The sequence below is a fragment of the Pithys albifrons genome, chromosome 5 (assembly GCF_047495875.1).
Source record: "Pithys albifrons albifrons isolate INPA30051 chromosome 5, PitAlb_v1, whole genome shotgun sequence".
NCBI lineage: Eukaryota > Metazoa > Chordata > Aves > Passeriformes > Thamnophilidae > Pithys > Pithys albifrons.
The window spans coordinates 4,409,820-4,531,715 of record NC_092462.1 but is presented as its reverse complement, the minus strand read 5'-3'; the positions used below and the strand labels follow the sequence as shown (position 1 = coordinate 4,531,715).

General features: G+C 43.2%; 5 protein-coding genes across 6 annotated transcripts in view; 4 read left to right on the top strand and 1 right to left on the bottom strand.

Annotated features, from left to right (window-relative positions):
* The first annotated feature begins 4,128 nt into the window (after positions 1-4,128).
* TRPC3 (transient receptor potential cation channel subfamily C member 3) lies at positions 4,129-42,282 on the top strand. Of its 2 annotated transcripts, XM_071555509.1 has the most exons (13): positions 4,129-4,756; positions 13,774-14,545; positions 23,848-24,033; positions 28,808-28,972; positions 31,039-31,255; positions 31,923-32,156; positions 33,589-33,853; positions 34,555-34,750; positions 36,499-36,708; positions 38,226-38,309; positions 38,780-38,855; positions 41,274-41,309; positions 41,729-41,819. In XM_071555509.1, the coding sequence occupies exons 1-12, from the start codon at positions 4,533-4,535 to the stop codon at positions 41,282-41,284; spliced, it is 2,640 nt and encodes an 879-aa protein (XP_071411610.1). In that variant the 5' UTR covers positions 4,129-4,532; the 3' UTR covers positions 41,285-41,309; positions 41,729-41,819. The 2 variants fall into 2 exon arrangements, with proteins under 2 accessions (XP_071411610.1, XP_071411608.1); XM_071555507.1 differs by lacking the exon at positions 41,274-41,309 and having other exon boundaries at positions 41,729-42,282.
* Positions 42,283-42,950: 668 nt separating this feature from the next.
* BBS7 (Bardet-Biedl syndrome 7) lies at positions 42,951-62,398 on the top strand. Its single transcript, XM_071555510.1, has 19 exons — positions 42,951-43,042; positions 43,191-43,256; positions 45,189-45,251; positions 46,030-46,205; positions 46,778-46,964; positions 47,627-47,699; positions 48,525-48,641; positions 49,928-50,058; positions 51,057-51,141; positions 52,542-52,644; positions 53,202-53,394; positions 54,253-54,327; positions 55,338-55,403; positions 57,198-57,337; positions 58,147-58,311; positions 58,735-58,844; positions 58,949-59,052; positions 60,450-60,573; positions 61,704-62,398. The coding sequence occupies exons 1-19, from the start codon at positions 43,007-43,009 to the stop codon at positions 61,838-61,840; spliced, it is 2,151 nt and encodes a 716-aa protein (XP_071411611.1). The 5' UTR covers positions 42,951-43,006; the 3' UTR covers positions 61,841-62,398.
* Positions 62,399-63,340: 942 nt separating this feature from the next.
* On the top strand, positions 63,341-71,638 carry CCNA2 (cyclin A2). The gene is made up of 8 exons (XM_071555506.1): positions 63,341-63,576; positions 64,080-64,302; positions 65,466-65,581; positions 65,905-66,128; positions 66,668-66,872; positions 67,590-67,703; positions 67,941-68,074; positions 68,646-71,638. Exons 1-8 carry the CDS (start codon positions 63,454-63,456, stop codon positions 68,695-68,697), a joined length of 1,191 nt encoding a protein of 396 aa, XP_071411607.1. The 5' UTR covers positions 63,341-63,453; the 3' UTR covers positions 68,698-71,638.
* Positions 71,639-72,020: 382 nt separating this feature from the next.
* EXOSC9 (exosome component 9) lies at positions 72,021-78,483 on the bottom strand. Its single transcript, XM_071555505.1, has 12 exons — positions 78,372-78,483; positions 78,115-78,209; positions 75,979-76,098; positions 75,790-75,892; positions 75,222-75,359; positions 75,038-75,120; positions 74,591-74,723; positions 74,032-74,120; positions 73,678-73,824; positions 73,129-73,319; positions 72,758-72,836; positions 72,021-72,268 (listed from the first exon to the last, which is right to left on the bottom strand). Exons 1-12 carry the CDS (start codon positions 78,435-78,437, stop codon positions 72,190-72,192), a joined length of 1,323 nt encoding a protein of 440 aa, XP_071411606.1. The 5' UTR covers positions 78,438-78,483; the 3' UTR covers positions 72,021-72,189.
* Positions 78,484-103,427: 24,944 nt separating this feature from the next.
* Positions 103,428-121,896, top strand: part of ANXA5 (annexin A5) — a 19,364-nt gene continuing 895 nt past the window's right edge. The window contains exons 1-12 of the mRNA XM_071555504.1: positions 103,428-103,502; positions 103,586-103,628; positions 109,956-110,040; positions 111,291-111,385; positions 111,751-111,864; positions 114,270-114,360; positions 114,893-114,972; positions 115,396-115,452; positions 118,016-118,109; positions 118,413-118,508; positions 118,993-119,051; positions 121,095-121,217. Coding sequence (XP_071411605.1) covers positions 103,620-103,628; positions 109,956-110,040; positions 111,291-111,385; positions 111,751-111,864; positions 114,270-114,360; positions 114,893-114,972; positions 115,396-115,452; positions 118,016-118,109; positions 118,413-118,508; positions 118,993-119,051; positions 121,095-121,217 — 903 coding nt within the window. The 5' untranslated portion in view covers positions 103,428-103,502; positions 103,586-103,619. The remainder of the gene's footprint in view (positions 103,503-103,585; positions 103,629-109,955; positions 110,041-111,290; positions 111,386-111,750; positions 111,865-114,269; positions 114,361-114,892; positions 114,973-115,395; positions 115,453-118,015; positions 118,110-118,412; positions 118,509-118,992; positions 119,052-121,094; positions 121,218-121,896) is intronic.

Below are 121,896 nucleotides of genomic sequence, written 5' to 3'. Positions count from 1 at the left end.
GGCCAAGCTTCATGTTTACACTTCCAAGGAGCATTGACTGACACATGGACACAGAAACCAATGCAAGGAAGAAAATGCAGCCTAATACATAAACAAAAAGCAAATCTTACAAAAATATACCTTTTAAAGGTTAAGAGCTACCTACAGCCCCCAGGGCAATGCAGAGATGAGGGAATGGAGCCTTTCCTAGTAGTAGTTTTGTTATCCTCTAATTTCTACTAGCATGAGTGAAAAGAGAGGAATAAAAGTTAATTGGAATAGGCTCAGAATCCTGTGGATTTGTTCAAACATGTGCAGAGACATTGGATTTGTCTAAAGACATACCTGGCTTGCCTTAAGAGAAAAAGGAACTAAGAGATGCAAACATGTGTGTACAAACAGTTGCCACTTAATGCCATAGGGAAGGAGTGTTTGTCCATTTCCTGGGAGCCATTTTGCAGACCTTGGAAAGTAAAGCTGAGTGTCCACCTAATGGTTTCACTGGCAGACTTCAGCAGCCTCTTAATATCATAAAGTAGACCACATTATTCAACTGCAGCACACAGCTCTGAGGGCCTGGTTTGCAGCAGGTGATTTGACAGCATTTTGTACCCACTCACTTCACATGGGCCTGAATGGCTGCACATTGTGCTTGGAATTACAGGCTCCAGTCTCAGGAATGTGTCTTTTCATCCCTTTTGAAAGCCTTAAACCATAATATTAGTTCTGAGGCTGAGATCTGCTTACAGATCAGTGACATCACATCACTCCTCCTTTTTTCTTCATGCTGATTAACCTGTTTAGACTTTCATAGAAGTCCTTGATGTAGGAGCTAAATGTCCTTGAAAACACTGGGTTCTTGGCAAGTAGGCAAATTCCCAGTATGAGGCAAAGAAGGCCAATTTTCCTTTTATTACACTGTTGCTATTCCCACCAACTTCCCAATTTTTATGAAAGTAGTGCACACACACTTAGAGATGGGTTCAATGTACTGCACGACCTGGATTCTATTTCTAGCATTACCAGGAGTGTCTTTTTACTTCTCTTCACCCATCACTTCAAGCAAATAAAAACTAGTTTTGTCTCTTGAGGGAAGATACTCTTACTTTTTTTTTAATAAGGCAGGAAAATAATAATAATATGGTATACATAACATACAAAGTTGTTTTGCAAGGGAAATTGTTACTAGAAGTTTCTTGGATCTCGCTGGTTCTTAAGTCTAAATCACTTCGTTTCAACAAGGAGGTTTTTAGTGTCAGCAATCCAATTTTCAGCAAACAGATTAGATTTATTTCCAAATTAACACTGTTAATGTACCTCTCAGAGAAGGAAATCCTCAGGGCATCATTCCCTAAATGATCTTTTTCCCCATCACTTTCCCCAGTCTTACTGGAGTTCATATGCACTCCTTTGGGTGCCCCATGGATCTGGAAGGCCTTACTGCTACACTAGTTCAGTCTAAGAATCTGAACGTATTTCCTGATATTTTATTATACTGATGCCAGCTGTGCTATCCGTTTGCATATTTCAGATCTTTACTTCATTCAGTCTGAATGCTGCAAAAAAATGGGAGAGAGAAATGTTTTTGACAATCTTTCAGGGAAATTTGTTGCTGTGGTTTCATGAGAGGTGCTTTAGTTCAGTTTAGAACAGCTATTTTTTGATCACTCCCTTCCAGTTGAAGAATAGTGCCAATAGAAATTTTTAAATCTGAATTGTATAATTCTCATAGATTTGAGGAAGACAGAAAAATTCTGCCAGAGCAGTCAATCCATATAAACAGAATCCTACCCCACTCTAATTCTACCATGTCTTGATCAAGTCAGTCAGGAGAAAAGAATGAGGGACTGATTCTTACACATTTCAGTTAGAAATATGAAATACTTCTAAAAGTGTAACGACACAAAACACATTTGAGATTTGTATTGGATTCCTTTGTTGCCATCCTGGCTGTTTTTCAGGATGGACCTCATGGAAATAAACAAATGGGAAAATTTCTCCACTATTATTTTGCTGTAGGGTCCAAATTCAAACAAGTGCTGGCCAAAATTGTCCAAACAAGTAAAGCAGGAAGAGCAGGATGAAGGAAAACACACCATGACTTTAATAAGGTTTTTTGCTATTGTCTCACAGGGCGTTCTCAGACTCAAAAGACAGAAACAGCTTAGGTGAAAGTTCTATGGCAGGAAATATATACTGTAATTTATAGCATTGTAATTACTTGGGCAGTTACCATTTTACCCCTTGAAATGGAGGGATGTATCATGGAGGCTCCTGCAAGGATGACTCCAAGTCAAGTAGTACCAGTGACACCTGGATAACAGAAAAGATAATGGGCATTACCTTTCACTGCAGAAACAGCAAAGCAATCTCTACTTACACAACACCCAAATTATGAAAAACACAGATCACAGAACACATAATTCAAATTAGTGATGGGAAGCATAACGGAAAACACAAGAATGTGACTTTCTTAAAACAAAGAACCAATGTTAAACCCCTTTCCTGTCTACTTCTGAAGAGAAAATAAACCTTGATATGTGGAAGCCTTGCTCTGACCATGCATTTGAGAAGCAAGAGCATTTGTCTTCAACTTTGAGCTGAATTTTTATGGTTTTTTCCTCAAGGGAAATTCTCAAATCAACTGGAAGCCCATTTCTGTAGCCCAGTGTAATAACAGTGGGATTTTTTTAAAAAAGGGCATTGGCAGTGTAATTTTTTAAGTCAAAAGACCCTGCAAGAATAAAAAGTCTGATGCTACATGGCTATGCTCTAAAATGTATCACACTTACAGTATGTTTATTAGCTTAGACACCTAGACTGTCCTAAATGAACAACCCTCAGTGCTTCAAAGCTGCAGCAGCTACACAATGTAGTTTCTTAGAGAGCAAAACTTCCCCCATCACACACATAATTCCACTCAAAGGGCTTTTGCACATGATGAAAGGCATAAAACCCCACTTCCCTAAGCAATTCAAGATGCAAGTTAATTAAACTGACAAAAACAAAACCCAATTCTTTCCTCAAAGCTGTAGCTGAGTAAATTATCTCAGTGAAATTCTTGTTTGGCTTTTCCTGCGTTTCAAGAGGAAAACTTTTGTACATAAGGAAACACCAAAGATAAAACCATGGATGACACTGATAACAGTGTGAGCTAATGAGTTACTGCCTAATTATACTAAGAGATTACTTGATAAAGCTCACAGGTGAGAACTCCATCTAAGCAGTCATATGTGGATGCCAAATCCAGCTTCTCTGAAGCAATTGGAGCACTTACATAGATTTCAACTTCATCAGGACCTGAATATAGATTTTGAATGTAAGTTAATACAAATTTACACTCATAGCCACATAATGCTTTAAAAATGTTTAAAGCAATAGAAAAATGGCATCTCAGCACAGACAGAAGTAGCTTTATGATGTATAAATTGACATATACAGTTTGTGTGTACCTGCTCTTCTGCATGCTCTGCCTTGATTTTAATGGGGCTGCAGTTTTGCCACAGAATAATTTTCCCCATGGCATAACACACCAAAAAACCCCACATAATAAGAGGTAATACATCTCTATAAAGCAGGAATCTTTGTGACTGGTATCTACAGAGCATAATTAGCTCTGATTACATGCTATGGGCGCCTCAGCATCCTCCCACTGTTTTTCAGCTTGGCACCACACAAATCACTCAAGTCAAAGGCAGAAACACCTGGATCGCTTTGGGTACCTTGGCTCGCTTTTGCCATCGGTAAGTCAGTCAAAAATGCCTCTTTTTACCTGAATATTTCAACTTCAACTGTTTCAGGAGTGGGGCTGAATATTTCTCTAAGTAATGACCGAACTTTGCGAGGGCTTGGCGGGGCTGGGCACAGCTTTTGAGCCATTTCAGTCAAAACTACCTTGCTGGTGGCAGCCCCCCACCTCACCTTAGTACGGGAAGTGGGATTCGATGTAAGGACATCCTGAGGGTTCCCGGCAGTGCCAACACCTGGAGCTGGGGCGTGGCGGGAAAAACCTGTCCCTCAGGTCTACGGGGGCGGGAAAAGGCTGTCCCTCAGGTCTGCGGGGGCGGCTGAGGGGCATTTGTAGCGGCGCGGGGATAACGCGCCTCCCCCGCGTGGTGATGGAGGTGGGACGGGCGCGTCTCCTCCTCTCCTCTCCGAAGCGCCTGCTGCGGGAGGCGGCTGTGCTGTCCTCGGCCCCGCTGCCTCCGTGACGATGCTGTCCTAGCGAGGGATGATGATAGGGAGAGGAGGAGCGGGGCAGAGCCGGGAGCCGCGTCTCTTGCTCGCCTCCCCGGCACTTCCCGGCTCCTGCTGCCGGGCTGCGCATCGCGCCGCCTTCCCCGCGGGCGGCAGGAGAGCGCGGAGGGGCGGCTGCGGCTTTGTGGCGAGGGGCTTGTCCTCTCCAGGTGCTCTGTGCCCCGCCGCGCAGGGCTTGCCTCCTTCTCCTCCTCCTCCTCTTTCTTCTGTCTTCCTCCCCGCCGCACACGCTGCAGGACGAGGCCGGCCGGGAGCGGGAGCAGTCGCCGCCACAGCCGCCTGAGGGGACCCTGACCATGTCGAGCAAAAGCAGGAAGAGCAAGGAGCAGGGGAGAGTGACCTTCCCCCCGCAGCAGGAGGAGGAGGAGGAGGGGGCAGAGGAAGAGGAGCAGCAGCGCCGGCGCCGCGGCTGGAGAGCCGTCAATGGGGGGCCGGAGCCCCCTCCGCCACCCCAAAGGGCTGTCAAAACCCTCCGGGAGCCCTACGGCTACTACCCGGCCCCCCCTTTTGCCAGCACCATGTAAGTGGGGCCCGCGGTGGGGTATTTGCAGGGTGCCGGCCGCCAACTTCCCCGGGGCAGGCGCGGGGATGCGGCTCCCGGCAAGTTGCGGTTCCAGAAATGAGCCGGGAAGCGCCGCCAGCCCCGGCCCGTCCGCGCCGTCCGCCCGCGGGGCTCGGGGGCACTGCCCGAGGGCACCGCCCGGTCCCTGCCTGGTCCCTGCCTGCCCTCCCCAGCCCCTCGGCTCTGCGTCTTTAAAGTGCGCCGGGACACGAGACATTCCATCTCTTTCTTCCCCCCCCTTCCCTTTTTTTTTCTTTTTTCCCCGCCTGGATACAAGTGTAGCCGCCGAGAAATCGCCTGTTTATTGGCTCAGCTGAGGTCCAGAGGACCCATTGCACCCGTTTGTACTCGTGATGCTACTGCATCCCTTTTGTATCTGTGTGATTTTTTAAGTCTATGCTGTGATAAAACAGCCGGATTTCCTACAGATATCTAGGACACGTGTGCAGAAATTCCTGAGTTCTTGAGATGCACCTTATCCTGTTTGATGTGCTCTTCCAAAATTTATTTCCAAAGATGCAATAGTGTATATATATATGGGATACTTTATAGGCATATATATGGGATACTATATATATATATGGGATACTTTACATATATATATACAGATAGTAACCATGACTAAACTTACTGCAAGACAAGTGTATTCAATTTTACTAGTAGGGATGTTAACTTTGTTTTCCCTGACTTGCAAAATGTAGGTTGTCCATGAATTATTCACTTATTTTTATAACATGCTGCGATTTAGAAAGACTTACCTCTGAGGATTACTTGAATATTTTATGCTTTCAGGATAATATTTAGTTTTTAATTAAATACTTTAATTACCAGATAGCAAACATGCTGAGTTTTAAGATAAGATATTCAGCATTTATAGAAGAAGCTTTAATTAAAATCACCCTAGAGACAATTGTAAAGTACAGAAATAATTAGGGTGGTGCGTACAATGGGATGATCATAAATAAAAGTGGATTTCACCATAGCAGTGCAGAAATTCTTCACAAATACCCTGTGCCCAGCAATCTGGACTTCAAGTGAATTGGTCCTTCACATGTCTTTACCTGTCAGAAAGTTAGTTGTGGTTGAGTTGCTTGTCTAGACTCTCTTGTAGTTGATGGAATGGGAGAGGAAATAGCAGTGGGAAAAGCAGCATAGTCATTTATCTTCTTTCTTGAGGTGCCTGTCTTTATCCACCATAAAAAGAGCCTGGAGGATTAGTTTAGATTCGGACATGTTATTTTTAGGCAGTTGAAGCTATGTCAGATGAATTATAAGTCTAAACTTCTGGATCCCTGGTGTCCTTCTAGAATGGTTGGCATGTTCCCTTCTTTAAGAAATGGGTATTTTGTCACCAGGGGATCAAACTGGAATTCAGTTTACACGGCTATAGGAGTATATTTGAGCCTGGAGTGAGTTTTGTCTCTGGGAATTGCTTCCTGGTACATAATTCCTGTGGTCCTGTCCTGGGAAGTCTGTGCTCACCAGGCACTGCCTGATCGATTGGCAAAAGGGCTGACATTGATTAATGTTGCAGGAGTGTGTTGAACTATTGGGGCATTGAGGAAGAGATCCAGAACTGCCATTTTCCCAGCTATGTGCCCATGGTCATCCTTGGCACAGCAGTGGGATTTTTTTCTGGAGTAACATTTTATGTTTGGTGCTAATGCCTGAAATCATAGGGTATGCTGAGGAAATAAAGATGAGTTTATTTCTGAGTATCACTTTGCTCATAACGCACTCAGATTGACCTGAGTAAGGCTTTAGGGTGCACAAAGCAATTCTGAGAATCCTTTGCAGCCTAAATATTCAGTACAAGGTGCAAGGGAACGAGGCAGGAAGATTTAAAGTAGTTTGCACAAGAAAACACTTACTTGGTATTTCAAATGTCTTCTCTAAAAGCTGTAACCTGTGTGAGGTACCAGTCGGTGCACAGCTGGCTGGCTCCCTCCTGTGCCAAAAATTGCTGGCAAAAAGTAATCAACCTCAGATTCCCACCAAGATTGCAGATTGAATGTAATACTTGTTTCACAAGGTACTGGATGTCCCAGTGGGGAAAAGGTGGACAAAACCCATAAATGAAATGTAGTAAGCATTGAATGCCTGATTATCTCTGAAAATCGCAGCAGAGTTTTGTGACTGGTACAACAGAACACACTGAGCTTTAAAATTCTTTGTTGCTGCAGCGTTGTTAACTTGGTTTGTTCCTGGTGAGATGTTTTCCTTGGTCTCTGTGTATATAGATGCCCTCCTGTCACCAAGATATGATCTTTTTCCCACAGGAATTCAGGGGGTTGGTTTTTCCCTTTGAGGACTTAGTGAAGAATAATGGTAGGAAAAAGCTCTGCATAGTTTGTGGGGCAGGAGAGGATGGAATAAACTTAAGTGTACACCTCCTCCTGATACTTCCTTGTATTTTGTTCCAATTTTTTTTTAACTAATTCTTTCCATTTTGGAGCCAGAACTTCTGTGAGCTGACATGAGGGCATTTTGGATGATGGATTGTGTCGTTTCAGACCAGTGGGAGAGTACAGACCCAAGTCAGACCTTGCAGCTGGCCTGATTTATGTTCTGCTGTTCAGCTTAATTCACTTCCCTCTCCTGGAAAGCCCAGGCAGCAGTTCTCAGAAGGGAGAAGGACCCTCTCCTTTAACGCATTTTGGATTGGCTGCAGGGACTCCCAAATGGTGTGGAACATGTGCAAGGTTCCATGCAAACAGATAGGAAGCTGACACTTTACTGGTGAAGGAACACATTTAACCAGCGGCCTCCTCTGGCACGTGGCTGTAGCAGAGCCTGGAGGGATGGGCAAACCTTCCTTTGGGAGCAGGAATGGGGGCTGGGGGATTGCCCCCACAACACCTCTGTGGCCCTGCACTGAGCAAGGAGCTGCTTCCTCACATGGAACAGCACAGTCTTTTCCTGGGACAGCAACAAGACATTTGAGGTCTCTTGGTTTAAGAGATCTCGTGAGTCATGGGCTACAATGCTACTCTTATGTATGTGCATGTCTGAGCATTTCGTTTTTCAGGCAATTATCTTTAATTTTAAAACTGGAGCCTTGGAGGTTACTTTTAGCAGACCAAGAGGCACAGTCCTCATCTCCTGTGTGGCTGACTCTGGTGGTGTTGCATTTAAGTGCTGTTGGCATGATGAACTCCTCTGCTCTGTCTGTAATCACTGGACTGCATTTCCTTTCCAGGGCTAGAATGGAGTCAGGATCACTAATGTATTGTAGTTCAGTGGTGGGGTAAACTGCTTGTAAATTGTTGATGCCAGCTTTTATTGCATTTAGTAGTTCAGGGAGAATAACAGCCTGTTCTTCAGCACAACTATTAGAAAATTGCTCTATGGATCTGGGAAGGCCCAGAGTGGAACCTCTGTTTCTCCAGATACTCTCCTTTTAACATTGCTTATGTGGCTAAAAAACATACTTAGAAACAAGATTACAAATCTCTTGGATTGGTGTAGATGAGCTAATGAGCAGGACAAGGAATTCTTGTGTCAACTGTTTGCCCCACTTTTCTGTTCTGCTGCAATTCTGGAAGTTTGAACATGAAAAGGGACAGGTAAGTAACAGAGAAGGAATCCATAATTGAAACAGTCCATGATAGAAGCAGAGGGATTATCAGGCTTACTCCAGCCCTTTGCAGCTGCTGTGTTGCTCAAATATCTTGTCTTGTATGTAGGAGTAACTCTGTCCAGACCATGATATGATGCAGGGTAAGGCCACATTAAATCTGATGTGTGCAAAATACAAGAGGCAAGTGGGCATTGCTTGTTCAGTGGAAAAATTTTTAAATAATTTTTTATTTCCCTTATGAAGGTCACACATTTTAGATGAAAATAGTTAAGGTAAACAGAAATAAGTTATAATGTATGATAGTTTTTGTGTCTTATCTACCTGGTGTGTAATGAGCCAGCTGGTTGTCCAGTGTGCATAACATTGCTCTGTGTGAAAGCCTGTGATGCTTATCATTAGGTAAAGGTTTTGGGAGGTGCTCTGCTCCTCTCTGTGGCCTCTCACTGATGTGAGGATTCTTCTGGAGAGCAGGATGGATGAAGGGATGATCCTGCAGGCTGGGGTTCAGTTCCTGGTGTTCTTCCTCCTTGCCAGTGAAGCTTTTCAGTTCCTCGAACAGCTGTGCTTGGGGCCAAGTAAAACAAGTCCAGCTGTGGTGAAACAGGTGTGCTTCAGTTCCCATGACTGATCTCCAATTCCTCCTCTTTTATCTCTACTGAATAATTAAAATAGAGTAATTGGGCATTTTTCTTACTTGGTGCTTTTGTGGGTTTTTTGGCTGTGCATTTTTTTGGTGTTTGTTCTTTCAGATATTTGGAACAGCTGGGAAGAGAAGCACCAGGATTTCTATTTCTCCTTCCCTCTTTTAATGTCAGCTGTCAGCTCCTTATAGAGACAAGGTTGAGAATCTGAACTTTAAAGGCTTTGGAAATAGAACACAAGTAATTAATGCACACCCAGTTCTATTTTAACCATATTTTTAAGCCAGTCTAATGATCCTTACAGGCATAACTTGAGATTTTGTTGTTTTCATTATTTCAGTTGGCAAGTATTACATCTACAATTTCCTGAAAATGGTTAAATGCTTAAAACTGGAATTTTAACTATTTCCTTAATGCTTTGGGATAGCTTAAAATATTAGATGTAAGAAGAGGCAAGCAGAAAATGGAATAGGAGACCTCAGACCTGGTGCTTCTTGCATACAGTACTCTTCCCAGGGCTGTGCTGCCTTCAAGGTATTGGAATTTGCTGAGGGAAAAGGGGAAGAGAGGGAAGAGGTGTGGATGAACCTAAAAGCCTTCTCTGTGTGGTGCTGTACAAGATTTTTTGCCTTTTTTCTTTTTTTTTTTTTGATGTCTTGGCAATATTTTAGTCACTAAAATAGTGAACAACATTCATCTTTATTTTAAAAAGGTACTGCAGTCACTTCAAATACATCTTCTGTCACAAGATTTATGGTTAAGGATATCTTCCTTATTGGAAAGGTACTCTAATACAACATTTTTGGAAGGATATATCTCTCTTTATGGAAGTCAGATGAGTCACCTCAGTCTGACAGTGGGTTCTGAAAGAAAGGTAGATGGAATGAAAATAAATGTCATATTTCAAAATATTCTGAAAAATTAAACTGAATAATAGGGGAAAATCTATTGTTATGTATTTCATGAAAGATAAATGAGATTCAGAGTGGCAGTTTAGAGTCTTCAGAAGTCAACATGGGTCAATTTGTTCTGTCTTTTTTACGTTTTAATTTTGTTTTCCCTTCATAACTTTACAGTGAACAACTGCATTTCTGTACCTGTGTGGTTTTGGATGTGGAGGAAGAGCAGAAATGTAACAGCATAGCAGGCAATAAGATCTTGTTTAAAAGGAAACTGTGAGGGAAAAAATGTGGTTTTACTTGTGATTATGCATAGTATGGCTGCTCACCCTGAGCACTCAAATCTTTGTCTGAGTACTCCTAAACTGGAAATATGCCTGAGCTTTAAGACATCAAATCAACTCTATGTTTGAGTCACAAATCCTTTCTGTTATCCTGTCTTTTTTGTAGACTTAGGGAAAGTGGTACAGAAGGGAAAGAATAGAAAAAAGGGATCCTGTCGTGTTTGCCAAAGCGGTTTTGCCACATATTTCAAAAAGCAAATAGCAGTTAGCATTGCTTATCCTGCAGTGCCACTCAGGCCATTGCAGGTAGTCCAGAAATACCAACCACAGATGAAAATGTAAAAAGATCAAATGCTTCATCCCAGGAGATACCTGCCCTTGATAAATGAGCATTACAGTTCTCTTTGTGCACGCTGGAGCTGCCTGTTTGTGTCAGTGGGAATGCTCAGAGCTTGGACTTGCTTTTGGGATCTTTGGAGCTGTGATCGAGTGATTAAGATTTCAGGTTTTGCTGAATTTATCACAACTGATGCAGATAGCTGGAAGGCCACATATATGCTCCCAATCTGAATGGAATTCCTTATGCCCAATGTAAGGTGCAACCAGTGATGACAATGGGTGCATGTTGTACTGTCTTAATAAAGCAAAACTCACTGTTGGAAGGTCACACCCACAAAAAAAATCCCCACCAGCAGTGAGGAGGCTGTTCCTCTGCCTGTGGGTATGAACTTGAAGTCATAGAGTCCATTGAGTTGGAAAAGACCTTCAAGATCATCAAGTCCAACCCTTGGTCCAACTCCAGTCCCTTTACCAGATCATGGCACTCAGTGCCACGGCCAATCTCAGTTTAAAAACCTCCAGGGATGGGGAATCCACCCCCTCTCTGGGCAGCCCATTCCAATGCCTGATTACTCTCTCTGGAAAGATTTTTTTCTGCTCTCCAACTTCAATTTCCCCTGGCAGAGCTTGAGCCCATCGTGCCCCCTTGTCCTATTGCTGAGTGCCTGGGAGAAGAGACCAACCCCCACCTAACAGGATATTCAGCTTTTGGAGCTGCTCATGCAGGTTCCACTTTACTGCATAGTCCTTGTGTGCCCAAAGGTGCATGTGGCATTTTTCACTTCGTTCTGTCCTTTCTCAGCCTGACAGGATTTGCTTAAAAAGGGCACTTTAATATTTTGGTTTGCCTTTAGCATTCATTACACAGACCCACATCTTTTCTAATGCACTGAGGGTAGAAGGATTAATTTCCTCTTCAGTTTCTCTGTCTGGCCTTTTACTCCTCTATCTGAGCTTCTCACCAAAGTGAATAAATTAATTTTCATGATGCTCCTGTAAAATTGGAGCCAACTCTTCCTTTTTTAAATATGAGGAACAGAGGCACATAGGACTTGAAGACCAAATTTGCAAGGTATAAGGCCTGTTTGTGTAGCATATATATAGTGTTATATATATTCAAAGCACGCTCTCCATTAACTCTTACATTGTTTATCAGCTGCACTTGCTGTCTCTGTGCCCATCAAATCATCTCAAGTGATCTCTATCCCTTGATAGGGATCTCTCACAGTGGATTAACTGATAGCAGCTGGAGGCTGCCTGTCTTCATATTGAGCTGGACTAGAAGGGAAAGGGATGTTGCTGATGGGTTTCACATTTATTTGCAGATGGTGGTGAAGGAAGGTGAGGGTATCCTGAGTGCCTTTCCAGGCCTTTGGCCCTTGCTCTGGCAGGTGTAAGTGATTGTTATTCCTCCAGCTGTGACCACTTTAGCCTGATTCCATCTATTCTGTTGTTTCAGACCTTGCCAGCAGTTGTTTCCCTGTTGTTTTCTCCATATAGGCAGCATCTGCTTCTCAGCCTCTCATCCCTAGGTCCATTTCCTTTGTAATTCCCATTGTAATTCCTATCTTGTCTCAGTTCTCTGAACCTCCAATCCCATCTCTAATCTTTTCTTACCTAGCTGGATGCAGCTCAACATCCAATCTGCCTGTTCTCTCCGCCCTGTTTGCTTCCCACTGCTCTCAGTGGTACCTTCATTGGTTTATAGTTCCAGTTCTTGTGTTTTCTGAATTAGCTTCCTCACCTTTTCTCTTCTGTTCTCTGTCTCTTTTCTCCCTCTTTTTGCTCTTGCAACAAGTTTTTGTGGAGAGTTCACAGGCTCCCTGGTTCTCACTTGTGTTTCCAAGACAATCTCACTTCCCTACACTCAGGTTCCCTCTTTCCTGTGCAGCCTGTCATCCCCATTTTCATTGTCCTGTATTAGCTCTTTGACTTCTCCATTTTTCTTGATTTTTATTCCAAGAATTCATGGGGACTTCTATAACTAACTAACTATATATACATATATATATGTATGTATGTATCTACATATGCTCACAGACTCAGGTAATGATTTTAACCAGCTTCTTCCTCTCAGCTCCTGGAATGGTAATGTAGAAATAGGATGAATATAAACCACAACATTGCAGGAGTCCAGTTAGAGTGAGAGCTGCTCCCAGGCTATGCTGGATGACCCCTGGTGTCTTGAATCTGTGAGCAGTTTAGTTAGAAAGTGTCTGAACGTGCTGTTGTTTTTCCAAGGCTTATAATTTGACCAAATTGGCTTGTGAGTAGAAGCTTCGAGGTTTAATGTTTGCGGTAGTAACACAAGGTGTGAGGTCAGGTTTCACTATGCATTGCTTGGCAAGACATCATGAAGAAAATGTGTTTTCACCTTCCTTTTGTGTGATTTACAATATGGTAAGCACAAATACTGCCTTCCCAGGCAGTCAGCAACAGGACAAGGGGGCATAGGCTCAAGCTCTGCCAGGGGAAATCTAAGTTGGAGATCAGAAAAAAATTCTCTCCAGAGAGACTAATCAGGCACTGGAATGGCCTGCCCAAAGAGGTGGTGGATTCACCAACCCTGGAGGTTTTTAAACTGAGATTGGACGTGGCACTGAGTGCCATGATCTGGTAAAGGGACTGGAGCTGGACCAAGGGTTGAACTTGATGATCTTGGAGGTCTTTTCCAACCCAATCGATTCTGTGATTCCTTATCCCATCAGCTGGAACACCCGTGGTGTATGGTATTAATTACCCCAAGATTAGCTGTAGACCTTGAGATTCTCTCAGTTGGTTAAAACTTGGTTGTAATAATGTCAAGGTCATGGGTTCAATCCCCTTTGTGGGCCATTGACTTAAGAGTTGGACTTGATGATCCTTGTTGGTCCCTTCCAACTCAGAATAGTCTGTGGTTCTGTGATAGCAGCATAGTGGATGTCTTTTCATTTCATACATGTACTAAGTGAGTTGGGAGGGATTTCTGAAGAGATGCTTTACATAAAATAAAAAGTGTTAAAAAGTCTTGGGCATGCTGAGAAAACACAAATGCCACATGGCACTGAACCTGTGGGTTGCAGGCATGAAGGCAGGATGATCCCAGTACAGAACCCTGGGTGTCAATAGAGGGAGAAACAGTCAAAATAAGTTGTCACTGTTTTGGCCACAGAAGTGGGAGCTATGAATAACCAACACAGGGAAATAACCAACACAGTGAAATTGTTACTTTTTGGGTTTTTTTTCTCACCAGGTACCTTGAGGAGAGCCCGTCCCTGAGGCGCATGACCATGATGAGGGAGAAGGGCCGGCGCCAGGCCATCCGGGGCCCGGCGTTCATGTTCAACAACAGGGGCACGAGTCTGACCGCCGAGGAGGAGCGTTTCCTGGATGCCGCCGAGTACGGCAACATCCCCGTGGTGCGCAAGATGCTGGAGGAGTCAAAGACACTCAATGTCAACTGCGTGGACTACATGGGCCAGAACGCCCTGCAGCTTGCTGTGGGCAACGAGCATTTGGAGGTGACAGAACTGCTGTTAAAAAAAGAGAACTTGGCACGGATCGGGGACGCCCTGCTGCTCGCCATCAGCAAGGGCTACATCAGGATAGTGGAAGCCATCCTGAATCATCCTGGGTTTTCGGTAAACAAGCGGCTGACTCTGAGCCCTTGCGAGCAGGAGCTCCAGGATGATGATTTTTATTCCTATGATGAAGACGGTACCCGCTTCTCTCCAGACATCACTCCCATCATTTTAGCTGCCCACTGCCAAAAATACGAAGTTGTGCACATGCTGTTGATGAAAGGAGCAAGGATAGAAAGACCTCATGATTATTTCTGCAAATGCAATGACTGTACAGAGAAGCAAAAACATGATTCTTTCAGTCACTCCAGGTCAAGAATAAATGCATACAAAGGACTGGCTAGTCCGGCTTACCTGTCCCTCTCCAGTGAAGATCCAGTACTCACTGCTCTAGAACTCAGCAATGAACTTGCCAAGTTGGCCAACATTGAAAAAGAATTCAAGGTAATGGTGGCTTTGTGTTTCTATGTCTTTGTTATTGTTTTAAAGTTGCTGCTGCTTCATGCTGCCCTTGGATGCTGCAATTATTTCCTGTGTTTTTCCTTTTTTGATTAGAAATAGTTTAAAGTTATTTATTCTCTTACTCTTGATTTTGAGTTTTCAATACCTAAGACTTTAATAAGAGTTTTTAATTAAATGAAATTGCTTTTGCACCTACTGGGTATAGAGAAAATTGGGAATTGGAAAATGTGTGTTCTGAAAACCTGGCAGCAGATGGAAAACTCTTTTGGTTGCTGTAGCAGACAAGGATTGTTTTTAATTGCAGATTCTGAGTAAAGTAAGTGCAAAAGCAGAAATATTATGCTTTTCTTGAGCAACAGAAGCACTGACCTTACTCACTCTTTTTAATTAGTACTAATTTTGATGTCTCCAAATCATTAAAAATACTAAAAGTGGATTTTTTTTACACACCTTTTAGAAATGTCACTTGTTCAAAACCAGCTGTCGGACTGATTACAGATGTGGGTCCTGTTTCCTGATTTTGAGTTGTAGCTGGGTTTGTATGTCAGTGCTCTTACTGTTTTTACTTATTTCAGCTTCTCCATCAGACAATTAATGACTTAGTTAACTGATTCCCAGTGTTTTTCTTAATGATTTTTGCAGTTCTGTGGGATACCCTGAAAAGTGCAGTAACACCCACCTGCCCTCTTGCCTGCCCTCCTCTTCCCCCAACAAAACCACATCAAAAAATCCAACCCTGGAAAACTGTGTTAGAAGAAAAGCTCAGCTTAAGGAATGTCAGATTGTTCTCAGCCAGTAGTGATATTAACAGCATTGTGTCCAGTTTTAACAACACATTTGTTGGAGTTCTGCAGGGTCAGTGTTGGGTACCACTTCTTTGTTTGGTACCTTCCAAAATGGTCTGAGAGAGACAAAAGACACAAAAACCTTTCCAAACAACAGCAAACATTATCACCTGGAGTGCTCCTAAGGAATATACAACAACCTGGAGGAAAACAGGCAATTAATCAAATGAACTCTATCAGAAGGAGAAGACACAGCTTTAGACTCCTGAGAGAGAATGGCTCCCCAGATATAGCTGAGTGAGTTAATACAATTTAAATATAATTTAAATACAATTTAAAAATAAAGTTTTCAGTGGTGAGAAGGATTTGTGTACTATACCATGCACAGATAAATTGTTAAGTACAGCTTAAACCTTTCCTTCCTTTGCTGGAGGAACCTGCTCATACCATGCTGTGTATTGTGTAATCTGGCACATTGAGTACTTCCCCTGTGTTATTCAGGGGTATAGGAAAAGTGTTGGATTTTTTCCCCCTGCTGAAAAGATAGTGAACTCTATGCAAGCTCTTTGAACATAAAATTGAAGAATTAGAGGATTTTAGCCTGTGCACAGAGCCTGTCAGCTTGTGTGCTGCACACAAAGAATTAATTATGTGCCTCGTTTGGAGACCATTCTAGAGGGTTAAATCTCTGATGTGTATAATTTAGTCTGTTTATATATTGATTCCTCTTCAACTAGGCCAACAACCTGAGAGCCACAGGGGCTCCAGAATTGTGTGCCCAAGATGGGGATTTATGAGATTTCTTTGGTGCATGTAGATGTGAACTTTTTTTTAACTTTTTCTTTTACAGTTTCTTAGAGAGAACTTTTCTTCTGGCCTGGGACATCAGAAACTCTACCATCCATCTTTATCTTTGTGATTCTGCATATAAATTTTGTTATACCTGTGCTCACTGGTGGGCTTAGGGACTCAGTGTAAGAGTTATACAACATTTTAGGAGCCCAAAATACAATCTCTGTCACCAAAAGCCAAATTAAGCCAAGCTGCATCATCCTTTTGTTAGGTGAGGATGCAGATGATTAGAACTGCATGGAAAAATTTCAGTAAAAATAAAAATTCATGGGAGGCTCCCATATCATAGGTATTAATACTATAAATACAGGTTTGATCAGGGAAAAAGAAAAAAAGAAAAGCTTGACATTTTGGAGGAGAAAGTGATTTTTTTTTTTACTTCTCGTTTCAAACCAGAACTTGAAAGAATTACTTCAATTTTCAAAATGCTAATTCCCTGATACTTTGAGATGTCTAAATCCCCAAGAAATTCACTGTTTTCCCAGTTTTCAATATTTTTGGATAGCATTTACATGTCTGCTAACCTTGCCAGGTGTATGAGATAATTCAGTTTAGGCACCTGCAGTAAAAATTGTTCCTGGCACCTTGCTAGCATGGAAATTCCAGCTTCTCATCAACATCAAAACATTCCAGGGAGATAATTCCTCTCCTCTTTGACATCACTTCTCTCTTTTTTCCCCTCTGATTCTTATGTGTCTCAGGGTGGGGTTTTTTATGTTCCTATCAAACCTGGGAGGAGAGTTCACTGTTTTCCTGGAGTCCTGTTTGTAACTGTCTGTCCAGTGCTTTTCTTTCCAATAGATAAACCATCTGAATGTGTTCACATCCCAGAGGAGAAGGCTCCCAGCCCAACCTTCACCCTCCCTGTGAAGCAGAATGACTGGCAGACTTCTGCTGCACTCTCCTCTAGGATCATCACTGGAAATGTTTAAGTATTCCCATTGAATTCAGTCTGTAGCACAACACTGAGCACAGCTGGGTCAGGGTGAGGAAAAAGGGAAAAAAAAAAGAAAAAAAAGGCAGATGTGTTTAAAGGGACTTTTGCTGGTATTCCTGATTTATTCTTAATATCTGTGGTACATGAAGCCCCACAGCATTTCCTGGGCATGCTCCACTCCCAGGATGCAGAGCACTCATACAGAAAATACTGTTCCTAGAAGGTGTTCCCACAGAGAAAGAAAATAGGTTGAGCCAGTTTAAAAACACCTGAGGGCAAAGTTTCCTAGTAAATGCTTGTTAAATTGCACTTTACATCTTTTGCATATGCAAAGTCCAGTCTGCTTTTATCACTTATCACTTACACTGACAGATTCTAATGCACAAACCAGGGGTTGCATAAGTGTGTTAGAAATGTGGGAAGCTGGGTTAGAACATTGATTCATTCCTTCAGCTCCCCATGAATATTAAAGAAAACATTGATTAATTAGACTGATTTCTAGGGTTATTTTATTTTCTCTTCAGAAGTAAGGAGAATGGATTCAAAGAAACCAATGAACTCTCATTTTCCTTGGGAGGTACAAGACACGTAGCCAAAAATAAGTACTGAAAATGAGTAAAAATAGATGAGGAGGCTGGAGCCCTAAAGACCATTTCACTCCACTTTCATCTTCAAGCTTCCTTACTTCCTATCCTTTGTGAAATCCTTATTCCGAGCTGCTTTTGGTCCTTCTCTTCATCTGTTTTATTTCTTCAGTTTCTTCTTGACACTTTTACTCCTTTGTGTTCTTTGTGTCCACTTGCTGCCTTCTCTTATTTTCATCTATTCAGTTCCCTCTCTGGATTTGCTTTTTTCTTGCCTCCCTTCTAAGTGCTCACCTAATTTTCTGTGAGGTAATTAGAAGGAGAGCAACATTGTTGATGAAATTGTGTGCCTGAGATGCACAACCAGAATTCTGCTTTGCCCTGGGCTTGTTCACCAGCTTTGATATTTATAAAGGCTTTTACTACCAATGTGCCTGATCAGAAAGTATTTTTCAGGTGTATCAAATTCACCGGTTCAATTCCTTTCTTTTGTTGGAAAGAACAATTCCTGTTTAAGTTAGAGGAAATTTTGGAAGGCTGTTCTAACACCATTTGTCTTTATGAGTGGTTAGAGAGCTCCAAGGTGCATTGCTTTGTTCCTGACAGACTGTCTAGGGAAGCTCAGTCTGGAACTGGATCTTGTCTTAATGTAAATAAGTGTTCATTACCATAGTTGGAAACTTGTGTTTTCCGGTCCCAGCAGCACCACAAGATACTTTGCAATGCAAATATTTCCAATTTTTAGGGTTTTTTTGTTGTTGTTCTTCTATTTTTAGCAGCCCCTGGTCGCTGTGGCTGCTGGGGGTTACTAAAGTTAATTAATATTTACCCTCCTCCCTGAGAACTCTAAAACTGTAAATGCATGGGGTGGGAGAATTCCTGGTGGTCAGGATAACTGATGGAACTTTCCTTGGGAGTTACCACAGGGAAAAGGAGGACAAGGTAGCTAAAAAGCCACGTGATAATCTCTTTATACCAGTTTTCAACTACACACTGTCCTGTGTAGGCAAGCTCAGTTCTCCCAGCTGGAATTGCATAGCAAGGATCAAAGAGGTCGTAGTCCTGCTTTATACAGGATAAATCCCTGTTCCCACTTTTGCTAAAAGCTCCTGTTGGAACCAAGGGAAGATGTGGACGTGCATCCAAAAGCAGAATCTGTCACTGATCCAAGTGAATTTACATAGTGTTATCTCAGCTGAGCTAACAAAGGATGTTCAAGCTTGATCTACATTTAGGTCCAGCTTTTGGAAGGACAGGGCCCGGATCCACAGTCAGGAGTGCAATTCTCTGCTTGAGTTGCACATACAGTTGTGTGCACTCTGATCTCCCAGTGGCCATTGAATGCTGAATGCTCAACACAAGTTCTTGGTTGCACAGTGTGTGTGGGAACTGGTTCTGTGGCTGTGAACACTCCTGAGCTGTGGTGCCTAAAGGAATGTGGCAGAAAACACATCTGTGCTTCTCGTGTGGCTGCCTGTGATTGCTCAGAACACAATTCCTTTGGAATACTTAAAAATCCTGAGGGGGGGAAAACAGCTCCAGGCTTCCTGTTGATGTGCTTCATTCTTTGCACACAGATTGGTGTAAGAATTCTGGATGAATTCAGGAGGTGGGTTTTGATGTTGTGAGTGAGAACAGAACACACAGATTTGGGCAGGCTGAGATCCAAACAATGATGTGGGCCACAGTCCTCCAGAATTGCTCGAGACACAGCTCTGCAATCCCAGCTGTCATCAGTTGTCCCTTACATGTACCAAAATCACCTACAGTATCTGTAAAATGCAGAATGTAGGCTGATATTTTTGATGTTACAAGATCTTTGTGTAACCGTTAATTTTTATTTTTTGAGAGATAACATTGAAAATGCTGTAAGTAGTAAAACCACCTGAGAGAGGCTGTGAATTAAATGAAGAAGCACTTTGTTATTAGGAAGTCAAAGTCCCTGTATTATGATAGAAAATAGGCCAAGAGCCCCTGTACAATATTGGTGCCCACTCTGCTTGGTGTTCTCCTGAACATCAGCTTCATGTGACCAAGGGTGGAACAGGGCCTTTCACCTCCACACAGGGAGTTCTGGGAATAGAACATGGAAGAGGTGAGTGATCTGGTGGCTTCATTTGTATGTTCTCAAGAGCAAACAGCTGTCTAGGGGTGGCTGGGCCCGCAGGTTCAGGTCTCTGATATTCACACAACACCCTCAAGGTAGAAAATGGTTTAAGAATCGGATCCCATGGTCACAATGTGGGTGTGTTTGTCTGTTTAATTCTGAAAAGCAATCACATAGACTGGGATAAATTTGATTTGCTAATACATAAGTAAGTAAAGACCTGCAGAGGGAAACCTGACAAGCTTTCCCAGCATAAGATTCAAAGCCACAGTTGGATATTAAGAATGCACATTCAGGTTTTCAGTTCTCATAACAGCATTTGTAAGTAACATAGGCTGTATTTATTTAATCTTTAGATTTGACACAATAAAACTTAATCCATCCTATCTCTAATCTTATCTGGCAATGAGCAGACCTTTTATAAGCAAGTGGTGTATCCACCAGTCAAGAAACTGTTACTCAGCCGAAATGTGGGTACGTTTGTGTTGTAGGCAAATAGTCCATGCAAAGCAGCCTGTCCTTCTGGAACCAGCAGGGCTATTCCAGCCTGGATGGTGGGTGTATTTTTTGGAATGCCAGTGAATCCAGTGTGAGCTGTGAGAGCAGCAGCTTTGCACCCTCTGCCAGGATCGCTCAGGAGCTCTGACACGCTTGAGGGGATGAGTCTCCACTCATGAGAGAACAGCAAAATGAAACCATCTGTAGTCCATTGAATTAATAGTCTTCATGAGGTACTACTGCAACTGCCTGAGTGAGGTGATTTTACACCCTTTGCCATGTGTAGGCCATGTTTCACAATTGTAACTGCAAGTGAAAAGGTATTCTTGCTTAGTTTGTGCTGAGAAAGCATCTTCTTGGTAATGTACTTTTGGGTACTACTTTTGTGTTGTTATAAGGAAAAAGAGAACAGTTAAATGGTAAAAAAAAAGGAGTGAACCTTTAGCAAGAGTAACTACTGTTATTTCCTAACTGGTAGAAGCCCTAATTCTCCTATTGTAAAGCACTATTTCTCCTTCTGTTTCTTCATATTTAGCAAAGAAATGAGAAAAGGCTTTGTATATGAAGCCTCTCCCTCAAACTGGACAGCCTGTGTTCATTCATAAAAGGACAAAATTTATGTTGTCTTGTGTCATAAAGCACTTGAATAATGCAAACCCATCTAAACTAAACTTTATTAAACCTTACCAAGATGTTAGATTTGACTGTAGGATAGAGAAAAATTATACTAAAGCAAACACTTCTGGGGGTTTTTTTCCTTGTGAAGTTACAAGTGCCTGTAAATTCAGGTCAGAAAGAATGTAGTTTCTCTTTTAGTTATGTTGTATTACTACTAGAGTTAGTATATCCTCCCATGCACTGCAAATAAAGCATTTACAGATACTTTACAGTGTTAAAGAAAATTCGATTACAGCTTCATTCCTGTTGAATTAATGTGAAGCTGTATCTGATGATCAGTGTGGGTTTTGCTGAGCCATCTCTGTAGTGAACTGTAGAAGCAACTCTTGCTTGAAATTAGATGTCTAAGGAAGAGTGTTCAGGTTCTCACAGGTACATAATAATTCTGTTGTGAAAACAGCAGAAAGGGTGTTAAGAACACAGGACTTCAATAAACTGAAGGCTTGGTGGTGTTTTTTACTTTACTAGATTGTCTTTAGTCTCCACTTTGTCTCTACTGAAGAAAATTCCCATCTTTTTACATTGTCTTACCTCTTTGTGTTTTGCATAATATCCCCTCTAACCTAAATTCTAGCACTTAATACTTAGAATTTTTGGCCTCTGTGATGACACTCTTCCTTGACTAGACTGTCAAGAAAGACTGTCCATCTTTTATCTTATTTTTAATGACTGTTACTGTTGTAGCCACCATTCTGGAGTCTTCCTTTGCACGTGTTTTATCTTTGTAGGTTCCCTTCCCTGAGTTCAACCACACATCTCAGTATTATTTTTATAATTGACTCTGCTGTACCGTTCTCCTTGGTTACCAAAACAGTTCTAAAATAACCTGCATCCTGTTGGTTCACTGACAACTGAATTAATTTGTCCTCTACGACCAAAGGAAATAACTGGCTCCCGTTTAGGTCTGTGATTAGGACTGGTTGTTTCCAAGTCTATCTGGGATGTTAGTCCTGTGTAGTAACACAATTCCAAGTAGTATTTGTGTGTCTCCAATGGTGTTTCAGTTGGATTCCTCTGTGAATCTGACCTCTGGGATCTGTGGCTGATGCCTGCAGTTATCCCATGCAGCCTCTTCTCCCATATTTCCCAAAATAATTTGAAACTATTGACAGCACAGTAGTTTTTCTGTCCTGTTATATAGATCCTAAGTTAAGAACTTGGCAAAATTGGCAGTATAAGGAAGTAAAATTACTTGGCAAAGATGGGAAAAAGTGAGGGTTTCAGGAAAAAAATTGAGATGAAATAAGAAAATTGAGGGCTGAAGCACTCAGGAAGCATTTCTTAGAAGGCAGGAACCTCAAAGGGGTAATCTATACCCCCAAATAGTGATTTGAAACAGGCAGTGTCTGGAAATGAACAGTAAACACACAAAAAGGGAGAGACAGAAGGCTCAGACTAGTGTTTTGATGGCCTAGTGGGAAAAAGAAATCAAGGAAAGCTGTGGAGTGATTGTAAAAGAGGGCTGTGCTGTTTGCAGTTGGGCTCTGATGCACTTGATAGAACAGGGTAAAACTGGCAGGTTCAGTCAAGTTTCTTTCTCCAGCTGTGAGGAAATTGGAGGCTGCACCTCAGATATGGAAGCTCTGGAAATCTGCCTGAGAGGACACAGACACAAAAAATGAATATCAGGGTTTCTGCTGAAGTAGAGGTCACATGAGAGCTTATAGGTCATGGCACAGATATGGGGGGAGACACACAAATATAAACCAAAGTGCAGGGGAAGATTCAGACATGCTGTGTAAAAATTTTTAAATGGAGCCACATGTTTTGTTAGAAGAGGGAGGAGATGAGAAAGGTGCAAATCTTTGGGATGTTGACATATAGGAACAACTGAGGAGTTTAAAGGATAAGACGTAAATTATGTTGAGTGGTGAAGGGTTGTGAAAAGACTCTGAATTGGAGGAGCAAGATGTTTTTAATAAGAAAACAAGCATTGGCCTCACATACTTTCAGGAGGTAACACAAGCAGAGCTGTTGATTCCAGCAGTAATGGAAGGGAAAGCTGCTGGAGCAAGAGCAAACATGATGGAAATTAAAGTAATAGTCATAAAAGGGATGGTTTGGGAGATACACAGACAGGGAAGTGAAGGAGAGGAAGGGAAAGTTGGACAGAGCTCTTAGATAAAAGGGCTGAGGTTTTCAGAAATGTCCCCATAGTTCAGCACTGTTGTCAGTGGAAAGGTTGTCTCTTGGAGAATGACTGTGGAGCCTGAAATCTTTGAACTGATCTTTGACGAATCTGATTTCTGTGTTGACTAAACAGGAAAATTTGGAGTATTTTGCCTCCAACACTTTTGTGCCACAGTTATTCTATGCAGTTACTCCCACTGTACACCTTGTTGGGTGTGAGCAGCTCCAAGGGAAAGTGGAAAGCACAAGGTGGGGGAAAAAAGGGGGGGAAATGAATCCAGGATACATCAGAGTAAGCAGTCACTTTAGCAGTGTAGAAAGAGCTGAAATACATTCATAGCCTGGGAAGCAACACTGTAAGACTGATTTCATTAGTTGTCTGCAAAGTTTTTGCAAGAGTGAGTTATTTTTTCAGGAGTCCTAGTCCTGGGGTTTTTATGTGATACTTATTTGTCCATTCAGCTTCCCCTTGCTGCCCATCTCGCTGCTGTGTCTTGTTCCCAGGCTCTGTTAAACAGCTGCCACCATCTGCTCTCCAAGTGTCCACCTTTGTCAGAGAAAAATTGATCCCGTCGTGCAGAAATTCCACAGTGTCCGACACGCTAGAAGTCAAACTCTATTAATTTTCAGTGACTTGTGCAGGTTCTTTTTTCCTCGGCAGTGCCTCTCAGGTGTTTGTCACGGGCCGTTTTGTGCACCCCCTTGTGTTTCAGAACGACTATCGCAAGCTGTCCATGCAGTGCAAGGACTTCGTGGTGGGGGTGCTGGATCTGTGCCGAGACTCGGAGGAGGTGGAGGCCATCCTGAACGGGGACCTGAGCTCGGAGCCGGTGGAAGCGCAGAGGCACCGAGCCTCCCTCAGCAGGGTCAAACTGGCCATCAAGTACGAAGTGAAAAAGGTAACTCCCCCCAGTGTCACCTCCTCGCTGTGCAGGTGTTGTGAATCCCCGGTCAGCTGCACTGCTGGGACAGTGTGTGGAAGTGAAAAAGGTAACTCCCCCCAGTGTCACCTCCTCGCTGTGCAGGTGTTGTGAATCCCCGGTCAGCTGCACTGCTGGGACAGTGTGTGCAGTCCAGGCTCGCGGGGCAGAGGGGGGCTGTAATGAAGGAGCTCAGTTTAATCTACTTCCCACAGCTGAGAAGTGGCAGGAGGCTTTAGTGACGTGGGTCAGGTGTGCTGTGACAGTTGGTCAGAGCCTTCTCCTGATTAATCCAAAAGCAGACCTTGCAGTGGAGCCAGATTTTCACTCAGCAAAAGTAAGGATGTATCTTTGTGCCAGCTGGTGTGATAATACCCGACCCAAAGAGAAGGCTCTGTTGGGTTTGACCCATGAAAATATCTGTCCTGTTCATTATTTCTTTTATTACTTTCTACTATTTCTATTTTTAAATAATTCAGCAAGAAAACCCTGGGATTAGCTCAGTTGGTTAAAACTTGGTTGCAATAATGCCAAGGTGATGGGTTCAATCCCCTATGTGGGCCATTGACTTAAGAGTTGGACTCTGTGATCCTTGTGGGTCCCTTCCAACTCAGTCTATGATTCCTGCCTTTGTTTAGAGAAGCCATAATACATATCTAATGTACATATGACCAATAAAATTCTGGGATGTAAGTCTTGCAGCTTTCTAATAGTGTTCCTATCAACACTTCGATTTTTTGTTGGTTTTTTTGTTTGTTTTTTTTGTTTTGGTTTGGTTTTTTGTATGTGTTTTTTGTTGTTTTTCTTTTCATTGGTTGGTTTGGGTTTTCTTATACAAAAGCATTCCTTTTACTACTTTGAAAAAACACAAGAGGATTTTTAAGTTGGCATTAAGTATATTATTTATTAATTTACTTCAAAATACAACAGTAAATCAAGCAGCTCATCTGCAACTCTGTGAGTTGTAGTGAGAAATTCTGCATGATTTCCTCCGTGTGTTCCTCTAAAAAAATGTTTTAAAATTCAGCCCTGAGAATGTACGGATTATGTCTGTGGCTGGTTAATCAGTTCATTTCACTTCATTTTTGCACCTGGGTTTACTGGTGTTTTGGAAAGTACAATGTGTGTTCAGTTGATGCCCCTCTCAAAGAAATTTTTGGTGCACAGTTATTTTGTGAATGAATGTTACATGCTGAAAAATGGAACTGTGCATCACACTTTTGACATAATACATATCCATTAGTCATAGCAGTTTTTATTGTATTGCTTTGTTGTTCTCCTCAAGATCCCACACTAGCACAGAGAATAGTTAATACTGTGTGTCCTGCTGTGAGAGGACCCAGGAAACACAGCAGTGTGCATGTATTATTTACAGCTGCCTATTTACAAGATTAGCATAATTTCCATTCTTTACAGCCATTATAGTTCCATCATCTCCACGAGAAGCCTTTTGTTTCTCAGCATAAATAACCCTGTGTTCTGTGGCAACCTCTTGAGCCAATCTGCCATGTCAGATGGATTGCAAGCACCTTGCCAGAACCACTGGGAAATGCTGGTGTTTGTGTCCCCAAAAGATTGGTAACAGGAATTGCAAACACAGATCCCAAACAGCAAATCCTCGTTTTCAACACAGAATGGATCTACAGCACATGAATTCAAGGTCAATATATAAAAGCATTAAATAAATTAAAAAGAATGGAACAGGGGAAAAAAATTGAAGTGCATAAGCATGTTATAGTGTTGAAATATCACATAAATTATTTATGATTGTTTAATGTGTACAGACATGGTTGAGACTCGTGTCTCAGCTTCCTTGCTGAAGGCTGTGGGTTTCTTTTAAGAGGTTGTTGTCACTGATGAAATTCATTGCTGAGCAAAGACCTTAGAGATCTGTTATAATAACAAAAATCTACATAGAGCAAAAAACCTCCCAAAAAAACCAATTCCACACAGTAAACTTGTTCTCTTCTCTTGCAAGAGATAAACTGAAAGTGCTGACAGATGACAAACACAGTTCAGAACCCACAAGAAGGAAATAGATGGTGCAGAGTCGTTTCCATATCCACATATATGTGCTTTTCCCTGCAAGTGGCTTTGCAGAGGGCAGGGCAAGGGCTGAGGCAGGGAATGCCCCTTGGTTTGCTGGGGTTTGCTCCCTCACAGCTGGGACAGATGACAGTGATATTCTGCCTAGAACAGCCTCAGATGTGGGAGCTCCACAGGGGATGATTTCAGCCCCCGACTGCAGGAATCAGATGAGGATGTGGCTGTTCCTCAGCTTTCCGTAGTTCTGGCTGTGCTTCTGGGCCAGCTGCATTAAGGGCAGTTCCCTGGTGCAAACAGGTCCATGAAAGAGTTAATGAGCCGTGTGCCCTTTTCAGAGGGAGCAAAAAGCATATGACAAGTGAGCAAATGTGCTCAGAAGTTCACTGCTAGGGAAATGGAGTTTTTAATTCTATTAGTATAGAAACTCTTGCACTTAATACCCTGGGTACAGCATCAGAGTTCAGCCCATCTTTTAAACACGATATGATTTTGAAGGCAAGGTTCAGAATGCAACTGCAGCCCCAATAGCAAAGGACTGAGGCAATTAAGGAGAGAAAATAAAAGGAATTAGAACAAGTAGTCTTGCTCTGTATGCTGAATTGCTGCTGCAGTGGTGCTTTCAGTTTTGTCTCTCAACTCTCTCTGTAGATTGCCAACAAAATTTCAGAGGAGAGCTGACCCTGGGCCAAGTTCTGCAGTTCTAGCTGACATAAAAAATCAGAATGGAAATTCTGAGTGAAATCAATGAGAGTTGGAGTAAAATCACAGGATTTAATTTTCCATCACTGAAGTTTTGAATCGATAGATAAGAACGGAGATACAAAATTCTCTTTGTGTATCAGAGTGTGCCAGGATCTGCTCTTGCTACATCTAAACTCAGTCATTAGGATGGTAGGAATAAATAACATTATAATCTCTCTTAGTCACACACAAAAATATTTACATACTGATGACTTCATTTCTGGTCATGAAACTGAAAACATCAGAAGTGTTACAGTCAGTTGTGCTCAGAAAAGCAGCTACATTAAAACTGGGATTTTTTTTTTTAAATTACCAGGTACTGCCCTCATGCACCTTTTTTGTTCCCTGGGGTTTGGATTGGATCCAAAACTATTGGATCAATGTAATAATAAGATCAACATATGTGATGACAAGTATGACAATGCATGGAAAACGGAATAGCAGAAGGGAGATGCAGGAAGATTTCAGGATGATGTGAACAGTAGGTAAAATGTGATGTGAACCCACTTTCCTTGGGAGAGATGATGGCAGGGCTGGAGAGATAATCCAAGGACACACACACAACATGGGTGGACACGGCAGAGTCTACAGCTGCGGCAAATAAAACCAACACCATCATAAACTGAAATATTTCAGAAGAGACTGAGAGAAGAAGGATGGATTTCAGAGCTTTTATGGATGAGAAGTGACATGACTTGCTCCGAGGTCTTGGAATTGCTGCGCGTTGTGCAGTTGCCAAGAGTTAAATAAGTCACTGAGATCTTCTCAAGAGCCCTTAGACTCATTGCCAGAGAAGAACTTGCCCATTACCCCAGGCATTTTATTCACTAAATCTTCCCTTTTCTGTGGAAAATTATAGCCAGGCAGATGATCTGTTAGTGTCAGATCCAAACGTTGATAGAGCAGCAGGAATAAAGCAGCACAGAGCTCTGGATGAGATGCCACAGGGCCTGTGGGCTGATTTACAGCCCTGAGTGAGCTCCCTTAAAGCTCCTTTACTGTTTTTCCCATTCCCACTGGTAACAGGAGGAATGATGAGGGTGTTTCTTCTCTCCTCTTCCTTACAGTTTTAAGCCTGATTTTAAAAATGTCTTTGTAATTTGAAATAATTATTTACTTTCCTGCCTTTGTCCGCAGTTAATCTGCTGTGGGATTTGTCCCTTTGATGTCCTGAGATGACAGTGAAATTTATCTCAGTGAAAGAAGAGACTGGGGGCATATGTCAGAATGCACAAGCACACAAAACCCCCAATCTCTTCTCAAATGGGCCAGGCTGGCAGTTTTTATGCTGCATAAGCTTGAAAAGTGACAGCCTAGGAAAAAGAAAAGAAATGTAGTTTGAGTTGATGTTAATTTCTTAAAAGACTTTTACAATCTTTTTATTTATTTCCATTGGCCAATCTGCTCCATGTACAAGCTGCATTAATGTGTGAACTGGTTAATGAATCACCCAGCAAAATGCTTAGGGGTCTTTAATTTTAGAGCAAAGTGGATTAAAGTATGAAGATTGCTTCCCTTTTTAAAGTTCATACAACAGCTTCAGATTTCTCTTCCTGAGAGCTTTAAAGTCCCCTGTTTTCATTGCCAATGATTTAATTTGATTTTCTTTAAGAAGTCTGTCCTGCTGTACTACTCTGTGCACTTTTTAATGAGATTTGGAATATTAATGGAGTTTTACAGGCAAGACCTGGCAAACAACAGCGTGTATAGTACATAATGATCTCTACAGAGTACAAGGGATAATAAAATAAGTATCCAAGATTTACAGTATTTTAATTATTTATCCTAAGGTACAACCAGCTGATGTCAAATCTCCCTCTTAACCCAACACAAGTTATCAGAGTTACCAGAATTATTTTCATATCCTTTTTGTTTAACACCTACCATGGCGATCCTGATTGTGTGCACGGCAGTTACGTAACTCTTCTTATTAATGATAACATGTCTTGTTTCTTTTCCTTTGCAGTTTGTGGCCCATCCAAACTGCCAGCAGCAGCTCCTGACTATCTGGTATGAAAACCTCTCAGGATTACGGGAGCAGACCATAGCTATCAAGTGTCTGGTGGTGCTGGTGGTGGCACTGGGCCTTCCATTTCTAGCCATTGGTTATTGGATTGCACCATGTAGCAGGGTACTGAATTTTATAAATTACCTCTCTTGTGATGTTCATGGAGCTGCTTTTCAACTGCTGGCATTTGACATGCAGTGTTGTACCTCTAAGTCTGCTGCTTCCAAATTTTAATTAATGGTGTTTTTAGTATTCTCTGATCTTGAGCCAAAAGATGCTACTTGTTTTATTTGCACTGTAAAGAGGGGACCACAGTGATGAAGCATGAAAAGAAACTGATGTGAAGTTTAAAGAAAGAAAAAATAACTTTCCCTGAGAGCTTTTTTACCTTTTTAAATTCCTATAGAATGTGTTCACCTCACAGTCTGTGCTATGTAATTATATTTGTATTATTTACGTGGGTTTTTTGCAAGTCTCCGCTCAGACTCTTCATTAAGTCTCCTCTGATGGCATTTAAGGGCTCATGCTGTTCCCATATAAACCATTAGCAGAACATCTGTTGACTTCACTGATGCAGAACTTAATCTTAAGTAAAATATTTGTTAGTCCTGCCCTAGGAGGTCTGTTTACCAGCTGAACCCTAGAGCAGAAATTAAATTGAATGCAGTATTCCAACCATGGGATAGGATATATTTGTACAAGAGCATAAGTGTAAACTCTGAGCTTTTTGAAACTATGTGGAAGTGTAAGGATGCCTCCAGTTTTCCTGATGATCTCCCAAGGAAAGTAACAGCAGTTTCTTTGGAATCCTGGTAGTCTGTGGCATGTGAATTGTTTGCAAATGAAGTAAATTTATAGATCTTGGGTAAATCAGATGAAGGAAGATTTCTCTGTTGCATTAACATTTAGGGAAAAAATTAAGTAAATTTACTTCTTTGCTGGATGTGCTCTTTCAATTTTATTTCCTTAAATAGTGTACAGCAAAGAAATTAGAGTTTCATTCATATTTCACTCTTGTAATTCATCTCAAAAAGGATACAATTTTGCTCTACTTCTACATATTTGAAGGGAAAGGAACTTGGTCTTTTCTGTGGATTAAATATTTATTTGCTTTAAAGATAAACCTTTATGGAAATAGTGTAATTGTTACTCTCCTTATTCTCTGAAATGTCACTTCCCGTTAATGACTTCAGTAAATACACCCCTCACTCACAGCTCCATATCATAGAAACATATTAATATATTTTTAGCTGGTGTCTAATATGGAAAAGTGACATTTGTCCTTGAGTTTTAATTCCCAGTCCCAGAAACATCTGATGTTTTTCCTGGTGCTCATGTCAAATAAACTGCTATACATTCAGGTCAGTTGTTTGATCCAGCAATTACAAAATGCTTTCTGAAGGTCAGCAGCAGGAAGGGAACCTGAGGCTGTTTGCACAGGTAGGAAATGCAGTTTAGTGGGTGCTGGTCTGCCTAGGTCATAGCTGCTGACCCAAATCCCAGGAAAACCTTTCCTTGAAAGAAGAGTCTGGTCTTCTGGAGGCAGCTGGTCCTCTCCTTTGGTGCAGACAGACAGTTTGTGCCATTGCTGCTTTGTGCTTTTTTCACCAGGTGCAGATGTGAATTAAACCTACTGAACTTATTTGAGAATGGTTAACATTTCTGATCTCAGCCTGTTTTGTGGATCAATCATTACTTTTAGTAGACACAGGTGTTTATTTGGCACTTCTAGTTCTGAACATGTGCTCTGTGGAGCCAGAGATGAGAAAATGACTAATTTTTCCTAGAGCTACAGTCGTAGACAAACTGATAGTACACTCTTGGTAGGGAAAACATTTTGCTACTCTGAGGCTTTAATAATTCATCTTTGCCTGGCCTTGCTTTGCAAACTCTTTCTGGTCACTGGTGTTGTTGGTTTGTAATTCCTTGGAGCGTTTCCCCTCCAACATTGCCATCTAGAGTGTGTGGAATGCCATGAACGCTCAGGAACAGGACACCACACTCCACGAGGCTCCCTATGGGAGGCTTTTTCTGAAACAGTCAAGCACCACAGCTCAGTGCACTTGCAGGAGTACCCTTTAGAGATGAGGTTTCTGACTGCCCTGAGCTCTGAGTGCCTGTTTACGCTTCTGGAATGCCTGATGTTCCTTGGAGAAAACTGAGTGACTGCTTTCATTCTGCCTTTGCAGCTTGGAAGAATTCTTCGAAGCCCTTTTATGAAATTTGTGGCACATGCAGCATCCTTCATTATTTTCCTAGGCCTGCTGGTGTTCAATGCCTCAGACAGATTCGAGGGTATTTCCACGCTGCCCAATGTCACTGTCACTGATTACCCAAAACAGATCTTTAGGGTGAAGACCACCCAGTTCACCTGGACAGAAATGCTGATCATGGTATGGGTGCTTGGTAGGTATAAGGCCCCTTCATCTTTGTATCAATTGTTTCCCTGCAGATATAAATTGTAAAATATATAAAAATGTAAATTCCATGAGGTTGTGAGCTGGATTAAATCCATGTAAATTAATTTCTGGATTACACCCATGTAAATTAATTTCTGAGGAGGTGTTTGAGTAAGAAATAGGAACTACACAAAACCAGATTCCACTTTCTCTGCTGAAAACCATCTCATGCTGTAAAGTAGTATCATTGTGCCACATATATTTGCTCTTTTGTGTTGTTGGGTGGTTTGGTCCTCCATGAAGATGAATCCTTCTGATTCAGAAGTGGTTTATGAATGTAAATGGTAACAAAGTGAGAAGAGGGATGTTTCCCCCACATTTTACACTTTTCCCACTTTGGAAGTACAGAAGTTATGTTGTTAGGCCATAATAATTTCACTGCAAAGTCAAGGCCCTGTGTGGGGATGCCAGAGCTGTATTTGTTAATTAATCTCAATTAAAGCCTTGCTATTTGAGCACCTCTGTTGAAACCAAGAGAGCCTTAGTTGGGGGGGGGGATGGTGGTGTCCCACTGCAAGTAAGTGAGGTTTTGTCCCACTGAAATGGGAGAATGCAGAGATTTAAATGCAAACAGCTTGGCAAACATTGCTATGCTTTTCCCTTGCTTCTTGCAGGTATGATGTGGTCAGAATGCAAAGAGCTGTGGCTGGAAGGACCCAGGGAATACATCCTGCAGCTGTGGAATGTTTTGGATTTTGGGATGCTGTCCATCTTCATTGCTGCTTTCACAGCAAGGCTCCTGGCATTCCTGCAGGCCACCAAGGCACAGCAGTACGTGGACAACTACATCGAGGAGAGTGACCTCTCTGAGGTCACCCTTCCTCCCGAAATTGAGTATTTTACTTATGGTGAGTGTCACTTTTCTGCCAAACAGCATTGAACACAGGGAAGCTTGAAGGATGCAGTAGCACTGAGGAGCCTGAGGATGAGTATTTGCAGTGTTTGTGTTCATGACACTGTGTAACCTCTTGTGCCTCAATATCTTTGTTTCTGTGGTATTTATTTATTTTTTATTTCTATGGTATTTATTTATTTTTTATTTCTATGGTATTTATTTATTTTTTTATTTCTATGGTATTTATTTATTTTTTATTTCTATGGTATTTAAACAGTAGTTTTTGTGAGGCTAACTTGACAAATAAATTTGCTATAATATAAACCCCAAGTAATAGGTGTAAGGAAAAAATCAGTTCAAATGTAGCTGTCCATGATTTTGTTGTATCTCTCTATCCAAGGGCTAAATTTGATCCCCTTGATTTTAAACACTTGCAAGTTGTATTTTATTCTTGGCTAATTGCACTACAGATAAAATGTTGATGTGATCGGTTTGATTTTTTTTTTTGTTCAGTTGTTTAGTAGTTATTCATATTCATAAACATCTATTGGCATTTCCTCCTGCAGGAAGGATGCTAGCCCAGTAAAGATCTGCTCAAATAGAATAAAAGTACTAAATAGTTATTGCAGCACAGAAATTGTCATTAAGGGTGGGATGAATCTGTATTTGTAACACAAGCAAATGCTGTATTTGCTGCTGACAATGTATTTTAGCATGTGCTTTGTGAGCTTCAGTATATTGTAACAGCAGGTCTGGTTTTGTTGTTTAACTTCATTGCTATGTAACCAATCTGAATTTGTGAGTATGTGAATAGACATTGAGAAACACGTGGCATTTTGATATGAAACACATTTTAATTCAGTGATATTCTGGTGTTTGAGTTCACATAGTGATTCAAGAATTTCTATACAACTCAATTGCTTCTGTGCACAGTGTGTGTAAAACCCACAGTCCCGTTTCTTTTGAGGTGATTGGCAAAAAGCTTTATGATCACTATGGGAACAGGGCTATATCCTGAACTTGCAACAATGGCAAAGGCTTCGTGTGATCAATAAAGGAAATTGTTCATCAACCAACACTGTGAGACAGCAAAGAAGAATAAATTTCCAGCTTTAGCATAGAATAAATTTCCAGCTTTAACACAGTGCTTATTATGGCAGCTAATAACACAGGCATGTTAGGAAAAGCAATAACAATCAGTTATTGTTATTTAGTTCAGTTGAAATGCAAACTGCAGGAGAAAATGTCACTTTTCTTCTAGCAGGAGAAAATGTAACTTATTTCCATCATTTGTGACTTAAATGAAATAGGAACAGAGTAGCAACTATTAACCTCTTCAAATATTTGTCTCAACTAAATTCAGACACGTTAATGGAAAAACCCTCCCAAGATTCGTTTCCCAGCATTGTGATAAATGAGTAACCCCTGTATTTTATGTCTTCCAGCCAGAGATAAATGGCTCCCATCTGATCCCCAGATCATATCTGAAGGCCTTTATGCAATTGCTGTGGTCCTGAGCTTCTCTCGGATCGCCTACATCCTGCCTGCAAACGAGAGCTTTGGGCCCCTGCAGATCTCACTGGGAAGGACTGTTAAGGACATCTTCAAGTTTATGGTCCTTTTCATTATGGTATTTCTTGCATTCATGATTGGAATGTTCATACTATATTCCTACTACCTTGGAGCTAAACTAAACCCGGCCTTTACAACGTAAGTATGAGGTTTGGGTTACAGCAGAAAAGCCAAGATGCAACTTGGAGGTTTTTCACTAAAGTGACAAAGCCTGTGACATATTGTGTGCTCTCCCCTAGTTAAAAGACAGGTGAAGTCAGCAGGAAATCAGGTGTCTCAGAACCTTATAAATAGAATACAAAAGGCCAATTTTTTTCTGTTTGTTTAATGGAAGCTCTCATGGCAGTTTAAAACTATTTTACCTCTCTATTATTTTAATCATACAGATGTGAGCAACAAATTGTAGGAAAATATTACTTGATATCTTCTGAATTACCTAATGGAAGTTTTAACCAGAAGCTCTTGAAAGGACAGCAGTGGTTTTGTTCCCATCAGCCCATTTTAACCTTATTAGGACAGGGACAGTCTGCCCCAGCAGACTTAGATGTGAAAATAATGAGATGCAATTGTGGTTCATCTCAAAACCTGGATATAAAATACCTTTCTAGTCCTGGACTGTTGTTCTGCATGCATTGTTACAACTATGATGGGTAGGTGGAGCACAGAGGAGAAATTGAATGGACTGTGAAAATGCTTCCTTGCCTGTTTGTTGTTTGATCAGTGCTCTGCAAACCTGATTCACAGATAAATTAATTGAGATTGTTTATCAGTCACTGCAAACACAACTTACATATTTATTTCTGTAATTACTAATAGTGCCTTCCTTTTTTTCTCTGCAGAGTGGAAGAAAGTTTCAAGACCTTATTTTGGTCAATATTTGGCTTGTCTGAAGTCACCTCTGTTGTCCTCAAATACGACCATAAGTTCATAGAGAACATTGGTTATGTCCTTTATGGCATATACAACGTGACAATGGTGGTAGTTCTGCTCAACATGCTGATTGCCATGATCAACAGTTCCTACCAAGAAATTGAGGTGGGCTCTGTTCTCAACTTGTTCTCCCTTGTTATGTTGGAAAAAGGGCAGAGTTAATGGGAATTACTTCAATGAGCACATCTTGATATGCAAAAGTACAAAGAAGAGTAAAGGATGTCACGAAAGACAGGGCAGACTTTATCCAACAACCCAGCCATGCTGCAGAGCATTACAGGATCTAAACAAGTAGTGCATCTTGTGTCACATATATACCTCTAAGGAGATGCCATCCTTCCAGAAATGTTAAAATCTAAAGCAACCCTGACATGCTGGGAAGCAGCAAACAAAGGAACTGCTTGTAAAATTGGAGACATGGGTGGTTCATTCCCAATTTCCTGAGAATTCTTATTGCATCTTTCCTTATAGTGCACTGAATTATTTGAAAGATCAGTAGGATATGAATTAAATGCATTTTGACATGTTCTTTAATGGAAACCTGGGGTTTAGTTCTAATCCTCAAATGAGGTAGACACTTAAGCACAGCAGTGTTACACAGACATAATTTATTACCATTTCCATGCCTTGGTACCTGGGGTGTGATACAGGTGCTTCTCTTCAGGACCATTATGACTCAGCCACACTTTTCAATGCTCACACACTTGCTTTGTGACATGTGCTTTGTTCCCACCTCAGGTACAATATTTAAACTTGATTTTTAGATTTACTGAGCTTTGCCATATGCCCCCAAAACACAGTAGCAGTATTTCTTCAAATATGCCAAATGGCTCTGTTGAATAAATACCTGAATTTCCCACAATGTTACTGGCTGCATTGCTTATTAAAGGACATATACTCTATTTGAGTTCCATTATGATGACAAAATATCTTTATTTTTAAAGACAGTTAAATAGTATATTTAGCATCCAACTCCAATTAAAAACCAAACCAGAAAATTTAAAGTGACAAAGGTTACTTGGGTTTAAAAAATAAATCTCAAGTTGCTGAAATGAAAGTAAAAGTGTATTTATAGTGCCAGCTTTCCAGACCCTGAGTTCAAAGAGTGCTCCATTCACATGGATGCAGGCACACACCCACACAAACAGAAAAGGACTATCTAAGACACATTACAAATGAATATCTAATTGCCAGTATTTTCAGTGAGCTCTGGGAAATGTCAGAAAATTCAGCAGGAGAAAAGTAGTTATAATAAACCTTTAACCTTTGGAATCACCCAGGTCCAGCTTTGGAAAACTTCAGTAAGACTATTAGGACAAAGTAAGTTTGTTAGTTTTTAACACAATTTCTTTGTGACAGCAAAGTTTGTGTTTTCTGTACTCTGTTATAAATCAGAGTTACTGGTCATGGGCTGTGTCAAGAGCTGTGAGCACAACCATTTTAAGCCATGTCTGCCTTGAATACTTCAACACTGGTGGTGTGAGTACCAAAGTCATGTGACCACTTAAATAAGAAAAACATGGCTTTAAAAACCCCCAGAAGTTCCACTTTAAATAGCAAGGAGTTTAAATGCTGGCATTCTCTCAGTGCAAATAAAATGCTTGTTTGAATGTTTCACGTGCCTGAACTAAGTATTATCAATGAAATGTTGCTGTAAAGAGACAAGTGAAGTTTGGTTAGAACAGACTCAGTAAAATGGTTGTGTTTCTGCAGAACTACTTCAAGTCTGACTAGCAAGCAAATAACATTTTATGCCAAACCAGAAAGGGTTGATATTTAAAGGAAGTTCCGTTTAAAAAAAGTTTGGGATTTCATAAAACCAAGCACATACTTGGTTTTGTTTCCTAACACAGGATGACAGTGACGTGGAGTGGAAGTTTGCTCGTTCTAAACTGTGGTTGTCCTACTTTGATGATGGGAAAACGTTACCCCCACCCTTCAGCCTCGTCCCAAGCCCCAAATCCTTTTTCTATTTCATCATGAGGATCATTAACTTTTCCAAGTGCAGGAGGAGACGGCTGCAGAAGGACATTGAAATGGGAATGGGCAATTCCAAATCTAGGGTAGGTTCTGAAGTCTTTGTATTGCATTGAAGAATTGTGTCCATTCCAACATTCTGCTTTTCTCTGAAGTTTTAGAGTATAATATGTGCTTCTGATGAGAGTACTGTAATTAATAACTTCTATTAGTAATTTATCATATTGTTGTTATTATTATTATTATCATTGTTATTATTATATTAATATAATAACATTCATCTGTATTTCAGACTGCCTAAACATACTTTGTAAAATAGCTATAAATTTTATTAGGACAACAAAATTCAGTGACTGGAAAAACACAATTAAAACAGATTATTAGTAAGTATTCAAAGATGCAGATAATTCCCACAAGCAGTTACTTGAATAAAGATGCTTTAAGCCTTCATTAGGAAAATTTTTAGTTCAGGGGAGGGCTAAGGAGAGAAAACTTTATGCTTTTCCTGTTCTAGTTAAAGGAAAAGTAGGGTCAGTATGATAATTCACTTCCTGCTGTCAAAGCTTGTTCTCAGCAGAAGAACTCTTGAAACAGGCAGGACTGGCAATAATAATCTTGAGCATTTCATGGCATTCTAAATTTGGGTATCTAAGTAAGTGTTCTTTACAAATATTAATGGAACGTGGTGTCATCATGTCCTTGTGGGAATTAGGTAACAATTCCCCTCCTTTTACTGATGGCAAACTGGGGCACGGGTGGGTTAAAGAGGACATATGGCATTTTTTATAAGTTAGGCTCAAGGCCCTGTGTATTCCAAAGCAATACTCTGAAAATAATTTGTTTTACTGTAAATTAACAGTCACTGATCCAGTGATTTCTAATTGGCCACACAGCAGATCAATGACAGATGCAGACTAGGGGGTTGAACTTTCTTCTCTGGACACACCTTTTTTTCCTACACCCTCACCAGTGGACCTGTAAGAGTGAAGTCCCTGATTTCATGGTAACAAACCTTCTGCATTGGTCACAAAGGTGGTTTTTTTTCCCCTCCTCTGTTTCTAGCCCACTGCTACAAAACCCTTAAATTATTTGGGATCAGATGGCTTTGTATCCTTGAATAATTGAACAAGGACCATTTTAAAACAAAATTTATTGCTGTGGGTGAAAAAAGTTCTTTGGAAAACCCCTTTCAACTAAGTAGAACTGTTTTTGGGCATGGACTAGTAGTGAAAAGTGAGCTTAAGAGTACAGATCCACAACAGATCTTTGTTAAAGCCACTTTAGAGGGTCTCTCTTGGCTTTGGCCAGTTATCCCTATCCCCAAGTCATAATTCATTATTTCTTCAGGACACTAAAATTATCAGTGTTTAAAAAAAACCCAAACCCAAACAAACTAACAAATAATTCAAGGTGATCCCTTTTACTTAAAAAAAATAATATTCTAATACGGTGGCAATGGAAACATCCACAACCCATCTGAATTAAAAAAAAAGAGTTGGATTCTAACTGCGAATTATAAGTATATATATATTTTTAAATCCATAATTAAATATTATATCTATTCTATATATAGGTATTAACTTTGTCTTTCTTGTCTTGCCAGTTAAACCTTTTCACTCAGTCGAACTCCAGAGTGTTTGAGTCGCACAGTTTTAACAGCATCCTCAATCAGCCAACACGCTATCAGGTGAGTACCTACAGGGGTCCCTCTTTTGAGCAGCAGAATTGTGTGAAGGTACTACCAGAATTTTGTGTTTCAAGTGCATTTTGCCTTCACCAGATAAAGAAAACCTCCTGTAGAAAACAAATTCTGAGACGCTACTGGAAAAAAAACCCAGTTGTTGTTCAAGCCTCTTTATTTGAGGTGCTTCAAAACTAGCCCTTAGATTAATTAAAATTTTTCTTTGATATCCCAGTTGGGAAAAACTGAGAATGAAACATCTGAAACTGGTTTCTGGGATGTGCAAGTTGCCTGGGTTGGCAAGTTCCTTTCCTTTCTCAGCATCCCACCAGAAAAGCCCATGTGAGGGAACTGCATGATCTGGGGCAGTTTGTCCTTTGACTTATATAGATGTGACAATGATAGTTAAGAAAGAAAAATGAAAAATGTTTAATTATATATACTCACCTGATTATGTAACTGCTTTAATCTGGCAGCAAATAATGAAGAGACTGATAAAACGTTATGTTCTGAAAGCACAAGTGGACAAAGAAAATGATGAGGTCAATGAAGGTAAGGAAGTCTTTGCACTATTCAGAGACAAATTTGGTCATGCTGTGTAATCAGTATTACAGTGATGCATGGAGGTTTTGAGTAAAAAGAGGGATTATTTCTATTTCACATGCCCTGAAGCTCAGATAGTAGTAGAAGGGTGCCTGTGATGTCAAAAAAATGGGAAAGTTGAACCAAAGAAGTAGAACTGAGAAATATTCCAGGCCCCAGTTTACATGTAGGAAAAGAAAGCATGATGCATAGCTACAGAGGAAGTTTGTGAGGAAGCCACTAACTGCATTCACACTTTTAGTCAGAGCTGCAGGACATCTTTCTCTCTGTTTCGTTCAGCTCAACCCACAATTTACCACTTTACTCCATGAACTTCTTGTCTTGCCTTCCTTCATAAAGCTGTGAGGAACAATCACCACTGAAGCTGCACATCATTAAACAAGTTCCACAGTCAGCTGCATGGTGGGGAAAACCTGTAGCCACTCTTTCAGTGTATGACCAGAGACCTTTTGGGCAGTGAGGAATCTGAGCTTGGTGTCTGCTGGCAGTGCAGAACTTCCCTGGCTGCTGGGAGGGTTGTGTGCTCCAGGCACACCCCAACTCCCACTGGGATGAGGTTAAGATAAGTGCTGTCCTCCTCCCTCCAGCCATCCAGGAAAGAAACACAGGCCTGCAGTCCAACAAAGAAACCCTTGTGCTCTAGGCAGTTCCCCAAATGAAGTAAAAGAGATGTGTGCAACATGGAGTGTATTTATTCTGCACTGTAGTTGAGATATTGGGCAGTAGAGTGATGTAGTGATGGACAGCTTGGGATCAGCAGAGCTTTTACTGCCATGGAAGCATCAGACAGCTGTGTGCATATGTGATGTGAGGGACCTGAATGGGCTGTTCTCCCAGCTAAGACAGTAGAGCTTCTATTTTTCCTCAGTTACTCTCTGCAGTGGGAAGCAGGGACTGAGAAAGATTAAATTAAATCCCACTCTGTGCCTCCCAAAGGCAGTGTTGTACTTGGACTGTTATCCTGATGCATCCCCATCTGACTGTACAGAGCTGTGACTGTGAGTGACAAAATCAGAGAGGCTCCTGAAAGTGTCTTCCTCTCAGTGCGCCCTTCTCCTGAATTCCCACTACTTTCCTTCTGTTCCTGCTCTGTGATGTGGGAAATCATCCACCTAGTGAGTGATGAAAAGTGTTCTCTCATCAACAGCACCAGGAACGTGCAGATCTTTCCAGGGTCCTTTTTGGTATTGGTATATATGAGTGTCTAGATAAGCCAGACAGTGTGGAAGAATCAGGATTTACTGACAGGATGGTTCTTGCTTTGTCACCAGTGTTTGTAGGGGATAGTCCACTCTGAGCAAGGCAGGGAACCCCTGAATCTCCCTCTTCGGATGCACAGCAGAACTAGTGCTCAGTGTCGTGAGCACCTCAATGGGCACCCAAATACAGATCACAGAATCGACTGGGTTGGAAAAGACCTCAGAGATCATCAAGTCCAACCCTTGGTCCAACTCCAGTCCCTTTACCAGATCATGGCACTCAGTGCCACGGCCAATCTCAGTTTAAAAACCTCCAGGGATGGGGAATCCAACCCCTCTCTGGGCAGGCCATTCCAATGCCTGATTACTCCCTCTGGAAAGAATTTTTTTGTGATCTCCAGCTTAAATTTCCCCTGGCAGAGCTTGAGCCCGTGCCCCCTTGTCCTATTGCTGAGTGCCTGGGAGAAGAGACCAACCCCCACCTGGCTAGAACTTCCCTTCAGGTAGTTCTGGACAGTGATGAGGTCACCTCTGAGCCTCCTCTTCTCCAGACTGAACAACCCCAGCTCACTCAGCCTCTCCCCATAGGACCTGTGCTCCAGCCTCGTTGCTCTTCTCTGGACTCGCTCCAGCCCCTCAGTCTCTTTCCTGAACTGAGGGGCCCAGAACTGAACACAACACTCAAGGGTGTGGCCCCACCAATGCAGAGTACAGGGGAAGGGTCACTGCCCTGGGCCTGCTGGCCACGCTATTTCTGGTACATTATAGGATCCAGATGCAGCCTTTCAAGACACAATTTATGAAGTCTGCTGTATTTTAAATAGAAAACATCTGAATTCTTATGTATTGCAGCTATTTAACACATCCAGGGATTTTCCCCTGGTTTGCATCACTAGAGAATTTAGGAGCCTTTTCACGGTCTTTTATTTCATACGTGACAAATCAGTTCCTGCAGCAGATACTGTGTAAGAATCCACATGCCTCACACTTGCTGAAGAACAGTATTTGAATGTTTTCAAAAGCTTCTGCTCTTGAACTGAACACCCTGTGATGGAAAACATGCTGTTATGAGCCCGACCTTGACAGTTGCTCTCTTTTAAATGCTTTTTTTATATCTGCATCAAATTGTAATGTAATTTTAAATTGGTTGACTCTTTCTAATTCCAAGGATGTTGGTAAGGAAGAGGAGAGAGACTCAGAAGCTGTGAGTTTCACTGCCAGCTCTGCCACACTTTTCCTGTGTGATCTTGGCACATCCCTTCAGAAAAAAAAATACCTCTGCCTTTCCTCTCTTAAAAGGGGATACTAATATTTACCAGCTGTTCAGCGTGTTGCTGTGATTAATTCATTAACCTGTGTACAGCACTTTGGGAATCTTTAGTGTTGTGTATACATGTGGGGCATAACATCAGTGTTCAGTGGACTGTTAAAATACCTTTGGTACGTTTTAGGGATGGAGACACATTCCCACCTCACTGAGAATGAAGAGGAGGTAAATCTTCCTGTCCCGTCCTGTACCTGCTCTCACCAACATTTTGGGACAATAATCTGAAAGAGACACTTAAGAGCATTGAGTGAATGTTAAACTTTGCTAACAATTATTTCTCTCTGTTATTAATACAGGTGAATTGAAGGAAATCAAACAGGACATCTCAAGTCTTCGCTATGAACTTTTGGAGGATAAATCCCAAGCAACAGAAGAGTTGGCAATTTTAATACATAAACTCAGTGAGAAACTAAACCCTAATATGTTGAGATGTGAATGATTCAACAAAGGAACCGTGGCTTTGACTACAGCACAACTATTTATTGGCAATAATATTTCAGTATCTTATACTTGAAAAAATGTATTGTAGATTTTTAGCACTAAATAACTTTATGTACAGCTTCTATGGAATTTAGTCTTAGGAAATTTTATTAACTCACCACAAAAAGATTGCTGTCTTCATTTTAATTGTCTAAAAGCAAGAACTATCTTTTTTTTTCTGCATTTATGCATTAAAGAGGTATAATGGTATCGATTCACTGATATTTTAACAGGTTTATGAATGCATATGGAGAATTCTTTGCACTAAATTTGCAAGAAAAAATTAACAGATAGAGCATAATACTCTGTTCCTTGCAGTGACCAGGTACAAATAGGATTTTTCGTCATACAATAAACCAACTAGAGATCAGTGGAGGATTACTTGAAATATTTGTTTTTTGTTAGCGATGGTAGTAGAGTGTGTAAGCCCAGAACTCACGGTATGACTACAAGGAGTTAATGGAGTCAGGTAAGTGGATGTTAATGGCAGTTCGACATCTCTGTATAGTCATGCACCCACGACTCCCTTTATTAAGCCAGTGTATTTACTTAGAAGAGTAAGGACGAGACTTTTATTTTTAAAAAAGCCGAGAGCAGAAGCTCACGTGAACTCAGAATCACAGACTATTCTGAGTTGGAAGGGACCCACAACGATCATCGAGTCCAACTCTTACGTCAGTGGCCCATACATGGGATTGAACCCATGATCTTGGCATTATTACAACCAAGTTTTAACTCGGTCCAAAGCTCTCCCTACGTGGTTGGAAAGCTGTTTTTTTAGAAAACCCTCAGTACTCGTTGCGGGGCTGTATTTTGTCACACCGTTCCCACCAGCGCCTCGCTGTTGCTATAAAACATTCCCAGTTTATCCCTCTTGGGAGCGTTCCCAGCCGCAGCAGCCGATCCGCGGGGACTCGCTCGCGGCAGGACCCACCGTCTCAGCCCCGCCCACTCCGCCGCGTCCTGGCCAATCGCAGCGCCCTCCCTGTCGAGGCCCCGCCCTCTGTGTGTCGCACAGCCAATGGGAGGCGGGCGCGGGGCGGGCGTTGCCGGGTGACGGAGCGCGGGGGCCGCGCATCCCGCGGGAAGGAGCGATGGAGCCGGGCCTGGCGCGCGTGGATTACCTGCAGGTGGGCTCGGGGCGGCCCCGGCGGCGACAGCGGCGGGGCCGGCCAGGGGGAGTGGAGCCGGCAGGGCTGGGCATGGGGAGCAGCGCGGCGGGGCCTGCGAGGTGCGCGGGGCCGCGTCCCTGCCCGCTCAGCAGCGTCTCTTCCACAGGTGGGAGTCACGGCGCAGAAGACCATGAGGCTCCTGCCCGCCTCGGGGAAAAAGGCCACGCAGAAGGTACCGGCTGGCGCTGCCCTGGCTGCGGAGCGCGCCCCGATCATGTCCTTGTCATCCCCCGAGCTTCCCTGTGGAACCCCGCTTGTGGAACGTTTTGGAAAACTTTCCAAAAAACCCCCAACCAAACCATCCTGAATTCGTATTGGGGAAGCTTTCAGAATCAGTAAGGCATTGCTGAAACCACAAGGGAGTTGTTGTGCGTTTTTCTTATTTCTGTTTTTATAACACTTAAGACTGGAGGAAATGGCCTTAAGGCTGAGATGGGAGATTGGGATCAGATACTAGCAATGATACAGGGACCCCTCAACAAAAAAGATTTTATCCCTTCTCCATAAAATCACAAGGTCTTTACTAATTTTTAATCAGAACTGTACTAACTTTGTATTTTCTATTAATTTTTGATTTTACCTTGTACTTTAGTTTCTCAGTGATCTTAACCATGCATAGCTTTGGAGAAAGAGCAGTTTAACCCTGCAAACTGAACTTTAATAAACCAAAACCTCATTTAGATTAAAGGCTAAGCTGTAAAAAGTAAATTAGAAAACCTGTCTAGGTTGAGGCTTGAAGCTGTAACATTGTTTAGTTAAAAGAAAATGTGGGGCTGCAGAGACAACAGCAGGACATTGGATCTGTTGAAAGTTGGCCTAAATAAATTGATTAACTTTGAGGAGGGATTGTCCCTTCTAACTGATATAAACCTGGAAACACAAAAGTCTCATTGAACATGTCTTTGGTGGAATTATCCCTCATGTTCCCAGGGCTGAATAAAAGGAAGAATTTTGTTCTGTTCTGTTGGATTTGATTGTTTCTTAAGTCACCAAAGATTTGGGATGGCCAGGCTTGGAATAAGTTGAGGTGACGTGGTGGAATCATCATCCCTGGAGGTGTTTAGGAGTCATCTGGATCTGGTTGATGTGGTATAAGGATTACTGTGGTGGTGCTGGATTGATGGTAGGACTGGGCAATCCTAAAGGTCTCTTCCAGCCTTGGTGATTCTGTGATTCAAGAAAACCTAGTTAGGAATCACAGAATCATAGAATCGATTGGGTTGGAAAAGACCTCAGAGATCATCAAGTCCAACCCTTGGTCCAACTCCAGTCCCTTTACCAGATCATGGCACTCAGTGCCATGGCCAGTCTCAGTTTAAAAACCTCCAGGGATGGGGAATCCACCCCTCTCTGGGCAGCCCATTCCAATGCCTAATTACTCTCTCTGGAAAGATTTGTTTTCTGCTCTCCAACTTCAATTTCCCCTGGCAGAGCTTGAGCCCATCATGCCCCCTTGTCCTATTGCTGAGTGCCTGGGAGAAGAGACCAACCCCCACCTGGCCAGAACTTCCCTTCAGGTTGTTCCAGACAGTGCTGAGGTCACCTCTGAGCCTCCTCTTCTCCAGGCTAAACACCCCCAGCTCCCTCAGCCTCTCCCCACAGCACTTGTGCTCCAGTCCCTTCACCAGCCTTGTTGCTCTTCTCTGGACCCGCTCCAGCCCCTCAATCTCTTTCCTGAACTGAGGGACCCAGAACTGAACACAACACTCAAAGTGTGGCCTTAAATATATGAAAATATTAATGCTATAATAGACTATTTACAAAGGTGTGTAGTGACAGGACGAGGGGGAATGGCCTCAAGCTGAAAAAGAATAGGTTTAGATTAGATATTAGGGAAAAAATCTAAAGTGTGAGGGTGTTGAGACACTGGCACAGGTTGCCCATAAAATCTATGGGTGCCCCATCCCTGGAAGTGTTCAGTGCCAGGTTGGATGGGGCTCTGAGCTACCAGGTTTAATGGAAGGTGTCCTGCCCAGGGCGGGGGAGACAAGGTCATCTTCAAAGTCATTTCCAATCCAAGGCATTCTCTAAATCTAGGAAAAGCATTATTTAAGAAGACAATTGCATGTGTAATAAAAAATAACAGTGTATTGTCCTTTTGAAGGTGGTGGTTGGAGATCAGGATGGGGTCGTTACGTGCTTTGGCATAAAAAAAGGGGAAGCTGTGGTAAGTGGGAATGTTCATTTAAAACTTTATTTCTGAACCATTCTTCCCAGTGAACTTTGAAAGTGCTTGTATTGACAGGGCAAATAAGATGCCTGTGGGAGGTGTCAGAGCTGTGGCCTGAGACCTGACCGTGGTGGGGGCATGAGGGTTTGGTGTCTGCTCAAGCACATCCACAGCTGTGGAGTCAGATACTAATGTGGATCAGCACAAAGTCAGTCCCACACCTTTTGTTCTGCAGTTAAGCTGGGCTTAAGCCTGTACACTTATACAGTTACTGTGCTGGGACAAAATCCTGCAGAGATCCATGAAATGACATTAGAGATTTTGACTAACTGATTGGTTTTTATGCCCAGTTTAGAAAAATTATTACTTTGTTTCAAGTTCATGGTTTGCTCCTAAGGATTCTCCAGCAACACAAATCTGTGTAGCCTTCTGGCATAAGAATGCAGCATAAAAGAGAGAGAGAGTGTGTGTGTAGATTTTTCTTTTAAATAAAATACCTACAGACACAACCCAGCTAACAGCAGTGAATTTTTCATGTGGATGAATAACACTGAATGAAGTCTTAATTTATTACTGGTTTTTTAATGTTTATTGATTTATAAAATGCTTGATTGCTCTGTGATTCTGAAGACAGATATAGATTGTTTTTTGCCTCTGTATAATCTGTAGTATCTTAGATTTTCCAGAAATAGTAAAGCAAATTCATTATCTGTTATGTTAAATGATGACCATAAATACATTTTTATGATGATGGAAATTGCTTTTCTGTTTACAGCCAGTGTTCAAGACTCTGCCAGGCCAAAAAATTGCAAGACTGGAGTTGGGAGGAGCTCTTAACACACCACAAGAGAAAATTTTTGTGGCTGTAGGATCCGAAGTGAGAGGTTTCACAAAAAGAGGGAAGCAGTTTCTTTCCTTTGAAACCAGCCTCACTGAAAGCATCAAAGCTATGTATGTCTGATATTTTGCATTTTTTCCTAGCAGATTGTTAATGATTTTATTAAAGTATTTTTTATTGTATTGTGTACTTGTAGGTAACATGAAGTGCCAGTCCAGCTTTAGCTTGTGCTGTGACATATAGGGATGAACTTGGAAAATCATGGGGAAGTTTAGAGGGGCTTGGGAGAGGTACTGGGAGGGGTCTGGAGGCCCTTCCATAGTGCAGATGGGGTTATTGCCACAGTGTCATGTCCTTATACCCTTCCTGTAGCAGAACAAGAACAATTCTGTTGTTTTATTTTTTGGATCGTGTTGTGAGATGCTGCTGTAGAGAAATCATTTTGAGAAGAATTAATACCAAACTATAGTAATGAAATTTCTGTAAGAATGTTCATAGGAATGTACCTGAAGGCAGAGAAATTTGAGAGATATGGAAAGAGTTTTAACATCTGTAAGGAACTTTAGAAGCTGGAACAGCTTGCAGGGCCCTGTAATTCCTTAGAGCTGTGAGCACAGCAAGGCTGAGACACTCTCACTGCAGCTGTACTGGGAAAATGCCCCAGGAAGTGTTTTCTTTTCCTCAGGCATATTTCAGGAGCAGATCTCTTTCTCTGTGCAAGCTACATCTATAACCATTACTGTGACTGCAAGGACCAGCACTACTTTCTATCAGGAGATAAAATCAATGATGTTCTCTGCCTTCCTGTAGACAAAGTGAAGTGCATTACACCGGTGCTTGCCTGTCAGGACAGAGTCCTCAGGGTTTTACAGGTTAATATGCTCCTTTCTTCACGTTTTATGTATTGATGCTGCAGAATTGGAGTAATTCTTAAGGGAATCAGCACATCAACATGGCTTAAACATCATAAGGATAAGTGTATTGTGTCTTTCTTGCCACAATAATCCTGGTACATTCCTCTTATTTTATAGGAAAATCATGATTATAAACTTGCTACATGAGGATTATTAAAACCACTATGAATAGACTTTGGAATTCATAGGTGGAAGTAGAGGACAAATTGGTCACTTCTAAAACCACTCACATAAACATTTAATTTCCTTGAGTATTTATTAGTTTGGAAATTTTTGCTCTCACAAATTATTGTAGTGACAAGCCTGAGTGATAACACGTGTTTTAATAAATTTATTTGCCAGATAAGTTCTTGGATTGTTTTGAATAATAGCAACACATGTCAAGAGTCCTATGTCTTATTTCCATAAACTTCACCCTGTTTTCTGTCTTAGAAATGATTTTCCCATAAGTATTGGGAATTTTTAAAAGTGAAGCTTTTATTACTATGATCCATAATAATTTTATTCTTGTGGGGTTTGGTTTGGTTTGGGGTTGGTGGTTTGGGGTTGTTCTTAGTTGTAGTTTTGTTGGGTTTTGGGAGCTTTTTTACAAACTCATTCATGTTGCTTCTCTTCTTTAGGGATCTGATTTGCTTTATGAAATTGAAGTTCCTGGGCCACCCACTGTTCTTGCTCTGAGCAATGGAAATGGGGGTAACAAGACTCTGAACACAGACATAGCTAACCATAAATAATATATTTTACTACATTTTAAAGTTTTTATTGCTTGTATTAGTGGATTATTTTGTCTTGATTTTAAGATGATGTAAAAAATGCAGCAGAAAACTGTGTGAAGTTATTTCTTACATATAAGTAAATACACAACTGGTTTAGACAGTTTTAAATTCAGATTTAATTGAAAGCCTTTTACAAGAATAGTGAGATATAAAGTGGTCTCACTGTGTAAATACAAACTGGACTTTAGGGAGCCTTGTCAAGGTTTTGGGTTTGGGTTTCTCTTACACATGGAATTCCATAACTGGAATCCATGGATGGCTGAGAATATTGAGTAGAGCTGACATGAACTAAGGCTGGAAGGATGGAGCTTAAAATAGTTTGATCATCCTTCTTGCTAATCTGTTCTAACCTGACAGAAATCCCTTTAGTGTGTTAATCTGGTGCTGAATTTAGTTCAGTTACATTACGTGACAACATTCAGAGCTGGTTTGGAAAAACGGTTCTTAATTGCTGAAGTTTTGGTACAACATTGACCATTGATGTGTGTTCCTAATGGATCTCTCTGCCTTTAAAAGCAACTGAATAGCCTCCCTTTGCTGCAATTTAAAGTATTGGATTCTGAATGGTTTTGGGGCAGAATTCCAGTGCAGGGTGAGCAGTTGTGCCAGAACAGTCATGAAGAAGTGATTTCATGTGTTTGGTTTAGGTTTGGAGGCCTGACAGCTCTGTTGCCCAACACTAACTTAGGATTTTCCCTTTATAAGTTGGTGTACTTGATTTCTAACTTCAGTTTGTGTTTAGGTGATTCTGGGGAAGAAATTGTGTATGGAACTTCTGATGGCAAACTGGGTCTTACCCAAATCACTGGTTCCAAGCCTGTACACAAGTGGGAAATGGGAAATGAAAAAAAGAGAGGAGGTATGTGTTTCAATCTCTCACTCTTTGGCTTTCCAGCTTTATTACAAGAAGAAGAACCAGGAAATCTTGTTCATAGATCCTTTGGAGGAATATTGTGATTATGTCAGTGATATATTAATATGACTCAGGTCTTATTCTGATTTTCTTGCAGATGATTCTAATCAGTTTGCCTTGCTTTAGGTTTTCTGTTTGTATTGTTTCTGATATTGTAGCATTCTGTTGTTTTACAGCATGTTTAAAGGGGCATTTGTAAAACAATGTTAATTCAAATATGGTTCCCTGAGGTTTTTTATCATTTTCCTGACAAAGTGCAAATATACCTGCCAAATTTATCAGATGTTCAGAGGTTTTAAAGCCTCTTCAGGGAAAAGGTTATCAACTCTTCTGCAACGCTATTTATTTTTTAAAATTTTTCTTAAGAAAGGGGTTTTATCTGAAGATAAAATATGTCTCCACAATAAGGTTTTACTGATCAGAGCACAGCACAACACTGCTCTGTTTTAGCCTTGCTATGCTGCTCTGCAACATCTATTAGCCCATATTGCTTTGTAAAGGAGAAGACCAGGAATAGAATATATCTGGTTTTTAATTTAATTATCTCATGGAAGTTGTAACTACATTATTTTCTTAAAATGCTTCCTACTGTGTCCTTACTCTTCCTGTGAAATATGGAACCAGAAAACTTAAATTCCATCTGGTTTTTCATATTATTTCTTATAAAAACTCCCTCAGTGCTTTTTCCTCATTCCAGACCCTTCCTCTCTCTCCTATCCAGAGGAGATTGGTTGTCATAGGAGAGAGGAAATGTCAAGCAGCAGCACCCAGGGGAGGTCTGGCACAGGCAGAACCCTCCTCCTGTCACCTCAGCCAGAATTCCTGGTTCCATTTGCCAATAGCTTTAAGTCAACTGTAGGAAACAAGGAATACTTGTTTCTACAACTGGCAGAGTTAGAGTTACTTATTTTAAGTAGTGTGGGCAGACAAATAGTTCATCTGGGCAGATGTTTGATGAGGGAGCATTAAACCCCTCAAGTGATCTGAACATCAGAATGTCTCTCCAGTGGTTTTGGTTTGGAATTGGTTGCTGTAAAACCCACTGTGCAACCCTAAGGCACAACAGGTGAGGGACTTCAGCTCTCAAGAGGATCATCCAGAAAAATCTTTAATTACACTTTAAAAGCCAACTGGGAGTCTCTTTCCACGTAACTGAGTGTGGGCTGTGCATTACTGTGTCATAAACAAATGAAGGTGAAGCAAACAGCTTTGTTTTCTTCTTCATTCTCCAGGTATCTTATGTCTTGATAGCTTTGACATTTTGGGAGATGGAGTTAAGGAATTACTTGTTGGGAGAGATGATGGAATGATAGAAATCTACACCTTTGAGAGCGCGGATGAGCCTGTCCTTCGACATGATTATGTGAGCCCACAGTCCTCCTGCTCTGCTGGGGAGGAATTAATTCTAAAAAAGTGACCTGTATTTCAGAATTTACATGATCATTACCACTAAAATACGTGGTTTGCTTTTAATTTGAAAGTGTTGACAATATGAACTGAAATCAGTAGTCTAAGAAGCAGAAAGTGAAACAGTCCTGACATGAGCACAAATCAAAACAGTGTAGAGAGTGTGTTAAAGCTCTGCCTGTATTGACTGCTGAAATCTCTCCTGGTGAGACTTAAAACAGTAGTCAGTGAAAAAACAACCCCATGTTGTGTACACTCTGTGTTTTACAAGCAAAATAATAAATGTCAGCTGTTGACTTTACTGAGCATGATGACTTTGGTTATCATGGTTTCAAACAGTAGATTGGATCCACAGTGATCATTTTAGCTTTCAGTCAGATTGATAATTCCTGCTGGAAAAATAGAATCATAGAATTGATTGGGTTGGAAAAGACCTCCGAGATCATCAAGTCCAACCCTTGGGCCAACTCCAGTCCCTTTATCAGATCATGGCACTCAGTGCCACGGCCAATCTCAGTTTAAAAACCTCCAGGGATGGGGAATGCACCACCTCTCTGGGCAGCCCATTCCAATGCCTGATTACTCTCTCTGGAAAGAATTTTTTTCTGATCTCCAACTTAAATTTCCCCTGCCAGAGCTTGAGCCCATCATGCCCCCTTGTCCTATTGCTGAGTGCCTGGGAGAAGAGACCAACCCCCACCTGGCCAGAACTTCCTGTGTATCAGTGTTTTGCTTTAAACTTTTGAATGTATTTATTGTGTGGAGTAGAATTGGAATATATTTGTCCAAACCCCGGGATTCAGCTGTGACAGTCACCAGCTGCTTTTTTGTAGGTCTAGATACTGTGCATCTCTGTAGGTGTTTTGGGGTGCAGGTAGAATGAGGACACAACCCTTAAAGCCTCCCCAAACTTCCAAAATGAGTGCAGTGATCCCTCCCTGTGTTTGTTTGAAGGCTCTATCGGAGAGCATTGCCTCGATCCAGGGTGGCTGTGTAGGAAAGGATGGCTATGATGAGATTTTAGCAGCCACATACTCAGGTAAGCTTCATGTTATTTACTCAATAAGCTCCATGTGTGGTGATGTGATAAAATGAACCAGGTTATGTTGTTAGCTCAGAGCTTTTAATTTTTTGTTCTGATTGAAACCAGGATCATGTTAAACTGTGGAGTTTTTTATATTTTAAGTTATTCTTCATTGTGTTCTGCTGTGTAACACAATGATTGGCTATTTTTTGGTGCAGACTGTTGCCTAACTGTGATGAAATAATGAATATGTTATGTCCAGAGGAACTATTTATAACTTTTTAAAGTTAAAAATATTGATAGATGTGCATAGCTTCCTTTTTTTTTCTTGTCTCTTACAGTATTTCCTTTTCAGCTTCACAGGGCTTCAAATTGGGTTTATTTTGCTTTTAGTACAAAACAAAGCACCCCTATGCGAGGCATCTCAGCAACTCCTCTGTAAAGTTGGAGCTGTTGGTCTGACTGTCCTAGAGATCATGATAAACAGGCTGCATATATCAGCTGCTGGGACATAAATATTGCTAATTCTCTGTCTTGGGTTACCTTCAGGGCTCAAATTTAGCCTATTGAAACTCTTTGTGTTCAAAATCATGTAATTTGGCAAGATACAATTCTCAGCAAATTATTACAAGTATTCGAGTCCAAGTGCCTCTTTTAAATAGTCTTTGGTGATCAGAAGACTCTTCCACCTGATCTCATGTGAATTTTTGTGGTGTGATGGGCTGCAGCAACAGTGTGGCAAAAGCCCTTTGTGGCTTCTTTCAGTGGGAATGTTAAAAAGATCCATGAGTAACAGAAGATAGGAAAAAGTGAAAGACCATGTTCATCTGTGGGTTTTCCAAGGTGAACTCTGGTGGGTTGTGCCCCAGGCTGATTTTGGCAGGTAACTAGACTTATAAATGCCAAGTCTGCATATCATGCCTGAGGTGTCCCAATGTAATCATTTGGTAGCTCTTTTTCTAAATAAATGTTATTTAGTAAGCAGAAGAAGTTCTTTCACTTCAACCAGCAGCATTCAGTCTGTGAGCCCACTGTGCAAGGTACAGTTTGCAATGAGCACATTGCATAGCTTTGGTTTTGTTGCCAGCTATTTTTTGTTTTGTACTGCCAGTTATTAAAGGTTTTATCAGAAAACCAGAGGTGGGAAAAAATTCAAGTGCTCAGTTAAAAACTGTCACAGAAGGATTTATTGCTCAGAGCACTTAATGAAAAAGAATAAGTAATGTTTTCCAATTTAAGAATGAAATCCATAAAAAATCATGCTCAGTGTGTAGATTAAGCCTCCAAAAAGGATTAAATGGGGCTCTATTCTCTCTACCCAGTATCTGGAACAAACATATCTTCACACATAGAATAGCTGAGTGTAGAATTTCTTTTTAGCTTATAAGGAATATAAACTTCGTGTATTGGTTTAGGCTGGCTGACAGGACTGACTACAGAACCTGTCCATAGAGAAGGTGGATCAGGTGAAGAACTAAAATTAAGTCAAGAAATGCAGAACAAGATTTCATCCTTAAGGTAATTGCATTAGAAAGAAATTTAAATGGAAGAATTGAAATGTTAAAAGCTGAAATGTCATTTTTTTTCTTCCTGTCTCACTGGATTGTCTGTATCATTAATATATCTAGAGGTAGAACCAAGCCTTTTTCAAGGCAGAAATGAATAGCAGCCTCATTTCACAGTCTCTATCTTGGCTTCAGCTGATGATGTCTTAATGCCTTCTTCCTCAGTATGAGGAAGATAAGATTCCCTTCTGTGCTGTTTAGAGCTTCCAAATGATGGCAGAAAAGCAGCATATTATCCAAAGTGCATTGTACTCCTGCAGGAAAAAAGGTTGTCCTTTCCTGTGTCTCACAGAAATCTGTTCTGGCAGGGAACTGTAGACTCTACATGTCCATGTGATGTAGTTTATATCTTATCTTTGCTCAGTATGTGGAAGGGGAGTCACCAGTCACGTCTGGCTGGAAAACAGCACAGGAGATAAACATGATGGCCTTGCAAGCTTAAGCTACATAATTTCTATGGCAGCTTTTAGAGCTGTCTTTTCTAAGACATAAATTGCTTCCCTTTTCTAGGAATGAACTGGAACACTTACAGATGAAAGTACTTCAGGAGAGGGAAAAATACCAGCAGTCCTCTCAGTCCAGCACTGCTGTGTCCTCAGTGCCTGCATTCAGTGTGAATGAGAAGTTCACCTTGAACAAGGATGATGCCAGTTACAGCCTCACCCTGGAGGTGCAGACAGCCATAGACAATGTCCTGGTGCAGGTGGGTGTGCCTGGGACTTGTTGGCTTGGGCAGAGCCACCCTCCATGGAAAACACAGCCCAAAGGGCCTGCTGGGTGAGGAGGTGTCTTTGTAACTTTGCTTTTGCACATCCTTCCTGAAACACCAATTAAATTCTAAAGGAGGTGCAGATTGTCATTCCCCAGTTAAGCCCCCTCTGTAGTGGAAAATTAATTTTAGAATGCTATGGGCCACCTGTGCACTTGCAGAGTTGGAACAGCATCTGATTTATGTGCAGTTGGGGATAAATACTCCTGCCCAGTAGAGCAGCCTTAATTAAATCCTCCTACTGCATCAGCTGTAATTAATGTCATCTCTGGTAGTCAGAAAGAGTTGTGGTAGTGAATTACCTTCTTTTGGGTAATGCATGGGGAGAAAAATGTCACAACAAGGAATTTGTGAGGTGAGTTTGCTACAGTGAATGAGAAAGAACTACTGTAGGATTTTTTTTCACTTCTTAATAGAATTCTTATTTTTATTGAGGATGTTACAGAGCAATGTTAATTTATAGCTAATTTGCAGCTGATTCCATAGCTAAGTGAGGAATGAATGAAATTGTTTAATCCACCTTTCATGCCTGGCAGACAGTTACACACCTTGCACTGCAGTAGCTGAAAGCCAACCCCACAAGAGTTCAGCCCTGTAAGAGAATAAGGGAAAGATCATCATGTTGCTCCAGGATTAAGTAGTAAGCTGCATGTCTGTTAGGCTTTTAGCTTGTGGATGAAGCAATCATTGCCTCTCCCTTATTAAAAAGCTTGGTGACAGTAGAGGATAACTGCACTGGAAGCTCCTCAGGAAGTTAAGCTCTTTATTTTCCCTCCCTCCTGTGCTGTGCAGAGCGACGTCCCAATAGACCTGCTGGATGTGGATAAAAACTCTGCTGTGGTTAGTTTTAGCAGCTGTGATTCTGAGGTGAGTGGGACAGAGGAGGTCTTAATGTTGTGTGGTAAAAGTAGAACTTTGATTTCTATATACTTATATAGGTGTGATTTCAGATAGATTGAGTTAAACTACTCATTTGGTAATTTTGGAGAGCTCAGCTTTGTTAGAGATGCTGCAGAACTGGGAGTTTGTGGCAGGTCCTGACATAATGCACAGCTAAATATGTGCTCCTGCACCTGCTCTCCTGGGGTTTTTTCCTGCCTCATGAGGATTCTGAGGGACACATTCAGTATTTCTTCTCTGTGCTTCACAGAATCATATATTTACTTCAAAGTAATTCAGATGAAGAATTTTGTATTTCTTACTTGGTTCATTTCTTAAAAATCTCTTTAGAATGTGAAAGTTCCACTGTGTGGGGAGTCAAATGTTTGGTGTAATTTTTTTTATATATAATAACTACAGACTGAAATAGTTATAGAATTACTAATGATGCTGAGGGATTTTCTGGGGAAAATCCAGAAACTACTTTAGGATTATGAAAATCCTTTGTGAAATCTTCTCCCTTCTTAACAATCCTCTGTTTTAGTTGTAAGAACTAAATTTTCACATCATTGGTGTGCCCTGAAGTCTTCAGAAATCAACTTTTTATTTTAAGTTTCTGGTCATTTGTGATGATTAATGTTGTGCTTTTTTGGTGTGTTTTTCTTACTGATCCTACTTAGTTGAACTAATATTGCAGATGAGTGGGGCAGACTGGCATGCATTTTTCAGATGAAAAGTAAGTATTTATGTAACCTGTATGTTGATATTAAAGAGCATAAGAGGCTTTGGTTGTTTTCTCCTTACATAAAGAATTTTGGTTTTAACTTTGCCATAATTAAAATTGGAATATTCAGGCCACCAAAGATGACTTTTTTGTATTTAATTTTTGTCAACAGCTGTACACACATAGCAAAAACTTTACAAGTCTCCAGCCCACAGACCAGTTAGAAATTTTGTGACTCCATGGACCTATTTTGTATTAATTTTTCTTTTTACAGCCAAATAGCAACTTTCTTCTTGCAACTTACCGATGCCAAGCAAACACCACCAGACTCGAACTTAAGGTAAAGTGTTCCCAATTATTTTCCACAATAGATTAATGGTTATTCCTGCTTAGGAGTGGAGAGTTCTCTGCCTGGACTGTCTGCTTAGCCTGAGGAAATGGTCAGTCCAATTTCTGCTGCTGGTTGTTTCAGGAGAACCTTCTAATTTGGGATTTATAGTCCTTAGTAGAGCCTTAGGTCCTTCCTGAGTGTCCCTACGATATGGGGACATCACAGGTTGGGAAAAGAGTGAATTCTGTGGGCAGTGTGTGGATCTCAAAGCTCTGGCACTGCTGATCCTCTGCAGTGTGGGAAGACACACACACTGGGAACTAACCAGGGAATGGAGGCTGGATTTGTATTTTGGAGAGGAAGCAAATCCCATCATTCCCTGCTTATTATGCTAAAGGCACGTGGGGGTTTGGGAGTTTGTTTTTAATGATCCACCAAATTGACATGTTTTATGAGAAGCAGCAGGGGAAATAATGAAGGAAATGAAGGGGAAGGAAAATCCTCAAGGTGCACAGGGGCATTAGGTTTTCTCTTTTTCACTGCAGCCTCCTAATCTGATATGTGTTAATGTAAAACTCAGTTAGAACATTTTGATCAGAAGTTCAAGCCAAGAGCAGGAAGGCTGGGGGTGGTTGTGTGGCTTTTGCTGAGGGACAGAGCCTGCCCACCCTTAATATTGAAAATACCTGGTAAAGAGGCAGTAACACAAGAGAAATCAATCAAATCCATTCATGATAGACAAAAAAAGAGGTTTTTTTTACTCTCCCACTAAAAACAATTATAAAATTGATGTGTGTCATTCAAACACTGCACTATCAGTCTTTTATTAAAAATACTGAAGTGGACAAATTCCTGCAAAAAACTGTTTCTTGTTCTGAGACCCTATAAAATAGGGGAGAGAATCAAGGTTATAAGGCAAACTTGTATTTGAACTCCTTAATTAAATCCCTTTATTTCCTTAATTTAAAAAAAAGTGGCACCACTGAAGAATTAGAAGCAATTTTCAGGCTTTTTATTTTAGCTGAGGAGGAAATAAGTGTTTTTAAAACAACATGTTTAATATTTTTATTTATATATAGTTGCATATTCATTATATATGTAATTAATATATAAATATAAAAAATATATATTTATGTGTATAAAAATATAATACAAAAATTATATTTTGTGTATAAAAATATAATACAAAATTGTATATAATATTCATGGCTAGGCTTTGCAAACGAAGATTTGGGAGATATATAATATATATAATATATAGAAATAAAATATTAATATATAATATGTATTAGTTATTAATATTTGCTATATTATTATATATAAATATATTTAATATATAAAAATAAAAATACTAAGATCTATAGTATTGTGTTATATGGTATATAATAAAATATATGAGTAAATATTAAAAGTTAAATAAACAGAAATATTTTAATAAGTTTTAAGAATAAAAATTAAAAAATTATCAAATATATGAATATATAGTATATTGGATTGATAATCATATATAGAATATAAGCATATTTATATTAAATTACTTTTTAATATTAAATACAAAGTTAATAAATTTCTTCATTTTTATTCATTTAATATAGCAGCACTTCCTTGGACACCACTTTATCAGCTTTGAAACATTCCTCATCTGCTTTATTTATAGTGGCACTGTCAGTAAATACAGTCCTCTAAATATTCTTGCAGTACTGCAGCCTTAACTCTGTCAAATATTTGGAATATTCACCCAGTTCCTGTAAGTGAATCCTGTCCCTTTTCCCTCCTCTGTGGGCTCTGCCCCTCCTTGCACAGGTTCGCTCCATCGAAGGGCAGTACGGGACACTCCAGGCATATGTGACACCAAGAATCCAACCCAAAACCTGCCAAGTTCACCAGTACCAAATCAAACCACTTTCACTCCACCAGAGGACTCATTCTATTGACCAGGACAGGTATTTGTGAAGAGAAATCAGTGCCTTTTTGGAAAAAAGGCCACTATCCAGTTGAAACATTTGCTCTGTAAACCTAAATACAGAATTTCTAAGCCCTAAGCCTCTAGTTCCATTTTATGGGTTTCTTAATAGAAAATGTGGATTAAATGGGTTTCTTGCTTTTTTTATTCTTGTTTTCAGGGTATTTTGCATTTTACTGACCCAAGTGTTAGTAGAGCTGAGGGTGTGGTAGAAAGAAAACTCTACTGTCTCAGTAACCACAGTCTCAGTTTCAGCCTTTTTCCCCTCCACCCTTTTCCCTCTAATTTTTTCGCATAGCAAATTTGGCCCCAAAACTAAATCAAGACTTTTTTTACCCTTATCCTTCTGTTAGTAATTTAGTATTTTATGGGATTTCTAATTAATTTTTGCCCACCCTCAGTTAACATCTTGTGTTGCCTCCGAGGAATTGTTCAAACCAAAACTGAGAGACTGAAGGGATGATACCAATGTGCAAATGAGCACCATTATGCCTTTTTAAAATATAAATATGGTTTGCAGCACGAAAGACTGTTGAGGCTCTCTCTTGGTCCTGTTTCTGTGTTGTCACTTGTTTGCCATTGTCCCAAATTTCAGGTTGAACAACTTGAAACAGGACATCAAAAACTTGGTAGTTGTAAACCTGCAATATGAATCTCTGCCTAGTGAGATACTTGACTTTTACGGGGTGTTGATTTAAAGGAAACCACTGAACTTTTTTCTCACGGACAGTGTCCCTCCTTCTTAACTATTAACTGTCCTTTTTTTCTTTTAACTTGGTAACATCACAGACCCATGAACACTCTGACGCTCAAAGGCCAGTTCAGTTTTGCTGAAATTCACTCCTGGGTTGTGTTTTGCTTGCCTGAGGTGCCTGAAAAGACTCCTGCTGGGGAGAGTATCACCTTTTACTTTCAGAACACCTTCCTGGGAACACAGCTGGAAAGTACTTATAGGTAACTACTAAAGCACAATGGGACACTTCCTACTATTCACCCCTCCACCCTCAGCTCTTTCAAAACTCCCGGTAAAGAGAACAGGAATCTTTCTTAAAAAGGATTATCAAACATTACCAGAGGTGAGAACTATCCAGTAATTACGCAATCTGAAACCTGAATGTAGTTTTTCTTGAAGGTGGTCCAAAACACCCCAAAATTGCCAGCAAGGAAAGGCTTGCTTTTAGAATTTAAAGATCAAGGCTGGCTAATACAGTGGAATAATTGTTTTCTAACTGCCTTTTTTTAATTGAGGAGAAGAAATAACTTCAAAGGCATCTAATGCTCATACAAACAGAAATGGTCATTAATTTACAGGCTTTGTGTTTTAACATGGGGACAAATCTGTAAGTTTGTTCATTTGAAATTTTTCTTCCTTTTTAGAAAAGGTGAGGGATATTTTAAGTCTGACAACATTTCTACAATATCCATCCTCAAAGATGTGCTTTCCAAAGAGGCGACTAAAAGGAAGATTAATCTCAACATATCATATGGTAAAAGTTTCTTCTCTGTGTTTTCCTTGAGTTCATTTGATACTCCTCTAAGTGGAAGAAAGAGTATTCACTTGCTTCTTGGTGTTCTTTTCACTCCCTGCTAGATGTAAATGAAGAATCTGTGAGGCACACACTAAAGCTGATCCACCCTAAACTGGAGTATCAGCAGCTGCTGGCCAAGAAGGTTCACTTAATAGATGCTTTGAGAGTAAGTATCTGTCAGTTTGGCTTTTAGGGGGATTATGCTGTCAGAGACCAAGCTCTGTGGCTCAACTCAGATGTGTGTCCTCTGGGGATCTGCTCTGTTTCTGTTCCCCTTCATTAAATGAAATCATGTATTTTAAGCAGCCAGGAGACAGATTTCTTCAAGGAAAATTCCCATTTTTCTACATGACTGGTGGTTAATATGCAGGATTACTGACTGCTGTTGAGAAGGCTGGAATTGGACAGTAGAAAGCAGCCAGTTTATGTCATCTAATGTTCTCTTTACAGCTCATTCTGTGTCTCTTTCCACAAACCTTTAAAAGTTTTTTAGATCTGGGGATGAACATCCAGGCCAGATGCAACTTCCTTGCTTTGAAACTTCATCCCTGTGTGTCATAAGTGCTGCATGATCTGCTTTTTAATCTTTTGCTTAATACCCTCCTCAGCAGTTACTCAGCTTGTCTCAGTTCTTAAACTTTTTTCCAGCAACCAGGATTTTACTGTCAAGAACTTGCCATTATCAATTTGGTAATTTTTATTTAAGTGGAAAGAAGATGAAATGACTTTTTTGGGGCAGTCAGCTAGTCATTGTCAGAACTCTTTGCTTGGTAGAAAAGCTGACTACCAATTAAAATAACGTGTATCTTTATTATCACTAAAAGTGTTTTACTTGGGCTGGGTTTGGCAAACCAGGGGTATAAACAGTAATAGAGTATTTATTCCTTAAGCATATTGTGTTTGTACAATAATAATGTTGCATATCTGGCTTGTTTTAGGCTTTTTTTAGACAGCAAATCTTTGATTGTTTTTCATCACTCAATTTTTTGGATGGTAACTTATTGGTAGGCAGTAAAGTAATGTAGTGATTGATGAAAGCTGTAATTCCAGCAGACTCACAATGCACAACATAATAACTTTTCTCTAGGACAATCTTTCTGTGGAGGATAAAAAGATTTGTACTACTGACCACCTCAGACTGGTTTGATGATACTGAGACATTTTAGAAGAGCCTTTAGAACTTCTTGCTATCACAAATTGAGTGATACTTTCAGAGTTCACTCTTATCTTCAGACTTCTGCATGTGCTACACTTTTTCAGGAGTTTACTTATTGTAAAAATAAAGATATGGTCAAGGTCTGAGTCTGTAGGGCCAGGGCTGTGGCATGATCTGTTCTGGCAGGACTGGGAGCTGGAAGCTGTAAGACACAGGATTTTGAGAATCTAGTCCATGAAGTGACAAATAACATCTGACATTTCATTAGAAGACTAGGAAATGATGCATTCTGAAAATAACTCAGGAAGTATTTCCTCCTGTCAGACCCAAGCTTAATTTCTTCTTATTTTTATGCTCTTACAATACTTATCTGCTGTTAGTTCTTATGATTTTAAAATGTCTTTGAGGAGTTACAAGTTCACGAAGGAAATGTGGACTTCCTGCTCCCAAAATACCGCAGCATTTTGGAAGAGGCAGATCAGCTGCTCGAGGAATACAAGAGACAACCTGCACATCTGGAGAGACTTTATGGTTTGTTGATAATTCAGCTTTATTTAAATGGGACTTCGTGTCCAGAGAGCACCCTGGACATGGCTGGAATAGTTGTGTAGGCAGTTTTAGCAGGATTTAAATAGTTTGATCAGTGGGTGCACATGGAGAGCTTCAGAACAGCAGCAGGTCTGTGGATGTTCCATCCCTGGAAGTGTTCAAAGCCAGGTTGGATGGGGCTTGGAGAAACCTGGTCTAGTGGAAGGTGCCCTTGCCCATGGCCAGGGAGTGAAACTGGACACTCTTTAAGGTCCTTTCCAACCCTGTTCACTCTGTGATAAAATTCTGTGTGTAGGCATATATGTCTGCTTGGTCATACAGCCAAGGCTGCATATTTACATCTCATGATGAAAATCTGAAGTTGAAGATGAGGCAGTAAAACCTGGCACAGACTGAAACTGGCTTGTCTGCCACTGCAGACTTTGTTCTCTGGAGGTTCTCAGGATTTGTTCACTTGAGAACTTCTAAAATTGGTCTGGCATCACAAGCATAACCCTGGGAATGAAAATACCAGAATTATTTGCAAACTGAGTGATCTACTTTTAAAAATTTTGAACAGGCAGCTGCTTATATTTGGATGATCCTTGTCTTCATTGACATGATTGAGGATTGTGTTCAAAGTCAGGGTGGCATTTAAGAATATATAAAAGTTAAATGAGCTGTTAAGTTCTGAGGGGTGAAGTTTTGCAAAACATCAGAGAAACAATAAAACACACAAGGGGTGGGAAGAGAGACACACAGAAAATGATCTCATTTAGTGAAGGCAACTCTGTAACATTCTCTGGTGTTTCACATATGTTGTTCAGCCCAGAGAACTCTGCCAGACACCCACTTTAATAAGCTCATGTATACACAGTGTAAGCAGAGTCCTCCTTACCTGTCCTGTGATAGTTCTTCTCCTTTTACTGTTGCAAATATGGGTAATTCTAACACAGAAATACATGATTGGAACAAATCTGGAATTTGGGCTAACAGTGGTTTGTATTTGTTTAAACCATTGTGTAAAACATGAAGTCAAAAAAGTCTTGTAACAACTAAGATAGTACATAATGATGAGTTAACAGCTACTGAAAGCAAGGCAAAGAATAATTCCTGGAATTTTATCTTTGCAGGTATGATCACAGATCTCTTCATAGATAAATTTAAATTTAAAGGCACCAATGTGAAAACCAAAGTTCCTCTGCTTCTGGAAATTCTGGATGGCTGTGATCAAGATGGATTAATTGCTTTTTTTGATGCTGCAGCCTGACAAGGGAAAAGGAGAGTAATTTTTCTATTTTTAATCAAGGCATTTCCATACCAAGTCTGAAACACTTTTTAAGAAAAACACTTTTACTCTTTTGTTGTATTCTCAGCTCTTAGGTTTTATTAATATTTATTACCATATTGGATACAGTACTAAATGTCATATAAACTGTTACATACATTAAATGTGTGCAGAGGTTCTGTGTATGCTGTTAATAGCTGAAGAAAACTTAGAATCAGATGTAAATACCAAATACCCTTTTGGCAAAAATGTTTTCACTGCTGTTAAGGACAATATGGAGTAGTCTGTCCTCCAGCTGCAAGAATGGAGTAAGAAACTGGTTTCCAGAGACTTTAATGGTTTTGGAATAAAGTTGTGTGTTTAAGCTATATGTAAGTAGTGTAGTATTTGCCTGCTGCTCTGAGACCATCTTACCAGACCTGATGTAGCTGATGTGTGCATAGAGGGGCAGAACTCTGAATTTTAGACTGCAGACAGCTCCATTTAAAGCCACACATTGTTTTGTTTAGTGATGGATGGTATTAAACTTCCTCTGTGCTTCTCCAACATTCCTGTGCTTCATTTGAAAACTCCAGATTGCTTCCCACTTGGCTTCATTTAAAATTAGAAGAGATGAACCAGCCTGTGAATATAGAGATTATTCACAAGTGAAAAAGACCAACTCCATTAAAGGGACTTTGAATCATAGACTCATCCAGGTTGGAAGACACCTTTAAGATCCTCAACCAAGTCGAACCATCAGCCCAGCACTACCACTGTAATCCCTAAACCACATCACCCAGTGGCAGATCCTGATGCCTCCTACACACCTCTGGGGACTGGTGACTGCACCACCTCCCTGGGCTACTGTTCCAAAGTAGTGTTTCATCCTAACAGTGAAAAATTCTTTTAAGATGTGAGAGTGGTGAGGCACTGGCATGGATTGCCCAGGGAAGCTGTGGCTGCCCCATCCCTGGGAGTGTTCCAGACCGGTTTGGATGGGGCTTGGAGCAACCCGTGCTCCTGGAAGGTGTCCCTGACCAGGGCAGGGGGTTGGAACTGTATGGTCTTTAATGTCCCTTCTACCCCAAACAGTTCCGTGATTCTGTGATAAGCTGAGACTCAGATCAAGGCCTTTCCTCCCACCCGCGACCCGGCTTCCTACAGCCTTCTTGCAGGTGGAGAGCCAAAACTGCCCCCCGAGCCTCCTTTCCTCCGCGTTAAACACGTTCTCTCCATCCTTCCCAGGCCTCATTTTCCCTCCCCAGACGCGTTTTCCAGACACGTTTCCCGGCGGGAAGGGCAAAGGCGCTGCCCTCCGAGCCTTGGGCGGGAGCGGGGCCGGGGGAGCGGCCCAGGCCCGGCGCGTCCCCCTCAGAGCCGCTCCCTCCCTCCTTTCCCCTCCCTCTCTCCTTTCCCTCTTCTCCGCCCTCGCTCCCTCCTCCCCTCCGGCGCGGCCGTGACGCTGCGCTCGCCCATTGGGCGGTTCAATAGTCGCGGGCTGCTTGAACGGCGCGGGCGGCTGAACGCGCCCGCCCGGCCCCGCGCCCCGGCCCCGGCCCGGCCCCGCCGCTGCCGCCGCGGTGTTCCCGGTGTGCGCCCCGGCTGCCGCGGCCATGCTGGCGGAGCAGGAGAACCAGGAGAACGTGCCCCCGCCGGGCGGCAAAGCGGCGGCACCGCCGCCCGCCAAGCCCCGCGTGGCGCTGGGCGTGCTGCGGGGCCCGGGGCTGCCGCTGCAGGTGAGGCGAGGGGGAACGGGAGCGGGGCTGTGGGGGAACGGGAACGGGAGCGGGACTGTGGGGCCGCGGAGTCGCCGCTGCAGGTGAGGCGCAGGGGAACGGGAGCGGGGCTGTGGGGGAACGGGAACGGGAACGGGAGCGGGACTGTGGGGCCGCGGAGTCGCCGCTGCAGGTGAGGCGCGGGGGAACGGGAGCGGGGCTGTGGGGGAACGGGAACGGGAGCGGGACTGTGGGGCCGCGGAGTCGCCGCTGCAGGTGAGGCGCGGGGAAACGGAAGCGAGGTTGCGGGGGAACGGGAGGGGGACTGGGGGAACGGAAGCGGGAGCGGGGCTGTGGGACCGCGGAGCCGCCGCTGCAGGTGAGGCGCGGGGGAACGGGAACGGGAGTGGGGCTGCGCGGCCGGCACTGACCGCCGCTCTCCCCACAGGCGGCGCGGGGGAAAGGGCTGCGGGGGAAAGGGCAGCGGGGCTGCGGGCTGGTGCTCACCGCCGCTCTCCCCACAGGCGGCGCGGGGCGGCTGCGAGTGCCATGCGGCGCCGGCGAGGCTCCATCCGCAGCCCTTCACCATCGCTGTGGACGAGCCCGATGGCGAGCGGCCCCGGCGGCAGCGGGGCCCGGCGGGGCACAAGGAGCAGGAGGCGGCCATGGGGCTGCGAGAGGCCGTGTGTGCTCTGGGCGAGCGGCGGCCGCTGGCCCCGCTGGGCAACGCCATGGACCTGAGCTTCGGTACGTGGTGACACCCCCGGCCACGACACGCCTGTCCCAGGCCGCGCCGGGTCTTGTGCCGAGCGCGGGCAGGGAATGGTTCCCAGGTGCAGGCCCCGGGACAGCATGTGACACAGACTGGAGGTCCCCAGAGCACGGTGTGACACTGTCTGGAGGTCCCCGGGCAGGGTGGGACACAGACCGGAGGTCCCTGGGCAGTCTGGGGCACAGACCGGAGGTCCCTGGGCAGTCTGGGGCACAGACCGGAGGTCCCTGGGCAGTCTGGGGCACAGACCGGAGGTCCCTGGGCAGTCTGGGGCACAGACCGGAGGTCCCTGGGCAGTCTGGGGCACAGACCGGAGGTCCCTGGGCAGTCTGGGGCACAGACCGGAGGTCCCTGGGCAGTCTGGGGCACAGACCGGAGGTCCAGGGGCAATCTGGGACACAGACCGGAGGTCCAGGGACAGTCTGGGACACAGTCGGGCCTAGTTTGCCTCAGGAACCACTTTACTTCCCTTGAACCAAACACACAGTAGCTTTTCAGTCCATTGTCTGAGCCTCTGTGCTTCTATCCCTTGCTATCTTGAGGAAGTTTCATACTTTTAAACTTTATCAGTTCCTCATGAGAGAAATCAGATGAAAGGCAAGAGCAGGCCTTAAATCCTTGCTTTGTTATGACTGCAGAGTTAGAAGGGGACTTTACTCAGGCAGATCCTGAGGTGTAACAGGATTTTTCTCCCTGGAAATACTTTGTAATGGTGCAAGTGCTCTGAGCTCTTCCCAGTATGTAAAAAATGGGAACTGCCTCGTCCATTTTCTGTAACATGAGTGGGAATGTCTGAGGGCTCATTTCATTGTGATCCACTTCTGCAGTCTACCAAAAGCCCTGGGACCCCCAAATCTGTTTTAAGCCACAGTCTAAGCTTTCAGGATCCACATCTATGTAACAAGGTAACACCGGGTGCACTGAGCACTACATAATTGCAAGGGAGTTTTCCATCCTTTTATTCTTAGGGGAAAGAAGAGAGAGGGGAAGGGGAAACTTCCCCTTTGCTGTAACATTTTGGCTTCCTTAGAGCCTCCTGAGCTCCCTGTCTAGCTGAGTGAGCCTGCATGAGTTCCCTGTGCTGTGAGGGAGTGGTCTGATGGTGCCCATTTTAACATGGCTCTTATCCTCTGCTTAGACTCTCCAAGTATTATGGATATTTCAATAACCTCAGAAACTGAAGAGAGAACACCAAACGTTAATAATGTGCCAGACTATATCAGCGAAATCCATACATATCTTAGGGAAATTGAGGTGAGCTGCTGTCTCTTTTCTTGTTTGCATGTAGCTTATGGGGGAGGAGTTTGGGGTTGAGAAATGCCCCTAAGCATGAGTTATTACTACAGGGACTAAATTAGAGCTTGCTGGAAAGGAAGAAAGAAGATACTGTGAACACAAGTCTGGTTTATTGTGCCACGCATGCTGGAAAGCAAGATTACAGAAACACAGCTTACTGATCCCAAACTTACCATGCTTTACTTCTGATTTCTTTAAACTGTCATAAATTGAGCTTAAACTCTTGCTTCTCTACCAGCACTTGGTCCAAACTCAGCTTTACCTGTCATCTAACCCCACAGGTGAAATGCAAGCCTAAAATAGGTTACATGAGGAAGCAACCTGACATCACCAACAGCATGCGGGCTATTCTTGTGGACTGGCTGGTGGAAGTTGGAGAAGAGTACAAACTACAGAATGAAACCCTGCACTTAGCTGTAAATTACATTGATAGGTTTCTTTCTTCAATGTCTGTTTTGAGAGGAAAACTCCAGCTTGTGGGTACTGCAGCTATGCTGCTGGCATCGTAAGTGACATTGCTTCATGTCAAATTCCACCTGCTGGGCTCCTACAGATGGAAATCTTGTGGCTATCACTGTTGTGCTGCCTATGGCTGGACTGACTTGGGAGGGCTTCACACTACAATAAAAGTTCAGGAGTTATCCACCTAAAATCTTTGCAGTTACCTCTGTAGATTGCCCTAGAGTGAGGATTCATCCTTTCCAGCTGTGCAGCAGGCATCTAAACAGTATTTGAAGGAATATGCATAAAGCATGTGAAAAGAAAGTTTTGCTTGCACCAATTACTAGTGTAGTGGGTTCTTCTGGATTTTCAGTAACTCCAAGTCCCAAATTGCGTAGTCCTAAAATAGGAGGTTGTTATAGCTCTCTAATTTCAAATTCTGCTGATTCAAGAGCTATTGAACCAAAAGTAGCAAATTTGGTACCAGAGCCCAGCTACTTCCCAAGTCAGAATTTAAAGGAGCATGCCTGCTTTCATTAAATGTTGCTGGTTATCTGGTTTTCTAGTACTCAATTGTTTACTCATAACTATTTCTCCTGGCAGAAAGTTTGAAGAAATCTACCCTCCTGAAGTAGCCGAGTTTGTCTACATCACAGATGACACCTATACCAAGAAGCAGGTTCTCAGGATGGAGCACTTAATTTTGAAGGTTTTGTCGTTTGACTTGGCAGCTCCAACGATCAACCAGTTCCTCACCCAGTACTTCCTCCACCAGCAGACAGATGCCAAAGTGGAGAGCCTGTCAATGGTCAGTAAGAATGACTTGCTCAGCCCACGTACCTGGAGTGTTCTATTGCAGAGATAGATATGTACAGTATGAAGGGTGTTCCTCCACAAGTGGTGCCACAGTGCTCCCATTGCCACTTACTGTTTGAGATACTCCATTCTTATCACAGGCTGGCACTTGGCCTGGCTCAAGCATGCACATGTACTCAGAGAAGGCAGAGATTACTGAACTTTAAACTTGGGGTAGTTTCACTGCTAGATAGGTATTTCCTTCTCTCTTATCTAAAATTGCCACACATACCCACCCACTTTGGCTAAAAATGACTTTTGTTTTGGTTTTCCCCTCAACAGGCAGCAAGCTCTAAATCCAGAGGCTAATTTCTAAAGCAGAACACAGATAACATTTCAGCTAAAGTTTTAATAAATCCTAACTGTATGGTAGGTACCAGAGTTCCTAAAACAGAAGCCTGGGTTTCGCTGTGCAAAGGTCAGACCGACTACACTCTTTCCTCTAGTTCTTATATACCCCTGAATACAAAATGTGCTGGAAAAACATGTGTTGGAAACACTGTTTGACAGCAGAGGCAGGAGATGCTAAAAGAGAAAATAAGTGGAAACTGATAAAAGATGTTTCCTCCAACTGATTTAGGATTGGAACCTTAGAGTTCCAGTGCAACTGCTAAATGATCTTCCTCTTCCTTTTGGAAATAGATGATTCCCTTTCTTGTTTCCCCTGCAGTACCTTGGGGAGCTGAGTCTAATTGATGCTGATCCTTACCTGAAATACTTGCCATCAGTTATTGCTGCTGCAGCATTTCTTCTAGCAGACTACACACTCACTGGACGAACTTGGGTATGTGCCTTCCTGTGTGTTTAGTGTATTTGTGCACAGTTCTGAACGCTGGAGCTGGGCTGCAGGAATTGCAGCCCCTCCGTGCTCCTGGGCTGTTATTTAGGGATTGGGCCCTGTGGTATTTGAAAAGTGGGACTGGGGGCATTACAGTTTCAACAGGAAACCAAAACCTCCACCAGCAGTTGTCAACAAACAGAAATGTTCAAATGGTCTCTCTTCCTTTCCTTTTTCCCTCAGCCTGAATCCCTATGCAAAGTAACTGGCTACACCCTTGAAGACATCAAGCCTTGCCTCATGGACCTACACAACACCTACCTCAAAGCAGCCCAGCACACACAACAGTCCATAAGGGAAAAGTACAAGAGTACAAAGTGAGTATCTGTAGAGATGTTGGGAAAGGCAGAGGTGTTACACCTGAGTTGTCCTAACCCGTAGCTGCTTGTCAGGGTTTGGGTGTGGGGTGCACCTTGAGTCTTCAGCAGACTCCACTAACCAAATCTACCACCTCAGTGAAATGGTGATCACAGAATCACAGACTATTCTGAGGTGGAAGGGACCCACAAGGATCATCGAGTCCAACTCAAGTCAATGGCCTGTACAGGGGATTGAACCCATGACCTTGGCATTATTACAACCAAGTTTTAACCAACTGAGCTAATCTCAGGGTGATGAGACTCCCCAGGCTTTTGCACAGTGATTTGTTGAACAATACTTGATGTTCTGTTGTTGCCTGAACTGTCAAGTGGAAGCTGGAGGAATTTCCTTGACATTCCTACAGTTGGTGATACCTGATGCACCTAAAAATCTGTGTGGGCATGGCAGCCAACAAGCCCCCAGAGTGTTTCCTGCCTTGTGGGAAGTGTGCTTTGCTGCAGAGTGCATGCTGCTCTTTGTGGTGACTGGAGCAAGATGACACCCTGCATCTCTTTTTCCCCTTTATAGGTACCACGAAGTATCGCTTATTGACCCACCAGAGACACTAAACTTATTTTAATAATCAAGAGACTGATCTTTTTGAGAGATGTATATTACCAGGAAATGACGTACAGTTTGAAATGTGGTTCGGAATTCTCGATGTGATCACTCAGAATACAGGCTTTGATGACTTTAACTATGAAGTTTACCTTCATGAGGGTTTAATGCAAATCTTTTGTACATGCAATCTTGTTAAGAGTTTTAGCCATGTTTTTATCCAAATGTTCTCTTCAGGCCCAGAATTAACCATGCAGACCATGTGAAGTCTGAGACTGCCTATCTACTTTTAGCCTAAATGTTAATATTAGGGGTACACTTTTATAGTAGGGCTTTTTCTCCTTCTGGGTAAGAAAGACTTGGACTCCACAGCAGTATTTGTAGCATTTTTATACTGTCTAGTTTAAACTGAGTCTTAGCATAGATCCAAAATGTGGCTTAATGACTATAATACTGGAAGAAACTGGCTTTGAGGAGAACACCTTGCTGGAGTAGACTCGTGAGCCTCTTTAGGATGTACCTTGATTGCTGTATAATGTAGTGCCAGAACTTCATCAGGCTAAGACTCCTCCACCAGTTCACACTTCTCGCTGTGTAGAAAATGGTCTTGCTACAGGTATTTTCTAGTCCATGTGTAAAACTGATACTAATTTAAACCCACGGAGTTCCCAGTGACATGTTAGCTGTCCCAAAGGCCATCAGTACCTACTAAAACAATTAGTCCTCAGTCAGTTTACCTTGTACCTCTTTAAGGGTGGTGGAGGGATTAAACTGCAGGAGAGTGAACTACTGCTCTGTGCCCTCAAGAGGAGGGAAAGTCTTCTGGTGTGGGTGGGCTACATGCAGAATTATATGAATTCTGTACACCCCTCATGCTCAGAAAGAGTTCTTGTGCATCACACAGCAAAAATGTAAACCCACTGGTTGTAATTTTCCTTAGTTCTGGGACCATTACTTGAGCAAACATACTCAGCATTAGATCCACTGGATGTTTACCTGCAGCCTGGGTAAATGGAGTGATGTACCTGCTGTTCTCTGCATGTGAAGCAGTGAGTGCACAGAAATGGGTTGAATTAAGCCATTTCCAGGTTGGCTAATAAACAGTTTTTGTATCTGATGCTGGTGGTCTTGCTAATAACTTCAAACCACTGAGAAGTACTGCCATCTTAAACTGGCATTCATTTCTAAAGCTTTCTGGCAAGGTGAAACCTGTGCCTCTTTGACTTGAAGTTGGTTCAATGCTGTCTGTGTGCTTATCCGGGCACCCAGCAGTGAGCAGTACAAACTCCTCACAGATGTCCAACAGCTGTCAGGGTGTGGGCTACTTACATTTGTTAAAAATCCTCAGCCCTCTGTGAAGTTGGCACATGTTAATGTGAGACAACTCATAGGTCTCATCTCAGCAGCTACAAACTTACTGTTCTGCCCCACCCCTGCAGTCTGAGCCCTCCCTGAACCACCTCAGTTACAAAACTGATCGAGTGGTGCTTATCCAGCCAAAATATGCAGCAGAGGTAGCCCTTTTTGGCCTATCTGAGCTTCTTTGGATGCACTTGGACTTTCATGTGTGTTCTAAAGTTTAATGGAAGAACAGGATTTCATCGGTGACTAGCTTTTATTTAGCTTCATTTCATTAGGTTACCCTGAAAAGCTAAAACTAACAGGGGGCAGCCTGGGCAATGTATCATGTCTGGTGCTTAGAATTGGAAACACTCTAATCTTGCAAGGGAGGGAGTTTGTATCTACAGGAATGTGTTTTCCACGTTTATGACCTTGGAAGTGTAACTCTCAATGCTGACTGGCAGTTTCTACTTGAAGACAACAGGCCACAAAGCTCTTCCTCAGAAAAACTGGGTTCTGTCTTCTCTTTCCTTTCTGTGATGCATTCCAAGACCAGGGATAAATATGAACACTGGAAAGAGGGTAATTTAAAGGAAACTTATTGAACTGTTTTCCCCTGAACAGAGCAAGTAGCAGTAATTAGGTGAAGGGACTTGAGGGGGTTTTACTATTAATTTACTGCTTAATGAAATACCTTTGCTCTAGTTTCAAGGGAAATTGTTCCATTACTGTTACAGTAACAGAGAGAAAAATTCCATTCTCCCTCAGCTTTGCTTTCACCATATCAACATGACTTCCTCTACAGCCTAACAAAAAGCTGCAGTCATGGCCTGGCATCTCTGCCCAGCATGACTGTGTTCCCCCTTCCTCATGGGCAGCTGTTCCTGCTGCAGTAAGTACTATATTTTTCCATCCTCTCGTTTTCTGAAGTTAGCATGGGACAATTCCAGCTTTTCCTACTAAGCTTTGACCAAAATACCCCAGATTGTACTGTACTACTGTTAAGCCTAATCATCAACTCCTCCTTTCAAATGGAGGGCTCTAAGGAGTGTAGCGATGAGATGTTACGTGTGAGTGAAACAGCAGTGCAAACACTGTTCTTTTTTCTCAAGAAGTTTACAGTCTTGTGGTACCACAGAATTAAGAAGAAACTGCATCTTCATCCATTTTTATACTCAGGACAGTGACTTTGGGTTGGAAGAACTAAGAAAACACACTGGTTTGGCTCCTGCTGGAGGAAAGGTTTGGCATGGTGGTCCCATTCCAAAAGAGCACACCCTGATGAAAGCTTTGCATGGCTGCAGACATTTTGTATTTTCTTTTACATGAAATTTTTAACTTGATTTGGAAAATGTAACATTTGCAACAGTAACTTCTCTCCTGTTCCAGCTGATGTAATACTGAGGTCACCTGTAAAATAGCCCCACTTCACTCTTGTAAATATGTGTGTGTTTCCAATGTGACTTGTTCTCAAACAAAGCGCCCAGATCAGATATTTTGGAACCTTCCTTGTCTCTGTTTTGCCCAGTCCTAAGTTCACAGCATAATTCTTTGCCTGTAAGTTCAAGAAGCATTCCTGTCTGTTGCATGTAATATTTAATTAAACTTTTTAAGAAACTCCACTGCTGAAGTATGAGTTGCTTCTCTATTATCTTGCAGAAGTTCTGTGCTAGTTTGTTAAGTACATGAATTTCTGTTGATGAATTTGTACAAAGCAGTTTGAGTAAAAGGTAACATGGAGTGATATGGGCAAGAAGGTCTCAGGCATGGCACAACACTTGCCCTGTGGAAGAATGTTCTAAGGTATGAAACTGTTCCAAGGTGTGTCAATAGCCACCTTCAGAAACTTTACCTTTGGTATTAAACTTTTACCACCTGAACTCTGTGCACAGGCTGTTTTGTTAAGGAAATGATGCATTTTGTATCTGCCCTTCAGGTTGTGGAGCTTGAGACAGTTCAAGTTAACTAGTGGGTTTTTCCTGCAGCTGGCTGCCAACCATGGTATTTGTTACAGGCAAAATTTTTTTTTTAAAGCTGTGTACAATAGTTTTAACACAAACATAAAAGCAGAACCAGAGATAGGGGGGGAGGAAATAAAATTATCTACAAAAATAAGTTCAGTAATAGACCAAATTCCATATTGTACAGCACTTCTGCAGGAGGGGTGATGGCTTTATCGAGCTCTCTTCTTTCTTCTCCTTTTGTTAAATGCTTTCTTAGTTGTATTTTCTGCTTTTGTGCTCGTCTGTGCTCTGTGATCAAACAACATTTGTATCAAACAACTGTACTGAACAGTTTTACTGTTTAAAAAGAACACATGATGATCATCCATAACGGGGCACCCACCCACCACAGTTAGTCCAAAGTTAATTTCTAGCAGTTTCCAGGGCTAGTGCAGGGATACAGCAGCAAACCTCACTCTGGGAGGTAAAACTTTACATGGGCTCTCATGTAGCATGTAGAATCTCTGCAACATCTCTATGGAGACACTGACTGAAACCCACTCCCTTTGGAATGGCCGAGGTTAGTCAAGTATCAGTAACTATTGCAGGCAGCTGCAGCCCAGCCAGGCCTGGCCTCTCAGGACAGGAGTGAATTAGCCTGGATTTAAACTTCCTTACTCTCAGTTATCTCAGAGTCCCTTTGATCAATTGACACTTTCTTGGCCTTGCCAATATCCTGTCCTTCCTGAAGATAGTCCTCATAAACTCCTTTTCCTCCTAATTTCACAGGATGGTTACCTTGTTTTTCTTGATAGTTCCTGTGGTTCCAGAATGACAACCTCTTCCTCCTCGCTGTCAGACACTACAATAGGTTCATCTAAAAAGCAAACAACCCAATCAACAATAAATTGGTGATCAGTTTTGTACAAACAACTTCTGTAATAACCACAGCATTTTTAAAGAAACATTCACATTGGCTTATTTGGAGCCTTTCCTTTACTACAGAAATCAGGTTTTGAAGAGAGGTGACCAGGTGAAGTAGAAGCAGCAAATGTGTGAAGTGATTACAATAATTTTTTCTTGTTAAGAACCCTTTCACATTTTAATCCTAGACTGTTAATAAAGTGATTTAATATGCATATCTGATATTGAGATCAACAAATGCTTACCCTTCTTAGTTTCACTCATCACGCTTGTATCCTCAGTTTCTGTCTTCTGACACTCAAAAGCAGCTGCTTCACTTTCACCTTCCTCTTCTGCTGCTTCTTCCTTCTCAGATTCTTCAAGGTCTCCCCAGGAGTTCTCTATTCCTTCCCCAATTTGGGCTGTCCCAGCAGTGTGCAATATTGGATTGGCAAAACTGTTAAGTTAAGAAAAATCTTGGTGTTTGCTGTTAAAACTCAGCATTCTGAGAGCAAACCAGTTTGGTTTTTAAGCTGTATCTTTTTCTCCCTGGGGGAGAACAGCCCTAAAGTGGAGTTCAAGCGCCACTTCTCCAGTTACTGTAACAATCACAGTTCTGACCTCAGTTTTGCACTTTATGCAGGAAATTGTTACCTAAAAGCAGAACTAAACCCAAGATAATGTTGTTTCCTCTGAAGGCTGTCTGGCTCCCTAAGCTGTGAGGCATCTTAGATGTGTGTTTAGCTTGTAGCAGTGTTAATAAGGGCATGGGAAAAGCCTGGTTTTCCCCTGGCTGTTACCCCAGAAAAAGATACGCCTCAGAAGGAGGGTCAGCTTGAGCAATGGTCTCTCCTGCTTGTTCTTCCACGTTGTTTGTATCAACAGCAGCACCCTCTGTTTTGAAGGCAGTGATCCTTTGGTTCGGGATGGATTCCGCAAAGCCAAACTTCCCACCTTCTTTCCTAGTCATTCAGGGACAGCCATTATTTCAGGATGTTTCACACCTAAAAATGGTTTCTCATTTTCAAACTCAAATATATACATACTACTTAAAACATTAAATATAATAAAACTATTGACAATCTCAAACAATTTCCTGCTCAAACTACAGGTTACTTTTTAGTTAATTTCTTAAAAATACCTGTTTGCTTCCCTTCCCAAACACTTACCTGGCTTTGTGGTCGTTTTCCAGGGCCTTCTGAATGAGTTCTGTTATTTCTGCAACCTTGACAGCTGTTATTTTACTGCATCTCAGAATCTGTGTGTTACACACACAACAGTTTACAACCAGGAAAACAAGATGTTTTTAAGAAAAACTGTAGAACATCAGAGGAATCACAAACAGTTAAATCACAGGAATCAAAACACACTTAAAATATGGCACCTTAGCATGAGGGATTGGATTCATTAAGAGTTATGCAAAAGGTTAATAGAACAGCTGTCAGCCTTTCCTCAGAGTGCAATTGGAAATAATTTGAAGACTTTCTCAGCCAAAGCACAGAGAGAAAACCAAGGTTGCATATCTGACCCCAAACTCTGCCTTTTCTACATTTCTTCTGCAGCATGGCCCACAGTGCTATGCTCTCCACTAAAAACACATAATCTTTTCCACTAAAATCAGACAATTAATATCTTAGCTTCCAAATGTCAGGGATATTTCAGTACCAAGATTGCAGCACAGGAGTGAGTTGATACACCACAGAAGGGGTGGTCAAGGCAAAGGTTTACCTGGTCCTGCACCAGCATAACCACTCCACTGGACTGGATGGTACAAATTTCACGGTGTTTGTTCATGGCAATCACAAGGAGCCCATCCATGACACGCTCCTCACGCTCACTTGGATCCACCAACAAATAGGTCCTAGAATCAGAAATGCAGGAAACAGGAAAGGTTTGAGGAAAGTTACTACCCTTAAAACTAAAAGGTGTAGGTTTCCATATTACTAACTATGGGTGTGCTCCCCCTAGAAAATTTTCTGCATCACCTGTGGAAAGCTGCTGGTTAGTTACTCTGTGCAGAACACACAGAGATTTCCCCCTGGTGTTTTACTTCAGATAAAATCTTTTAAGAAATCAGCTTGTCAATACAAGTATTTTTAGGACTTTTCTATGTTTGAAATAAATTCTGCAGAATTAACAATAAGCTGTTGCTGTCAAAAGACTTCAAAATCTTACCCTTGATGGAAGAAGGCAAAACTGACACAAATGGGCATGTGGTGGATACTCAGGGGGACAGGATCCCGCTCCTCAGGAGTGTACTTGGAAAGGAATCGGCCCAGAATACAGTTATTTATGAAACACATTTAATTTTAAAAGGACAGACTTTACAAAGATATTTAAAACACGCACAAAAACTTACCACAGTAACTTCCTCTCCTTGCACAGACACATCTGGTCTGCGAAAATGACACAGAGCCACAATTCCTGCTATGCTGGCAGCATCAGTGATGTTCCCATCGTGGTTTAACAGGTGCATGTCCAGGCGAATTTGCCAAACCTGGGAAAAATACACACCTGCCTGGTAATCCCCCCAATGATTCTACAGAAGTTACTGGTTTTCAAAACAAGTTCATTTTTTGAACTATAAAAAGAACCAGCATATATTCCTCAGGTCTCTGCTTAACAAGATGAAAGATCTCAGTGTATTCCAATACACCCACTGTGCCAGATTTAATTATGAGAAAATACATAACTCTTCAGTACAATTAAAACCTTATTCTGCAAGGAAATATTCGAGTCTACAGGGGCCCAACTACTTCAGAAAACCTATGCAGATATTTAGGCTAAAAATACCTGTCAAGTCAGATGTGTGGATCATTATATGAACCTAAAATCAGCACTTCTATTTTCCAAACAGAAACCACCTTAAAATCAGACTGTGAACATCTTTTAGTTTAAACCCACTAGAAATTAGCAGGGTTTCCTACCTTTTCACCAGCAACCACGCAGAGAGATTCAGTGTCTATACATTTGGAATCTCTCAGGCACCGCTCCAGTAGTCTGTTCACTGACACCAGTAACTCAGATTGCCTGTTAAAATTAACACAAAATAAGTATGATCATGCTTATAAAGAGAGTGGCTCTCATGTCATCGTTGTTTTAAGACAGCTCCATACCTGCCAGGCTCCAGCCCAGGTGCAGCCATGGGGGAGAGCTCCAGGTTAAAGAAGAGCACACCTTCTGTAGGCCGATTTGGCTTGGGGCAAACAAGTTCACATGAGACCTGTGCGAGAACCCTGCGAAGGTAAACAAACCACCAGGTCACAGAACTTGCCAGGAAAAAGAAAAATCTCCTGCTACTAGAAACAAAATAACATACTTGGGGAAAAAGTGTGCAATTAGGGTGTTAGTTTGTAACTCTTGCTCCTAACAGTTTCTCCTTCAGTGCTTCCCTACATATTTAATCCCTGATCAACAATGGGAAGGAGCAAATGTAGGAATTAGAACACACTCCCATCCTTTGGGATTAAAATCTGACACCAGCACATGAGAAACTGTTATTAAATACTTATATAAGTGCACATATTTCACTTTTCCATGGTTGTTTGACTTGTGGAAGAACGTGAAATGCAAGATCAGTGTGTAAAGGGATGAAAACCCAGTACTTTTGCAATTCATAAATTATTTGTCATTATAAGTAACATGGAAGCCTCATCATTTCCCAGTACTCCCCCACAGTCCTCCACGTGAATTACTGTCCCATTTTGGTTCTGACAGCTGAGCTGTCGGTGCAGAGTTCTGTATGAATTCCACTCCTGGACAGCTCTGCATGGATCCCACTGCTGGGACAGCTCTGTATGGATCCCACTGCCAGGACAGCTCCGTATGGATCCCACTGCTGGGACAGCTCTGTATGAATCCCACTGCCGGGACAGCTCTGTATGGATCCCACTGCTGGGACAGCTCTGTATGGATCCCACTGCTGGGACAGCCCCGTATGGATCCCACTGCTGGGACAGCTCTGTATGGATCCCATTGCCGGAACAGTTCTGTATGGATCCCACTGCTGGGACAGCTCTGTATGGATCCCACTGCTGGGACAGCCCCGTATGGATCCCACTGCTGGGACAGCTCTGTATGGATCCCACTGCTGGGACAGCTCTGTATGGATCCCACTCCGGGACAGCTCTGTATGGATCCCACTGGTGGGACAGCTCTGTATGGATCCCACTGCTGGGACAGCTCTGTATGGATCCCAGTGCTGGGACAGCTCCGTATGGATCCCACTGCTGGGACAGCCCTGTATGGATCCCACTGCCGGGACAGCTCCCTATGGATCCCACTGCCGGGACAGCTCTGTATGGATCCCACTGCCGGGACAGCTCCCTATGGATCCCACTGCCGGGACAGCTCTGTATGGATCCCACTGCCGGGACAGCTCCCTATGGATCCCACTGCCGGGACAGCTCTGCATGGATCCCACTGCTGGGACAGCTCCCTATGGATCCCACTGCCGGGACAGCTCTGTATGGATCCCACTGCCGGGACAGCTCCCTATGGATCCCACTGCCACTCGACAGCTCTGTATGGATCCCACTGCCAGGACAGCTCTGTATGGATCCCATTGCCGGGACAGTTCTGTATGAATCCCACTGCCAGGACAGCTCCCTATGGATCCCACTGCCAGGACAGCTCTGTATGGATCCCACTGCCGAGACAGCTCCCTATGGATCCCACTGCCAGGACAGCTCTGTGTGGATCCCACTGCCGGGACAGCTCTGCATGGATCCCACTGCTGGGACAGCTCTGTATGGATCCCAGTGCCAGGACAGCTCTGTATGAATCCCACTCCAGGACAGCTCTGTATGGATCCCACTCCGGGACAGCTCTGTATGGATCCCACTCCGGGACAGCTCTGGATGGATCCCACTCCGGGACAGCTCTGGATGGATCCCACTGCCAGGACAGCCCTGTATGGATCCCACTCCGGGACAGCTCTGGATGAATCCCATTGCCAGGATAACTCTGTATGAATCCCACTGCCGGGACAGCTCTGTATGGATCCCACTGCTGGGACAGCCCCGTATGGATCCCACTGCCGGGACAGCCCCGTATGGATCCCACTGCCAAGACAGATCCCTATGAATCCCATTCCCAGGATAACTCTGTATGAATCCCACTGCCGGGACAGACCTGTATGGATCCCACTGCCGGGACAGCTCCCTATGAATCCCATTGCCAGGATAACTCTGTACGAATCCCACTGCCACTCGGCAGGCCGGGCCCGGGCCCTCCCTCCCCGCGGGGCCCACCTGGTCTTGCCCAGCTCCACGATGCAGCAGCCGCGATCGGCGCCGAACGACACGCGGATGTTGCGGTAGTCGTAGCACTGCCGTCCGTCCAGGCGCTGCGGGAACACAGACAAGACACACAGACAGACACACAGAGCGGGTTAACCCGCCGTGCCCACACGGCATGAGGCAGCGCGGCCCCGCCGCGCTGTAGCCCCCTCGAGCGAGGAAAAGGGCCAGGGCAGGGGGTGGTGGCGGTGGTGGCTGTGCCGGCGCACCTTCCTCTCCTGGATGGCGCGGAGCAGGAAGCGCCGCTCGCAGTTGGAGAGCGGCGTCGCCTTCATGGCCGGGCCGTGAGGGGAAGGCAATGGATGGGCATGGGGATGGGGGGCCGCGCGGCGCGCTTGCGTCATCGCCGCGCGCCATCCGCGCACGCGCCGCGCTCCCCTCAGCCCCGACTGCGCCTTCCCAGCGCCTTCCCGGCGTATTCCCGGCGGGAATTCGGCCTCTCGGGAGCACCGCACCATCCCGGCGCATTCCTGGAGGGAGAGCGGCCCCTCGGGAGCGCCGCGCCATCCCGGCGTATTCCCGGCGGGAATTGGGCCCCTCGGGAGCGCCGCGCCATCCCGGCATATTCCCGGAGCATTCCTGGCGGGAAGGGGGCGCTCCCGCCTCCTGGCCCTGCGCGGGGCATCCCGAAAATCGCTCCGAGTGCCTGAGGGCGTTGTCCTGAGGCTTGGGGCTGTTCCTGTGCCAGGGCCCGACCAACCTCTGGGGGAGGAACGTTTGTTGCCTCATGTCCAAACTAAATCTGCCCCCACCCAGCTTGATGCCGTTCTGTCGCTGGTCACGACAGTGCAGGGCTCGGTGTGTGCCCCTCTGCTGCCCTCCATGAGGGTGCTGAGGAGCTCAGCGAGGCCTCCCCTCAGTCTCCTCTCCAGGCTGAACAAAGTGCCTCAGCCGCTTCTCACGGGGCTGCCCCTCCACGCCCTTCAGCACCCTCGTGGCCCTCCTTTGCACACTCTGCTAGCTTAATTAAAAAAAAAAGCACACATCCCAGGCATTTCTAGTGGTGCATGGTGTTGGGGTGCCCATCCTCCGAGGTGTGGATGCTCCTGCAGCCTTGGGAGGCAGCCGGGCTGGTGGCACAGACAAGGCATCGGTGCAGGCACAAACAGCAACAGCTTCCAACCTGGCAGAACGCCCCTCCCTGGGGTTCTGAGGTGCTGCCCGTAAGTAAAAAGGCCTTTAGCAGTGGCTTTTATGCTTAGTTTGAGTTAAAAAGGTCGATTACTGTGTCTGTTTCAATGAGGCTCAGAGGTGACCTCAGCACTGTCTAGAACTACCTGATGAAGGGCAGTGACCCTTCCCCTGTACTCTGTGTTGGTGAGGCCACACCTGGAGTGTTGTGTTCAGTTCTGGGCCCCTCAGTTCAGGAAAGAGATTGAGGGGCTGGAGCGGGTCCAGAGAAGAGCAACAAGGCTGGAGAAGGGACTGGAGCACAAGTGCTGTGGGGAGAGGCTGAGGGAGCTGGGGTTGTTTAGCCTGGAGAAGAGGAGGCTCAGAGGTGACCTCAGCACTGTCTGGAACTCCCTGAGGGGAAGTTCTGGCCAGGTGGGGGTTGGTCTCTTCTCCCAGGCACTCAGCAATAGGACAAGGGGGCACGATGGGCTCAAGCTCTGCCAGGGAAAATTGAAGTTGGAGATCAGAAAAAAATTCTTTCCAGAAAGAGTAATCAGGCATTGGAATGGGCTGCCCAGAGAGGGGGTGGATTCACCATCCCTGGAGATTTTTAAACTGAGCTTGGCCGTGGCACTGAGTGCCATGATCTGGTAAAGGGACTGGGGTTGGACCAAGGGTTGGACTTGATGATCTCGGAGGTCTTTTCCAACCCAAACAATTCTGTGATTCTTACCAGCATTGCACTCCAGACACTCTGACTTTCCTCACCCCAAGCTTTCAATATCTCACTTACACTGCCTTCTTAAACCTTTTAACATGCTGCAGTTCTGGTGCAAACTAAATAGTGAGTCATGTTTCATAAACTCCAGTTCTGTGCTAGTGAAGACAAAACACTGTGTGATTTTTCCTGTGCCAGTTTTATACTTTCAGTTTGGGATAATGAGTAGAATCAAAAATATTCCGTTTAAAATGGTTTTTATGAGCTTACAGAAAGACCCATTAGGGACAAAAATAAGCAAATAGTTTTCCCAAATGGCACCAAGTGTGAAGCAACATTAAGAAACCAAGTGATGTAACATTTGCAACTTTAGCTGCAAATAGGATAACATTCAGTGTAACATTCTCACTCATCCCAGCTATGTGAATATGAGGATTGGATGGTTTTTTTGGAGTTGTTCCTTGGACTCTTTTAAATTATGTTATTCTCCAACAATTAGAAAAAAATGTCAGCTTGGGTGTATGCTGAGATTTCTGCCTGGGGTAGAGTGGGAAAAATTCCTGTTCCTGCTCTGCAGGTGAACTGTTTTATAAGTGCTTCAATGAAATAGTATTTTTTTAAGGGATCACATTTTTTAAAACTGAGCCAGAACATTCAACATCCCTGTCAGTCATTTGCCTTAGGTTTTCTTGCACTAACACATGTTCTGTCAGAAGCATTTCCAGAGGTGTTAATTTTACCCTTTATTGCTGGAGTCTGGATTTTTATCTTGTGATGCTGGTCCTATTCAACAAGGCAGAGAACTTGATGGTCAACTTCAGGAGGAGCTGGAGGAGATTCCAGGGGAACCAAACCATGTGTTGGGGCTGGAAAAGAGCCATGTCCTTTGATCCAAGCCATCTTCTTTGCACAAAGTCTTTGCAGCCTCTGTGTGTGCACATGTGCTAGGAAGGGTAAAGAGTTTCATGCACAAATTAAGGAGACATAAAATCCCACCCCTGGAAATCTGTAGGAGGAGGGTACATGAACTCAATATAAAAGGTTAATGAAATAGAAGTTGAGCCATTGCTGCATTTCTGTACAGTGAAGGGCAGTTAGAGTTGTAATCAAGTAATGGAAATTGTGTGTTCAGAAGGAGCGAGTGTTGTACAGTGCAGAGTGAATAAACCACAGGCACTCAGGCTAAAGCAGGAATTGTCAGAAAGAAGGTCCCAATGATCTATTGTGCCCACACAGAAGTGTTTCTTCATTTGACTTGAATGCTCAGTAGGCTGAAATGCTTGAATTGGTTTTTCTTCCCAAACTGAACCATGAGGGAAAATCGCATTTGGGGACTGGAGAAGAAAAGAATCTGCATCAGAATCTCAGCATCTTGACAGCAACCTTCCAACAAACAGGTTTTATGGCCTAATAAAAAGGAATAAAACTTTGACCTTCTCCTTTTGTGGAAGCCTTAACTGCAAAGGGCCTCTGCTGTTCAGCTGCAAGTCGTGCCCTCTGGTGCCTCCAGTGTACCCATTTACACATCTATGATGCCATCATGTATAAGTTTATTTGAGAAGAAATGCTCTGCATAGGTGTAATAATCTAATTGATAATTTGGTTTTATGATGAAACAGGTACAGTTGCACAGGAGAGGGGGATGGGAAATCCTTGCAAACGATGCTGCTGGCACAAGGAAGGCACTGGCAGGATCCAGGGAAGCACTTAAACAAGCTCTTTACCTGAAGCACAGGTGAGCACCTTTGTCACTTACTTATTGGAAGGAAGGTGTCACAGCTCACGTGGCTAAAATTTAGGAAAGTAGTTGCCTGGTATGGATATGCTCATATGTATATACTCATTTATTTATATATATATATATATATATATATATATATATATATATATATATGAATAATTTTATTCCAAAAAAAGGGAGCTGGAACTGCCAGCAAATCATAGAAACATCAGCTTAAAGCAAGTGGGTAATAACTGCTGCTTCATCTACTCACTGGGTGTTTCCTTGATCATCTCTCATAGGCTGGATTTCTGAGTAAACCCCTAAATATTCTTGCTGTTTCCACCCATACTTAGTCTTCACATCATCTCCTGGGATTTATTGCTCTGGTGAAACAAGTGTGTTGCACCAAAGAGTCCTGCCAAAAGTTCTGATCCTGTAGACAGCACTGGATTCAGCACTGTCTCAGCTCCCAGCAATCCTTTTGGGAAAGTGGGAAGTATTTGCCAGGCTGGATTCTAGACAAGCAACAAAGTCAGGGGAAAAGTAATAACACCCCTTCTTTTTTTGCTGCTGCCTGTTTTACTCTGTAGTCTTCCCAACAGCTACTGAAGTGGCCGAAGTGCTGTCCTGCCACTATGTGAGGGCCATTAATTAGTCTGCAGCTCTGAGTCTCAGCACAATAACTAAAAACCAAGAGGTTTCCACATCCTGCAATTTCTCTGTCTCCAAGGAAACTGTGTTCATGATTTCTATTGATTTAAGTGCAACCCATTGCTGAGTTGTCACATTAAGCCAAAATAGTTACAGCGGGAGCTGAAGGCTCTGAACATACAAACCCAATGTCTGGGTTAAGGTTTTAGTGTTAAAATTTTCAAACCCTTTAGAAGCATCTTCGGATTCTCCTAAGAAGTAACAAATGTCCATGTTCAATTAGAAACTGTGTTTTCTTTCATGTAAAATAGGCAAAAATAAACCATAACTGTTGTTTAAAAAAGAAATCAAAACAAACCAAAAACCCCAAGACTTTCTCATATCCTGGTCTTAAATATTACTTGGCAGACAGGTTAAATACTGGCTATCATAGAATCATAGAATTGATTGGGTTGGAAAAGACCTCTGAGATCATCAAGTGCAACCCTTGGTCCAACTCCAGTCCCTTTACTAGATCATGGCACTCAGTGCCACGGCCAATCTCAGTTTAAAAATCTCCAGGGTCGGTGAATCCACCCCCTCTCTGGGCAGGCCATTCCAATGCCTGATTACTCTCTCTGGAAAGATTTGTTTTCTGATCTCCAACTTCAATTTCCCCTGGCAGAGCTTGAGCCCATCGTGCCCCCTTGTCCTATTGCTGAGTGCCTGGGAGAAGAGACCAACCCCCACCTGGCCAGAACTTCCCCTCAGGGAGTTCCAGACAATGCTGAGGTCACCTCTGAGCCTCCTCTTCTCCAGGCTGAACACCCCCAGCTCCCTCAGCCTCTCCCCACAGCACTTGTGCTCCAGTCCCTTCTCCAGCCTTGTTGCTCTTCTCTGGCCTCGCTCCAGCCCCTCAATCACTTTCCTGAACTGAGGGGCCCAGAACTGAACACAACACTCAAGGTGTGGCCTCATTAACACAGAGTACAGGGGAAGGGTCACTGCCCTGGGCCTGCTGGCCATGCTATTCCTGATACAGGACAGGATCCCACTGGCCTTCTTGGCTTGATACAAGAACTCAGGAATGTGAAAATTAAGTGAGTATCTATTTGGAAACAGATCTTTTTTCTGCTGGAAAAGGTAACAGAAAATGTTTGCTGATACCACATGTTGCTACTCGTACAACACAGAGGAAATCCAGGAGTGGTACCTGAGTGTTTGCTCACAAATGTGTGGGGAAAAGCTGCCTGCACGTGCAGCATCACCTGCTGTCACCACATTAGAACAGTGTGTTGTGCTACAATTACAAGAAAACTGGGATCAGCCCCAGGATAAGCCGGATGAAAAACAGATAATCAAGTTAAACCATTAAATCAGAATGTTTTTTTCAATTATTTCTCTTGCTTATTCAGCTTCCAAGTTTCTGTTACAGAGCTGAAATTAATCTTGACTGCCTTGAAATTCTAGAAGTCATAATCTTTTCCAATCAAGTCCTTTTGTTGTTCTGCATGGATAACCTCTTTTTGAGACTAATAAATCTTGATATTAAAATGCTTTTCTTAAGACAGGAGATGCATTTTAGAAAATTTCTGCATGTGCCTCTTGGTGATCCTGTTGCCATTGTTCCCTAGAGCCTGACTGCTGCTTGATTAAGGAGTATGGACTGAGGAGGAATTCCAGGATACCTGCTTATTTAAGTTATGTGTTATACTTTCCTGTTTAAACTGTATGACACAGCCTGCATTATTTAGTCATAGGATAAAGCAAAACGTTTAAATAATAACAGGAGATGAACGGTTTGTCTTCTGTAAGAAATTTCAGAATTCTGACATAAAAAACACAAACAGGCCCCCCCAATGTATCTTTTTATTGATTCAGCTGATTTTAAGTGCAATTTCACTTCTACAGTTGTATCTTAAAATATAAGCACTGTTAAAAGTTAAACTTCAGGTTTGGAAGTGTTTCCTGTTGTGTACAACAGCCACTCACAAGGTGCCTTATCACCAGTGTCTCATGCTTGTAAAGAGATGTCTCTTGTGGAGCTTCTGAGCCGAGTTCTGTGTGTACCACAGAAGGGTTAATCTCTCCATATTTTCCAAAGAACCCAATTCTTCATTCTTTGTCAAGAAATACTTATAAGAAAATTGTGTTGTGAGCAGTTGAATTCCTTATAATAATACAAGCAAAATGGGAAAGTGCCAGTTACTGTGTCAGAGGACACAGAACCAGGATGGAACACGTGAGCTCTGGAGAGTGATGGATGTTGGTCTTTGCTTTTTGCACTAGGTAATGTTTTCTATAGTATTGATGAAGTTGTCAGAATTATGTTTTATTGCTTCAGGAAAAGGTGAATGGCCACTCATCCAAATTGCCTCCAGTTGTTATACTGAGCATTATTATGAGGTATTATTCAGATAGAAGATCCAGTGTAAAATAATAACTCACTATGTAGTTGTCTCCTTAGCTCAGACTTATGGTGATGCTTATACTAAGAATTGGGGAGGCTTGATGAAGTAGAATTGATGCATTTTTGGATATATTTCCTCAGGAAATAGCACACTTTCTATGGGCCTGACAAAATTTGCAAGATATGCATCAGTGGCTTATGTTCACTCTGTAAAATTTCACTTCTCTTGCTTGTATAAGTCCTTGGAGGCATTTGGGGGATGACTCAAGCAGAGACAAATCATGTGGGCAAGTGAACATATGAAGTGCAAGTAGGATTTTCCCTGAGGGTGGCAGCAAGGTGACATCCCTCCACCCCTTCACCTCTTCTGATCTCCCACAGCCTCAGTGCATCAGTGGTCTTTGAAGTGCCATAGTCTGAGGGTGTGAAATATGGTTGTGCTTTTCAATGACCTGTCTGTTAAGACTGGAGGCTCTTGCATTAAGCAGAGCATTTCTGAAGGTAGCTGTGTGAGCCACCAGGCCATGTCAGATCCAACCCTGGTGTGTCCCTGGGCTCTGTTACCTGACCAACAGCCAGATCTTAGTGGAAAGGTGCAACAAGAAGCATCTGGGGTTTTTAAAGTCTATTCTTTCATCCTCTTTGAAGCAGAAGTCATGGTGGGTCCATCGATCACCAAAATCTGAGCCAAGTGACCAAAAATCTAAACAACTTTTCTATTGCCATGGCAGTATCTGGCAGGTGTTTGCATTTCGAGCCAAGGGGACAGTTCTCAGCTGTCTTCAAGGAGAGATGATTTCTGGTACCCGTGGAGCTCAGAGCTGGTTGGCCTGAGCTGGTGGACATGTGTGAGATGCACACGGGGTGGGGAGGCAGGGAGAGTGGGTGCTGCCTCCGGGTGCCGCTCTGTGGGCACTTCAGTTTGGATGGGTTGGGATCGGATGGGATGGGAGGCTCCGTCTCGAAGTGACCCACCCCGCTGAACTTCTCTAGGTGGTGCCGGGTGGTCTCGGGGCATCATGTCTGAAACAGGGCACCTGTGCCCAAGGAGCACGGGCAAGGCTGCCCAGCTCGGACCGCGGGCGTGTAGCGGCCTCAGTGCGCTCTGCACCCACCGCCCCACGGCGCCGGTGCCCTCCTGCCGCCGGCCGGGGCTGCCCCGGGCACGGAGGTGCCGCAGCGGCGGAGGCTGAAGGCAGGTCTGGCTCCGCGGGCTGCCGGTGCCCCTCTCCGCCGCCCTGCCGCAGGGGAGGAGGCTGCGGGCGGCGAGAGCAGCGGCGGCTCCACCGTTGGCACCGGTACCGGCACCTGCACCGGCACCTGCACCGGGCCGTCCGCGGGGAGCCGCGCCGCGGCGGCATGGAGTGGGAGCTCAACCTGCTCCTCTACCTGGCGCTGTTCCTGGTGCTGCTGCTGCTGGTGCTGCTGCTGCTGTGCCTGCTGTTCGGGCAGCTGCGAGGCTTGGAGGGCAGCATCCCCGGCGCACCCCCGCGCAGCAACAGCGTCGAGCTGCGCCCCGGCACCAGGGAGCGCTGAGCGCCCGTCGCCTCGGGCCGCCCCAGGTGAGTCCGCGGGGCGCAGGGAGGGCCGGGGGCTCCGCGACTCCAGCTCCGCCAGCACCCCCGCCCCATCCCGACCGCCCGCCGGTCCCCCGCTCCCTACAGAGGGGCTGCGTTTGCCGCGTAGGGGAAATGTGAAGGTGCGCTCGCCTTGCAGCTTTTACTCTGTAACAAACTATTATAAACTCCCCTCAATCCCTGTTTGAGGAGATTATGTTGGCTTTACTTTGGCATACAGATCTGAATTTTACCCTATTAGAACATTTTTAGATTTAGTCTTTTCCTGTGCAGAAGCAAATACCTTTTAAAAGAACTCTTTTTTCCTTAACTTTGAGCACATCTAATTCACATCTAACACATCTAAAGTTTTCCTCCTTTTATTACGCAGAAGGTATTTCCTCATATAGCTCAAATGCTGCATAGGCTTCACTCTGTGTAGGTGGGAACAGACCTGGTAACACCTCATGGCTGACCTCTGCCCGTCTTTGGTGTGCCCAGGGACCACTCTGGCCCCAGCACAGCAGCTGCTGCTCCCCAGGTGCTGCCTGGGGCTGGTGTCCCTGTGCTGTGGCCAGGCAGCCTGAGGGGCTCTGGAGCATGGAACACTCTTGTGCCAACTGCCCCCACCCTGTGCTGGCATCAGGGGGGCACAGAGGGAGCAACTCGGCCCCTGGGCCTTTAGGAAATCCATGCTTGAGGCAGACCTGTGGTTGCCCTCTCACAGCATTGGTTTTGATAGCTCTCTTGAACCACAGTGCTTTTCAGAAAGTGAGCTTAAGCAATTGTGAGTTCTGACCCCGCTTACTTTCCTGAGTTTCTGCACCATGGCAGAAGATGGATGGCTCACTATGGCTTTTTATTGCAAGTTTTGAAATTGTTGCACACTCTGGGATTTGTGTCAGTCTTTTATTTGCATCATTATAGACCCAGTCATCTCTTATACAAACTCTCCCAACATACAGTCCTGCTTGCCAGGGGCTTTGTGAGACATAGGACATTTTATTTGAGCTACTTGTAAGGAAGTCTGGGAGCTGATGCCATCCTGCCTTGCACACCTTGGGCCATGAGGATTTGCTGTCTGTGGCCAGGTGGCAGGATCTGGTGAAGTCAAGACTGCAGAGTGGGCCATTCAGGCAGGACCAGTTGTGCTCCCCATGCCCAGTGTGTTCCTGCCCTGGGGGGAATTCAGTGTACAGGGTGACAAGGACACATTCAGCTCAGTTAAGGGAAATGTATCTGTCAAATTCCCACTGAGTGGGTGCACAGTTCTCTCAGTTCTCTCCAGTCCTGCCATGCCTCCTCCTGGTGCCTCAGTTGCCTTTCTGCACTCTTGGTTGCTTGTTTTCAGAGTCATGGGAAAGTGAGAAAACCATACAGCATGGCTTTCCCTGCCAGTGACCCATCAGCCTCTTATCTATATAGTGTTCTTCTTTCTCTGTGAAAATGGTGGGAGTTACTCTGGTCTCACATCAGTGATTGGAAAGAGGGTGACTAATGGTTTTGTTCAATTAATACAAGTTAGCCATAAAACTGTAAAGCATATTCTGCATGAGCACAAAGAGATTATCTTTAGACCCAGCTGACTTCACAGATAAGTAGCCCTGAAGTGCTTAAAATCTTGTGGGCGGTTGGTGCACTTTTAATAACTTGATTTGCAGAAGCATTTCATACTTACTGTATTGTAGGGAGCAAAGAGAATCTGATTTTTGTAATGACTCTCTGTAAGTGTCACTGACAGGGCACAGGGGAGTTACCTTCATCTGGAAAAGGAAAACTTACATGTTTTTTCTCTGACATAAATGCATTTGACACACTTCGTTCAGAGAGGAGGGCAGGCCCCTTGCACAGAGTGCCTGTCCCACTGTCCAAAGATCTTCCAGGAAGTTTTTAAATTCCCAGTGTCCAACTTCTCAACAAAAGATGTGCATCATTTCATCTAATCAGTGATTAGAATCAGAAGTCGGCCAAAGGCTCTGTAAGATTAGCCAGATGAATCATCTTGGAAAGATATAAACAAACTGCAGGATGAGAGAGATACAAGATGGAATCATAAGCAGTAAATGAATCCTGGCTCGTGTGTTGGTTGCTGAAGGGATCCCGTCCTTCTGTTCAGCACTAAGGTGTTAGGACACCACATTTCTAGGCTGTTGTTGGCAACCACAGGGAATTCAGATAAGAGCCATGAAAATCCTTTGGGGAATTCAGAAGGAAAGAATAAAATAGTTAAATATGTATGCTTTTGCTAGCAGGCAGCTGTAGGGTAACACAATCACCTGCCAATACTTGAGAGATATAAGCACTGAGGAAGGAGACGACTTCATTTTGCATAACCTGCAACTGGGAATTACAACAGAGGACAAACAGGGACTACTCAAAAGAAAGCAGAAGAAAGTACTTGACAATAAGGTGTGTTAAGCAATAATCTCCCAAGGAAGACACACAAAGCTCAGTGTTTGTGTGTTGAAGATCAGACAGTGCACAAGAGGAATAATGCTGTGGTTTTATGGAGAGACACTGTATAAGTACCTCTTTTCCCAACTAAATTAAAAGACCCAAAGGCTCAGTGGACCAAAATAGTTTTCAGTGACACCTGAAGAATTGCACCAGAAGTGTCCTAATTTGTGCATTTGCAAATACTGTAAAACAAATGCAGCAACCTTTTTATTTTTTGATGATTTTTTTTTTTGGTGTGAGTCCTTCCACAGTGACATGTAGAGTAGCTCCACTCACAGCCACAACTGTGCAAGATCTGCTTTTAATTTCTTGTCATTCCCCAAACTCTTTACTCTTTTGGTTCCCTTCAAATGTTGTTGCATCTCTCAAACCTTACTTTGAAAATCCAGCTCTATGGAGGGCTGTCAAAACTCTGACAGTCATTCAAGATCTCTTTTGAGGTGCCCTGGGGGGACTTCAGCCAAACAGGTTTTCTATTCAGATGTACAGGCACATCTGAGCTGACAAAGCTTTCAGTGCAGAATATGATGGTCCATCTGGTTTGGGCTTGCAGAAGAATTTTATATTTTTATTAAATTGATATTTCAGCTTTCAACATGATAATGACTGTGAGTTTTAGAAAATAAGGAATGTATTACTTGTGATAAGTATGTTTTGGGTCTGTGGAAGACCTAGATAATTATTGGAGGAATTGTTTATGGAAAGCCTCACAAATCAGAACGTTACATATTTTCAATGTGACTTACAGTGAAATTCAGCAGCTTTGGGTGACTTTTCTCTGCAAATGCATGTTCTTTATTTGATTTCAAAAAACTAAACATCTTCAGAACAGATCACGTCAATAGCAATGGTGTTAAAATGATACTACACTTTTTCTGGATCATTTTTTAATAATCAGGGATAAAATGTACATCCTCAGTCCACTTAGTTTGTTATTTCTACCTTTATGGATAGTTTTTTTAGAATTTAATTTTGTACTTTTTCTGAGCCTGTGTTGACAGAAACAGCACTCTGTTAAAAGGGTAAAAAGATGAGTCCCTGCCTGCTGGAGATGGCAGATGATAGAGAAAAGCAAATTAATTTTCATTCCAACCTTTCTACACAAGGCTTTACTTAATCTCTGTGTCAGTAAGTGGCACTTCTGCTCTTCCAAGAAGAGTCAATGTAATGTTTTCAATATCTTTGAATGTTGAATTAACTGTGAGTCTGCTGTGATCACTAAGGCAGGCTCACACCTATTTAACAGCTGGGAAATGGTATGTGCTAACATGCATCTCCTGCTGAACACTAAATCTCACCTTTCTTGCTGTAAATGTCATTTTCTTGTGGTTTTATTTTCTGTAGCAGTTAGTGAAATACCTCCTTACACAACCTTTCTCTCTAGACTTCCACAAAGGGATGATCACAAGTTTGGTGGGTTCCTCTCTCAGCAAAAGATGCCCTGCTTAGGATAAATGGATGTAGAGTAAGAAGTGCTCACCTGCCTGCCTCTGATTTCATTTTCAACAGCGAACCCAGGAGTGAGAATATGAACTGGAAAAGTTGTTAAAAGATAATAACAATTAGTGTGAGGTGAGGGCTTCTCTTTGCCTGTCTCCCACCACCTGCCTGGTGCTTTGGACTGGTCTCATCCATGGGTCTTTCTCTCATCTTTAGCTTTTCTGCCCCCAGACTGTGTCTGACCCGGGACAGGAGTCTCTCCTGTTCAGAGCAGAGCCCTCTATGTTCTGAAATGGCAATTCTGCCATACCAGGACAGGAGGTGAAAAGGAGCCGTAGGGAATTGTTTCCCTAAAGCTCAGCAGGGCCTGTGATCTGCGCCAAAGGTGTTTGTGCACACCTTATTGAAATTCATGCTGCAGTAGGGACACTTGTCAAGAGGCAACTCTTTGTCTTAATGGATGGTAATGAAGTTTTCAGAGGTATCTGTTCTTCCACAAAAGATCATCTATCTCTGGTAGAACCGGTTTTGCTGGAACCTTGATTGATTGCTGAAGACAAGCTTAACTATTCTGCTTGGCAAGAGAGGATCACTCGACTATGCTTTTCCTCTTCTGTTTTCTCTTCCCTTGGGGCCGATTGATGTACACAAATCAGTCCTTTCTACTTGGTGAGAAGCCACATAACATCAGACATGAGATGAGAATGTGAGATTCCCGTACTGAAATGGATAAAATCCCACTCAGATCTTCATATTAGGGCAGTGTTGCTGTCTTGCTGACTTCTTGGGGTAACCTGGGGCTGCTTCTCTGAGCCCCCTGGCATGCTGCCAGTCAGGAGTTGTGTGGGAAACAGGAGGTGGAGAGGGAGCAGAACGACATACAGGTGTGACAATAGAGAGGGGACCTGGCTTATTTACTTGTAGCTGAGGGTGGAAACAGAGAGGTTAAGAGGAGTGGGACAAGCACCTGGTTGGGGTTTTTGGGAGAGAGGTGAGGGATGGGGAGGGATGTCTCCAGTCCTGCCTGCTGATCTGAGCAGTAGTGGTGTCCTCTGGGGAAACTTGGTGGGTGTCTGTCAAGAGAAGCAGGTAAGGATGCAGAGACATGGAGGGGCCCAGGGCAGAGGAGACCAGCAGGAGCAGGTGGCATGTTTGTGTATTTGGCTATACTTGTTTCTGTTGTGTAGGAAGGAGCAGAGGCCCTTTATAGAGCCCCTTTCCATTTAGAAGGAAAGGAAATGTGTTTATGGGGCCTTTTTGTCTTCTTCAGCCAAATAAGTTCCAGGAAAGCAGAGACATTTTACAAAGCAGTGGATGATGAGACCTCTTGTGCTTTGTCAAATCTGAGCATGAAGCAAACCCTGAGGCTACACAGAGGACTTGCTGCCTTCATGTTCCCCTCTGCACCATCAGTCAGAGGAATCAGCAACCATGTGCCAGGAATGAAAGGGAGGCCCTTGACACCCCTGGCAAGGGGAGCCCAAGACACCACATGGGAAGACATGGAGAGGTCTCTTAACACACTCCCCAGCACTTCTCTAGGGGTTTCAGTTCTGCACAGAGGTTTGTCTGTCTGTGAGCATGGCTTACCACCCTCTTGCCTGAGGGAGGTGTATCTTGTCTTGGGGAGAGGTGCCCTCTTTTACATTAAAACTGGGGAAAAAAGACAATATATCTTTATAGTCTTTTCATAAGCCCCTGATGAAATAATCTCATTAAGACTGACATGGTAATCTGTCAGTAGTTGAAGTTATTTAAACACTTCTTTGTTAAAATGCACAGTCTGGCTAAAGTAGAAGTCTCTAAATTTTTAAACTCTGATTTACTGAAGTGTCCTTTAATGGACTTGTCTGTGTCAGTTGTCAGTTCCAATATGAAATCCCTGGAGACTTGTCAGCTGTCAGAAGATTATGGATGTTTAGCAGAGGAGTTAGGGGTTTGCAACACATTATTGTGCACAGAATAATCATGGAGAGAAGGATGATTCACTGCTACTCTTCACCAGGTAACTCATTCAAACTCAGCTGAATTCAGTCCCTTTGGACATGGCTCACAAAGCTGGTGGGAAATGTGCTGCACCTGCTGTGCGTGTGCCCTGATGGCCCTCTCCTGGCTGCTGTTTTTGACAAAACTCTGTTACCCTAGTCCTTCAACCCTTCAGCTTTGAGAGTACAGGCATAGTCCTGGAACTGTCCACTCTAAATTGAAACAGAAATTAAGTTTAAAATAGTCTTTCTTTAAATCTGGCATCTCTGCTTTAATCTGGTCCTTTAAGAATAGTCAAGGCATGACTGGATTTCTTATTGATCACTTGAAAGCTGATTGCTCGATGTCTTTATGAATATACAGCTTTTTGAAAAGGTTTGCTTGACTGAAATCTGCTTTGTGTACAGTTCACTGCTGTGAAAATCTTTCCCCTTTCAGCTTTGCTTTAAGAGGAGTTATTTGAATACTGGAAAGTACTGAAACTCTATTCAGTGGTAGTACAGAGGAGGAAACGAAATTATTTTATGAATTGTGATGGTTTTGGTTGCAGTTCCAATGAAATAATCTGACTGATCTACAGGCTTTACTCTCTCCTTATTTATTCCTCACTACTGTAGGATTTGCAGTTTCTCGGGCACAACATCTATTTCCTTAACAGGTAGCACCTCACCAAAAATTAAATGCAAAGGCTTAATAAGGATTGAGGGGAAAAAAAGAAATTAAAAATACCCCAGCACCTTTCCTGCCCTATTGATCCTACTGCATCTGTGCTGGATTCCAGCTCAGCACTGAGCTTATCTCAGTGTTAGAGACAGACTCTTGGCATGAGATTATCAGTGTGGAGCATTTTCCTTACAGAAACCTGCTCACAGTTTCACTGTAAAGAGCAGAGTGGTGGGGGATCTGCCTGCAGCTGCCTGGAGTGCTTAGCAAGCAAAAGTATTCTGGGATCAAATATGAGGATGTGTAGGTAAACAAAGCCTCTCTTTCCCCAGTGCCAGAGCCCTCACCTGGAGCTTACTAACAATAATTGCAATAAGTGTGAGTCCATAATGGAGATGTAGCAGTAGGGCATAATGTGAACTTTTTGGCTGGTTTTGAGGGAGAAAGGGAAAGAAAGTGCAAGAGTTTGATAAAAGTAGAACTCATCAAGTGGAACACCTGCCTGATCGCTTGGTGGTATTTTTTTTAATTTCTTAGAAAGGGAATTTTTCTCATGAACTCCTGGAATAAAATTTTATCCTGTGTCAGGATTGTGGAGGAGCCTTATGTGCAGTGTGTTATCGTCTGATTGGTCGCTGTTCACAGTGAGCCGTCTCTCCCCCCGCCGCAATTCCCGTGCAGTGCCACTAGATGTCCCGTTTTCTAAAGGTTTATCCTGCTTTCGGAGTCCCTGCTTTGCGTTTGAAATAAGGGATTTCAGCAAGTCTGCGTTTACATTATTCATGTTTTCACTTCTCCTTTGACTGCTAACATAGCTATTTTTGAAAACTTTGCTACTGAGAGTGGTTTAACCAAAATTCCTGCAGTGACTGGGAATGGGAGTCTGACAAAATGCAGGCATCCATCCTTCTCTGTATTCAGCAGAATAACTTGTGATGAGTTGGTGTTGAACTGCTGTATAGCAGTGCTGCTATACTGGGATGTACATCTTAATGCAATCCTTGTACAAAACCCAAGCCCTTGGTTCTGTAGCTGCTCACAGTGGGAGGTATTTGGCATAAAGTACTTTTTTGTGGCTTCCTTTGATTTAAAAATAATTTTGAGGCAAAGCTATGCTTGAATCATGCTGTGTGTCACATCTCTGAGCAGAGGGCTTGTGGATTATGCTGTGAAATACCACCAGGGCACGTTCAGGTGGTGACACTCAATGCTGCCTTCATGCAGATTATAAACACTAGGGCTCCAAAAATAGGCAGGCACAAACCAAAGGACTGTTTCTTGATCCCCCTGTCATAAGCCCCTGGAAGTCTGTCCTGAGGCTCTTGTATTAGTGGTGGAGCTGCACCTGCAGCTCTGCCCTGCAGAGCCAGGATGTGGGGCAGGAGGTGTTGCTTGCCCTTACAGACAGTGCAGATGGAGGCTGGGGTTGCTGTGAGGTCTGTGTTTCCTGGTTTCTCCCTGTGGCTGGAAGCACAGCAGCTGATACAATTCCTGGGGCCTGCCTCTTATTGCAGCAGCTCAGCCAGGTGAACACTCACAACCCTGAAAAGGAAGCCCTAATTAGCCATAAATATTTATTTTGGCTGAAGGCAAAGAAGGCAATTTAAGTCTGCAGCTGCTTTCAGCAAATAATAGAACACAGGGAAGCAAATAGGTTAGCTATTAAAAGACTGAAATGCATCTGCTGCTGTTTTTTAGTAGTTTGGATGCCAAGTTTGAGTGTGCTGATTTGCCTGGTGCCATTGCAGGGATGTGAGTGCACCACCTTTCCCCACAGCCCAGATCCTGCCTCTGCAGGGCCTCAGGGGTTTAACTGTGTTGGAGGGATCAGGGCAGGAAGTTCTCCACTTTTCCTCCTGCCCAGCCCAAAGCTGGGAGTTGTGCAGTTACACAGGAGCAAGAATTGCTCTGGTGAGAAAAGCTGTTGGTGCTCTCCAACATCAGTTTCACTGCTCTGATGCTATAGGCAACTATCCCAGGGCTTAGTGAGGTCTGGATATTTATCTTTGCTCCTTCTGGGAAAATGATTTGACTGGTTCACTTGGGGCATCTCGTTCCTTCTTTGCTCCATGCTTGAATTTGAGTGTTTTTAGGGGTTTGATTACTTGGGTGTGGTCACGTGAATGATGTTGAAGGCATTCAACCCACTGACTGGATACAGATACAACAAAATGAGGAGCTGAAGGAATGCAGGAAGGAGGCAGGGAATGACATGTAACATCAGGCAGTCTGTGGTTGCCCTTGCAAATGTGCTTATCCTGCAGCATCTGAATGCCAAGAACCATTCCAGTTTTGGGGCTGGGACACAGGGCAGTGGTTACATGCACACTGCAAAAGCAATTCCAACCTGTAACTATAGGATTTAGTGCTTGTTATTAGTTCGTGTGTAGAGATTTGCAACAAGGCACTTTTATGAAGAAAATAAATATTATTTCAACTGTAACACTTCTGGAAAGAGAGACTTAGGGTTTGTTTCACAGTAGCCTAATAGTGGACAGGACAGCCCTTGGTTTCCAGCTCATCCTTCTACTCTGGAAAAGTTAGCATTACAAAAAGCTGTCAATATGATCAGGAAAGGCAGGTTTTCCTTTATGAGTAATAGCTAAATAGAAGTTAGTGCTGGTGGTGGGGAGTGGGAACACCTTTCAGTAAAAAGAACTAGAGTTTTCATCAGGATGTGACTTGTTACTGTGTTCCTGGGCCCTAACCTGGCTCTAGGTTACCTAAAGCTCTGCTGTGATTACACTACTTAAAGTTCTTGGTTTGCTGTGTTAGTAATTTTATGCTTGAAAACATGTATTAAGATAACAAAAACTCCACCAAAAGAGGAGATGCAGAGGCACTGAGGCTTTTTAGAGAAATGTTACCACAGAAGTTTCTCCAAAATTTACAGCAAACACAGGTAGTTTAGGAAAAATAGAAATATTCTATCGCACAGCCAGCTCTTAAAAATATGATGGGGGTAAGAAATTTAAACAATGTCCTATTTTTGAACAGTAGGACCAGCTATCCATGGAGGAAAAAAAGCCTGTTGTGCCTGGCAATGATCAGAGAGGGAACAGCAGAATGCTAAGAAATGCTATTTAAGAATGTCTTTGAATATTTTCTTGAGGCAAGCGTTGGAGTTTAGGCTATGGCAGATCCTTCAACCTTGTATGAGGCCAAGTGAGAGAAGGTTTGTGGAATTTTTTTCCCATACAGGACTATTCCAAAAATCTCATGTTTGCATGGCTTTGTCCATGTATAAACCTTTGAGTGGTTTGCTCACCTTTCAGTGTTTCAAAATTAAAGAAATGGAGCTATTTTAATCCAGAATGTTTATGTCTGGGTGTGCATTGGCAATGATTTACCAGGAGCAATTAAAACACACTTCACTTACGTGGTGGCAGTTTAGGTAGATTTGTCCTAGTTCAGGTGTCAAAACACATCACACAAGCCAGGAAAGGAGCTTTAGAAGTCTTGAGCTAAGACCTAAAATGTCTCTTGTGTTTACAGCAGCACTAAGCACCCAGTGCTGGGGAATATATGGGAAGGGATGGACAGAAAGAGGGGAATTAAGTTCCTAGAGCAATCATTAAAGCTCTGCAAGATCCTGGTGCCTCCTGATCAAACTGTTGGGTTACCTGATGCTGGTGTGGGCTCCACATAGGCTCCAATAGAAGCACTCAGTTAGTCAGGGGGTTGGTGAATAGTTGCTTGAAAGGTCAAAATCAACATGTTTTAGAAACTTAAGGAAAAGCTGAAGAGAAAACAAGTCCATGTAGGCTTTGTTTGGTTATTTCTTCATAATCAAACTCAAATTTTGTGGGCCTGATTCTGCTCTTACTTATGGGAATCAAGGCCTGTGCTGTTTCAGATAAGAACAGCCACACAGAGTGTGGAGGTGCTTCTTATCCCGGCACCTTTAGAATAATTTATGGGTTCTTTTCTTCATCTGTCAATAGGTAAACCAAGGAGACAGTTTTCAGTGACATTGAGGTCCTTTGGCAAAGCCAAGAGAGCAAGAACAAAGCAGAGCAAAGTCAGCAGCTTGTGACTTGAAACCTGGGTTCAGTTACCAGCCACGTGCTCTGACCTTGGGGAAACCACTGAGCCTCAGCTTACCTGGGTTCTCCATTTGAAAATTAAGATAATGGTGTTCCTGTATCTCAGGGCTCTCAGGAGGGTGCTAATGCAAGGCCCCTTGATGAGAAAGAGGTCTTGTTACAGGACTTCACTTTAAAAGTATTTTAGGGAACAGTAAATGCAGAGCCCACACTTGTTTAGTGATGTTATGCCAGTACATTGCAGCTAAACTTCTTATTTCTCTTGTCCACAGAGAGGGAAATAACCACTTAGAGACAACTTTTGTTTTCTCCCCTCAGATTTTTCAAATTTCCATTAAGCTAACAGAATTCAATTACTTTTCACTCTTCTTCCCTAAGTAGAATTAATGTACCAATGGTTAAGGGAAATATCTTTCTGAACGTGCATTTGTTACTCTGGATAGTAACTTGGTGTTCTCCCAAAGGTTTGCAATGGCTCTTAAAATCTGCACCCAGTGCTTCAACTTCCTGGATGGGGGACAAGATGAGTGTTCTGCTGTTATTGATGGGCTGTGCCCTCATACCCTGTTGCTGTGGGGAAGTGTTAGAACACAAAGGCCAAGGGATCTGCTCAAGATAAACTGTGGGGCAGAACAGCTGGAAATGCAGAAGTATCACCAAAGCTCCTGGTCCTTTTCTCTCCCCTCACCCTAGAGGAGGGGTCTGTATCACAAGTCCTTAGGGTTGTAAATTGTGTCTCTCAGGATGGATTCGGTAGCCTGGAGATCAAGCCCTGCCTTAGGGTAGTTTTGCAGAGCTGTCCTAGTAATCAAGGTTGGAAGCAGGTCTAAGGCATGTACTAGAATCTGGCTCAAGTGATTTGTCTTTGCCTGAACGGAGATTGTTGCATTGATGACATCCTTGTGATGTGTCTTACTCTAAAGACAATTGCAAATAAACCTTCACCTTTTCTCACTAAATGAAAATACCATAGTTTTCCCATTAACCTTTTCACATTGTACTGCTGTCCCAGGAGAAATCAAGGATCTGACAGAGCTGCTCTGTAATGGGTTGTGGATTAGAAGGAATGAATCACTTACAGGAAGCTGCCTCTGCTGGAACATAAGCCAATATTTAGTCTCCAAAGCAACTCTTAAAGTGCTTTAAAAAAACCCAAACCACAAAATCTACTTTGTACTCTTGGCCTGTCTTTCAGCAGCCCCCTGATGGCAGAAGATGCAGCATGGAAAGAATTCTGTAAACTTTGCCAGCATTAAAATATGAACTTCTTACCCTGCCTGTAAACCAGTAAAACCCTCCCATCTCATCCCTTATTTAATAGTGTTAATGCTTGTTGTTCTCCCCATACCTTCCACCCAAGGTGCTGGAGTGCAGCACAAAGCTCTCCACGTGTGTGAGCTGTTTGCTGTCCTGGAGTAGGAGCAGAGGGAAAGGAGGCATTGGGAAATTGCCATCTGCTGGCACCAGACTGGAACAAACCCGATTTCTCCTCTGTCAGTGTTAATCAAAGTGTGAACTTGAAATGGCTCTGGTTTTCCTTCCCTCACCTTTGCTTCTGATTTGTAGTTCATCAGGCAGTTTTGACTGTTTTACTTCCAAAGAGGCACCGAAGTGTGGACAAGCATTTGAGATTGATCTTCAGTTAAAATTCCATAAGGAAACTGCTCCATGAGTTTCCCAAGCCTGAAAATCTCTCTCAGCAAACCTATTGCACTTCACTGCCTCTACAATAGAATTTTTAAATATTTTGCAATAGGATCTCTTTAAAATAAAATATTTGAAGCAGGACACTAACAGGCCTTGGCCTTTCTATATCATGTGAAAAGTGCTTTAACGTGATTCCTGTGCTCCAACTCTGTCAGGTATGTTGAAGGACCTTTCCCTTTTCAGCAGCTGTTGGATACACAGCAGAGCAAACTTGCCTGTAATGTGGGCTCTTCTGTGATGCATTTGAAGGTAGCTATGTAGAGTTATGTAATAGCTCAGAGATACTACTGGTAGCAAAATGATGTATGATGCTTTTGGGCAGCAGAGGAGGACACCCACTGGAAGACTCTTGGTAGAGCAAACCATCCCTCTTTGTATTTATTTGTTTGAGAACTGAAGTGATTGGTCTTGCCATGATTTAGCAGCCTGCTGTTGACAGCAACTGCAAGAGGACATGCTTTTGAAATGAACTGCTTTTGGCTAACCTTTCATTCCATAAGATTTTACATTATTCCTGTAACAGCATGCAGATGTGTTTTAGTGCTACAACCAGCCTTAGAAAACACTTTGCAAACTCCATGTCAAGTTAATTATTTCACATACCTGCTGATTCCTGTGCAGTTACAACTGCAACAACTCTGTTGGGTAACTCTTGTGTGATGGCAATTTTGCACTCTGTAACATGGCCAGCACTCAAGGCAAATTTACTTGCTTTTTAAATTTAAATAAATATGGCTAGACCTACTTACACATCTGAGTTTCACACACTGGTGAGAAGGTTTGCTGAGATGGTGGTGCTCTGGGTAGCCCATGCTCACCAGTTCTGTACTCTGTAACACGCAGTCCTGCCCCCCAGGCTCTTGAACTGAGGTTGAGAGGTTGCACTGAGGTTTGGGATTTGGGGCTTTTCAGCTTTCTGGTTACTGAACACTTCCTGGTTCCTTCATCAAGGCCCATTCAGCCTCAGTGTGGTATTTCAGCATTTCCTTTTCCATTGAAAGTGTGACTTTGGGACCAACCCCAGAATCACTCTGTGTGGACAAGATCTCTGCCTTGAAGTGGATGGGAACTGATGGATCCTGCTTGCCAAGTCTCAGTGTGTGCCAGAGCTAAGTATACCATGAAGGTACTGCCTCTCAGTTTCTTACACTTAATTGCTATTTATCATTCCAGGTGGTTGCAGCACTGTGTTCTGGAAGATTGGGAAGTGCACTGTGCCAGCAGCAGCCCCGGAAATCAGACTGTTACATCTGGTATGATTTCAGTAGTGTTGGAAGATGCAAAGAGCAGGGAGGGGCTTGGAAGGTGGAAAGACTGTCTCCTAATCTGGTTGTTTTCCTTGTGTGAGAATCTGTCTTCATTTAAAAAAAACAATGAGAAAAAGAATCACACTAAATCTAGAGGATTTAGAAAAAGAATCACACTAAATCTAGAGGATTTACTTGTGACTTGTGGCTGAATGCTGTTGACTACTAAAGCTGCTGTCAGGTTAAATACTTGCTCATGGTGCTCATGAAGGTTCTGCATCTGATTCTTATGAGTCACCTTCTCTAACTGTTTTAGCTTAACTTGAATTGTTTCCACTGAAGACAGTCAGTGCAAAATGCATTTCCCTCCAGTTACATGTTCATGCCTTCAGGTTCATTCTGGATTTGCTCATGAGCTACTCCTTGTTCCCTTTGTGCTCAAATCGGTGCAAAGGCTGAAATTCTGCAATGATCAGGTTCAGTTCTTTTTTCCTAAACCTCTGCTCTTGCCAAATGGTCTGGCAAATCTTTCCCATGGTTTCACTCTAACATTTCCCTCTGCTCCCGCAGGCCTCTTTGCTTCATGAAGTTATGCAAATATTTCCTTGCTTAAGCACACATTGATAACATATTGATTGGAGTATTTTACTCCTAACGTCATCTGTTGGCAAGAAGATATTTCTTTCCCTGATTAACCTTTTCCTACTGTTGCAATTCATCTTGGATCATTTATTTCAGTCCTCTTCTAGAGCAGGAAAATCCTGTGTTCTTACATCCAAGATTCTTTCTTCTGTCCTTCATTGATTAGAAATCCAGAGGTTATCTTCCATTTACTGAACGTGACCTCATGTTTGGATAAGAGTAAGACTGTCACAGAGATTAGAATAGTGAGTTATTGTGTGTAAGATGGTCAAAGGTAGAAGAGTGGAAAACTATTTCAAATACCTTGAATTGAAATAAAGTAGACTTCTGTCACTGGAAATGGGAAACAAAGGGTACACTTACTGCAGAACAGAAGGTATGTGGTAGGATGATTTCAAATCCACAACCCCCAACACGAAGTTTAAAGGGAAAAATTGAATTCAATACACCTGTTTGATCATTTCCTTAAACTTGGGAGTTGCTATCAAGTGGTAAAGATACTAAATAAGGCATAGGAAACCCATCCTCCTAAAACAGAAGGTATGAGAAGAGGGTGAGAAAACAAGCTCCACAATTTGTGAGACAGACACCGTTTCCCAAATTGTGCAAGGATTTGTCTCATTTGTGAAGTTCTGTCAGGAAAAGTAACATATTAATCTTTGAGTGTGATACTGTAGTGGAGATTTTTATAACCTGTTTCAAAGTCACAGTGACTGACTACAGCTTTATTGATTTCTTGAGTCTTATTAATTGCTCACAGGATACTGATATAGCTTTTTTTTTAAACTTTGACATTACTCAATAACTTTTTCTTATCCTGTATCTGAGTCAGGAGGGAGGTTTGACTTCCATTGGCTGTGCCCACAGCTGTGCCATTTGGCACTGGAGACACAGTTATTGCTGTCTTTATGTGCCCCATTCTGACTGACAGGATTTTGGAGTGTGTTAAACAGGGCTGATTGAGATCCCACTGCATTTCTTTGTGTGCATTTTCTAGATGGTAGAGCTTGAAATATGATCCAGTGTGGCTCGTGTCTGGTCTGGATATAATGCACAAGGAGAGAAAGACTTATTTATTAGAAAGAGGTGGGTGTGGCTGAGGGGAGGTTGTGCTTAAAGTAAAAGCAGCTCATTTCAATGTCTACTGCTCTTTTGAAAACCATTTCATAATCCGTAATGTTTTCTTTTATAATGTTATTCTACATCTAATCCATATGTGCATTTCCAAGTGCATGTTGTGAGCAGCTCACTGTTCCCCTCATGCACCTTTGGGCATGTGTGGAATGCTGTGTCAATGGATTAGATTCAAATCATACTTTAATAAGTAAATCTGGACATTTTAGCAAGCTATTTGATCCTCATTTCTCAAAGGAAGCCAGCTGGGTGGATCCCATGTTTTTGCTGAACTGAATGTGCACTTCTGGGCCAGCAAGAATTGCTGTATAAAATATTTAAATTTACACCATGGTCTGTTCTCTCGGTGTTTTCTGAGGTAAACACAAGTCACTGCACGACAGAAGTGACTGTTACATGTTAAAATGCTCACACAGCAGGATTATGTTCATGCTTTATTTTGGCACAGATGATAAATTCCATTCTCATTGCAGTTACTTTTCCTGCTTTCATCTGGCACGCAGCTGGGCTGTGCTTGTCTGGGTGAGGGAGCAGGGCTGCAGCTTGGGATGGAGCAGCTCACTGACTGCCCATGCAGGCTGCATCCTCCTTGCACTATGAACTGGATAGACCTTCTCTATCCCCAAGGAAGTCAGATGGTTCTGCTGGAAGACATTAAGTAAAAATTGTCATCACCCAAACTCTTGCCACAGTGATAGTGTGGAACTACAGCCCTTACACTCTGTTTGGCTAACGTGACTTAGCCTTGCTCAGCTGAGGAAATGCCTGCTTTTTTAACTAAATGTCTTCATTTCAGACTCTTCAATGCTGGGCTGTGATCCCTCTCAGATTAACGGGAACTCATTTTTATACAGATTTCAGCAGGAGGGGGCTCGAGCGCCTGCCGGAGCCTGTTGTAATTTTTCCTTTAAAAGGCTTATGCTGACTGAGAAACTCAGCGCTGATCGCAGCCTCTTGAGGCATAGCAGGGACGGAGAAGACAGCCCCGGGTGTCCGGCCCCGTGGCATGGCAGGGACGGAGGAGACAGCCCCGTGGCGGTGCGGGGTGCCCGGCCCCATGGCATGGCGTGGCATGGCAGAGGACACAGCCCCGGGGCGGTGCGGGGTGCCCGGCCCCGTGGCATGGCATGGCGTGGCAGAGGACACAGCCCCGGGGCGGTGCGGGGTGCCCGGCCCCATGGTATGGCATGGCATGGCAGAGGACACAGCCCCGGGGCGGTGCGGGGTGCCCGGCCCCATGGCACGGCAGGGACGGAGGAGACAGCCCCGGGGCGGTGCGGGGTGTCCGGCCCCATGGTATGGCATGGCATGGCAGAGGACACAGCCCCGGGGCGGTGCGGGGTGCCCGGCCCCATGGTATGGCATGGCATGGCAGAGGACACAGCCCTGGGGCGGTGCGGGGTGCCCGGCCCCATGGTATGGCATGGCATGGCAGAGGACACAGCCCCGGGGCGGTGCGGGGTGCCCGGCCCCATGGTATGGCATGGCATGGCAGAGGACACAGCCCTGGGGCGGTGCGGGGTGCCCGGCCCCATGGTATGGCATGGCATGGCAGAGGACACAGCCCCGGGGCGGTGCGGAGTGCCCGGCCCCATGGTATGGCAGGGACGGAGGAGACAGCCCCGGGGCGGTGCGGGGTGCCCGGCCCCACGGCATGGCAGGGACAGAGGAGCAAGCCCCGGGTGTCCGGCCCCATGGCACGGCAGGGACGGAGGAGACAGCCCCGGGGCGGAGCGGGGTGTCCGGCCCCCGGGCGGGGCTGGCCCAACCCCGGGGTGAGGCCAGAGCCGGGGCTGCGGCGGGTCCTCCTCCTTCCCGCTCCACTCGGCGCTCCCCGCGGCTCGGAGCGGCTCAGGCAGCGGCAGCAGGTGAGGGGCGAGGCGGGCGCTGCCCCTCTCTGTCGCTCCCTGTCGCTGCGCCCTGTCCCTCACTGTCGCATCTCTCTTTGCAGACTCGCACTTGGCCCCACCCGGAGGATCCCAGCGATGGCGAAGGTGAGCAGGGCGGCAGCCCCGGGATAATGCGGCCGCTCACGGGAGATCCCCGTCTGACCCGTCTCCTTTTACTCCTCACGAGTTGATTTTCGGGCTCCCTTAAACCCTCCCAAGTCCGAGCTGGGCAGGCGAAGAGTGGGACTGGGATCATGTGAGGCGCGCGTCAGACAACTTTGTTTTTTTTTCCCTTAGTTTCCACTAATTTGGCCAAGTTTTGGTACCCTGTGTTTATACTGCGCCTGGGTGGAGGCTCCTTCCACTGAAAGAGGAAGGAGGAAAAAATACTGCCGTGGCTCGGGGCTTTTGTTCCCAGTTTTCCCATACCTAACATTTTTTGGGAAGCCTTGGGGCAATCGTGCAGTTCTTCCTTTGGTGTTTTTTTTTCCCTTTCCTTGCTGTGGTTTGAACCTGGATGAGGGCATGAAAAATGGGGTGTTTCTATAGCCTGCCTTTCTATAGTTGCATCAAATGCATATGCTCTGAAAAGTAAAATAAGAATTTAATGGCTTATCTGCGGGTTTGGTTCTGCTGTAGGAAGTGAAAGCAATCCAATTGTATGAGTGCTTTCACAAAGGTCAGGGTAATTGCACTTAATGAGTGGAGTCATTAGTGGTGTCTTAATACCTCTGTGAATGTTTACTCATATTCTGTCTGGATATAGTTCTGAAAGACAGAAAGGGTATTTTTTTTAAAGAAAAAAAATTTTAATAGTACTCCTATAAATTCTTAGTTTTGTTTATTTTCTTTGTTTGCTTGGAGGTTTTGTTTCTTTGTTTGGGTTTTTTGAGGTGCAAAGAAGGGATTTTTCCTTCTTTAAATATCAGCTCTGGGTTGTAGGATGAACCTTAGGAGTACAGGGCTCCTCTGTCCATGCCAGGGCAGGACACCTGACCAGATGGATACACTTGGACAATAAGCCTTTTATTACAGAATAAGTAGCATTGCTTATAGGCTTGGGGTGACTTCTTTTTCATAAAAGCATGGAAAATTACAATGCTCTTATCTGGTCCTCAGAGATTCCAACTTTAACTCTGGATCTTTTTAAAAGGAATGTTTCATTCTTCACTGGTGCAAACCAGTTCCTCTTCTCTTCATGTAGCAGAGTTTCCTACTGCCTGAGGTGACACCTGAGGCTGGATTTATAGCTATGGTAGATGGTGGTAGGTTGAAGTCACTGGAACCCTGAGGTCTTGTGCTATGTGGGCCTTGTTCTCCAATTTCCACATTCAGAGAGCTGCTTTCTACTCAGAAATGTTCTTTGCCTGTGCAGTTAGACAGCCATGAAAGACTGAGAGTGTTAAAGCTTTGTAGCCTGTAATTCATTTTATAAAAATAAAACCCAAAGTTGGGGAGGAAGTTCTGCTCCTCATGGCAGGTGTCTGTTCTAAATGTTGTTGCATCATGAAATAGTGGTAAGAATGAAAATGCCCTTTAGTCATGAAATGTTGAGTGCCAATGGACAGAAGCCCTTTATGTGTACAGCAAAAGGTTCAGGGTTCACAAAGGCTACACAGCATCATTTACTGAAGTTCAATTTAGTCCAGATACATCACTGAAGAATAAAATCTTTGAGGAAGGTGAGTTATATTTGGAGTCTTGGCCACTGAAGTGCTTGTTCTTGCTCAGATCTGGGAAGAATTTTTTTTCCCCAATGACCTGAAGAGATTTGTGTGTTCCATGCCCAGAACAAAAAGGGTCATTCATTTTGTAGGAAAACTACAGCATGCTGTGATGTGCTGCACAGACCTGTCTCTCCATGGCTGTGTTTATCTGCTTGCTGTGAAGGAACACTGCTGTCCTAACAAGCTGCCTTTTCTCCCACATCTCTATGTGTGGTGCTCTGTTATAGTGTTAGATGCACATGGTACCATCTCTTCCTGCTCAATGAACAAGCTGGGAACTGCTACCCTGTGTTTGCTAGTTCAGAAATCTGGAAAAACAGCAACAAGTGTATTTTCTGCTTGCTTGCTGGGGGCTGATCTGTTTTGGTCTGCTCCTCCCAATTGTTTCCCTGACTGTAAACTTGAGAGTATTTTGAGTATCCATTTGTAATCTGCCAGGAAAGGATCGTTTGCTGCTGGTGAAGGTGTGGCCACTCTGTGCTATATCTGGAGTTCCTGTTCTGCCAATGTGCACGTGTGACTGGGAGCTCAGGAATAGGATTGCCAACTCCTGCCAGCTCCAGCTGTGCTTCAGGGGATTGTCCCACATTCTGAAGTAAAAGCACTTTCTCTGGCTCTGTTGAGGTTGCTCCTGGGAGCAGGTTCTTTGAGTAGCTTTGCAAATATCCCTGCACTGATGCCTACCTTGCTGCTGCTCGTTCTTCTCTTTTCCCTCTCTCCCACCCTCTCTTCCTTTTTTTTTTTTTTTTGCCTCCTTCCTCCCTATCTGTGGTATCTCCGTGGTGTACTGACTCAGAGTTCAACACAGATGTTGTGTAATTATGTTTTTGCTCAGGAGGAGTTTAAATTTAGTGGGGCAGATGTGAATATAGTCTGCTGGCCAGGGCTGATTCCTCCTGTTTAAGCAGAGAATCTGAAGCATTGCTGGACTTGGAGAGGTGTTTGTAGAGAAGTCCTTAGAGCTGTGTATTTGCACTCAGTCACAATGTAATTTACATTGTACTGCCCTTGAATTTTTGGTGAGAATGTAATGAAATACTTGTTTATTTCCTATGTGATGTTGGTTTTAAAGCACAGTTTGAACTGGGATCTCTGTGGTCTCCAGTGGCCTTTGGGCCTTTCAGCTTGGCAGTGAGCACTGTTGTGTTTATCTGCAAGGGGCTGCTCTTGTGTGAGAGATCTTAGAGCAGATTTCCATTTATTCTGACACGTAACTTTGTGAGCTCACTTCTGCCTCTGAAAATAGCATTACCTTCTCTGTTTATCAACCTGAGTGCTGCTAAATATTTTCTATTTCCATCCTTGCCACTCCACAGTTTTCCTGTGCCATCTTGTAAGCAAATGGCTGCTTAAAAAAAAGTCTCATAACCCCTTCTCTGCACTAAACACTGAGCTTTCCAGCATCAGATTTTTGAGATATTACCTCCCTTGCTGCAGAGCAGCCTTGTGAAAGGGGATGGCTCTTTATCTGTGGGACATCTGACTGATAAGAACTTGCTGTGATGAGTACAGAGCAAGGGTAGGAGAAATCTGAATCAGTTCAAGTGTGGCCTTTTGTTTGCTGATATGAATGCCTGGTATTGAACAGTGGCTAAATGTGGAATTCTGTGGGTGGGAAATATTTTGTGTCCTTGGTGAGAAAAATTAAAAGGAACCTCATTAAGTGGCTATTGTTGATCTTACAGATAATGCTGTTGCCAGGATATGTGGCCATATCAACTTGTCTCTTGAGAGAAGTTTGTGTAGCTTTGAGCTTGTTAGAAACAGTTAACCTGATGAGGTGTCTTCTCCTTCTGCAAACTTTTGCTAGAATGAAATGGAACAAAAGTACCAGAGAATGTGAATATCCTTATTTGGACAGGCATAAATTCTAGAACAAAATTACCTCCTGCTTTGAAGCCTTCTTTTTTTTCCTCTTCTTTCTTTTTTGGTCTGCCTTTGGTCTTCATGCTCAGTCAGTGTGTCCAGAGGTGTCACTGGTCTCACTGGGAGGTGTCTGAAGAAAATGGAAGCTGCTGTTTATTTCTAGTGTGTAATCACAAAATGTACTTGCACTGCACTTGGTTCCTTAACACCAGTCAATGTAGCAGGGAATGTAGAAGGATAAGAATGTGGGTCAGTTTTGGCTGTCACAATCTTTTGATGCCCTTTCTGTTGATCTTACGTGTTGTGCTTCTCTTTGTATTTAATTGCCCAGTGGGACTTATTAAAGGATCACTCCAAAACACAGAAGGGTTTATACCAAAGACTGTTTTTGTTTTCCCCATTTCATTGATCTGCTTTGTGTTCTACTGGGTGGGAAAGTTGTAACCAAAGGCAAAAGGACCAACGGGGCTGTAGTGTTATTGTGTATCTGTTTACATGGATAACAAGGAACATTTTTAGAGATACTAAAAATTGGTTAGCTTTTTATAGAGGTAAATAAATTACAAAGTTTTTAAGGAAATGTTAAGTGTTGTCATTCATAATTTTTCCTATTAGGTTAGATGGTGTAGCACTTGTGATGCTGCAGTCCATCTACAAGAACCAGTTTGTTTCAATAAAAGTTTAAATTCTACTTAATGTTGAAACAGTAGCTGCGTTGTCTTGATAAATGAGTGTCTGGTTTTTGTCAGAAACCCTTTTGTATCGATGTGTTTTGTTAGAAATGTGTGGTTCATCACTCCCATTTCAGATTCACTGTGAGTTGGCTTCAGGGTTTAAAACAGGTGCTTGCCCTCTATTTCCCTGGCCAAAATGTGCTGTGGTTGGGAAGGGGGAGACAGCTCCTCCCTCCTGGTACTCAGCTGGTGTGGATTTTTGCTTCCAGCTTGGGCTGAAGTTCAGAAAGGATACTGAGGTGCTGGAGCGAGTCCAGAGAAGAGCAACAAGGCTGGTGAAGGGACTGGAGCACAAGCCCTATGGGGAGAGGCTGAGGGAGCTGGGGGTGTTTAGCCTGGAGAAGAGGAGGCTCAGAGGTGACCTCATCACTGTCTAGAACTACCTGAAGGGAAGTTCTGGCCAGGTGGGGGTTGGTCTCTTCTCCCAGGAACTCAGCAATAGGACAAGGGGGCATGGGCTCAAGCTCTGCCAGGGGAAATTTAAGTTGGAGATCAGAAAACAATTCTTTGCAGAGAGAGTAATCAGGCATTGGAATGGGCTGCCCAGAGAGGGGGTGGATTCCCCATCACTGGAGGTTTTTAACCTGAGATTGGCCGTGGCACTGAGTGCCATGATCTGGTAAAGGGACTGGGGTTGGACCAAGGGTTGGACTTGATGATCTCGGAGGGCTTTTCCAACCCAATCGATTCTATGATTCTAAGTTTGGGATGACAGGGATCCAAAATCCAGTAAGGGCTGTTTATCAGAAGGGAATGCCTGGGATGCAAATGGTGCTCAGACATCAAGAAAAGTCTTTCAGACTTCAGCTGTTCTTTCAGGAATTTTTCATCAAGCTTTAGTGTATGTTGAGCCTTTCCACACAGTGCTTTGAAAAAGAGAATAATGAAGGATTGAGAATTGTGATGTGGAGGTAGATTTAATCAAGCACTTGGTGTTCACACACACACCAAACAGCCATGGAGGAATGTTGGGCCCTTGTCACAAGACTTAGGAATTTTGAATAAGAATTCCACTCGCGTATAACAAGATAAGCGAAGGAAAACTTTACCTTAAAAATCAGTAACTGCATCCTGAGACTTGTTGACATTGGTAATTCCAAAGGAGAATCATGGTAGTTCTGTACTATGCCATCTGTGCCAGGCTCAGGAGGTGCCTTGGCACTTCCTTCATGCTCTCTTTTGAGAGCTGAAAAACTGTCCTGCCTGTACTGATTGCTACGTTTGTATAGCAATGCTTACAGGAGATTGCCCTCCAGCTGTTGGAAAACCTTCCTGTTCCCCAAGCCCAGCTGTTTCCCCTTTTGGCCATTGCTGGATTTTATGTATTTTATTCTATGATTCTATATATATAATATATTCAAGGTTCTTGAACTAATGTGTTTAAATAAGGGCAAAACTTTTCCATAAGGGTAATGAGTATCCCTTTGTGTTTAATCCAAAGAGAAATTCCCTGAAGGGCCATGTTCCATGGAAACCAAGTAAATTATTTTCATGTTTGTACAAGCTGATCTTTTATCCTTATGTTTGAGCTGTTATTTCTTTTTAGCTGTAAGAGTCACTTGTGTGAGAAGTTGCTTATGTCAAAAGCAACATGATGAAAAACTGAAAGCCATTGCAGAGTCCAGTAGGTCTCATTTGCAAGGTGGTGGAAAAAATCAGTATGATACTGCTTGGGAGTTCCAGTAGGTTTTCCTTGTGGAGAGAAAATTCTTATTCACAGATGTGCCTTGGATCTTTGTGCAATTTTCCTAGCATATGACTTAGGAAATTAATTTTTCAAATTACTTTAGAAATCCTGAGTTCTTAGTAATTTTCCTGCATGCAGCCTCCAGTGTTGTAAATAGCAATTCTGCAAACTGCTCTTACATAAATATACCCAAATTTAACTGGGGTCCCACTGACTAAAACTGTAGTAGGACCTTTTGAGTGAGCTGTGTTTAAATACCCACAGACTTGCAATTTGGCCAGACTTGCAAGAAAAATGCTATCAGCTTTGGGTTGTGGGTTCCAGTTTGGTCTGAGCTCATGTCTGGAGAACTGCAAGATGTGACATTTTATTTCATGGCTTTTTCTGTCTCCCTCCTGGCCCCTTTTCCCCCCTCTAGTCCACGAGAGGCACCGTGACAGCCTTCTCTCCTTTTGACGCCAGAGCCGATGCAGAAGCTCTTCGGAAGGCCATGAAGGGAATGGGTAAGAACAGTTTTGATTTTCCAAGAAGGGAAGGCCTCTTGCTCCTCTGAAAACAGCCTTTCTGAACTCAGGTTTTTACATTAGTAGATGAGAGTAAGGCCTGTGTGTACATGCCATGGACTGACAGCCCCAGGAGCGCCCTGGTCTGGGCGTGTCCTGGGTTTGACCGCGCTGCTCTCAAGGATATTTATTTTTAGCTTAACATAAGGGGAAAAATGAGGTGGTTTGTACATTCCCCATAATAAAATGGATACTCCACAGGCCCCTCGGCACAGTTTTACAGCAGAGTAGCTCAGCTGTGGGTTTACAGGCAGCAGCTGTGGAGAATTACGGCAGTGTGGTAGAAGCTGCTTGGGGAAACTTAAGTTGGAGATCAGAAAACAATTCTTTCCAGAGAGAGTAATCAGGCATTGGAATGGGCTGCCCAGAGAGGGGGTGGATTCCCCATCCCTGGAGGTTTTTCAACTGAGCTTGGCCGTGGCACTGAGTGCCATGATCTGGTAAAGGGACTGGAGTTGGACCAAGGGTTGGACTTGATGATCTCGGAGGGCTTTTCCAACCCAATCCATTCTATGATTCTATGACTACCTTGTATGTAAGACGGACAGTAGCTCCACACCTCTGTACTCTGGGGTGTTTGGGGCTACTGAGCTGAGTTTTGCTGGGAGTTGACAGATTGGTGGTGAGCCCAAAGATTCTGTGTGGAATACAGACTGTGACTGAGTGTTTAATTCATGCCTGGAGCACAGTCTGACACAGCCCTGAGGGAGAACAAACAACACACAGGTCCTCCAGTCTTATTTTTTCAAGAGTAGAACACCAAACCTGGTGGCTCGGCTTGGATTATGGAATCGATTGGGTTGGAAAAGACCTCCGAGATCATCAAGTCCAACCCTTGGTCCAACTCCAGTCCCTTTACCAGATCATGGCACTCAGTGCCACGGCCAATCTCAATTTAAAAACCTCCAGGGATGGTGAATCCACCACCTCTCTGAGCAGCCCATTCCAGTGCCTGATTACTCTCTCTGCAAAGAATTTTTTTCTGATCTCCAACTTAAATTTCCCCTGGCAGAGCTTGAGCCCGTGCCCCCTTGTCCTATTGCTGACTGCCTGGTGACTTTTGTTATTTTAAGTGCTTCTGCTGTTTCTCATTTGACTGTTGTTTTCAAAGCATCTTTCATTGCCTTTTGAGTTTGTGCCACTGCTGGTTGTTTTTTTAGTGTTTGCAACTCTGTTCTTTCTAACTTCAGGGACTGATGAAGAAACTGTGCTGAAGATCCTCACCAGCAGGAACAATGCTCAGCGGCAAGAAATTGCATCTGCCTTTAAAACCTTATTTGGCAGAGTGAGTAGAAGAAAATACCTCCAGAAATGAGTTGTCTGGGGCTTATGATAGTTCCTTAAAACTATGAGGCACAATCATCCCATGGGTGTGTAACACTGTAGAACATTCCTTGACAGCAAATCTAGTTTCCCTCTCCTCCACCCTGCCAAATCCTTAAAAAAATCCCAGTGTGTTCTGGGTTTTTCTGTAGGATCATATATCCCTTTCTTCTGCTTTATTTGTTTCAGTTGAGGTACCAATTAATACAAAACCACGTCCCTTGTGCTGTGCCTGCTGTGTCTCCAGAGTCTTTAACTTGCAGACACACAAACATCCATTTGAAATGGTTAGTCCCTGTTCATACAGCACTGTTTGTCCTGCACTAGGATCTCGTGGATGACCTGAAAAAGGAACTTACTGGCAAGTTTGAAACATTGATGGTGTCTTTGATGAGACCAGCATATATTTTTGATGCTCATGCACTGAAGCATGCCATCAAGGTGAGAGAAGGGAGGGGAATGGTACATGAAGTGCTTGTTACTCATTGGGGTTTTTGGGGAGTCTGCGGGTTTTTTTTTTGAATGAACTTTAAATTGTTAAGGGGATTGCTAATATAAGTAGCCTTTAAGAAAAAAAGCTAGGAAAGTTATGCTAACACCTGCTAATGGCATGGTTTGATCTGGTTTCTTTTTCATCCTCAGAGGTAGTTTAGAAACATGCTATGTATAATGTTTTATGACAAATTATGTAATCTTAAGAGAGCAGCATTGCTGTAGATGCAGATTCAAATCTATATAGCATAAGATCTGTTTCTTCTGGTTTAAATACAATGAGTAGGTGTGTATGTTGCTTTAAAATTCTTTTTGCTGCTCAAATGCAGTGCTGAAGTTCAGTGGGCATTGGACATACCTGCTGTGAGCAGCCTGGGTTTGGAGCTCCACAGCTGTTTGCACAGGCTGCAAATGAGTTTGAAACATTCACTGCAGTGTGGTGCTACTTGTCTCTTTTTGACTGTTGTTTAAGCTAGAGAATGCTTTGCCCCTGAGGGATTGCAGTGCAACTCCAAAACTGATGGGCCAGTGTGCTTGTGTAAAGTGATATCCACCAAAATTCCCAGCAGGAATTGCCTGTGATACTGAATGTGCTTTGACAGCTGCCTTCAGTAATACAGAGGGAAGAGCTGATAGCCCTGTCAGTGTTACCCTTCCAACATGTCTCCTTAGCTGAATGCACTTATGCCTTTCTGTGCAGGCCAGCTAAACAATCAATTTATAGTATGGATCTGTAGGAATTAAGTGTATTTTCTTCCATCTGCTCTTTCTTTTTTCCCCCTCCATGTCAAACCTGTCTGACATGATAAACCTGTGGAATTTCAGGATGTGGATGTCCTTGGGTTATTCACAGAATTGATCCAAGTAGAGGACATTGAACTTGAGTAGAGTAAGGTGGTGCTTTGTTGAATGCCACTTCCCTGTAAACTCCAAAGATTCCTGATGACCAGCTGGTTAATATGTAGGCTTTAGTCAACTGTGCAAGCAAGTGCTCATGAACCTGTGACCCATCAAATAGTAGCTCAGACAATAGAAACTTCAGTCCTGGGCATTTTCTGTAATGTCTTTATATGCACTGGGGGAAGGGGAGATGGCACCTGACAGACACTGATAAAGGCCTTGTTGATTAAAATAAAATAAAAAGTATTCCCAAACTCCACTTACTGATTTTGGAGTTAAAGGCTGACAGGGAAATGACAGAACAGATGGATGTAGGAGGGAGAGTAGAGATAGTGAAACAAGAGTGGGTTTGTTCTTGTCACTTACAAAAAAAAGATATTAAACACAACATCACAACATTAAACACAACAGTTTGAGAATGTGCCTGCACAGGGAAGGATGTTGGTACCAGCTGCAGTTCATTTGAGGGGGGACAACAGTAAAGGAGTTGTGACAGCAGGGACCTCAGAGCGAGGTAACAACACAGCAGCGAGCACTGGGTGTGTGCTGAAGGCTGTCCTGTCATTGTCACTGCTGCTCCTGAGATCAGAGATGCTGTGACTTTGCCTGCCTCACCTGCTGAGGAGGCATGTTCTGAAACAACCTGTGTTTTGGAAATGATTATACAGACCCTGGCAGGTTTACATTTTGGATAGCTTTGTGTGCAGCTGAATGTCTCTGTATGCCCTTCGAGCATTCAGTGCTTTTCTTACAGGAAATAGTAATAGTGTACTGGAGCAAAAAGGCACAGTATTGCATTTCAGTGTTCTTTGTGTGAAATGAGTCCTTTGTAAGCAAAAGAGCAGTGGTTTATTCATATAAAGGAGACTCAGACTTGTGGAAACCAGATAGTGGTTCGACTTTTGTGAATTTTACCCTTGTGAAAGTAAGAGTGGCAGTTGTGTCTGCTGTAATCTGAATGCACCAACCTTAACCATCTGGGTTAGCAATTCTGCTGTAAAGTGTGTGTGTGTCTGCAGTTGGAGAGAGGGTTGGCTTAACAGCACTGCTCACAGAAGGGTAGAGATCATTGCTGGGTGGCTCTGTGTGTGTGTGTACTGCCTGGTGACAGACAGCAGAGCCGACAAGGGAACTTAACTCTCCTCATTCACTCCTCTGGGTGTCACTGACTGTGGCAGCCATAACTGAGGCACACCTGGCTCTGCTTTAATGTGGAAAGGCCCAGCTGAATCCTGCAACAGTGAGCCTTTATTAACTGTTGGGTTGGTTTTGAAAACAGTCAAGCCACAACTGGAAGAAACTCTTTTCAAAACCCCCACCATGTGTAAGAAAGAAGAGAATGTTCTCTTTATTTGGTCCAAGTGTATAAGCTGATGCTTGCTTTTGATGGTCAAAGGAAATTCTTGTTTTCTTTCTGTTCTTCCATCAACTGACTGATACTTGCACCCCTGCAGGGAGCAGGAACCAATGAGAAAGTGCTGACTGAAATTCTTGCCTCCAGAACACCTGCAGAAGTGCAGCAGATTAAACAGGTGTATCTGCAAGGTAATTTTCTGTATAAAATAAAGGGTATACCTGAAGTTCTCTTAATATGATTTTAGCTCGTCTCTCAAGTTAAGTTCTATCTGTGGCCTGATGGATGGGTTCAATAAGAGGAAGTTCTTTCTGCTCTGTTGCAAGACTTCATTTGGAAAGAAACTGAAATTTGGATTGTAAACTAAAAGGGTTTTTAATTTCAGGGCTACGAGTGCAGGTTTTATGGTGTTTTGTCCTTTGTAGTTAGAAGTCTTTCAAATGCTTTTCCTTCTGCTACCCACTATTTTTCATCCCTTTGACTGAAAGGTAATTTTTAGCAATTGGAAACTAGAAAACTGGTATCACATAAAAAAACCAGAAGAGTTTTTTTTATTTTTTTGCCTTTTGCTCAGTGTTCTGTTCAAACGCATTTGTGCAAAAGCAGGTGCAGCTTTTTGGGTGTCCACAGGAATATGTGCTTTTATCCTGTGATTGTGAGGTTGTCTCTTTGAAGGCAGTGAGGAAGCCTGGAAGGTGCTGAATGGGCATTGCTCTTTTGCAGAGTATGAGGCCAACCTGGAGGATAAGATCACAGGAGAAACCTCAGGCCATTTCCAGAGAATGCTGGTGGTCCTGCTGCAGGTCAGTGTCCTGTTGTGTGCAGGCCTGGGGGTGGGATTTGTCACCTCTGTACACATGTCACTTGGTGCTCCCTAAGCTGGGCTCTGCACGGGCCTGGGGATAGGCAGGGCTGGCCCTGGAGCTGAGTCACTTCCTCTGACTTGTAGGTTCAGTCTTGAGCTCTGTTATGAGTCATTTCCATGTCACAGATTGAACTGGTGCCCACGGGTATAGCAGATGCTGCCACGTGGGGGTTGGAAGGCAAAATGGGAAGAGAACACTTATTTTATACAGACACATGAAAGCACGGGGAAAATAGTGATTCTGGGTTAGAGATGGACTTCTCACAGTAACTCTCCCAGTCTTGAATTCAACAGAGAAATTGTTTTTTTCTTACTTAACTTTCAATTCCTCAGTTTAACACCTCTTAAAAATTCTCTTCAGGCGAGCAGAGATCCTGATGCTGGAGTTGATGAGGGTCTTGTTGAGCAGGATGCTCAGGTGGGTGAATAAATAACTTGGGTTTGGGGCATTTCTACAAGTTGCCTTGCAAAGAGGGATTGCTAGAATTCAGATGTGACAGAGAAATTGTTAAGGTTCCCTCTGTGTGTTTCTTCCTATGTTTTCCTGTGCTTTTATACATTCTGGACAAAAGAAGTGTCAAAATCTGAAACAATGGGATTAAAATTTGTGGCATGTCTTGTTCTGATTATTATTTAATGAGATGCCTGAATGAAACAGTGGTTGTGTCACTGGAAAGGAGAGTGAAATGGCTGAGTGATGTGATGCTGAGGGACCCACTGCTGGAAAGCTCAGAGCCATTAACAGTTCTTTCCTTGTTGTCTGACTTGAGCTGCTCTCTGAATTTAATCTGTTGTCCATGACCTGTGCTCTGCATGACAAGCAATACCAGCAGCTGCCTGGTGTCCTCGATACTGGGTGCCAGTTGCTTTGTTCTTAGCTGTTGTGATGGTCAATAGTTCAGCTATTTGATTACAACTCACTTAATACTTGTTTCTTCTCTGTTATTTCACATAACTCTGGGCTAGATGTTTTTGTATCATAAATTGTTAAGATGAAAGAAAATACCTGGATTGTTTAAGGTGACAAGGAGTCAAGCAGACTATGAGATCAACAAGGCATTCCCCTGACAGCACAGCAAGATGGAGAGACAAACTGGCCAAACATGTTACTGGCACAGGCCTACTCTTTGTTACTGAAATCCAGAAAGCATTGTCCTGCTGCTATTGAGGTTGATTTCCTGTGGAAATTGCAGCTTGAAAACTAGTGGGGCGAGTGTTTGAATCACAAGCTGGGCTGTTTCATGGAATTCAGTCATGCCTTTGACAGCTTGTGTGGTTGAGGAGACCCATGAAGCCTTGGGAGAAGGATAATTCCTTTTGGCCCCTTTGGTTGTGTTCACATGAGCAGCTGAATTCAGGAGGTGCCACACCCAAATGCTGAACAAGTCCTGGCTTTCCAGATGGTCTCTGTGGTTTGCTGTGCACATTTGGCTTGAGCTGGGACCTTGGGACCTTGGAACAGACCCAGTAATTCTCGAGTTGCTGTTGCCAGGTACAGGTGGCCAGAGCTGAGGTACATGAGCATGCAAATATAAGACTATTTCTGGCTTCCCAATGCTTTTCTTGAGTCATATGATGCTCTGGAAAGGATTGATACACTGGAAGGCAAACATTTTGCTCAGTGGTGATTTTTAATTTTTGGGGATTATGATTAATAAATATTAATTCAAAGCAGTTGGGGGACTTTTCTGAGAATTCCTGAAGGAGAACATTTAACCTTTTGGTCCAGATTTTGTGCTTATCACTTTTTTCAAGTTATGCAGTTGAGGTACCCTATGGGTTTTGCCCAGGGGCAAGGCAAGTAAAAGCTGAAAGCTCACCTAAAATGTCATTTGCAGCTTGTAGTGTCTCTAAATAAATGTTTTCCTGGCATTTCTGAATGCTGTGCTGGGACTTCTCTGTTGCTACTGGATGGAGAGTGCTGGTATTCATTTGGAGATCTTGGCATATATTTTGTGAACTAAATATCCTTAACAGCATTTTTCCCCCAACCCTTTTTACTCTGTACAATTAGTATTAACAAGAGCAAGCAGCAGTCAAGAGTGTGTTTTGGATAGGACTGTGAGAGAAACATAAATAGCAAATTCATACCATTCAGGTGTTACAGCCTGGACAGACAGATGACCAACAGAGTCAGTGTGCAGCAGGTTTGTTTGTGGGGATTTTGGTGAGAAATACTTGGTTCCCTCAGTAGATGTGCTAATCTTTTTGCCTGTCCTCTACTCACTGTGAAGGAGGGAAAAAACTCTGTATATTATATGTGCAGATCTTTCTCCTTGCAGACAATTTGGAAAAAAGCTTCGGAGTGTCAGGAAAAAAACCTCATTTTCTTCTCAGATTTTTTTTCTTCCTCTTTCTCCCCTGGGGTTGCTCATTCCAACTTTTTGCATAGCTTTACTTTCCTAAGTGCTGCTAATGGCCTGGTCTTGGCACCAAGAATGACTTGCCTGCCGAGCAATGACTGTGCTAAAACAATTAAATTATACAAACCTGGCTCCATATGAGTAAGAATTTATCAGCCCACAAATTCTGCTTCTAAATCCATCTTTCCTCTCTGTGTTGGAAAACTTCCTCCTGGGCCAAGTGGCTCTGCCATTGAAGAGTCTGTGTGACAGTATTTTCCTAGTCTGATTTGAAAGAGGGAAGGGAGAAAAGGGCAGAAAAGGAATATTTGGGATAGATTTTATCTGCTGTATTATCCCAGTTGCAGAAAACTTCAGCCTTCTGAAAAGGACTTGGTGCAGTCTGTCTGAGGGCCTTAAGCAGCATTACCCATGCAAATGCTTTCACAGTCAGTTCCAGAGTTGTTCATTTATTTCTAAGATGAGTTCAGTGCTTGGCAGTTTTATTTCACTTTTTCCCTCGAGCTATAGCTTGTTAGTAAGTTTAATGCTCCTCAGAGTGACACAAGTAGAGCTTTTCAGCAGGGTGTGTGGACACAGAACAAATGCTGCTGTTCTGATCTCTTGAATTCACCACAGGTTTTGTTCAGAGCTGGAGAGCTGAAATGGGGAACAGATGAAGAGAAGTTCATCACCATCCTGGGAACTCGCAGCGTTTCCCACCTAAGGAGGGGTAGGTCCTGTGTGCCTAGAGACTCCTCCCTGAACCCAGCCTAGTCAGAAGTGCATACTCCTGTTAGCTGGTGACAAACACAGGACTGTTTCCCTGCTCCTTACCCATCCATGAGTCTGTTTGTCCAAGCTGTCCAGGCACTGGAAATAAAGCCTGGGCTGTTCCTCCCCAGGATGGTAACTGTCTGATGGGAGATTGGGGCAGAGGGAAGGAGGAGGGGATGGATAATGACACAGATGGATTATCCTGCACAGGGAGAAGGGCTGGCTGTGCTCCTGGCTGAGGACACTCTGTGTTTTGCAGTGTTTGACAAGTACATGACTATTTCTGGCTTCCAAATCGAAGAGACCATTGACCGGGAGACCTCTGGTGACTTGGAGAAGCTGCTTTTGGCTGTTGGTAATGATGTCTTATTAGATCTAGAACCAACCTTCTCTGCTTGCTTCCAGGCCCCTTTAAATGGCAGTTGTTGTAGGAAGTGGCATGAAAACATGGTTCTTTGGGAGAGTTAATCCCTTGGGATCTGTTCTTACATCTAGAGAAGGGGCCTTTATTCTTCCTTTATCAGAGCAGTGGCTGGAGGGGAGCTTGTCAACTGCATCTGAGACAGAACATCACCTGGCAGCTCATCCAGGGCAGTGTTGCAGTAGATTTGTAACTGGGAGGAGGATTTGACTAGGAAAGGCTCTTTGCTATTAGAAATAAATGGTATATTCTCACTCCTAGACCCCAAAGAGCTGTAACAGGAACAGAGCAGGTGACACCTGGGTACTTAATTGTCCACACTGGAGAGAATGGCCCAGTAACAACACCTTGTCTTGGCACTGGAGGGTTGTTCTGTATCTAATAACAATCAGTAACTCAATCATTTGCCTTTTTGCAGTGAAATGCATCCGAAGTGTGCCTGCCTATTTTGCTGAGACTCTGTATTATTCCATGAAGGTATGTTCACGTTTTCCATCTCCTCCAGCTACAACTCCTCTCCCTTTTGCTTGTTCTTAACTCCTTCTTTCACTAAATGCCAACAGGATGCTGTATCACTGAATATCTGCAAAAGGTTCAGGGGATGGAGGCCTGGGAGAGGATACAAACAGTTCATAAGGTTTACTTCGAATAGGTTTGTCAGATCACAAATGTTTTACAGTCTCACCAGTTGTTTTTTTTGTCTTGGTGCTGTTACACTGGAAAATGTCTGGGCACTTTCAGCTGAACAGACTACAGTGCCTTTAGGTGATGGATGTACCAAGGAGGTAAAGATGGCCAGACACTGAATTAGAAACTCTGCAAATTAGTGCTCTTTATTTTGGAGGTATTTACACACTGAAGGAAGAGTTACCTTTGAAATACATTTTGATTCCTATCCATCCCATTTTGAGGAGGGAAAGAAACTCATGAGAGGAAAGGAAAGGGATTTAAACAGCTCCAAAAGATTGTGCAGAAGAATCACGTTAGCAACACGTCTGTGTTTCTGTTGGCCTCACCTTCTCTTGCATGGGAAGGAATAAGCAGGAAAAACTGTATTTTTAATTCCCAGTAGATAATATTTATTTAATTCGAGGTAGGTAGTCTATTGTTTTTAGAATTCTTCCCTTCCCCTTGCTGGAGAGCCCTGGACTATGTTTGTCACCAGATGGTTGTGTTGATGAGGTGTCAGCATGAGAATTGGTGACAAGACATGAAATGATAGCTTAACTTTTAGAAGTTGCCTTACTGCTTTTATAGAAACCAATGTAAAATAAGGTTCAGGTGAAAAATACACAACATTGTACCAGTATGCTGAACTGGATGAGCAGGTTTGCTTTTTTCCTTATTTATTAATTTATATTTTTCAAAGAATGCGATTTTCCTGTAGGCAGTAGATTCTTGTACTCTTTTGTTCTGAGGAGCCTGATGAATATCTGCTCGTGAGAACCCCAATTAATTTTTTAATATAAATAAAAATCACTAGGCAGTTCAGAAGAGAAAGCTCTCCATCAAGTGTTACTTTGGCAGAGGAGTTTGTGCTTCTAATTTGAGTCTGGCATGACAGAATTCAACACTGAGTAGAGTCTGCTTTCATGATTAGCTGGGGCAGAGCTTGGCTTTTACAAGATTCTAATGTCAAATCCTACTCAAAATCCATGGCATAACTTCTGAGCAGCTTTAGGGCATTTTTAGGTGTAATCCAGGAATATTGCACCCAAAGGATTGAGTGACCTGGACGTTAGGCTGAAGATGATCCTGGGGGCTCTGCCAGGTCCTTCCCTGAGGTGCATGAGCAGGTCAGCACGTGGAATCTGTATTGCTTCAGCTTGTGTGGAGTCTGCCTGGTCTGAGCAGAGGGCTCAGGGACAGTCTGCACAGCCTGCCAGCACAGCAACTGGAAACGCTTCAAGCAGTAATGATGAGTAGAAGAGTGGAGCATGTCTGTGTGGCTGGAAAAAGTTTATCAAGTTGGCCTTCCTAACAAACAGCTGGGTAGTTCATGGAACAAGTTGCTCTGCCTGTGTCTCCCTGTATCATGTTACATGCTTTGTGTTAGTCACTGTTAGGATTTGTGTGCCCCATTCCATCAGTGACTGCAGCTCTGCAGTCTCAGAGCACCTTGAAAGGGAGATTTACACATGATGCTGATTGTGGTGATCAGCTCCACTGCTGGTTCCTCTTGGAACTGGGTTATTTTACTTTTATGTGGGCATTTGAAGCCTAGTGAGATGAAATGTGAAGTGAGAGGTCTGACCATAAGGCACTTGATAGAAGTCCAGGGATTAGAGCACCCTGTGTGGCCAGTCCTCTGTTCTCCACATTGCAGTGTGAATGTCTTGTGGCACTGCCCCAAACAGTCTCTGTTCTGGAGCTGGAATGGAATGCAGGAGTGGTTTGAGATGCCAATTGTTGCACTTGTTGCTTTCCTGTTGTACCCTGGTGGTTTGCGTGTGTTGTTTTGTTTCGGTGTCTGTCCAGTGCACACTCACATTCTAATATTCCTTAACCTCCTCTCTTTAGGGGGCTGGCACTGATGATGACACCCTGATCAGAGTCATGGTTTCCAGAAGTGAGATTGATCTGTTGGATATCAGACGAGAGTTCAGGAAGAACTTTGCAAAGTCCTTGTATCAAATGATTCAGGTACAATTCCCATTCTGTTGCTGGGGTAATGGAGGTGGCATTGTTTTCACAGCTGATTTTCCTGGAGGGGTGGGATGGAAGCAGAGCTGGACAACACGTAGAGCTCTGAGAGTGGTGGTGGTTGGTCTGCAGTTTTGGCAAGTACCACATTGCATTGTTTAAGTAGGGGACACTTCCTATGGGAAGCTAAAGGTTTCCTTCCCGAGTTCACTAGGAGAGATGATGTGGGTTTCTGAAATTACAATTACTCATACACCCTTTTTTTAGCTGCTGCTTCACTGCCTTTTCCTTGCCTGGGATTCCTGTAGCCAGTGCTTCAGAGAGGGCGCTGGCTCCAGAGAGATGGCACTGGGGCTGGGAGTCTGCATTACCATGAGCCTGAAGTTTAAGTCTTGGGTTGTGGTGTGGAACCTCTTGCACCACTTCCAAGTGGAAAGCATTTCACTGTGGAGCCACCCTGAATCATAATCTCCTGTGAGTGGAGGGGAAGGAGCAGCAGGGAATCCAGAGCCAGCTGTTGCTGCACAGTTGAAGCCAAAATGCTTTTTTTCTAAGATTTTTTTTGTTTTATTTTTAAATGTTGCTTTTTATATTTTTCTGTTATCATTCCTGACATTATGCTCCTTAATGAGGCTGGATGGAGTTGCTTTGGACCCTGCCAGTCAGGCCCAGACAGCTG

Excerpts from the sequence above, each read along its gene's own strand:
- TRPC3 (XM_071555507.1), top strand. The coding sequence starts at position 4,533 with ATGTCGAGCAAAAGCAGGAAGAGCAAGGAGCAGGGGAGAGTGACCTTC. Across the intron at positions 4,757-13,773 it reads CCCCCTTTTGCCAGCACCAT|GTACCTTGAGGAGAGCCCGT; the intron begins GTAAGTGGGGCC and ends TTTTCTCACCAG. Across the intron at positions 36,709-38,225 it reads TGGGCAATTCCAAATCTAGG|TTAAACCTTTTCACTCAGTC; the intron begins GTAGGTTCTGAA and ends TTGTCTTGCCAG.
- BBS7 (XM_071555510.1), top strand. The coding sequence starts at position 43,007 with ATGGAGCCGGGCCTGGCGCGCGTGGATTACCTGCAG. Across the intron at positions 47,700-48,524 it reads TCTGAGCAATGGAAATGGGG|GTGATTCTGGGGAAGAAATT; the intron begins GTAACAAGACTC and ends GTTTGTGTTTAG. Across the intron at positions 50,059-51,056 it reads CTGTCCTTCGACATGATTAT|GCTCTATCGGAGAGCATTGC; the intron begins GTGAGCCCACAG and ends GTTTGTTTGAAG.
- CCNA2 (XM_071555506.1), top strand. The coding sequence starts at position 63,454 with ATGCTGGCGGAGCAGGAGAACCAGGAGAACGTGCCCCCGCCGGGCGGC. Across the intron at positions 66,129-66,667 it reads GCAGCTATGCTGCTGGCATC|AAAGTTTGAAGAAATCTACC; the intron begins GTAAGTGACATT and ends TTCTCCTGGCAG. Across the intron at positions 67,704-67,940 it reads CACTCACTGGACGAACTTGG|CCTGAATCCCTATGCAAAGT; the intron begins GTATGTGCCTTC and ends TTTTTCCCTCAG.
- EXOSC9 (XM_071555505.1), bottom strand. The coding sequence starts at position 78,437 with ATGAAGGCGACGCCGCTCTCCAACTGCGAGCGGCGCTTCCTGCTCCGC. Across the intron at positions 78,210-78,371 it reads GCGCCATCCAGGAGAGGAAG|CGCCTGGACGGACGGCAGTG; the intron begins GTGCGCCGGCAC and ends GTGTTCCCGCAG. Across the intron at positions 75,893-75,978 it reads CCTGGGCTGGAGCCTGGCAG|GCAATCTGAGTTACTGGTGT; the intron begins GTATGGAGCTGT and ends TAATTTTAACAG.